This window comes from Pongo pygmaeus, chromosome 6 (genome assembly GCF_028885625.2).
Source record: "Pongo pygmaeus isolate AG05252 chromosome 6, NHGRI_mPonPyg2-v2.0_pri, whole genome shotgun sequence".
Lineage (NCBI taxonomy): Eukaryota > Metazoa > Chordata > Mammalia > Primates > Hominidae > Pongo > Pongo pygmaeus.
In genome coordinates this window covers 139,029,081-139,173,259 of record NC_072379.2, presented here as the reverse complement: position 1 = coordinate 139,173,259, position 144,179 = coordinate 139,029,081, and the positions used below count along the sequence as shown (strand labels likewise).

The following is a 144,179-nucleotide window of genomic DNA, read 5'->3' as shown; positions in this document are numbered from 1 at the left end:
CTGGAGTGCAATGATACGATCATGGCTTACTGCAGCCTTGACCTCCTGGGCTCAGGTGATTCTCCTGCCTCAGCCTCCCAGGAGCTGGACCACAAGTGCGTGCCACCATGTCCGGCTAATTTTTTGTAGAGATGGGATTTTGCCATGTTGCCCAGGCTGGTCTCAAACTCCTGGGCTCAAGAGATCCACCTGCCTTGGCCTCCCAAAATGTTGGTATTACAGGCGTAAGTCTGGGATTACAGATTGTGCCTGGCCTTTTTAGTTTACTTGCTAGGATTAATACCTAAGTGGAACATTGATGGTAGAACAAAACAAAACATAAGGAAAAAACATTGAAATAATCCTGGTACTAGGGAGAAGGTAATCTTTGCTAAGGGCTAGATTCCCCAGCACCTTGGACACCCTAGCCCAGGTGTGAGAAGGCAGGGCAGCTTGTTGGGTGTGTCCCATTGCTAAACTGACCTGGAGCAGGGAGGAGGCTTCAGGGTGGGAAGCGGAGGGACCGGAAATGAACCTCTAGACCTGACTTGCCCTGAGAAGGCAAGAAGTGACAGAAACAAAACCTAATCAACAGATATTTTCTGTCTTGATCTTACTCAGCAGATACTTAGATTGAAGTAGTTCAGAGCATGCACACGGGTAGGCTGAGTTACATAACAGGGAGGGGAAACCATTTGTCATACGTAGTTGTAGATGAGTGCAAAATGCTCCATGGGTTGGATTTTTTCCTGGTGGCAGCTAGAACTAGGATGTAGGCACACCTGGGCAGTGACTGGAGGGGCTGTCAGACTGGAGAAAGTCCTGGACTGCTCATAGTCCGGAACCTGGACTAGAAGTTCAGGCAGTAAACTCCAGCCACCAGCAACAGGAGCTCTGGGCTCTGAGGCTCCTGGTGGCTTTAGGCAGGAAGCCTGTTACACATGGGGCTTGGGGCCAGCCCTGTGTCTATGTTTAGGGAGCAGGGAGAGGACTAGGGTGGAGGCAGGCATGTGGAGGCAAGGGAATGGCCACGGAGGTGGCTCAGGCGTGTCATTTTCTCTAGTCTCATCAATGACTCTACATGATCCAAGGCTTCCCATCATCATCATCATCACCATCATCATCATCATCATCATCCAAATGCCATGTATGAATCACTTCCTATTTGTTCAATTACCTCACTCACAAAACTGTAAGTCAGGAATTGTTATTATTCCCAGAAGGGGAAACTGAAGCTCAGTGAGGTTAAGCGACTTGCCAAAGGTCATACACCTAAGAAGTGGTGGAGCCACACTCTGGATCGAGGACTGATGGATCCCAAACTCTAGTAGTAGCTTAGAGGGTTAGGAACACAGACTGTGGAAACAGATGCGCTACTTGCATGGCTGTGGACAACTCTGTGACTCAGTTTTCTCACCTGTGAAATGAGGATGATGGTGATAAGAGAGCTACCTTATAGGGCAGTACTGAGGATCGAGTGAGCAACTGTAAAATATAACTCCAGGAGCAGGGTTGCTCAATTTAGCAAATCAAATACAGGATGCCCAGGTAAATTTGAATTTCAGTTAAACAATGGATAATATTTGAATGTATTTATTTATTTATTTATTTTTGAGATGGAGTTTTGCTCTGTCGCCCAGGCTGGAGTGCAGTGGTACGATCTCAGCTCACTGCAACCTCTGCCCGCTGGGTTCAAGCAATTCTCCTGCCTCAGCCTCCCAAGTAGCTGGGATCACAGGCATGTGCTACCATGTCTGGCTAATTTTTATATTTTTAGTAGAAACAGGGTTTTGCCATGTTGGCCAGGCTGGTCTCGAACTCCTGGCCTCAGGTGATCTCCCCACCTTAGCCTCCCAAAGTGCTGGGATTACAGGTAGTGAGCCACTGCGCCCAGCCTATTTTATTTCTTTTTCAGACAGAGTCTCACTCTATTGCCCAGGCTGGAGTGTGACTGTGAAATCACGGCTCACTGCAGCCTCGATCTCCTGGGCTCAAACGATTCTCCCATCTCAGTGTCCTGAGTAGCTGGGACTACCAGCGTGTGCCACCATGCCCACCTAATTTTTGTACTTTTTGTAGAGTTAGGGTCTCACCGTGTTACCCAGGCTGGTCTCAAACTCCTGGACTCAACCGATCCTCCTGCCTTGGTCCTCCCAAAGTGTTGGAATTTCACGCATGAGCCACCATGCTCAGCCAGATGTTTTAGAAAAAACTCTTGCGCTGTTTGGGGCATACCTATGGTAAGTATTATTTACGGATTAGCTGAAATTCAAATTTAACTGAGCATCTTTTATGTGGCAACCATGCTGAGGGGACTTCTCGAGGCAGCCTCGACCCATGCACCTGGCTCGGGTGCAGGGTCTAGTGAGGCCCATTTCCTCATTGTCATCTCTGCCTCCAGGCTTCTGTTCCTGCAGTTTCATGCCCCCTACCCCATGCCTCTCCTGGCCTCTGGAACCTTTCCTCACTTCTGGCCTCCTTTTTGTGATCTTCGGCGGTCTGCATGGTGAGCTCTTCCCCGACAGACTGCGCCTTGAGACTGGCTCACATGATTTAGTCACTCATTATACAGGTCAGGTCCATTTGCTGTTTTTTTCAGGTGAGTTACTCAACTCTCCCTAACTAGGCTCTAGTGCCTTTCAGGCAGGGACTGTGTCCTCTGGGACCAGAGCGTGGATCGGTTTCAGTAAATCCCTGCTGCTTGAATGGTTGTAGAAACGGAACCATTCCTCTTCGAGGAACTGGCTAATGAGAGAGCCACTTTGGTTTTCTTCATATGCTGTTGTGCTGCCGGAGTAAACCAGCAAAGGCTTGGCATCTGCAGGTCGCTTGCAGTCAGCCTCCTGTTGCCCAGCCCACAGCCTGTTTCACTTCTCTTTCTCACATAGGGGGGCGGCTTGGGCTGCAGCTTGTTTTTTCTCAGCCAAGAAAGTAGCACCCAGAATGAAAGGGAGTGCACCTCCCTTCAACTACAGTAAGGAACCGACAACTAGCACAGAGACCCTTAGAACAGGAGGAGGGACAGTGACAGGCACCTTTGTCACACCTCATCTCAGGTGGCATTGCAGCTATGCTGAGCAGCAGGGCCTGCCTGGCTCCTCTGCCTTGTCCCCTGGCCAGGTTGAGCCCTTGGATGGATACACTGACCTCTGATACTCTTTCCTTCCTGCTCTTGTCCTGTCCCTTGCCTTGGCCAGGCGAGGGCCCGTGCAGAACCACAACTCCAGGTTGCCTTCGCCCGCACTTGTGCCGCTTTGCTGAAGCCTAACGTCTCAAGCTAGTGAGACACTCTCTGAGACCCACTGTGCTAAAGGTTCTGGGTCAGCAGTTGGCGGGGATTCTGAGTGCTCCGCGGCCCTCAGCTCCTGATTTTCAGCAATCTAGAAAGACGAGGAATCCCAAGCCAGGATGACGCTCTTCTGCAGCCCTGTTTATTATGCCGGCATCCCTGTGCCAGGTAGGACGTTAGATATGGGCATTACAGGTGCAGCTGGTAATCCTGTCTGGGGAGGCCCTGATTTTATCATGAGCAAGTGCGTTGTGGGGGATACATAGAGTTGGAAGAGCAAGTCTTTCCCTCAACACCTTTATCATCTAATGTGAAACAAGTGCTTGCTTTGACAGCACATATACTAAAAAACTGGAATGATACAGAGAAGATTAGCATGGCCCCTGTGCAAGGATGACATACAAATTCATGAAGCATTCCATTAAAAAATTAAAATAATGAGAACAGGCAACCACTGATCCTTTGTTATGTAAATGACCCATCCTCAGTACTGGGTTCTGTGGGTGCTCATTCCCCCAGCTGCTGGAGACATGGGTGGCTGATGGCTGCTCTTAGTTGAGTCCCTTTCCAGGAATTGCCCTCCTTGCTCAAGGTCACCCCTTTCCCCCAGGGCAGCCCATGTTAAGGACTGGTCAATGCCCAGGTGTGGTCCCCTAGCTCCAATTCAGGGCAGCTCTGAAGGGCCATCCCAGCTGCAGAGCTCCCTGTGGGATCCTGGGATCGACTGAGGCTCCTCCCTCTGCCCCACCTGTTCCCTTCACTCCCTATCAGTGACAGATCCTGGGGCCATGCTCTGCATCCAGTCTCATCTCAGAGTCTGTTTCCTCTGGGAACTCAATAAATCTATTTGTCCCTAAATCTGGGGACGCTAGTGCAGAGGATCAATGTTTCTGGAAGTCCGTGGAGTGTTCACATGGAGAAGGAAGTGAATCTGGCAGTAAAGGAGTCTGACTTCTTTTCCCACCCTCTCTGCACTGACTCCCTGCTCCTGGAACCAGGGAGCCCATTCAGAGGGCCTGCAGCTTTGACCCAGCCTATCTGCTCATCCCCCTTCCACCTGCACTTGGCATTTCCACACCACCTCATGTCCCCTCACATCCTTCCTTGTCCTAACTAATCTCTAAGCTGTGACCTTTTGTCAGTCCCATAAAAGTCACTGGGTAGATACCATCTTCAAGAACAGATAAAAAGAGGCCAATTGCCATGGCTCATACCTGTAATCCCAGCACTTTGGGAGGCCGAGGTGGGAGGACTACTTGAGCTTAGGAATTCAAGACCATCCTGGGCAATATAGTGAGACCCTGTCTCCACTAAAAGTTAAAAGAAGTAGCTGAGTGTGGTGGCTCACACCTGTGGTCCCAGCTACTCAGGAGGCGGAGGCAGGAGGATCACTTGAGCCCAGGAGGTTGAGGCTGCAGTAAGCTGTGATTGTGACACTGCACTCTAGCCTGGGTGAGACAGTGAGACCCTGTCTCAAAAACAAAAACAAGGCCACATAAGGTGGCTCACGCCTGTAATCCCAGCATTTTGGGAGGCTGAGGCAGGCAGATCACCTGAGGTCAGGAGTTTGACATCAGCCTGGCCAACGTGAGAAAACCCCATCCTTACTAAAAATACAGAAAATTAGCTGGGTGTGGTGGTGCACACCTGTAATCCCAGCTACTCGGGAGGCTGAGGTATGAGAATCTTGAACCTAGGAGGCGGAGGTTGCAGTGAGCTGAGATCGTGCCACTGCACTCCAGCTTAGGTGACACAGCGAGACTCTGTCTCAAAAATAAAAACAAAACAACAACAAAAAAAGAGATAAAAATAAAAGAACGTCTGGAAGAAAAATGACACTGAAACTCTGTATTGAATCTTGGTAGTGATCCCCGATTAAGATGCTGTGGGAGTTAATTACAAGCAAAGAACCTCTTTAAAGTTAAACATGAAGTTCCCTAAGGAGTTCTGGATGTAAGAACCATTGTCCTTAATAAGAATGACTTGTAGGTCCAATGTAGGGAACTCGCTGAAGGTAATCAGGATAATTCTTAGTTATTCTAATGGCATAATTCCATTTTGTTGGGCAAATAGTAGGCATGCAACATATACTGAGAGAAGAAATGGGTGGGCGAAGCTGAACATTTCTGTCAGGTGTTTCTTAATGAATAACACAGATGATATCAGCTAATTTTGACTGTAAAGTTATTCCTACCATGTTCGGGTGAGACTTTTGCAGACAGTGGCTCCTAATCACTTCCAAGTCCCCTAGGTCCTAAAGAATATGAAAAATAAAGGTATCTTTGGAAGATGTATGTTAGCTCAAATGTGTCCTGAAAGTTCCTGACCCTCCCAGCAATTAGTTTCTTCTCCCTTTGGAAGGGCACTATCCCCGAGCACCCTCCTCTCTGAAGGTCGGGCACGGCTCAGTCCACTTGCCTCTCTACAAGGCTCTCTCCACCCAGTGAACTCCACCAGGGCAGGGACCACGTATCTTTATGTCCCTGACCACGGGGCCTGGCACCCTGGAGGCACTTCATAAATATTTATTGAGCGACCAAATAAATTACATGGCATGGGAATAATGGTGATTAATTTTAATTTGGATAAAACGACATTCTTCCAAAATTCTTGAAAGTGATCAAAATGAAACAGAAAGGCAGCCATGTATGCCAGTGGCAGCACACAAAACAAAACTGATTAGACAAGTGGAAAAAAAGATGTTTTCTGTGAATCTGGGTTCATTTTATTCTCATCTTCTTTTCTGGAAACTGGGGCTTTCTGTATCTTTTTGACAGTGGAGGGCACTGAGTACAAAGAGCATAATGACTTTCTTTGTTTTACCGTAAGGCTGACTTCTCCCCACAGCTTTTAGATTTTGCCTGATTCTCATAAATAGGCAAAAACTGACAACTTAGATTCCCTCAACATCTTAGCTGTAGCTCCATTTACAAGAATTCAAAATGTATAACAGTAAGTCAACAGTAAACTCAACTGATTGATTTAGAGTTAATGCTTAAGACAGGTTTTTACATTCATTATATAACATCTTCTATGAGCAACTTATATACCTTTTAATGCTTCCAAATATCAAAGTAATTTCAAAAGGGCATTCATGTATATTTCACATTTAATATATTTTAATTCCCCATGTTTCTCACTTCCCTTTTTCCCCCCAGAAATGTCTGTTTCATCATGCCTTCAACTTTTTGTAACAATCGAAAACTCTGGCCCTCATAACTTATTTAAATAAAATCAAATATGCAAAGAAAAAGTTCTGGAAAAGAAAATAATAATAGCTAACATTTACTAACATTATTGAGATTTACTGGGTACCAGGGATATTCTAAACATTTCACTCCTTTCTTTTTTTTTTTCTTTTTTTTGAGATGGAGTCTCGCTCTGTCTCGCAGTAGTGCAATCTTGGCTCACTCACTGCAACCTCCACCTCACAGGTTCAAGTGATCCCCCTGCCTCAGCCTTCCGAGTAACTGGGACTACAGGCGCATACCACCACACCCGGCTAACTTTTTGTATTTTTATTAGAGATGGGGTTTCACCATGTTGGCCAGGCTGGTCTCGAACTCCTGACCTCAAGTGATCTGCCAACCTTGGCCTCCCAAAGTGCTGGGATTACAGACGTGAGCCACTGCGTCCGGCCATCACTCCTTACCTCATTGAATCTTCACAACAACTTCATGAGGTAGATTCTATTAAATTCAGCCCCACCTTGCAGGTGAGGCTGTTGCCTAAGGTCATGCTGGTATTAGGTGGTGGAGCTGGGATGAGAACTCTAGTCTGTAACACGGAGCCTGTGCACTTAAATACACCAGAGTCCTACCTGCCTCCCATGAGATAAGAGGGGGACAGGAGTTCTTGCTTTAGCTCTGTTACTGAGAACTCAGATCTTATTATTGCCTGTAAGATTTTCTCCTGTGTTTGGCTGAGCCTGTTTGATCTGAGGCTGCTTGGCTGTGTTCATCCTCTGTGTTCAATGTAAAAGAAGAATCTGCTGCTTTCTCTTCTCTCTTTCTTTCTCTCTTCTGTATTTTGTTCCTATATATTTTTAGGCTTTTTTTTAATTGGATTCTCATCAAAAGAATATTTCTTCTACTTCTTCTTGGTAGACACTTGAACTTCCTTCCATCCCCAACCCTCCCCCACTACTCAGAGAGTGCCACCAAAAGCAATCGAGAGGTCAGAGGTCAATGGCAGGAATGAAAAGACACCAGCTTGGTCACCTAAACAGTAGTTGTAGGTCAGATAATTGAAAACTGAAAGGATAATAAAAACTTCTGCATCTGTGAACCAATTAATTAAGCCCCTGTATCCCTGTGGAATGCCTGCCAAACATCTCAAATTTGGTGTGGGCAGAGCTGACAAAATGCTTTGCTAAGGTAAAACCATCACAGAAAGGCAGAGCTTTCCAGAAAAAGACTTGGCATCTCAGAGACCTTCTATTATCCTATTCATGTATCTCATTCACTATTCCAACAAATATTCATGGTCTGCCTGCTGTGAGCAGGGCACAAGGAGGAGGGAGCGAAAGGCATTTTACCTATGGAGTCAGGGGACTCTAAAGATGGCCCTTTCTCCACTGGGGTAAATGGTGCATGACCTCAGCGAGGCTGGGTGCCTACACCCTGTCACCTGTTCTCCCTCTTTCCATCAGCCATTCAAACCCAACTTGCTCAGCGTGCAATCAGACACCCTCTCTACCTGCCTTTCCTGGACAAAGAGTAAATTTTGTTCTGGAAAGAGAGGCTTTGTGCCCTGCCAACTTAGGGCAACCCACATGCCAAAAGTTAATGAGGTTTGGGCTCTGTATTTAGACTTTGGTTGTCCAAACTCCTTAAGTAACTGCCCGCAGAGGGGTTTCTTTATTAGGCAGCTGTCTCTACCTGCTAAACAGCCATTTGTTTCCCGCCTAAGAGTTAAGGGGACTTTCAGCATTCCTGTGCATGATACCTGACTCTTTAGCACCAATTCACTGGTATTCATTCGACAGTGTTTACTGAGTAAATAATAATAATAAATATATTCATACATGTATTCATAAGAAGAGCAATGTACTTATAAAGAGAGGAAGATCATACAGCAAAAGATGGAAGGTTATGTGTGAACTATTTTTTCTTTGTATTTCTCTGTAGTTAAAAAGTTTTCTGTGCTAGATTAATTTTAAAATTAGAAATAAAAATGTTATTTTATTTTATTTTTTGAGACAGGGTCTTGCTCTGTCACCCAGGCTGGAGTGCAGTAATGTGATCATGGCTCAATGAAGCCTCAAACTCCTGGGCTCAGGTGATCCTCTCGCCTCAGCCTCCCAAGTAGCTGGGACTGCAGGTGTGCACCACCACACCCAGCTAAAATGCTATTTTATAGTATTATTGATCACTTAGATGAACAAAGCATGCTTCATAGTATTATGTATAGATATACTTCTGCTTCTAGCCATAACTGAGGAGCAGGGACCAGATTTTCCCTCCCACCTAAAACAATTTAAAAACCAGACAAAATATATGAAAGAACTGTTTTCAGACATTGTACAACAGGCAATGCAGGACCATGAAAACTGAAAAAATGGAAACATATGAGGGGAAGCATGCAATCCCCAGGGATTACTACCTGGAGAGAGTTTTTGGTTCTTAGTACAGGGAGGAGGAACACAAATGGAGCCCATTGGTGTCCTTGAGTTGAGGAAGAAGACTTCAGGGTTTGGGAAAGCCAAGGTGGCTGGAATTTGCAGGGTAGAGTAATGGAGAGGAGAAAATGTCATGCACACATACATATAGAGAAAGAGAAAGAAAACTGAAGATCTGTAGAGGGCTCCTCATGAATTCTTCAGCTGAGTATTAATTGGTGATTGTTTATGAGGAAACAACCAGGGGCTGGGAAAAGAATTACTCAAAAAGAACAGCAGGAACAACCACCAGAGTCCACACAGAGCTGGGAATAGTTTCTGCTCTTGCCAGCCAGAGTAGAAATACAGGCCAATGAGTAGCGTTCTCAAAAAGGTATTATCTCAGCACAGGGACCAAATCAGGTCCAGCTGAGATAACAGCTGCCCTGAACCCCTTGAACAAAGCTTCAAATCTAGCCTTGAAAGGATCAAACTCTTTCTGAGTAATTTAATTGCATCTCATAGCAAAGTGCAAAAATATTTAAAGAAACACAAAAACTCCAGCACCCAAGAAGGTAAAACTGACAATGTCTAGCATCCAAGCAAAAATTACCAGGTAAGTGAAAAAGCAGGAAAAGATGACCCATAATGAGGAGAAAAATAAATCAATGGAAATAGACTCAGAAATGACACAGATGATATAATTTGTAGACAAGAATATTAAAACAGGTATTATACTCCCAGTGTTCAAGGCCATAGAGAAGAATATGAGCTTGATAAAGATAAACATGGAAGCTATAAAAATGACCCAAATTGAACTTTCAGAGATGAAAAACATGATGTCTGGGATGAAATGATTATGTAGGAATAGAAAAATTAATTAGGATTTTCTGTCCTTAAGGGCCAAAAGCAATACAGTAGCACAGACAGACACATTACCTGCCGAGACCAACTCAGTCGGGGAGACCCCAACACAGCAGTGCTAGAGGAATTAAAGACACACACACAGAAATACAGAGGTGTGAAGTGGGAAATCAGGGGTCTCACAGCCTTCAGAGCTGAGAGCCCCGAACAGAGATTTACCCACATATTTATTAACATCAAGCCAGTCATTAGCGTTGTTTCTATAGATATTAAATTAACTGCAAGTATTCCTTATGGGAAACAAAGGGATGGGCCCGATTAAAGGAATAGGTTGGGCTAGTTAACTGCATCAGGAGCATTTCCTTAAGGCACAGATCGCTCATGCTATTGTTTGTGGCTTAAGAATGCCTTTAAGGGGTTTTCCCACCCTGGTCTGGCCAGGTGTTCCTTGCCCTCATTCCCGTAAACCCACAACCTTCCAGCGTGGGCGTTAGGGCCATTATAAACGTGTTACAGTGCTGCAGAGATTTTGTTTATGGCCAGTTTTGGGGCCAGTTTATGGCCAGATTTTGGGGGTCCTGCTCCCAACAATTACCCATAATAATAAGCATAAGAAGAGAAGCACTAGGAAAGAAGCCTCACTAACTCTTCCAGCTGAAGAGAAGTTAAATAGGGCTTCGTGGAGAAGCTAGCATTTGAGTTTGACCTTAAGGGCTTTCAATCAACAGACATGAGGAGCAGTGTGGGCGTTTCCTGTGGACAGATTCACATAGGCAAAGCACAGAAAGGGAGAAACCCAGAGCAGGTCAATTGGACTAGTAGGTGAAGAGATTCATGTCTGGCAGCAGTGGGAGAGCAGGTTGAAAAATAATGCTAGCCACCATTTATTGAGCAATTACAATATGCCAGGCATTGCTCTAACTGCTTTATCTACATATGCTTGCCTATCCTCGGCAATGTTATTGTTCAGCCTCATTTTGCAGCTAAGGAAACTGAGACCCAGAGAAGTTAGATAATTTGCTCAAAAACACACTACTAGAAAGTGCAGTCTGGCTCTAGAGTTCAAGCCTAAGCTCTTAGGCACCATATTCTGCTTCCAATGCTGCTGATCAAATAGGTTTGAGCCAGATTTATGTATAATTTTTTGTTGTTTTTGTTGTTGTCGCTGCTTCTGCTGGGGGAGCTTGAATACTAGGCTTAGGAAGTAAATTTTATTCTGGGAGGTTGGGGTCCCACTGAAGTGTCATGGGTAGGGCACAGCAGATCTGTGAGGTGCTGTAGGAGAGTTCTTTGAGCTCAATTGGAGGAGGGAAAGGCTCAAATTCGGGAAACAATTCTGGGGGGTGGGGACTGTGAGAATCCAGGCGAATGGCAGGGAAGGCCGGAGCTAGAGGAGTGCAAGGGATGGGAGAAAGGGGATGGATGGGAAAGAGATTTTAAAGAAAGAAATAATCTTCTGCATATGACTGGGATGAGGGTGTTGCCCAGGTCGGCAAGGCCTACATAAGAGTCAGAAAAGACGGAAGGTTGATGCCCTGTGACTGGAAGAAGAGAGATGCTTGCCACAGGATTAAGCAAGTGGAGCAGCCTCAGTTAGGGGCAAAGATGAAGACTCTGAGGCTGGCAGGAAGAGTTTGAGGGGCTGAGAGCAAAGCTCTGGGGGCAGTGGGAATGGAGCTGGGAAGTGGGGGATTTGGGCGTCATCAGCAGCACCAAGTAGAGGCTTTGAGGGTAGAGGAGGAGGTCTTCAGCATTGAGAAAGCGGAAATAAAAAGGAATCAGGAAAGATGCAACAAAGGGGAAGACAATGCAGTGAAAGGGCTGTGCAGACATTAGCTGGTGGAATTACAAGGGAAACGAGGGGTGCCTCCTCACGTGAAGAAGAATTCTCAAAGAGAATGAATGGGTTGCTGTTGCTGTCCGGTGCTGCAGAGAGGAAGCTGAAGGAAGCCAGGCACAAGGCTCCAGGAGGCCATTGGTGCCATTTGGGGAGCCATCTCAGTGATGTCCCTAGCAGTGAAGGATTAGAGAGTGAAGGAGAATGAGAAAACTGGAAGCACCAAAATTCCTCCAGGGAAGAAATGGGGAAGCTAGGTCTGTTCCTTTAGGAGTAATAGGCTCAGAGACAGCTTATTTAGAATTTATTTTGTTTTTGTTGTCATTTTCTCCAGGGCAAACATTCATCCAGCTGTTACTGCCATTGGACACTCTGCTGGGCAATGCACCAGGAACCCTGAGCTTGTAGGAAGAGGCAGACAGGAGTCTGGCCAGAATCACTGGTTCATGCCTGTCATCCCAGCATGTTGGGAGGCAGAGATGGGAGGATCACTTAAGGCCAGGAGTTCAAGACAACCCTGGGCAACACAGCGAGACCCCCGTCTCTAAAAAAAAAAAAAGTTGTTTTTTTTTTTTTTTTTGAGACAGAGTCTCACTCTGTCACCCAGGCTGGAGTGCAATGGCACCATCATGACTCACTGCAACTTCTACCTCCCATGTTCAAGCAGTTATCTTGCCTCAGCCTCCTGAGTAGCTGAGATTACAGGTGTCTGTCACCATGCCCGGCTAATTTTTGTATTTCTGGTAGAGATGGGGTTTCACCATATTGGCCAGGCTGGTCTCGAACTCCTGACCTCCAGTGAACTGCCCACCTCAGCCTCCCAAAGTGTTGGGATTACAAGCGTGAGCCATTGCACCCGGCCAAAATTGGTTTTTTAATTAGCAGGGCATGGTGGTGCACGCCTGTAGTCCTCAGCCTGGGCAACAGAGTAAGACCCTGTCTCAAAAAAAAAAAAAAAAAAAAAAAAGGAGTTCATGGGGAGCAGGAGATAAAAGGAACACAAGCAAGGAAAAGGGATATGAGATAGAGAGGGAGGGAGTTGTAAAATCACAGATGGAGGGTTAGGCTGTTGCTTCTGAGAATAGAAAAGAAAAGACTGCAGGACAAGGCGCTCAGAGTGGATGAGGAAGGGCCTCCATTGGTCCTGTGGGCTGTGAGGGTCTCTAGGAAGCCTTTCGCGCCCACTGGCCTCACCCTAGGACTGTTGATGGAGTCCTAAGCACTGCTCGCTGGATGTATGGCTGTGCTCTATGTGAATGAATGACGTCACCCATTCAGCGCAGCCTGCTCCACACCTGATGTCTGTTGTTCTCGGGGGAGAGGGCAGTATCCAGCCCTAAGGTATTCCAGGGTGCAAGGAAAAGGCATGTCCGGGGCTGGAAAGAACTTGTCATTGCAAAATTTTCCTTGGGACGTGGAATTAAAAACTTTTGTCACTGACAAGGGTTTGCTCCTAATTTTCCAGAATGACTCAAATGTTTGCTTCAGACAATGACAGAGTGTATCTTGCTTGAATCATTGGATTTCTGTTATTTTTGTAAGATGTGGGTGGGCAATATGACTCAGTATTTTTTCCAAGAGATGTGAAAATTATATTGCCTATTTTGGATCATTTCATACTGAGACCTGGAACATTTTTCTCAAATTTTAAATCTTGGAGCTTGGGGAATTTTTGTTTTTGTTTTGTCTTTCAATCATATCAGATCTTTTCCAGATAAAATTTTAAAGGAAAATTACTTAGCAATAGCTCTAAGTTATGAAGTATATTTTGAATGATAATTTATTTTTACATTGTTAAAATAAGAGATGTGTTAAAGCTGGTGGTGTGTTTGCCATCCTAACAGTGAAAATATTAGAGAACGTGGGAGATTAGGTGGAGACTCGAAAGTCATCTAATTCAAAACTTTATCTGGTGTGTGAATGAATATCCTCATTCTAGTTTTCCAGCTTAAATCTGCCTCCCTGCAGCTTCCAAACCTGGGTTCCGGTCCTGACCCTTATGCTATGTGAACCCCTATAGAGTAATTCTGCAGCTGAATGATAATTTTTGAGATACAGCTGTATTTTCCTTTTTGATAAGTCAGCAAGGATTCTTTTCCAGCAGTTTTTTTTGGTTGTTTTTGTGTCTGTTAGCCATTAGTGCTAGGACAAGAGACTGGGGCTTAATGTCTCTGAGAAGGATAGGGCACATAGGAAAAAGAAAGATGAGGCCAGGTATGGTGTCTCACACCTGTAATCCCAGCACTTTGGAAGGCTGAGGTGGGTGGATCACTTGAGGTTAGGAGTTGGACACCAGCCTAGGCAAAATGACAAAACCCCATCTCTATTATTAATATAAACACAAAAAATTAGTCGGGCATGGTGGCACAGGCCTGTAATCCCAGCTACTCAGGAGACTGAGGCATGAGAATCACTTGAACCCAGGAGATGGAGGCTGCAGTGAGCCGAGATCGCACCACTGCACTCCAGCCTGGGTGACAGAGTGAGACTCCACTTCAAAAAACAAAAAGATGAGCCTAAGGGTATAATTCTTTTCTGATAGGTTTTAGTTGATAATGGTATTGTGGTCCTGTTTAGAAAATAGTTCTTATTGGGCCAGGCACAGTGACTCACACCTGTCATCTCAGCACTTTGGGAGGCCAGGGCAGGTGGGTCACTTGAGGTCAGGAGTTCGAGACCAGCCTGGCCAACATGGTGAAACCCTGTCTCTACTAAAAATACAAAAGTAGCTGGGTGTGGTGGCGGGTACCTGTAATCCCAGCTACTCATGAGGCTGAGGCAAGAGAAACGCTTGAACTCAGGAGGCAGAGGCTGAAGTGAGCCAAGATCGCACCACTGCACTCTAGCCTCGGCGACAGGGCGAGACTCTATTTCAAAAAACAAAAAGAAAAAGAAAAAAAGAAAGACGAACCCAAGGGTGTAATTCTTTTCCGATAAGAAGCCTGGAAGGGAAAATGCAAGGTCCTTGCGCTATACGTTTATTGGTTTATTGAGCCTGCCAGAGTGAGCATAGAGAAGCCACCCACCCGACTTTTCCCCCAACCCTTGGGTTCAACCCCAGGTAGGAGTCATTGAGGGGCAGTGGAAACAGCCAGAGAGTTCTAGAGCGGAGGCAGAGGTACCACCAAGCTAATGAAGCTTAGGTTTCAGGGCCTCTCACTTGCTGGGGCTTCTTCCAGTGTTCTAGGAGGGGTCCTGGCAACGAGGTTACATAATCTCATTTAAAAGGCAGCTTAACCGCCATTGGCTAAAATGGCTCTCTCCTTCCAGTCTGACTTACTCTCCATCACATTTATCCTCTTCTTAGCACTGAACAAGTGGCCATAGGCACTGTTGGCATCCAGCTAAGGAAATTCGAGTTGGGTTTCATTTTGTTTGGGTTTTGTGGAATGTATTTTATATAGATTGTTGTTAAATCTGTGTATAGTTATGTTATGGCTAGCTGTCCTGGAGCAGGAATGACTACGAGGCAGTGGTACATTAGTAAATGTTTCACAACCAGGTCTATAGTGTTTGCTAATTTCCATGGTGTAAATAATTCCACCGTGGCCTGTCCCAAGCTGTCCGTGGCCACTGAATATGAAGTTGGGAAGAGCAGCACACCAGGGTATATAGTATTTCACCACATGAATCCCATAGAATGTGAATAACCCCAACAGCACAGTGACAGTAAAATGTAGTGAAATAACTGGGAAGAGATGAGTTTTGAGTATTTGTTGTCTTCATTTTTAGTATTACTCATTTAATTTTAGGTTTACAAAATTTAATTAATAATGGCTATGTTTAACAACTGCCTCCCAAAATTTCTGAAAAGCTAACAATGGGCCCTCATGAGCTAGAACGAGCCAACTCTGGTACACCTCTATAAGCCAGGACCCCTCCTGCCCACTGTGGGATTCACCCATGACATGAAAGTGGAGGGCAAGAGTTTGTAATTAGAGTTAGTAATGAGTCATTAGAAATGAAGTATGTGAACAATGAAGCAGGAGCAAGTTTTTAAATGTACAAAGCCAAAAGCTCACCTGTGGGAAGTCCTTTCAAGCATCAGGTATGGACATGTGTACACAGAGGGTCTGATTCTCGTCGGTGCCTAATCAAATGGAAGTTCTTGCCCATCAAGATTTTGCTTGATAATTAATGCTGATGTATAGAATTACAAATGCCGTATATATTAAACTTTTTTCTAATCCCAGCACAGATTATTTTTTAAATTTTGTCAGTGGTGTCTTAGCTATCACCATGGTTTGGATGATTGTCCCCTCCAAACGTCATGTTGAAATTTGACTGCCGGTGTTGGAGGTGGAGCCTAATTGGAGGGGTTTAGGTTATTGGGGCGGATCCCTCAGGAATAGATTAACACCCTCTCTGGATGGGGGAGTGAGTTCTTGCTCTATTAGTACCTACAAGAGCTGGTTGTTTAAAAAGAGCCTGGCACCTCCCCACCCACTCTTTCCGGCTTCGTCTCTCAGTATGTGATCCCTGCACACAACGGCTCCCCTTCACCTTCTGCCATGAGTGGAAGCAGCACGAGGCATGCTTCTTGCACAGCCTGTAGAACCGTGAGCCAAAGAAACCTCTTTTCTTTATAAATTACCCAGCCTCAGTTATTCCTCTGTAGCAACACAAACGGACTAAGACAGTTATCTATTGCTGCATTACAAATTACTCCAAAGTTTAGTGGTTTGAAACCACACATATTTATTATCTCACAGTTTCTTGGGTCAGGAGTCTGGGCATGGCTTAGCTGAGTCTTCCAGCTCAGGGGCTCTTGCAAGGCTGCAGTCACATGTTTGCTGGGACTGTCATTGGTTTGACATGGGGAGTGGGGTTCTTATCCAAGCTCACTCGTGGTTGTTGGCAGGATTCAGTTCCTCACGGGTTGTTGGACTGAGGGCCTCAGTTTCTCACTGGCTGTTGGCAGGAGTCCTTCATTTCCTTGCCATGTGGGCCTCTCCACAGGACATCTCATAGTGTCGCTGCCAGCTTCTATCGAAGTGAGAAAGCAAAAGAGGAACAGAGAGAAAGCAAGATGGAAGCCACAGTCTTTTTGTAACCTAATCTCTTGCCAACTTGTTCAGAATAAAACCACAGTCCTTCAAAAGGCCAAAAAGCCTGCATGACCTGCCCCATCCCCTTCCCTGGCTGACGTCATTCCTTGTAATACTTTCCTTGGCTTTCTCCATTCCAGCCACTCTGGCCTCTTTGCTGTTCCTGGAACTCACCAGGCACACTCCTGCCCCAGGACCCTTGCACTTGCTATTCTGTCTGCAATCCAGATATCCATGTGGCCACTCCTTCATCACTTTCTTACCTTTACTCATTTAGTCACTTTCTTGATGATGCCTTCCCTGGTCACCCAGTTTTTGACTAGAACATGTCATTCCCCCACCCTGGGCACTCCTTTGACCCTTTCCCTAACTGAAATATCTTTAGGACTTAACCACCTAGGATGTCAACTTTCTGAGCTAGGATGAGAGTTCCATGAGAACTGTTTTTTGTTTTGTTTTGTTTTGTTTGTTAAACTTTATGGCTACACCCCCAGCTCCTAGAAGAGGGCCTAGGATGTGGTAGTGATTAATTCCTTTGATTTGCCAACTTAGCAACCAGGAGCCCATGAAATAAAGTCAAGTTCATCCCATCATACTGTATTCTACTGATCCCTCTCTCTCTTATTTCCTTTCTTGCTCAACTTAGTTTTAGTTTTAGAAAGAATGTGTGCACACAGGAAAATTAAAATGATGCAGAAAGGTATAACATGCAAAAGAAACCTCACACTCCCCTCCCCAAATTCTTCCCTTAGTCTCACTTCCCAGAAGTTTCTGTTTTCGAGATTTCCTGTTTTAATTTTTTTGGTGGTTATTATAGAACCTGAAATTTGCATATACCTTTCTTTCTCGATTTATCAATGCAGAATGTGTCTATTAATTCCCTGCTATGAAAATGAAGAATTTAGGCCAGGTGTGGTGGCTCACGCCTGCAATCCCAACACTGAGAGGCCAAGGAGGAGGATCACTTGAGCTCAGGAGTTGAAGATCAGCCTGGGTAATATGGCAAAACTTCAACTCTAAAAAAAAAAAGAAAGAAAAAGAGAGAAAAAAAGAGAAAAATTAGTCTGATGGCCAGGCACAGTGGCTCACACCTGTAATCCCAACACTTTGGGAGGCCGAGGCAGGCAGATCACCTGAGGTCAGGAGCTGGAGACCATCCTGGCCAACATGATGAAACCCTGTCTCTACTAAAAATACAAAAATCAGTCAGGCGTGGTGGTGTGCACCTGTAATCTCAGCTACCCAGGAGGCTGAGGCAGGAGAATCACTGGAACCTGGGGGGCAGAGGCTACAGTGAGCCGAGATTGCACCACTGCACTCCAGCCTGGGCAACAGAGCAAGACTCTGTCTAAAAAAAGAAAAAAAAAATTAGTCTGGCATGATGGTGCATGCCTGTGGTCCTAGTTACTTGGGAGGCTGAGGTGGGAGGATTGCTTGAGCCAGGGAGGCAGAGGTTGCAGTGAGCTGAGATCATGCTACTGCACTCCAGTCTGGACAACAGAGTGAGACCCTGTCAAAAGAAAGAAAGAGAGAAAGAGAGAAGGAAGGAAGGAAGGAAGGAAGGAAGCAAATTTAATGCATCTGTAATCACCCATTTTCCCTAATCAGTTTTTATTAGATATATTATTTTGGTTCTTCTTTAGTTTCTGTGGTATATTTTACAACTTCAAATAAAATACTAAGATCTTTATTTCTCAGTTTATCAAATTCTGGCAGTTCCTATTAACTCTCTCCTAAGGTAGATGAAGCAGTTTGCATACTTTTCTTTCTTTTCCCTTTCACCTCCCATTTCTTTATTAGACTTTTTTTTTTACATTATCAAAGTTTATAATATTTACGTTCTGTTCTGTAACCATAATTCTACTTTTCTGTGATTTGACTATAGATTGATTCTAAGAATAAAAATAATCTTAAAAGCTATTACAATATTATAATTATTTAAATATTATTCACCGTTGAACCAATAATGACTGGTTCTACAGAGAAAAATGTAATCCAATGTCATTAAAACTTAGAAGTGTAAAGAAAAATCACTTAAACATTAATACCTAAATAGATCCCATTTTCCTCTTATCTTTCTTTATTTCTAGGTCATTTTCGGGTACCACTGCTTCTGGTATTTCTTGCCGCATTCTTTCTTGGAGTCCTTATTCATTTTTCTGGAAACTGCCGAAATAATTTTTCAAGTAAATTTTCTAAATCCTTACAAGTCCAAAAATGTCTCTCTTTACCCCCTTGCCTTGATGGATAGTTTGTCTGAGTATAGAATTCTAGCTTCAAAGTCTTTGCTTCTCAGAATTTGGAAGCAGGGCTGCCTTCATTGGCATGAGAGCTATGCACTCCAAGAAAGAATGTGGCATGAAATACAACAGGCATTGGTGGCTGAGAATCACCTAAAAATAAAGGGGTAAAAGAAAATAAGTGGCCCCATTCTTAGAAGGGCCCCATGTTTGGTTTAAAGCCCTGTTATCATTTTGAACTACTTAATAATTTTTGAACAAGGGGCCCCACATGTTCATTTTCATGGAGCCCTACAACTTATAAAGTAGCCCTGTTTATTATTATTATTATTTTTAAAAATATTATTATTATTTTTTTGAGACAGAGCCTTGCTCTGTTGCCCAGGCTGGAGTGCAGTGGACAATCTCGGCTTACTGCAACCTGTGCCTCCCAGGTTCAAGTGATCCTCCCTGCTTCAGCCCCCCTAGTAGCTGGGATTACAGGCAGGCGCCACCATGCCTGGCTATTTTTTGTATTTTTTTTTTTATTTTTTAGTAGAGATGGGGTTTTGCCATGTTGGCCAGGGTGGTCTCAAACTCCTTGACCTCAGGTGATCCAGCCGCCTCAGCCTTCCAAAGTGCTGGGATTAGAGGCGTGAGCCACCTGTTTCAAACACGGCCTAAAGTAGCCCTATTTGAAAGACATTCAAGCATCTAGCTATGTAAAGGTCTGAAATAGGTAACATGCTTTCTCCTAGGTAACATGCTTTCTCCTGGAAACTTTTGATATGCATACATGTAGATACTTTTATCATTAGGATTCTGAATTTTCACTAGGATGTCCCTAGCTATGGGGCTTATTACACTGTTCTTGGCATTCAGTGGGCCCTTTTACTCTGAAACTATTCATTTCATTCTTAAGCTTAGGTATTTTTCCCCCCTAATCTTTCTTTGATGTTTTAGTCCCCTTCTCTGTTTTCTTTCTTTGTAGAATTAAAAGATAAATGTTGGACTTCCTTCATCTTTTATTGTCTCAGTTTTTCTCTCATATCTTCCATTTCCTTGCCTTTTTGAATTATATTCTGGAAGATGTCCTTGGTTTTATTTTCCAAATCACTAATTTGGTCTTTAGCTTTGTTTATTCATTATTCAGCTCATTCGCTTTTTAAAAAATAAATTTGGCAGTCATGTTGTTTAGGTTCCGCAAACTTTATGGGGAATGATCAAGTCTTTCATAACAGCTTGTTCTTGTTGCTTGAAATCTGCGCTTAAGTTTCTCTGAGGCTGTTCATTAGAATTAAACAAAACAAAACAAAACAAAACAATTACATCTCTTACTTTCCTGGATCATGTTTCTTTCAGGGTGAGCTATTTCTTATTGTGTCTGTTTTTCAGGTTGGTCCTTTTTTATACCGCTGATTTTCCTCACATGTCTTTTTTTGTACTTTCATGTTTATGATGTAAGTTTCTGCTTATTAGTATGTAGCTGGGTTGGGCTTTTGCTGCAGTTTGTCAACATGATTCTTCCCTGAATGGGAGCTCTGATTGTGGGATTTAGGAAAGTGGGTGAAGAGCATTTACAGGCATTTTTCTAGTGTACTACCTGGGCAGCTGGCCAGCGGGTTGGGGAACTCCTCAATTATCAAAGTAAGAAGGGATTTATTCTGGGAGAATAGAACCTTAGTCTATTTCTATCCTTGTCTTTTACTCCTCCTTTCTTCTCTTCCTTCTTCATCTACTTGGTGTCTGTCATGGAGCCCTGGAGTTACCTTAAGCCTTGCTGTATTTCTCTTCCAGCTCTCAGCACCCTTAGGAGCCCCCCTCAGACACGTTACCCACTTTCTGTAGAGAGCAGTTCTAGCCTCCGCCTAGACCAGTGTTTTCAGTGTGATCCCAGACCAGTGGCATCAGCATAACCTGGGAACTTAGCAATGTGAATTCTCTGCCTCTCCGGGCCCTCCTGGAACTCTTGGGGTGGGGCTTAACAATCTGGGTTTGAATAAGCCCAAGAACAAGACCAGTGGCTTCAGAACTGGCCCTGGACAGAGCCCACTGCAGCTATAGAAGCTCTGTTTCCGAGGCACAGAGGGGAAGCACATTTGTTGTGGGTGGTTCTAGAAGAGCTATTTAGTGAGCTACCCTGGTGCTTGCCCTGTGGCTCACCATTTGCCTTTAAGTGCATTGGCTGGAGCTTGATGTTTCTCTGAGGCTTTCTTTTCTTTTTTTTTTTTGAGACAGGGCCTCATTCTGTTGCCCAGGCTGGAGTGCAGTGGCGTGAACACGGCTTGCTGCAGCCTCAACCTTCCGGGCTAAAGCGATCCTCCTGCCTCAGCCTCCCAGGTAGCTGGGACCACAGGCACACTTCACCACATCCAGCTAATTTTTTAATTTTTTGTAGAGACAGGCATCTCGCTATGTTCCCCTGGCTTGTCTTGAACTCCTGGGCTCAAGTGATCCTCCCACCTCAGCCTCCCAAAGTGCTGGGATTACGGGTGTGAGCCACTGCGCCCAGCCCTCTGAGGCTTTCTTGAGAAGACTCACAATTACTTTTGGTGTGGTTTCTCTTTTTTTAAATCACTTAAATTCCATATGCTTTTTTAAAAATAGCAATTTAACCGTAATAATAGAAGGATATAATTAATAAATTCAATAGTACAAAATGGCTTATAATGAAAAAAGCAGTCTCTGCTTGCACACTGCACCCTTGCCCAGCCTCCCCACCCCACTGCCACCCAGACTGACTCCCCAGTGGCACCTACTTTGAACTCCTTTAGCCACTTTCTTGTTATTTAACTCCATATTTCTTGATGAACTATTTATATGGCTCTTTCTCAATGTCTCAGTCTTGGACATTACCTACTGACTTCCAGTGACTGTTATTGAAGATTTCACTCTTTCATGCCCTCTTTTTCCATCCTTCTTGGTATAGTTATATTACATTTTTTGTGTGTGTGGTTTGAATTAACAGCCAGATTTTAAATGGGATTCACTAACAGAACCCATAGTGTGCTGTGATTGTTTCCTTTCTCTTACAACTGTAATTTTTCCTAAAGTTAAAATTAACTTTTTAAAATTTGCTTATTTTTTTCTAAGGGCTTCTTCGTTAATATTCCCCCAAATGCTCCTATATATCTGTCATACTGTTATTAGTTATTTTTTCTAATGTTAAGACTATTTCAAACAATTTATCAGTATCAGCATCATCATCATTATTTTGAGATGGAGTTTTTGCTCTGTTGCTCAGATTGGAGTACAGTGGCGTGAACATGGCTCACTGTAGCCTCGAACTCCTGGGCTCAAGCAGTCCTTCTGCCTTGGCTTCCAAAGCACTGGGATTACAGACATGAGCCACCACACTCTGCCTGTTTCATTATTTTTTTAATCCCTGGAGACCCTCCTTTTGGAGCCTTCTGTCCTCTCAATCTGAGAGATTATTCTCTAGGTCTCTGCTCAGATCTCATCCTGGGGTTTCTTTTTACCATTCTCCCGTGTTTCATGGATCTTTACAGGAAGTATTTAAGCAGCTCAGCATAAAATCACCCTTCCTAGAATTGTACTACTAATTCCTGACCTTCTGTCCTAATCTCTGTGAGTAGGTCATTGTTTTGATATGTACAAGACAATTTACACCTAGTACCTAACTTTGTTCTTTTCTTAAATAAAAAAAACCAGCGGTACTGAGGTATAACTGATACACAATAAACTGCATGGAATGAGTTGGACAAGGTAATGAGTTTGGACATATGCATATTCCCATGAAACCATCACCACAATCACGGTAATAGACATATCTATCACCTCCAAAACTTTCCTTGTGTCCATTTGTCCTTGTGTCTTCTTGCCCAGGAAAGGTCATCCTACCCCTAACTTCTAGCCCCATGATGGGGACTCTCATTCCTGCTAACAGACTTCCTTGATCCCAGTGGGCACCTCAGATTCTTGAATTTATTGTCCCTTGGATTCCACATCACTGTGCCCTCTTCAGCATATAGAGGAAAAATATAGACTGTGAAGTCACCCAGACCTGGGGTCAAATCTCACCAGCTCCTCTTACTAGCTGAATAACGTTAGGCAAATGAAGTCTTGTTTTCCACACTAGAGAAACCAGGGATCATAATACCACTTGCATGAAGATTGTTGTAAGGATTAAATGAGACAATATATACTAAGCAGCTTGGAGAGTTCCTGGCACAGAATACTAGCTCTATTTTCCATTCTCTATTATATTGTCTCTGATCCCATTGCCAACACAGCTTTTTCTGCATTGTCATCTGGTTTTACCATTTCCTTTGGACAATGGTTGTTTTTTTTTTTTTCCTTTTTGTGACAGACTTACCCTTCTCCATGCACCTGCCCCTGGGTCTGATTCTCCAGCCCCACCTGTCTCCACTTCTCCCATAATTTGATACTTCCCTTTGGCCTCATTCAAGAAATTGGTCTAATTTTTTTTTTTTTTTAGACAGAGTCTTGCTCTGTCACCCAGGCTGGAGTGCAGTGGCGTGACCTTGGCTCACTGCAACTTCCACGTCCCAGGTTGAAGCGATTCTCCTGCCTCTGCCTCCTGAGTAGCTGGGATTACAGGCGTTTACCACCACGCTCGGCTAATTTTTGTATTTTTAGTAGAGATGGAGTTTCACCATGTTGGCCAAACTGGTCTTGAACTCCTGACCTCAGGTGATCCGCCCGCCTTGCCCTCCCAAAGTGCTAGGATTACAGGTGTGAGCCACTGTGCCCGGCCTTGTCTAATTTCAAATAGAGAACTTTTCTAGTCTGCCTAATCCTGCTACAAATAAATGGGTCAAATCAATACTCAGTCACATGTCCATCTTTTTTGGTAGAGAGTATTTTCTAGCTCAAAGACGTCCAATGATAAGAGACATGAAAACAAAATAGAAATGGAGCAATTTTGCTTTGTCATCTGTCAGTATCACACCATCTGCCCCAAGCATCATGCCTACACCTCTCTTGTTCTTTCTTCTCTTTCTAAATATAGATTAAAGCGTCCTTTTAGTTGTCCTTAACTTATTTTGGCAAGGCCCAGCTCATCCTAGGCTTTCATCTTCCTGACATCTTTTCTACAAGTCTGTGCTGCCATTCTGCATTTGTTCTTGATAGGATGTGCCTTTCTCTAAGTCCTCTGAAAATCTTGGCTCTTCAGAGTTCCCTGTGTACCTCATGCTTAACCCTTTGCTGTTTTACTAATCACTTTCTTTCTTTCTTTTTTTTTTGAGACGCAGTTTCGCTCTGCCGCCCAGGCTGGAGTGCAGTGGTGCGATCTCGGCTTACTGCAAGCTGCGCCTCCCGGGTTCATGCCATTCTCCTGCCTCAGTCTCCCGAGTAGCTGGGACTGCAGGTGCCCACCACCGAGCCCGGCTAACTTTTTTTTTTTTTTTTTTTGTATTTTCAGTAGAGACGGGGTTTCACCGTGTTAGCCAGGACGGTCTCCATCTCCCGACCTCGTGATCCGCCCGCCTCGGCCTCCCAAAAGTGCTGGGTGCGGTGGCTCACGCCTGTAATCTCCATCTCAACACACAAAAAAAAAAAAAAAAAAAAAAGAAAAAGCAGGAATGATTTTTGCCTTTTGTTTTCTTTTTACTTCCTTCCTTCTCCTCCCCTCCCTCCCTTCCCCTTTCCCTTTCTTTCTTTCCTTCTTTTCTTTTTCTTTCTCTTTCGCTTTCTTGCTCTTTTCTTTCTTTCGCTTCCTTGCTTTCTTTTCTTTATTTCTTTCGCTTTCTTGCTTCTTTTTTTCCTTCTTTCTTTCCCTCCCTTTCCTTTCTTTTCCTTTTCTTTCCTTTCCTTTCATTTCCTTTCTTCTTTTCTTTTGTGTGTGTGTGTGTGTGTGTGTGTGTGTGTGTGTTTTTGAGACGGAGTCTCACTCTGTCGCCCAGGCTGGAGTGCAGTGGTGCAAACTCGGCTCACTGCAACATCCACCTCCCCCACCACGCCCGGTTAATTTTTGTATTTTTAGTAGAGATGAGGTTTCACCATGTTGGCCAGGCTGGTCTTCAATTCCTGAATTCAAGTGATCTGCCATGGCCTTCATTTTCTCCATGACATCCAGCACAGTGTCTTACCTGAAACAGACTTCCATAAAATCCTATGAATCCAGCTTATCTTTGTTACTACATGATAAAGTTGTCCTTTTCAATACACTCATTAAAATATCTTTAAACCTATTCTTCCTCAAACATATGGGAATACAAACTTCTTTCTCATAACTACTCCTGAATAATAGGGCTGACTATATATTAATGATGATTTTTAAGTACGTAAGCAAAAGATAGTTGGGAATTCTGAACTCTATCTCCTATATTATGAAGAAATATATTAATATTTAGTGGTATTTTACAGCTTTTGTGCAAATTAGAAAATAAAGTTAAAATTTTGAATTCCTTTTGGTTTAATTTCTTAATTAGAACCTATAAAGGAATAAATCTGTGAGGCAATAAAATGAAGAGATAAGACTCACAGTTTAATTAAATCTATAGATTTATTAGGCCATAAATTAGTTATCCATGGGTAAAAAGCTTTATAAGACATATATGAGGATATTAAAGACAATGCACAATATCTGAAGTTATTACATATATATTTAGTGTTGCAATTTTCAAGTCACAAAAGAATTACTTGGCTGGACACAGTGGCTTATGGGTATAATCGCAGCAATTTTTGAGGCTGAGGCAGGAGGATCGCTTGAGGCCAGTAGTTCAAGACCAGCCTGGGCAACATAGGGAGACCCCCGTCTCTACAAAAAAATAAAAAAATAATAGCTGAGCATGGTGGTACGAGCCTGTAGTTCCAGCTACTCTGGAGACTGAAGTGGGAGGATTGCACCACTGCACTCCAGCCTGAGCAACAGAGCAAGACCTTGTCTCTAAAATAAAAAAAAAGAAAAGAAAAGAAAAGAAAAAAAGAATTATTCATCATTTGATTCAATTTGAAAGAGATTCTTTGAATTTTAAAAATATTGGCCCGGAGCAGTGGCTGATGCCTGTAATCCCAGCACTTTGGGAGGCTGAGGCAGGTGGATCACCTGAGGTCAAGAGTTCGAGACCTGCCTCGCCAACATGGCAAAACCCTGTCTCTACTAGAAATACAAAAATTAGCCAGGTGTGGTGGTACATGCCTGTAATCCCAGCTACTTGGGAGGCTGAGGCAGGAGAATCACTTGAACCCAGAAGGTGGAGGTTGCAGTGAGCCGAGATTGTGCCACTGCACTCTAGCCTGGGTGTTACTGTGAGACTCTGTCTCAAAAAAAAAAATTGTTTATTGATCATAAGGAGTGACTGTTGATTACCATCAATCAGAAACAGGGATGAATCACCCCCAAAATAAGAATGGAAAAAAATTTATTAGAACATGCCCAGAATTTTCCATTACAGTGTTTATCAACTTTTTCTTTATACTTATAATATTGCTAAACAGACTGCCTTCAGTGCTTAATAAATATCTGTGGTTGTTGATATAGTAGGGTTTTTTCCACTGTCTGTCATTCAATCCCCTTTGAAGATACAGATCTCAACCTTATTTATTGATAAGTACTACCTTGGTGATTTTGTTTGCCTCTTATAATGTGAAAAACCAAACACCTAACATTAAATAAATCAATAGAAAAATCTACTTGAGTTGGGAGTAACATTTTCTTATGTTTCTTGAAAGGTAAAATTTTTCATATTTCATAAATGGGGGTGATGAAGGACACAGAAGTTCTTTCAATGTTTCATCCTTTAGGACGTCCTTTAGGACGAAACACGCAGTGATTAGCCCCAGTCTGGGTTAGGTGTCCCTCCTCCATGCAGCTGCAGCTCTTTGTGTTTTTCTCCACCACGGTACTGAGTATATTAGGTTGCAATTTCATATTTAATCGTCTATCTCTTTTACAGAATGGGAGCCCTTGGAGGACAGAGAATGTGTCTTTGATCCCTGTGTGCTTAGCAACTATCATATATTTATAGTGGACAATAATGACAAATGAATGGATGGATGAATGCATTTTACTTTTAAATTTAGCCAACCCCTCAGGCTAATAACAGATACACACACACACACACACACACACACACACACACAGAATGACATAATTTTCTAGATTTAATCATTATTAAACAATATGCTATTTACCCCACCAGGAGTAATTTTTTTTTTTTTCGAGATGGAGTCTTGATCTGTCACCCAGGCTGGAGTGCAGTGGCGGGATCTCGGCTCACTGCAACCTCTGCCTCCCAGGTTCAGCGATTCTCCTGCCTCAGCCTCCTGAGTAGCTGGGATTACAGGTGCGTGCCACCGCACCCAGCTAATTTTTGTATTTTTAGTAGAGATGGGGTTTCACCGTGTTGGTCAGGTTGGTCTTGAACTCCTGACCTCGTGATCTGCTCACCTTGGCCTCCCAAACTGTTGGGATTACAGGTGTGAGTCACCACGCCTGGTCTCCCACCAGGAATATCTTCCCAAACCACACTAAAGCACCACAGAATTCAAAATGGGAAACCACAACTAGGGCCCACATAACTATTTTTGAGTAACTGCGTTGGCATTTGAAACCCAGGGACTTTGTAGATAATGTATGGAACAGTGTTTTGATAGACCAAGGCAATATATAAATTCAAAGCACTTATGACCATGGGACAACTTTAAGCGCTAGATCCCTGATAGGTAAAACTTAAAAAAAAATTTGCATAGGCTTTATTTTTAGAACAGTTTTACATTTACAGAAAAGAACATAGCACAGAGACTGCAATGCACGTACCCAGTTGCCCCATTACTAGTATCTTACATTAGTCTGATATATTAATATTTGTTATAATTAATAAACTGATATTGATACATGTTCATAATAAAGCCCAGAATTTATTCAGATTCTCTTAGTTGTAACCTAATGTCCATTCTTTTTCCAGGATCCCAACTAGGACACCACATCACACTTGTCAGGTCTCCTTAGGTTCTTCTTGGCTGTGACAATTTCTCAGATTTGTCTTGTTTTTCATGACCTTGATAGTTTGAGGAATACTGATTTAATATTTTGTAGAATGTCCCTCTATGGAAATTTGTCCAGACTTTTTTTTGTGGATAGACTGGGGTAAATGTGCAACTTTTTATAGGAAGACAGTGGTTCTCAATTTTTTTCTGCTTCCACACTGATCACAAGTGTAGTGTACTCCCATGAATAAAATGTCTCATTAGATTAGGGATAGAGGGATGAGAGCACAGCCCTTGGAGGATTTAGGAGACTCTCTGTGTATGTATATACTAGTCTAAAAAAGTACCCTCTCCATCTCCATTTAGAAGAACCTGCTAGAGGCAGTGGCTCACACCTGTAATCCCAGCACTTTGGGTGGCTGAGGCAGGTGGATCACTTGAGGTTAGGAGTTCAAGACCAGCCTGGCCAACATGGTGAAACCCCATCTCTACTAAAAATACAAAAATTAGCCGGGCGTGGTGGCGGGTGCCTGTAATCCCAGCTACTAGGGAGGCCGAGGCAGGACAATCGCTTGAATCTGGGAGGTGAATGTTGCAGTGAGCCGAGATTGAGCCACTGCACTACAGCGTGGGCGACAGAGAATCTGTTTCAAAAAAAAAAAAAAAAATTACATCCTTATTTCGTGATCCATTTGGGTTATAAAACTTAACAAAATAGTGGCCCCATAACATTTTGATCTCTGGAAGATGTGCAACTTTAGAAGATGTTATAACAAGAAAATAAACTATTGAGGTATTCGAAATAGGAAATAATCAATTATGAAAATAGGATTTGTTAAACTTCCGGCCAGACTCAAGAAAAAGTCTATATTCTTAAACTTTTTATTATGAAAAATGTCAAATAGTACAATAAACATCCACAGACATATAATTATCTAGATTTAACAATTGTGAATATTATTGTGTTTGCTTCATTCATCTCTTTTTCCTCACTCTCTTCTTTTTTTTTGCTGAATCTTTTAAAGCAAGTGCTGACATCATTTAAAAGCTTCAGCACGAGTCTTCTAAAAATGACATTCTTCTACAAACCATGATAATGTATCATGCCAAAGAAAATTAGTGTTTCCTTAATTTCACCTAACATCCAGATTATATTAAAATTTCAAAATTATCCCTCAAACTGTCTTTTATAGCTGATATTTTAGAATCAGGATCCATCAACCTTCATGAATTGTATTATTTAGTTATGTTTCTTAAGACTTTGATCTAGAAAAATGTTCCTCCCCTCTCTTGCCTTCTCTCTTTCTTCCTTCTGTGTTTTTTTTGTTTGTTTGTTTGAGACAGGGTCTTGCTCTGTTGCCCAGGCTGGAGTGCAGTCGCATGTGATCTTGGCTCACTGCAACCTCCTCCTCCCCGGTTCAAGTGACTCTCCTGCCTCAGCCTCCCGAGTTGCTGGGACTACAGGCATGCACCACCACACCTGGCTAATTTTTGTATTTTTAGTAGAGACTGGGTTTCAGCATGTTAGCCAGGCTGGTCTCGATCTCCTGACCTTGTGATCCACCTGCCTTGGCCTCCCAAAGTGCTGGGATTACAGGCGTGAGCCACCACGCTGGCCATCTCATTCCAGCTTTGACCTCCCAGGCTTGATCCGCCTGCCTCTGCCTCCTGAGTAGCTGGGACGACAGGTGCGTGCCACCATGCCTGGCTAATTTTTATTTTTTGTAGAGAGGGGGTTTCGCCATGTTGCCCAGGCTACACTCTTTGTTTTAAAAATGACAACTTTTAAAATAAACTAAGCTAGTGGTTTTGTGAAACGTTTCAATTTTGGATTAGTCTTATTTCCTTGTGGTATCATACAACTTGTTGCTGCTCTATCTCCTGAATTTCCTGTCAGCGGGAAATTAAGTCTTAAGGTTTAATTATATTCAGGTTAAACATTTTTGGCAAGGATACTTCCTAAGTGATACTATGTAGTTTATACTGTATCCTTTGTAATGCCTGGCTACATTGTGATTCACTGTCCTTACTAATGTCATTTATCTGCTTTGCTTTCCTTTATACTTTTTCACCACTTTTATTAACATTTGCGCTTTGAATGTGTTCAACATGTCAGTCCTCCTTTAATAACATCTTAACCTCGGGCTGTCAGTTTAGAATTTTCCCAGCTCCTGGGGTAGAAGCAAAGATAATCAGGCTGTGAACAAAGCTGCTGAGCTCTGTGTGTTGGGTCCTGCTTCCCCGACTAGACTCCACTCTTCTTCCTCCCAGCACCATGATGTACTCTTTGAAGATCTACTCTCCATAGGCAATCTTTTCCACTCAGACATTATCCTTTTCCCTCCAGCTCAGTAAAATTAAAATTTCTCGTCCTCCTACCACAACTTTAGCCAGGGTAGTTAATTTGTGTAGTTAATCCCTGTTTCGTTAATCTGATGAACAGGTTACGGGGAGGATCAAGTGCTATGTAAGAACAAATCACTCTCATTTAATGCATGTCAATGGTTTGATGTAGCATTCCCAAAATATATTCCCAAAATATGTTTGTTTTCTTTCTTTCTTTTTTTTTTTTTTTTTTGAGACGGAGTCTCGCTCTGTCGCCCAGGCTGGAGTGCAATGGCACGATCTCGGCTCACTGCAACCTCTGCTTCCCAGGTTCAGGCGATTCTTCCGCCTCAGACTCCCGAGTAGCTGGGATTGCAGGCACCTGCCATCGTGCCCGGCTAATTTTTCTATTTTTTTAGAGATGGGGTTTCACCATGTTGGCCAGGCTGGTCTTGAACTCCTGACCTCAGGTGATCCGTTCACCTTGGCCTCCCAAAGTGCTGGGATTAAGGCGTGAGCCACTGCGCCTGGCCAGTATGTTTGTTTTCTAAGGAAGAGAATAGCAGACGCGGTTGTGGAGATAGAGCAGTATCAGTAGTAGTAGGAAGGAGAATTGTTAGTCTGGAGCAAACATTCCTTGTCAGAGAAATGAGGTTAAATGAACAAGTGAAGTGTTAAAAACAAACAAAACAGCCTAGATTTGATGTGAAAATTAAGAGAGATCTGCGAGTATTGGAGAAACCACAAAGGAGACAGGGAGAGGGAGTCCCACAGTCATTGCCAACTGACGCTGGCATGGAGCTGGGTGTCTTTCTTCAAGATATTTTTCCTTTTGAAATTCTATCCCCCACTTGTTTTTGAGACAATATTCTCCTAGTCTTCTGTCCTAACTCTTCAGCTGCTCTTCATAAGAGCTGTCCTCTCTATTATTATTAATGAACAAGTAGCAAAATAATTATTCATAATTACAGTTAGTAGCTATATGGCTTATCATGTGCTAAGAATTGTGCAAAGTATGTTATTTTAATGTACCCAGCCCTGTGAAGCAGATGTGCTTACCATTCCCATTAAAATGAGAAAACTAAAATCCAAGTGTTAATAAGTTGTCACAGAGGTAGTAGGTTGTGAATCCAAAACCATGAGCTTAATTACGATGTATGGGGCTTGCCACTAAAATGTTGGCATCATCCAGAGTTCTAGCCTTAATCCCTTTCTTCCCACGATCAAATCTTTGTGTTTACAATTTCTCTAACCTTTCCTTACAGATTTGTATGCCTTACAGTGTTTTTGTTCTTTACTGATCTCTTCATGTACTTTTAAAACTAGCTGCATCTCCAAACTGGAGATTAATTAAATAGACTGAGCAGAAATGCACGGAAGTGATGCTAGTATTCTCACCAAATCCTATCAGGTGGCATGTGATCTTGATTTGTCCCATTATTGATGGCACTTGATCATTTGATTAAGATGGTGTCTGCCAAGCTTCTTAACACTGAAAAGTTACTCTAGTTCCTTTTGTAATTAGTAAGAATTTTGTTGGGAGATACTTCGAAACTATGAAAATATTCCAATGCTTATCAAACTTTCAATTTATGTACTTCTTTACACTGGTATAGCTTCCTATATTATTCAGTGGGTTATAATACATGATTTTTTTTTTAAATGTTGAAGTACAATTTGTCCCTGATTTGGCTGGTGTCCTTTAGACATGCCTCATTATTCTTTGAGCATGTCCTTATATTCTGGTACTACAAGAAGCTCCAGGCTCATCCTGTACTCTCTTCTCCAGTCCTGGAATCAACTATTTTGCCAAGAAGAAAAATGAAGTGGAGAATGGTATTTAGAAGCCAAGACCTGGGCTAGCTGTTCTAATTGTTTTCTAGTGTCACTACTCCCAGATCTTCTCAATGGACAGGGTATGTACATATACACCTATATCGATTTCTACAAATAGTGATAGATTGATACCTCCATTACTAGTGCACCACCAAAGTTTCTTCTTTTCTTATTTGTAATTCTCTTCCTGAACATTGAGAAACCTGGCTGCCATTTTCCTTAATATATTGCCAGTCATGTGTCGAATAATGACATTTCCGTCAATGATGGACTGCATATTATGATGGTGCCCCGTAAGATTATGATGTGATATTTTTACTCTCCCTTTTCTATGTTTAGAAACACAATTTCTTACCATTGTGTTCATGTAGCCTACGTGTGTAGTTAGCTATACCAAACAGGGTTGTAAGTACACTCTATGGTGTTCACACAACGATGAAATTGCCTAATGATGCATTTCTCAGACTTACCTCTGTTGTCAAGCAACACGACTGTATATATATATATTTTTTGAGATGGGAGTCTTGCTCCGTAGCCCAGGCTGGAGTGCAGTGGCGCGATCTTGGCTCACTGCAACCTCTGCCTCCCGGGTTTGAGCGATTCTCCTGCCTCAGCCTCCCGAGTAGCTGGGAATACAGGCGCGTGCCACCACAACCAGCTAATTTTTTGTATTTTTAGAAGGGACAGGGTTTCACCGTGTTAGCCAGGATGGTCTCAATCTCCTGACTTCATGATCCACCCGCCTGGGCCTCCCAAAGTGCTGGGATTACAGGCATGAGCCACCGCACCTGGCCAACACAACTGTATCAGTTTGTTCTTTCGTTGCTACAAAGAAATATCTGGGCCAGGTGCGGTGGCTCACACCTGCAATCTCAACACTTTGGGAGGCTGAGGCAGGTGGATCACCTGAGGTCAGGAAATTGAGACCAGCCTGGCCAACATGGTGAAACTCTGCCCCTACTAAAAATGCAAAAATTTGCTGGGTGTGGTGGTGCACGTCTGTACATCCCAGATACTTGGGAGGCTGAGGCAAAAGAATTCCTTGAACCCAGAAGGCGGAGGTTGCAGTGAGCCAAGATCATGCCACTATACTCCAGCCTGGGCAACAGAGTGAGACTGTGTCTCAAAAAAAAAAAAGAAAGAAATATCTGAGGCACACAACTGTAATCCCAGCACTTTGGGAGGCTGAGGCAGGTGGATCACCTGAGGTCAGGAGTTCAAGACCAGCCTGAGAAACATGGTGAAACCCTTCTGTACTACAATTACAAAAATTAGCCGGGCATGGTGGCAGGTGCCTGTAATCCCAGCTACTCAGGAGGCTGAGGCATAAGAATTGCTTGAACCCAGGAGGTGGAGGTTGCAGTGAGTTGAGATTGCACTACTGCACTCCAGCCTGAGCGACAGACCCAGACTCCATCTCAAAAAAAAAAAAAAAAGAGAAAAATATCTGAGACTGTGTAATTTGTAAAGGAAAGAAGTTTAATTGGCTCATGGAAGGCAGGCTGTACAGAAAGCATGATGCTGGCATCTGCTCAGCTTCTGGGGAGGCCTCAGGAAACTTATAATCATGGCTGAAGACAAACTGCATCACATGGCCGGGGCAGGAGCAAAAGAGAGAGGGAGGAGGTGCCACATATTTTTCAATGACCAGATTTCTTGAGAACTCACTCATTACCACGGGGACAATACCAAGTGGATGGCACTAAACCATTCATAAGAAATCCACCCCCATGATACAGTCACCTCCCACCAGTCCCCACCTCCAACATTGGGGATTACAATTCAGCATGAGATTTGGATGGGGACACAGATCCAAGTCATATGGATAACCAATCTCTCATTGTTGCTGCTGCCTCCTCCTCTGCTCTGCGCCTTCTTCATACCCCTGCCTAGTCCCTCCATGTTAACATAGCAAGGCCAGGTGGCCCCCAGAAGACATCCCACACCAGGCTGCTTTGGTGCTCTCTAGCCAGACTCCAACAAGATAGCTTTGCGTGCCTTCTCTTCACTGCTGTATTGTCTCGACAACACACACCTTCTACAAAGTACATTTAAAAATATATCGTCTTTTTGCTCCTTGTAAAACCTCTGTGAGGTAATTAAGGCATTACTATCCATAATTTTTCTTTCAACAGCTCATCAGTGATCTAGTTCAGGAGAAATGGAGTGACTGGCCCCAGGTCACAGCTTATAGAAAGCAGGACCTGAGTGCATGGGTCTCTCCACTCCAGCAATATGTGATGCCTATGCCAAAATTACAGTAACTTTTTTTCTCCAGTAGAAATGTTTCAAGCTTAATCAGTGTGTGGTCAACTAATTTCCAGCCTTTCCTTTTCCTGCTATGCTATATATATGCCAAACAGTGATATGATAGAAAAACGAATAGCTGCAGAATTGAGACACTTAAAAACTTCCATCACAGCTCTAATATATGAGACTTCAGGCAAGTTACTAGCTTTCCTCAACTATAAAAAGGAAATTAGGCAGGACTTGGTGGCTCACGCCTGTAATCCCAGCACTTTTGGAGGCCAAGGCGGGCGGATCACTTGAGGTCAGGAGTTCAAGAACATCCTGGCCAACAGGGTGAAACCCCGTCTCTACTAAAAATACAAAAATTACCCGGGCGCGGTGGCGTGCGCCTGTAATCCCAGCTACTTGGGAGGCTGAGGCAGGAGGATCCCTTGAACCCGGGAGGTGGAGGCTGCAGTGAGCCGAGATCGCAGCACTGCACTGCACTCCAGCCCGGGCAACAAGAGCGAAACTCCGCCTCCAAAAAAAAAAAAAAAAGAAAGAAAGAAAGAAAAGAAAAAAAAGAAAGAAATGGGGAATTAGATCAGCGACTCTTTGCCCGGGGGTGGGTGACAGAACAACACCTCTTCCTCCCCTAACAAAAATTACCTAGGGAGCTGTGAGGGCTTTCCCCACTGGTAGAAATGCCAGCAGAAATTCAGCTACAAATACTCAATTCAATAATCCTTAACATCACTTCCAATCCACAGTTATGATTCCAACGCAATCTTTTCTATTCAGTATTTGTCAGCTGTTTTTATTCTTCAGTTTATCATCTTATATTTGGCTCTCAATTTCACCCAAAAATTACTGATGGCTTATTATAAGCCAAGTACCCTGCGCTCCGCTTTTTGTGGTATCCCTCTTCGGAGCGAGAAGTCACTTAGAATTTTACCCCTATCTTCCCCACTTGGGAATCGGAAGGGTTCATAGCTAAGTCTTGTTATTTACAAGCAGGCCGGCTCTTCTCCATCCCTCTCTCCACCAACCCCATTTCAAGGTTGGTCCCTCCCAGCGGACGACAGTGATGAATTCCTCTTGGGGACAGCCCTCCCGCAACTAACAGTGGCTCCATCAACGCTCTGGTCTCCTTGCTGCTCGGTGGGAATTCGGGTGGGGCGTTTTCCAAAGTTTGAGTGGATTCCACGGCACGTTCCTCCCTCGGAAAGGCACAACCGGCTCGGCGTGTCAGCTCAGCTGGACCCACGCCGGTGCGGGGCCGCAGCTCCGGTTCTCGCTGGGCGGTTGCAGAAGGCTAGGCGATTCTCCCAGCGTCGCGAGGCGACCCGAGCAGGAGAAAACTTCTCCACTTCCCCTCTTCGGGACGCGGCACCTCTTCTGCCCTTGTGCACTCCGCAGGAACTTCCCCCGGCCTCGGCTCTCGCTCCGAAATAACCAAGCCGGCTCCTCGCACGCTCCCGCCGTCCTCCTCCGGCTGCGGCCGCGCGCCCGCCGCCACCGCCACCACCGCGCGTGTCCTCACGGGGCCTCGGTTCCGTCCGCCTCCGCAACCGCCTGCGTGCCCTTCAACAGCTCCCTCCGCCCGGCCGTCGCGGAGAGGAGCAGGGAGCGCGCGCCGGCGCCAGAGACGTGCGCGAGACGCACGGCCCCGCGCCGAGCGCCGGAAGCAGCCGGGTCTGGGCCTCGCGCGTCGCGCGCGCCTCCTCCCCCTCCGCCAGCCGCCGCGGCCTCGCGCGCGCGCACTGAGGCGCCGCCGCCGCCGCCGCCGCCGCGGCTGCTGCAGGAGGCGGCGCTGGCTGGCGGCTGCGCTCGCTCCAGTCGGCGAGCGGAGCAGCGAGCGAGCGTGTGTGTGTTTTTTAAAGATGGCCGGAGCGGCGGCGGCGGTGGCCGCGGGAGCAGCAGCTGGAGCCGCCGCGGCAGCCGTGTCGGTGGCGGCTCCCGGCCGGGCCTCGGCGCCTCCGCCGCCCCCGCCCGTGTACTGTGTGTGCCGGCAGCCGTACGACGTGAACCGCTTCATGATCGAGTGCGATATCTGCAAGGACTGGTTCCACGGCAGGTAAATAAACCCTCTCCAGCCCCGCAGCCGCCACCGCCGGCCACCGACCAACCGCCGCCGCCGCCGGCCGCCCGCGCCTCCCTCGGGCCGGGCCGTCGCGCCGCGCCCAGCTTTCAGGGGGCCCCGGTGCCTAGCCCCCCGGCCGGGCAGCGGGGCGCGCGGGGCCCCGGGTTCGCCGGGCGCCGGGCGGGCTCCAGAGGGGAGCCGGTGGGCTCGCCTGGCCCGGGCGAAGAGTCGCCACAACAAACACGAACAAAGAGGGCCGGCGGAGAAGTTGGCAGGGGGAGCTTGGGGCGAGGGGACGCGGCCGGGCGGGCGCGGCGGGGGCGTCGGGCGGAGCGCCGGCCGGGCCCGCAGCCCCTCGCCAGCCCGGGCCGCCGCCGCCCCGCCCCGACCCGCCGCGCCCGGGGCTCCGGCCCGGAGTCGCCGGCCGCCGCGCCGCTCTGCCCGGCCGGCCGACGCGCCTGCCTTCCTTCCGGGCGGCGATGGGGTCGCCCCGGCCCCGCGTCTCCTCTGCGCCGCGGGTCCCTGTCGCGCCCCCTTCCCCGTCTTTATGAAACTTCCTGGGCCGGTGGGACGGGGGCAGCGGCCGGCCCGAGAGGCGACCGCGCCAGCCAGCTCGGCGGGGCTCCGCGGAGTAAACAGAGCAACAGATGAGGCACTCGCTCTCGGGGACTTGAAAGGTGCCAGGGAAGTTGGGGCCGGGCCCCCGGCGGGCGGCAGGTTGACCCGGGTCGCGGCCCTGGGCCCCGGCACACACCCGGGTCGCCGGGACTGGGGCAGATGGAGTGGGCGGCGGGGGACCGAAGGGTACGCTTCTCCGGACCCCCTGCGTCGCCCTCGCGCCGCGGCTTAAACTTTACAAAGAGTGCAGTTGCCATCGCTCGAAGCCGGCGACACCGGGACCGCCTGCGGCTGTGCCCCGGGCGCCGGTGTCGGCGAACTTGAGTCGGCCGGGCGGACGCTGCGGGGCCGGCTGGCGGCGGCGGCGGACGCTGCCCTCTGATTCAGCTGCCGCCGCGCTCCGGGTTTGACGTTTGAGAGCTCGGGCCGCCTCCGCAGCCAGGCCGCCGACTCGTGTGTTTTGTAATCAAAGTGTGAGGCTAATAAAGGGCGGCGCCACAGCCTCTTGACTCCGGCGTGGGAGGGATTCACAGGCATTTAAACAAAGAAACTAGTTGGGGTTGGGCTCCCAAAGTCCTTATTTGGGTGTTGTGGCAAAGCCTGCGGTCACCTTTAGTTGAAGCCGGTTTCCCGGGCGCCGTTTGGTGTTGTCTCTTGGCGAGAGCACGCTCACGAGTAATAGCAGATATGGTGACTGTGATTGTAGGAAGTGTCTTTTGATTGACAGCAGGACATTTAAATACAGCCTCCGCTCCCCCTCCCCAATTTTACAGAAACACTACACGACCAGGCCAGATGTCTTAGTCTCCCTCTACTGGTCCAGGGAGAGAAAACCATGTAAATCACAATGTTCTTTGCAGTGTTTAGTGCTAGGTGTAGTTAAGTTTTACTTAATTTTCAAGTACAGTTTTACTTAAGCAGTTTTCAGGCTAGCCGATTCTCACAACAGAAAACAAGACACAGCAAATTATCACTTTAAAAGAAAGGCAGCGTCCTCGTTTCGAATAATCTTTAGCAGTCTTGTATATCCAATTCTATTTCCACATCCTGTTTCCATAACATATTCTACGCAACTAGAATAAAGATTATGCGAACATTTAGGTTCTATATAGAATAAAATCAGAATCCCTGGTGATTATGTAAATGCTTATTTTTTTTTCAAAGAACTATTTTTTGAAATTTGAGGCGGTTTAAACTGCATAAAAAATTTGTCTCGCCAGGCTTGGTGGCTCACGCCTGTAATCCCAGCACTTTGGGAGGCTGAGGCGGGTGGATCACGAGGTAAAGAGATCGAGACCATCCTGGCCAACATGGTGAAACCCCAACATGGTGAAACCCCGTCTCTACTAAAAATACAAAAATTAGCTGGGCGTGGTGGTGCGTGTCTGTAATCCTAGCTACTTGGGAGGCTGAGGCAGGAGAATCTTTTGAACCCGGGAAGCGGAGGTTGCAGTGAGCTGAGATCGCGCCACTGCACTCCAGCCTGGCGACAGAGTGAGACTGCGTCTCAAAAAAAAGAAAAAAAACTTGTCTCATTATGCAATGTGGATTTGATAGGCTACCAAATTTTAGACTAGAATTGTATTTATCTTAATTTAGGTCACTTAACACTATAACCATGAAAAGCCCCAGGTATTTGATGGAGAATTTTGTAATACATTTAAGTATACACTTGTAAATAGGGAAACAGGAAATACAGAGGGCTTACGGGAAGGAGGGAGAGCAAGGCCAAAACAAATACGCCCTCTCTGCTTTGACACATAAATTTGTGTAACTTCATATCTGTGGAAGTGAGTCTAAAATAGGTTTTTTTGAGCCCAGGGTCTTTTTGACCACCAATCCTTGAAACTTTTATGTGGTTCAGATGTCAAAAGTTAGAAAATTTAGCTATATTGTCCTGCCCTACAAAAGCAGTATCTTTTTATTAAGTTTAATTCTTTTTTTTTTTTTTGAGACGGAGTCTCGCTCTGTCACCCAGGCTGGAGTGCAGTGGCGCGATGTCTGCTCACTGCAAACTCCGCCTCCCGGGTTCAAGTGATTCTTCTGCCTCAGCCTCCCGAGTAGCTGGGATTGCAGGTGCCTGTCACCACGCCTGGCTAATTTTTGTATTTTTAGTAGGAACGGGATTTCACCGTGTTGACCACACTGGTTTCGAACTCTTGACCTCAGGTCATCCGCCCACCTCGGCCTCCCAAAGTGCTGGGATTACAGGTGTGAGCCACCCTGCCCGGCCTAGTAAGTTTAATTCTTAAGTATTGGTAATTTGGACTCTGTATGTTTTTCCCGTGGTATTTACTCTGATGTTTACTGTACCATGAAATGAGTGATCGTTTTTCGGAACAGAGCAAAATGTTCCTTTATATTAACTATTAAACAAATATCATTTGCTTCCATGAGAATTGACCCCTAAAGGACTAAGATGTATCTTTACCATGCTTAGATTTCATTGGACCAGAGGTGGTCCATCTGTAGAGGAGCAAGGAGGAGTAGGAGGTTGGATACAGAGAATTGCCATTGCCTGGGTAATTTCTTGTTAACTTTATTTCTTCAAGTAGAAGGACTTTTTAAACTTGAGGAATCAGTGAATTTTGATATATGTAAATTTTAGTTTATTCTGCCTGGCGTTTCTGACATAAGGAAGTCTGAAAAGTTGTTGCCCTAATTTCTTGTGACAGTGAAGGAAGGCCTGTCCTTGATGTTTTTCTGTCAGGCTGCAGGGTGGATGGAACCAGCGTCTTCCAGGTCTGATGCTGTCAAACTTTAGCTGCATACCAATTCCCATCTGTCCATCTGCCTAAGCCTTTTTGCAAGTGAGAAAAGAATACTTGCCAGGCAGGGTACAGTGTATAATTGAACTCTAGGGGCAATGAGTTGAGGAATTAACAGGATTTTGCCGGGAATGTTCTGTCTAACCTGGAGATACAGTTCTTTCTCCCTGAGTTCTTGGTGGAAGTACCACCGTAAACATCTTTCCTGATAAGGCCCCGCTTCCTTATCTCCAGGCTAGATGTCTTTCTGTAATACTTTTATGTCATCATATGCAAAACTGTCTCACTGCCCTAATTGAATTGTATTAGAGTTTGTGTTTTCTTCTTGTTAGAATGTAAACACCATTGTTTATTCGTCTTTAATCACATTTTTTAGTTGATAAAAGCAATATATTAAGGAAAAATTGGAAAGTACAGAAAAGTATAAAGAATATGAAAGTACGCATGTCTTCCAGTGATTACCACTATTTTATTAATAATGTAGTATGTGTCTATGTATATTCTTTTTAAAAAAAAATCGAATTCTTTCTATGCATTCCATGTTACCTTTTTTCATTGATGTATACTTTTTCCTGTATCTTTAATGTTCTTTGAAAACATTTTTAGTGGCTGCATTGTGTTTAATTTCACAGAAGTACAATATATTTGAAAATAATTCCCCTGTTGTTATTTACTTTGTTTACTACTTTTTTTTTTTTGAGATGGAGTTTTGCTCTGTCGCCCAGGCTGGAGTGCAGTGGCGCGATCTCAGCTCACTGCAAGCTCCGCCTCCTGGGTTCTCACCATTTTCCTGCCTCAGCCTCCTGAGTAGCTGGGACTACAGGCACCTGCCACCACGCCCAGCTAATTTTTTGTATTTTTAGTAGAGATGGGGTTTCACCGTGTTAGCCAGGATGGTCTCCATCTCCTGATCTCGTGATCCACCCGCCTCAGCCTCCCAAAGTGCTGGGATTACAGGTGTGAGCCACGGCGCCCGGCCTGTTTACTACTTTTTCTTATGTTTACTAATGATGATATGATTGACATACTAAACAAATTATTGTGGTCATTTAATTATTTCCTTAGAATAAATAAAATGAGTTAATACATATAAAACACTAGAAGAAGACCTGGCATGTACAATTTCTCAGTAAGACATTTCCTTGAACTAGTATTATTGGTCAAAGGGTATAGATGCTTGTAGGCTTCTTGTGCCTATTGCCAAACTGTCCTCCAGAAAGGTTATGCCAATTTCTACTCTCACCTACAGTGTCCACTTTCTAGTTCCCTGCATCCTCCCAATCTAAGGTATTATTAACCAGCCCCTACCAAAACAAACAAAAACTGTTAATCTGCAGATAAGTCAGTATTACCACCAAAAGACATACCCAAGCCTGTTCATGGCAGCATTTTTCATGTTGTCCCCAAACTGTAACAACCTAAATGTCATCAACAGTAGATTGGATACATTATAGTATAGTCATAAAATGGAATACCAAGCTATAAAAAAGAATACACTACAGATGCCCACAACATGAATGGATCTCACACATAATAAAGTTGAACACAGAAGCCCAGTACAAAAGAGCATACTGTTTGGCTCTGTTTATGTAGAGTTCAAGTACAGGCATAATTGGGGCTAAGAGTCAGAATAGGGTTTACCTTTTGGGTGGGAATTGACTGAGAGGGAGTTTCTGAGATGCAGGACATATATATATTTTTTTGAGACCGAGTCTTGCTCTGTCTCCAGGCTAGAGTGCAGTGGCGCAATCTCGGCTCACTGCAACCTCTGCCTCCCGGGTTCAAATGATTCTCCTGCCTCAGCCTCCTGAGTAGCTGGGATTACAGGCGCTTGCCACCACGCCCAGCTAATTTTTTTTTTTTTTTTGTATTTTTAGTAGAGATGGGGTTTCACTGTGTTAGCCAGGATGGTCTCGATCTCCTGACCCCGTGATCCACCCACCTTGGCCTCCCAAAGTGCCTGTAATAGGCATGAGCCACCACGCCCGGCCATAGTCTTTATCTTGATCTTGGGTGGTGGTTGTATGAATGTGTACAGATGTAAAGATTTACTGAGCTGCATGTGCACTGAAGTCTTTTGTTGTTGTTGTTGGGGGATGGGGGTCTCAGTATGTTACCAACCCAGGCTGATCTTGAACTCCTGAGTGCAAGCAATCCTCCTGTCTCAGCCTCTCAAGTAGCTGGGATTACAGATGTGCCATGCACCCTAAAAATTTGCCAATTTGTTAACTGACAGATATTTTAAAATTTGTTTCTTGTTTCTGTCTTGAATGAGATTGCCTCTTGTGTTTTGTCATTGAGTATGATGTTGACTTAGGCCAAGAGTTTGTAGTGTACCAGGTGCTAGGAATATAGTGTATTTGTGCTAGAAATACAGCAATGAATAAAACAAAGTCCTTGCTCTCTTGTGACTTACATTCTCGAAGGGAAAGAGAGATAAATATCGAATCTCACTTATCGAATGTTTTACAAAGTGCTAGGCACTGTTGTAATTAATTCGATGTTTGGTTAACTCATTGAAGTCTCACAGTCACCTTGTTGAGTAATTGCTATTATTATCATCCCCATTTTACAGATGAGGAATCTGAGAGTTAGGGAGTTCAGTCACTTTCCCAGGATGGAAAGGCTAGAAGGTGAGAGAGCTAGCATCTGAGCTCAGGCAGGCTGACTCCAGAGCTCATGCTGTCAAGGGGGTAGGTGGTACTGAGTCTCCTCTTCCTCCTTGGCTGCAGCCAGCTTCAGGAGGAGGATTAGATGTGACTGGTCTGTCTCTATCTCAGGGGTGCATAGGTGAGACAGTTGTGGCAGGGCTCTGAAGAGACATGCCTGTAAACATCTTCCTTTTTTTAAATCAAAATTATTTTCTTTAATGTAAATATGTAAAATATTATAACTGTCTTGGGGACACAGTATGTATAAAATATTTATTTGAAAAGTTTTATAATTTAACTCTGCTTTTATCCTTGTTATATAAATGGATTTTTTTTATTAGAGTGTATTTTGACTTCTTAAAATTGGTTAGGGATAGGAAATATTTTACAAATTTGTTTAACATACATTTCACCTTCATGATTAGTGTCATAAACTTATTAGGTGAATATGTATCTTCCTATAAGAAAACAAAAAGCTCATTTATTGAACTTCTCAATTTCATTGTTTTGATATGACAGTTTATTATAGAATAATGAGTATTTGTATTATAAGAGTTTTATAATTTATACACAGTTTTGCTCTTTGAACAAAATATGTTGTGATTATGGGAGGCTTATCTCAGGCTACTTGGAGGCATGGGACATAGTTCTCTCATAAGCTTTTTAAAAACCATTAGGCTGGACGCAGTGGCTCACGCTAATCCCAGCACTTTGGGAGGCTGAGGCAGGTGGATCACAAGGTCAGAAGTTCGACACCAGCCTGACCAACATGGTGAAACCCTATCTCTACTAAAAATACAAAAATTAGCTGGGCGTAGTGGCGTGCACCTGTAATCTCAGCTACCCGGGAGGCTGAGGCAGGAGAATTGCTTGAAACCGGGAGGCGGAGGTTGCAGTGAGCCGAGATCACGCCACTGCACTCCAGAGTGGGCGACAGAGCGAGACTTCGTCTCAAAAAACAAAACAAAACAAAACAAAAACCATTAGTTTGGGGTATATTTCTGCTTGGAATGCTCTCCAGTTCTGTATTTTTAGGTATGAAATTGAGTTTTCTGATCATCCAAGGGGAGGAATGCTTTTATTTTTGAAGATTTGAAGTGGAGGCTTATGAGTAAGAATAGAACAGGTATAGAAGAATTTGGTTATAAAAGTGAGCGTTGGTTGATTTGAGCAATTTAAATTTTGAGATAATTTGTGCAGCCTTTGAACAGCCAGTGCTAATCTTAACAACTATCACCAAGTTTCTGGTCTTTTTTGAAAATTACATTTTATTATTGTAGTGATTATTTATTTTTTCCATTAAGGAAAAGGTTATTTTTCCCATTAATTGTAGGTTGAGTTAATGGTAACTTGTATGATTTTCGTGTCTATATGTGTGAGCCCTGTTTCCTTTTTATTGGAGAATAGTGTTAGAAACCAAGGTCTGGTATTAGTGGGCTCATTGTTTCTAGACCTTCTCAGAGGGCAGAGCTAGGAAATACACTAATTGCACACATGTACACACATTTGTCTTTGTTTCTGTCTGTATATATTACAAACTGTAAGTTTCATAATGATATCTTTGATTCTAATATAACACCACAGGATTCATTTTAGCTTTCCCCTTTCTTTACTTGTAACTTTCTTTGTACAACAGTGAGAAACCTAGCTGTCATTATCTACAGCGTATTTGTTCAATCCTGTAAAGTAGTCCAAGAATTTGCTTACCTATATTTTTGTGAGAAACAAATTTGCTAGCTAGATTACGGTATTCGTGTATATAGTACTTCTTTTTTGCCTTTGGCCTTACAGTATCTAATCAGAATATTGTTTTCCAAAGTTACTTAGGTCAATTCTTTTCACACGACTTTAATGTATGTCATTTACTGACAGGTTCATTTGTTACTGCTTGTATTACATTTTGATGCCTCCTACATCCAGTTTTTTTGTGGTTTTTTTTTTTTTTTTTTTTTTTTTTTTTTTTTTTTGCGATAGAGTCTTGCTCTGTTGCCCAGGCTGGAGTGCAGTGGTGCGATCTTGGCTCACTGCAGCCTCGGCCTCTCAGGCTCAGGTGATCCTTCCATCTCAGCCTCCTGAGTAGCTGGGATAGGCATGTGCCACTGTGCCCGGCTAATTTTTGTATTTTTTTGTAGAAACAGAGTTTCAACCATGTTGGCCAGGCTGGTCTTGAACTCCTGACCTCAGGTGATCTGCCCTCCTTGGCCTTCTAAAGTGCTGGGATTATAGGCATGAGCCACCACGCCTGACCTTGTATTGAGATACAGCTTCAGGTTAGATTGCTAAAAGTGGGATTGCTTAGTCAAAAGATAAATGTATATGTTGTTTTATTAGAATTGCTAGATTTCTCTCTAGAATGGTTGGACCAGTTTGCATTCCCAACAACAGTGTGAGAGTGCCTTTTTGTCTAGATCCTTGTCATCAGGATGTGTTGTCATGTTTTTAATCTTTGTCAATCCAGTAGATGGAAAATGGTATCTGTTTTAATCTGCATTTGTCTAATTATAAATGAGTTTGAACATTTTTTTTTCTTAGCTTTAGGAGCATACTGTTTCAAGAATCATCTGGTTACATTTTTTTTCTGATTCTGTCAAGCTTTTAGTCCTTTGTCCCTCAATATTAAAGGACTTTTTACATATTAGGGGTACTAGCCATTTGTGGTAAATGTTCTAAGTATTCTCCTCCAGCTTTCAGTTGTCTTTTGGTTTTGTTTATGGTAATTTTTTTGCCATGCAAAATTTTTTTTAAGAAATATGTAGTCATATTTATTACTCTTTTATTGGTTCTGGATTTTGAGTCATAATTAGCAATCCCTTCTCTACCTCAAGGTAAAGAGAATTTTTTCCTGTGTTTTTTTTTTTAATACTTGTGTGGTTTTATTTTTTAAGTTTCTAAATGGATCACTAATCCATTTGGATTTTATTTTTGTATATAATATGAAATAGAAATAGAATTTTTTCTAAATAAAAAGAAATTGTCCAATTGTCCCAGTACTATTTATTGAAATGTCCATATTTGTCCCAGTGACTTCAGATGCCAAAACATGTATCTATAATAGTCATATGTCAAAGATTGTATATATACTTGGGTCTGTTTCTGCACTTTCTGTTTTATTCCACTGGTTGATTTGTCCATTCATGTGTCAGCACCACAGTGTTTTAATTACAGAGGCTTTTATAGTATGGTGTAAGTCTGGTAAGGCCTGTCCCATCCTCTTAGTTTATTGTATTTGTTTTCAGTGTTTTTCTGGTTATTCTTGCAGATTTATTTTTTAATATGAACTTTAGTATCAACCTGTCTAATTTTATTCAAAAGTGTTGTTGGGATTTTTATTAGGGTTATGTTAAACTTATGAGAGCTGATATATTTATAATATTGAGTTCTTCTCTCTGAGAATAGTATTACCTCTTTTATTTATTTTATTTATATGTACTTTTGTGTCTTTCAGGTGTGTTTTGAATTTTTCTTTATATAGATTTTACACATTTTTAAGATTATTCCTAAGTAATTTTCTTTGTTAGTATTATAAATGAGATTTTCTTTACCTTTGTTTGCTGTTGGTTATTGTTTGCTATTGGTTATTGTTTGTGTTTTTTAAATGTTACTTTTATGTCCTACTACTTTGCTGAAAAAATTATCTGAGTTGTATTATCACTTAGGGAACTGATATATAATATGCAACTAGAGAGTTTTAGTACTTCTTTGCCCATTCTTATGCCTCTATTTGATTTCACTTATATAATTGCGCAGGCTTATACCTCTCGTATAGTGTTAAATAGTGGTAGATAGTGGGTATGCTTGCTTTGTTCCTGATCTTAGTAGAAATGCCTCTAATATTTCGTTATTAAGGAAGATACTAGCTTTAGGACTAATTTGTCATATTAAGACAGTATTCTGCCAGGTGCAGTGGCTTATGCCTATAATCCCAGCACTTTGGGAGGCCAAGGTGGGTGGATGGCATGAGTCCAGGAGTTTGAGACTAGCCTGGGCAACATGACGAGCCCCCGTCTACAAAAAATACAAAAATTAGCTGGGCATGGTGGGGAGTGCCTGTAGTCCCAGCTACTTGGAAGGCTGAGGTGGGAGGATTGCTTGAGCTTGGGAGGTTGAGGCTGCAGTGAGCCATGATCCCACCAGTGCACTCCAGCCTAGGTGACACAGTGAGACCCTGCCTCAAAAAAGAAAAAAAAGTATTCCTCAATTTTATTTAAGTAGTTTTATCATGAATGGATGTTGAGTTTTATCAAAGGCTCCTTCAGCATCTGTGGAGAGAATCGTATAGTTTTCTTCCTTAGATCTATTAATATGCATATACAGCAGTGTGTCCCCGCTTATCTGAGGGAGGTATATGTTCCAAGACCCCCAGTGGATGCCGGCAACTACACATAGTACTGAACTCTGAATATACCATGTTTTTGCCTATACATACATACCCATGACAAAGTTTAACTTATTAATGAGGCACCCAGTAAGAGATTAACAACAGTAACTGAATAAAATAGAACATTACAACAATGTACTGTAGTAAAAGTTATACAGTGTGGCTGTAACTTTTGCAGTTTAAGGTGCAGCGGCAAAACTAGCATGAATTTCTTTTGCCTCCTTCACAATTTTATAGATAGAATTGTTCTTACCATAGATCTTAGGAACTCAACATACTGTTTTTTTTTTCTTTCCTTAAATCAAGAACTTTTACTTTTCACTTAAAGGAAGCACTTTATGGTTTCTCTTTGGCATATCTGCATTGACAGCATCACACCAGCCTCACTGCTCTTGCGCTTTGGGGCCATTATTAAGTAAAATAACGGTTACCTGAACACAAGCATTGATACCCCAACAGTTGATCTCATAACTCAGAGACTTGTGGGCAGGTAGTAAAACAGTCTGGATACGCTAACAGAGGGATGATTCCTCTGTTAGTGTATCATGGGATGGTGCAAGATTTCATCATGATGCTCAGGATGGCAGGCAGTTTAAAACTTAAGAATTGTCTGTTTCTGGAATATTTCATTTAATATTTTTGGACCTTGGCTGACCACTGGTACCTGAAACCTTGGAAAGTGAAACCACAAATAAGGAGGGGACTACTGTAACATACTTTTAAGTGTAGCTTATCATTAGCTACTGTGAAGAACAACCTGGTGGGAAAATAGCCCTAACTACTTGGTTTACTGTTGGATAATTAAGGATGCTTTGTAGCTAAAGTTTAAAATATTATTGTTTCTAAATTTTTAAAAAACACCACTGGCTCTGGTAGTTTTTAGAATAAAAGAAAATCGGCAAATATAAGTGACATAGAATAACAAACACTGAGCAGGTAAATGTATATAATAGGAGTCTCTAGAGCATTAATGATCCAGGAATTTCCCCAAAGCAGCATTTTCTAACCTGTCTTTTGTGAACCCCAGGGATATGAAGTATCTTGAGGTTCACTTATTTTAATTTGTCTTTTAAAAAGATGGTGAGTATTTTCCTTTTAAAATCGATTAGTTTGAGAACTTCTGAGGGTATATGAGCAAGCATACATGGCATTGTTGGTGGAAATCAGTCACCTGATTGATCTATCATTCAGCCGAATGTTGCCAGGCACCATGGTCTTCTTGACTTTTAATTTTTCTTAAAGAGAAGATACCAAACATATGCAGAAGTAGACCGAATAGTATCCTGTGCTTCCGGGTTCCATAAGCCTGCTTCAGTGAGTATCAATTCACTGCCAGTTTCATTACTACCCCCTTACCTGGCTACTTTGAAGCAAATTCCTGATACCGTATCATTATATCTATGAGTATTTCAGCATGTAAATCTAAAAGATAAGGCCTCAATTTTAAAAACCTACAATACCTTTATTATAATTAAAAATAGTTAACAGTTTCTTAATAACATCAATATCTACTGTCCAAATTTCTAGTTGTCTCAAAAATGTCATAATTTTTTTCACTATTTGTTTGAATCAGGATCTAAATAAGGTTCACACATGTGATTAGTTGCTACATCTTGTAAGTTTCTTAATAAATAGCAGTGATTCTCAACTAGGTGAGATTTTGTCTCCCAGGGACCACTAGTCAGTGTCTAGAGACATTTTTGATTTGGGAGTGGCAGAGTGGTTGCTACTGGCAGCTAGTAGGTAGAGGGCAGGGATGCTACTAAACATTCTGCACTGGTTAGCCCCCACAAGAAAGAATGATCTAGTCTAAAATCTCCATAGTGCTGTTGTTGAGAAACCCAGATCTATAGGTTTTTCTTTCAGGTCTTTAACCCTCCCCCCGCCCTTGCAAACTCTTTGTTGCACAAAGTGGTTGTTTATCCTAAAAATTTCTACTTTCTGGATTTTGCTGATTACATCCCTGCAGAGTCTTTTTGCTCCTCGCTTTCCTATAAATTGGTAGTTGGCTTTAGAGAAGCTTGATGAGATTCAGGTCCCCCTAAATCCCCGAAAATTTCACAGGAGAGTGGTGCAGGTTTCTATCAGGAACCTAAGCAGAAGGCATAAAATGTCTGGTTGTTTCTCTTGTTGTCATGCTGGCTGCCATTGATCAATGCCAATATCCATTCATGGCAGTTGCAGAATGATACCTTTATCATTATAATTATAAAATGTTATAACTGATAATAAGGAAATTTCTTTTTGATTTGTTACTTGTAGTACTTCTATAAAGAGAAAATTTTCTTTTATCTAGTCTTTGGTTACCTGGTTGTACAGTGTAGGAGAGGCAAAATTAAATGCTTGATTCTTTTCAATTATCACTGATTTTTTCAGTTAATTGATTAACATCCTCATTATTAAAGGATGAGAACTATTTAAAGGAATATAATTTAATATGTAATATTGAGCAATATAGAGAAGTTGAAAGACAAATATATAGAAGGTCCGTGTCTCCTTTGACCATATAAACTGTCATTAAAAAAACAAACAGAAAAATAGAACAAAACAAAAACAATCCAGTAAGAGGTCCAGGCACTGTGGCTCATACCTGTAATCCCAGTGCTTTGGGAGACCGAGGCAGGAGGATCACCTGAGGACAGGAGTTTGAGACTAGTCTGGGAAATGCAGCAAGACCCCTATCCCTACAAAAAATAAATTAGCTGGGTGTGGTGGCATGTGCCTGTAGTCCTAGCTACTCGGGAAGCTGAGGCTTGAGTGCAGGAATTTGAGGCTTCAGTGAGCTAAGATTGTGTGATCTTGCCACCGTACTCCAGCCTGGGTGATAGAGCAAGACTGTCTGTTAAAAAGACCTGGCGCCAGGCATGGTGGCTCACACCTGTAATCCTAGCACTTTGGGAGGCTGAGGCGGGTGGATCACGAAGTCAGGAGATTGAGACCGTTCTTACTAACACGGTGAAACCCCTTCTCTACTAAAAATACAAAAAATTAGTCAGGCGTGATGGCGGGCGCCTGTAGTCCCAGCTACTTGGGAGGCTGAGGCAGGAGAATTGCGTGAACTGGGGAGGAGGAGCTTGCAGTGAGCCGAGATAGTGCCACTGCACTCCAGCCTGGGTGACAGAGTAAGACATTGTCTCAAAAAAAAGAAAAAGACCTGCGAGAAATTCAAGCAATATAGAAAGGTTTAAAAAAAAAAAAAAAAAAGAAAAGCAAAAATCTTACTTTTTATTTATTAAAATATCCTGGATATCTCAGAGAGCTTCTCATATCAGCATGTACAGATATCTCATTCTTTTTAATAGCTGCATAGAATTCCATTCTGTGGATTTACCACAATTTAACTGGTCCTCTCTTGATGGATTCTTGAGTTGGTTTCTCTTTTGTTCTTACTACTTAACAGTGCTGCAGGATATATATTTTTGTGTGTATGTTTATCTTTATTCTTGGCGAGCATTTGGGTATCCTTATGGTAAGTTTCTAGCATTATCCATTTTGAAATTGTTTTTATCTGTAGTCGTATTTCAAAATTCATGTTCTGTTGATCAAAGACAAGTGTAAAGAACACTGATAATGAAATAGAAGTTTGAGCTTAAATATATTATACAAATTTAAGATTCTTATTTACTGGAGCTATAAGTTGCATTCATCTTAACACAAAAATCAGTGTCAGAGAAAATACAGTGATCTTATGTCCAGTTTATATTTTATTATTGGGAAGAGGGATAAAACAGTCTCAGAATGTTTTGTTAACATCCTCTTCCTTTATAATTTAGAAATGCCATTTTTCCTTGAGCACAAAACATAGGAATTTCAAACATCTAATATGGACTCCTGTTTATCTGTTAGTAATCTTTTTTTTGAGACTGAATTTCACTCTTTTTGCCCAGGCTGGAGTGCAATGGCGCGATCTTGGCTCACCACAACCTCCGCCTCCTGGGTTTAAGCGATTCTTTTGCCTCAGCCTCCCGAGTAGCTGGGATTACAGGCATGCGCCACCATGCCTGGCTAAATTTGTATTTTTAGTAGAGACGGGATTTCTCCATGTTGGTCAGGCTGGTCGCAAACTCCCAACCTCAGGTGATCCGTCTGCCTCGGCCTCCCAAAGTGCCAGGATTACAGGCATGAGCCACCGCGCCTGGCCTATCAGTTAGTAATTGTAACAGTTTGACGTGTGCACTAAAATCATGAAGTTGGGAAAGCTGGGGGAACTTATACCATCCATTGTAGATAATTTGGTATTTTTAATGTGCAAAAACTGTTGTCAGGTGAGTATTCGCTGTTTCACAAAGAAACTGGAATGTGGTCCAGTGTAGACCTTTTGATATATACAGTATCCCTTGAATACTTTAATATTAATAAATATCAAATGGCTCACGCCTGTAATCCTAGCACTTTGGGAGGCTGAGGCAGGCGGATCACGAGGTCAGGAGATCGAGACCATCCTGGCCAACACAGTGAAACCCCGTCTCTACTAAAAATACAAAAAATTAGCTGTGCGTGGTGGCACACGCCTGTAGTCCCAGCTGCTCGGGAGGCTGAGACAGGAGAATCGCTGGAACCCGGGAGGCGGAGGTTGCAGTGAGCCGAGATCGCGCCATTGCACTCCAGCCTGGGTGACAGAGCGAGACTCCGTCCCCCCACCCCCCGCCCCCCCAAAAAAATGAAAAAACAAAACTGAAAAAGAAAATAAAATGGTCATGGAGATGTGACCTGGATATATTTCCATTGTCTAGAACCCTACAGAGTAGTTTTAAAAAAAGAACAAAGGTCAGAACATGAAACAGTTTTGATAGCATTTTAACTGAGCTGGTCAGTGATGGTATGGGACCACTGGTATCCTTGAAACAGGGGCTTTCTGGCCAGTTTCCATCAATGGTTTTGGAAACTTTCTGTGGAGACCACATGGGAGTGTTCCTATCCAAGGACTGGGTTTGTGGGTTCATGGGTTTTTCCTCTTCTGTGTGAACTGCCAGAGTGCCTCACCTGTCACATATGCTACAATGTAGACATGTGGTTAGTCTTTTTTACTTTATTACTTTTTGAAGGAATCATGGGTTGTAAACTATATGCAGATTATAGGAATTTTAGTCTTTTTACGTAATTTAACTTGTCACAGGTCTGATTCATATTCCTCTCTTACATTCTTCCTATTTCGGTACTTTTTTGAAGGCTAACTTTGTGTGCCTGGTGTTTTGAGTCACTTTCTTTTTTGTGCTAGCCTGTCTTTATTTTCTTTATATCAAAGGATCAAAGTTTTCTTTGGAGCCCATGGTGACTGGATGAACGCAGTCCCTTGTGTTTGGTTCAGGGACATCTTTCCTCTTACCTGCTTTTCCAGCCATCCAAATGCCAAGTAGTCAGCGCTGGAGTCTACTCCCTTAATTTTTCTCTTCTTATCTTTGCCTTTGTGGGCATCCAGCCTGTAGTAGAAGAGGTCATATCCCCAATCTGAACTTGATTTTTCAGTTTTCTCATTCTTTACCCCATAAGCAATTGATTATTCTCTTAAAGCTCCAAAGTCTCACACCACTCTCCCTCAGGATCACTTGTTGGGGCCACCCATCTCTTCAGGAGTGTTACCACCTCAGCCCTAGGGTAACCGCTACTTGATTTACCTTGGTATTGCATCCTGATAAGCCCATCGTAAAGCTGAAAAATCCTAAATCGAACCATTGTAAATTGGAGACTGTCTGTCCTGTGCTTATCTCTTGCAGGTCTGCAGAGTGTTTTGTTTTGCAGCCCTACCCCTCACCCCAGGGCGGCTGCTGATTCAGTCACCACCTCAGACATTCTAAGAGGACAGAACAAAGAAAGACCCTGATACAAGCTTCTTAGGACTTCAAGTAATGTTAGGATATGAATGACTTTTCTTCCCTTTCCTTCCCTTCCTCTCCACTGCATCAGTGATTTTTTAGTTTCATTTACCACCATCACATTTCAGGCTTTCATTGGCCACTATCACAGTTTCTGCCATATCAATGTAACACTTTTGATGCTTATTTAATATTTTTCTTTAAAACTGCTTTAAATGGATTTTATTTTTAAAAATTTACTTGCCTTAAACAGAAGTGTCTGCTAAATCGTGTTAGTGATGCTCACGCTACATTTTAATAGATATAAGAAAATATATATTTATTGAAATAAAAAATATTATCTAAAATGTGTACCTATAAGATTGTCAGAAGGGTAATGATGATTGATAGGCTAGTAGACACAGAGAAAGGGTACAGGTTTTTTTTTTTTAATGGAAGTCAAGGATTGAAGAACTTAAGCAAATGAGAATGGCTGTACAAAGCAGGAGGCTTAGTAGAATTTGTCCCACTGGCAGGACAAACTTCCCTGGCCTTCAATTTCCCATAAAGCTGCCCTGTTGCCAGTGATATGCTGATTGCATCTGGATCCCATCAAGTCCAGCCATTCTTGTGGTTATACAGGTCCTGAGGTCCTCTTGATTCCTCCCTATTTTACTGGTGACATTGCCTGTTCCAGGGATATGAGAAACTGCCCACAGCCTCAGGACGGTCCTCAGTATGAATGGCAAGATTGGGTGAATTGATGATCAACTTCTCAGGAATCTCATCTTCCTAGGAGGCCTCAAGCCTGCTTGAAGTCTATTCCTCCACATATGCATAACGCTATACTTTGGGCCAAAGTTTACCTTAATGTTGAAACGTGTGTTCAGATTTAGGAAATTTCTGGAAACAATTTCAAAAAGAAAAGGCAACTGCTAAGTCATATAGATTGTGGTCTTTGCTGTAGCTGGAAATTATCTTTAGGTGTATTAGATCCCATCTACTCATCCATTCAAGGACCTGGCTTCAACAGTTGTATCCCTACCTCATCATTTTTTTTTTGTTGTTAGCATGCCAATTTTATGCATATATTCTTTATTTTAATTTTTAATTTTTATTTTTTTTTTCCAAGATGGAGTTTTGCTCTGTTGCCCAGGCTGGAGTGCAGTGGCATGAACTTGGCTCGCTGCAGTCTCCACCTCCTGGTTCAAGTGATTCTCCTGCCTCAGCCTCCCGAGTAGTTGGGATTACAGGTGTGTAATCCCTGGCTAATAAATCACCACGCCTGGCTAATTTTTTTGTATTTTTTTGTATTTTTTGTATTTTTGTATTTTTTTGTATTTTTAGTAGAGACAGGGTTTCACCATGTTGGCCAGGCTGGTCTTAAACTCCCGACCTCAAGTGATCCTCCCACCTTGGCCTCCCCAAGTGTGGGATTACAGGTATGAGTCACCAAGCCCGGCCTGTATCCTTTATTTAAAAAAACAAAACAAACCCCTTTTCTTGACTGACATCCCTTTTCAGCTGCAGCCCTGTTTCTTTGCTACCTTTGTAGCAAAATTCACCAGGTTGTTCCTACTTGCTGTTTGCAGTTTTTTGGTTTTTTTCCTTTCCTAGGAAATGAGAGGTCCCATTTTCTGTTATACTCAATCCAATCAGGCTTTCATTGTTAACACTCTATTGAAACAGTTCTTTTCAAAGTTATCAGTGAGCATCACCTAACTTGGCATCTGGGGAACCCCTGTGCTGATTTTCCTTCTGCTTTGCTACCCCTCCTTCTCAGTTCTTACTGCAGTTCCTTCTCGTCTCCCTGATCTTTTACGGCTGGGTACCCCACGGTAACTCAGTAGTTTTTCCAGGGCTCATCTGTTTTCTTTCGTAGCTCTCTCCCCTGAGCTCAAGTCTTGAATATAAATTGCCAACTTTACATCTCCACTTGGATGAATAGTAGGTAGGCCAACCTTGAGTGTATGCAGAATGAAACCCCACAACTCCCTCCCTTCTTGATCAGAACTGCTCCTCCTGTAGTCCTCTTCATTTTACTTAATGGCAGTCCTTCATGTTGTTCAGAGCAGAATCTTTAGAGTCATCCTTGATGCTTCTCTCATAATCTGCACTAAATTATTTGGCCAAATCCTGTTCGCTTACCTTCAGAATCTCACTACTACTGGTTGCCTTCATCACTATCCTTGTGTAAGATGGGCTTATTGAAGTAGCCTCCTAACTGGTCCCCCTCTGTCTGCCCTCCAGAAGCCAGAGTGGTGCTTTTAACATGTAAGTTGTAAGTCAATACTTAAATGAACTTCAGTGGAACATTTGTCCTCTTAAGGAAAACTTCTCTGAAAATTCCCTGCTCGTTGCCACAATTTCTTCCTTTCTTTTTAAATAGTTCCTGAAGTACTTCTTTCTCTGGGGAACGTCTCTTAAGATAGCTAAGATATTTTAATCCCTTTTGCAGAAAAGACTATTGCCCTTTTCCCACCTGCTTCAACATTTCGATTATTATTATTATTATTATTATTATTTTATTTATTTTTTTTGAGACGGAGTCTTGCTCTGTGGCCCAGGCTGGAGTGCAGTGGTGTGATCTCGGTTCACTGCAACATCCGCCTCCTGGGTTCAAGCAATTCTCCTGTCTTGGCCTCTCGAGTAGCTGAGATTACAGGCGTGCGCCACCACACCTATTTTTTTTTTTTTGTATTTTTGGTAGAGACAGAGTTTCGCCATGTTGGCCAGGCTGGTCTGGAACTCCTGACCTCAAGTGATCCACCCACCTCTGCCTCCCAAAGTGCTGGGATTACAGGCATGAGCCACTATGCCCTGTCTCAATTATTTCTTTGTTTCTTAATTAATTAATTAATTAGAGTCTTACTCTGTCGACCAGGCTGGAGTGCTGTTGCATGATCACAGCTCACTGCAGCCTTGACCTCCCAGACTCAAGCGATCCTCACACTTCAGCCTCCCAAGTAGCTGGGACTACAGGCACGCACCAACACACCCAGCTAATTTTTAAATGTTTTTGTAGAGTCTGAGTCTCACTATGTTGCCCAGGCTGGTCTTGAACTCCTGGGCTCAGGCGACCCTCCCACCTCGGCCTCCCAAGGCCAGGGTTACAAGCATGGGCCACCGTGCCTGGCCTCAGTGTTTTTACATAATGATGTAGTCTCATAAGAGATTCGTGGTAGCTGAGCCTACCATAGTTCAGCCTAAAGCTGAGGCTACCCTCAGTGGTGGGACAAAAAAAATCCATCGATTTTATTCATGTCTTTAGAACTGTCACATAGTGAGTTGCTAGAAATAATTATTTTTCCCTCTGGAGAATTCCTAAGATCCGAAGATGGTTCTTTTCCTCCTATACAGATCAATTGTGGATTTCCTCATCAAGTTGAACAATTTTGTCCTTGATCTTTGTTCAGTAATTATCAAATATTACCCAAGTATTATTTACTGAACCTGTACCTATTTACCTGTAACTATTTATTATGCCATTTTGTGTATATTCCTATTCAGTGTTTATCCCTGAGAGGATGCTGAGATAAGAGAATAGAGCAGACGGTGAGTATGAAGATGAGCATATCTGTGCAAGAAATGTGCAAGTTAAGGGTGTGTGCATTAAAGGTTTGCGAGACTAGGCTTGTACATATGCAGCAGGCTCTGTGGGAGCCCCACCCGGATCCCCTGGCTTTCTCTATTTCCATCTCTGTCTCTGTCTCTGTCTGTGGAATACTTCTTGCTGAAAGCACCTGATACTTGGCCTGAGGGCATTCTCTAGCTGCAGGAGCTCAGCAGCTTGTACTTGAAGCAGGTCTGAAATGCTGGGGCATTACGCCTGTGGGATAGCCGTCAACCATTATCTAATGGGAGATAGTAGATAAATACCTAGCTTCCTCTCCCTTTGGGTGGGACCTTTCTGAAGCCCCTTATACTTAGTCTTCCAAATGTCCCCAGGGCTGCCTCCCTTTCTGTGTCTCACTTTTCCATTCACTTACCAGTGCTTCCAGGGATCACTTCCCATGTGAATGCCTGCAGTCCTGTCTCAGGTTCTGCTTATGGGGGACTCCAACCTTAAACCAGTAGGTAAATTGTTAATGAAAAGAAAGATCATAAGCAAGAGATAGGGGATTTGAAAATAGAGTTTGGATTTCATTGATAACAGATTTTTCACATGATGATCGTGTTTGTGTATTAACACCTGTCTAATTATGTGATTTCATTTACCTGTCTGTGTGCAAAAATGTATTGTGAACATGGCTGTCAAAGTAGAATATGAAAGCTGCTTTCTTACCTTATTGAATAGTTCTCTGGTCCTGCTACCTTCAAGAAAATACACTGCCTTGAAGGTTATTTATGATATGATTTTAATTTGAAGCTGTTTGTTGCTGTTTTATTTCTCCCTTCCTTTAGAATCCCTTCTTTTTCAAAACACTAGAAACCTCCCATTACGATAAGTAACCTTTAGCATGAAAACTGTTGCAATGAAGTGTTAACATTTCAGATTAATTGGCATATAAGAAAACTAGCAACCACTTTACCATCATTGGGGAATGATATGGTCTACATACATAAGATTTTCCTATAACTGAAAGTTCTACTTGTGAAATGTAACTGTCCTCAGAAAAGTTACTCAGGAGATTAAACTGCTTTAGATAGTGTAGTATTCTTTTAAGAAGAGCATGTCTGTCAAAATCCTTCTAAAAATAGTTGGCATATAATTTTGTTGACTAAGTATCATGGACCTTAGTTATCTTCTGTGCCGTGTGGGCTGCTGGACTGTTTGTGCACTAAATTACCCCACACAAGTGGCCATTTATCGATGGTGTTTTATCTCCTTCCTTGCGATTCTTTTTTCCTGTTGCCTGTTAGTCTGCTTTGACCAGCTCCCACTGTCTCCTTCTAATTTTGTTTTCTTAACTAGAGCAAAACAAGATGTCCATGTGGGATTAGGCAACAGGTCTTCTTAAATTGCCCACTCTGTATTCTGATATACTGGTGACAAAAGGATGACCCTAGCCAGGAATGGAGTCAAGCTGTGCAAAAGGGATTTGGCAAATATCACTTAAATAAACCTGGCAGGCAAGGTTGGAATTTTTGAAATCAGAGTGCTTGTGGTGCTAGATTATAGCTTTGAATTCTTACCCTAGGATAGAAGCTATGCCTGGTGGGTAAGGGTAGCCCTGGCTTCCAGGTAATCTTATCTAGAAGAAAATCATATGGCTGGCTTAGAGATATGTTATATCTTGCTTCTTATGTAGGTCTTATATTTTGATCTACATAAGAAGATTTGACTCAGTCATTAGACTTCAGCCTAGAAAGTGCCTTACAAATACTTGTTAATTATGTTGTAATAAGGGTAATTGGAGACAAACAATTTGTTTGTTTCTTTTGAGGTTAAAAAGATAGTTTTAGAAAGTTTTAGTGTATGATCAGTTATTGACTTCTTTGGTTCATATGCATTCATTAACGTGCTTTGTTAGTATTCAGTAAATGCTTGGTAATGCTGTCACCATTTTAGTCTCCTGTGTTGATAAAGGGGTGGTTTTACTATACACTTGGTTTATTGGTACTTTGTACCAATTGTAGAATTGCAAAACATTAAAAATGTTTAATTTTGTAAATTTAAATCGTAAAGTTGTAATAGTTATAATTATAAAAACAAATTTATAATAAACTCTTCATAGCTGAAGAGTCTGAAAATTAGCTTCTAAGGCAATTTTCCAAGGTGGAAAATAATAACCCATGAAGTGTTTTGTGCGGAAAAAAAAAGGGAGAGAGAGAGAGAAAGACCCGAGGTTGGGTACAGTATTTATCACTTAGGCTTGATCCCCATCATGGAAATTCAAAGTGCTCGTTAACTTGTTGAATTCACTGAGAAGTATTGCTGGTAAATAAAGGTGATTCGATCTCAGCCCAGTGTCTCCCTTATGTTTCTCTTATGAACTGTGGAATCTTTTTGTGAATAACTTTGACTCCTGCAGGACACTGTTTTTTGTCTTTTTTTGTCTTTTTTTTAATTTTAAGAGACAGTCTTACTTTGTCTCCCAGGCTGGAGTGCAGTGGTGCAGTCAGCTCACTGGAGCCTCAAACTCCCAGTCTCAAGCAATCTTCCCACCTTAGCGTCCTGAGTAGCTGGGGCTACAGGTACATGCCACCATACCTGGCTAATTTTTAAAAACTTTTTTTTTTTTTGTAGAGACGGGGGTCTCGTTATGCCCAGGCTGGTCTTGAACTTCTGGCTTCAAGAAGTCCTCCCGCCTTAGCCTCCCAAAGTGCTGGGATTTTAGACATGAGCTACTGTGCCTGTCCAGGACACTTTAAAAAAAAATGCTTTTTAAGAGAATGCTGTAGAGCCAGTCCTTGCTTTGCAGGGTTCTGGTGTGCACTGATATCAGTTACCATTAGATAACAACACTAGTCACCCAGGATTCAAATTTCAGTCACCATGGTGTGTTACCTATGAATGCATAAGTACAAACTCTTCAGTATGCAGATCAGAAATCACTGCAAAAATAACAGGCACGCATCTGTTCTTCAGTTTACACACAGACAGGAGAGCATGTTTTGCTGCCTCCTTGCTTCTCAGTAATAAACTTACATGACGTATTAGCAAAATAGATAATCGGAAGTGGGAAGTGGCCAGTAAAAATGAAAGAGCAACAAAGAAACAAAAAATGATAACTCTGGAAGTAAAATCCAATTGAGCATAAATGGAGTAATAAAATAAGTGACAGTGGGAACGCTGCCACTGCCACCATTTGCGGAACTCTAGACAGGCAGCCAGAGGCACTTAGTGAAGGCATGCTAAATGGCATAATGTTTTAAATTATAGTGTACTAAAGAAGTATTAGTTTTACTATTTTTTCATTTCTCTATACATTATAACCAACAGTAAGAGAGTTCTTAATGCTTTGACAAACATTTTTAAAGCTCACCAGAACAGTTGTAATTTCCCCCATTGATTATTAAAATCACTTGGCATGATTTCAGCTTGTGTGGTTACTTTTTTTTTTTTTTTCCTGAGACAGAGTCATGTTCTTTCGCCCAGGCTGGAGTGCAGTGGCGCAATCTCAGCTCACTGCAAGCTCCGCCTCCTGGGTTCACGCCATTCTCCTGCCTCAGCCTCCCAAGTAGCTGGGACTACAGGTGCCCGCCACCACGCCCAGCTAATTTTTTGTATTTTCAGTAGAGATGGGTTTCACTGTGTTAGCCAGGATGGTCTCGATCTCCTGACCTTGTGATCCACCCGCCTCGGCCTCCTGCATGGTTACTTTTATGGTCCTGCACTACCATGCAAAGCAAGGACCACCTATATTTTTCTTACATTTGCCTGTCATCGATCATGTGACCTTTAGTGGAAATTAAGAATTACAAAATGGCCAGCACTTTGGGAGGCCGAGGCGGGAGGATCATGAGGTCAAGAGATGGAGACCTTCCTAGCCAATATGATGAAACCCTGTCTCTACTAAAAATACAAAAATTAGCTGGGTGTGGTGGCGCGTGCCTATATTCCCAGCTACTCGGGAGGCTGAGGTACAAGAATCGCTTGAACCCAGGAGGCAGAGGTTGGCAGTGAGCTGAGATGGTGCCATTGTACTCCAGCCTGGTGACAGAGCGAGACCCTGTCTCAAAACAAAGGAATTACAAAATGGACTTTGAGGAACCTATAATGACAGATTATCTTTTGAAGGGATCCAACATGTGAATAGGTTAAAAATCCTTCTTACACTTCATGTGCTTTACATATTGCCCTGACTTGCATGTTTCAAAATAGAATGGTCCAGTGCTTGCTGTTGACCTTTCCTGGCAACTCAGTGTCACCTATTTTGCTATTGATGGATACTTCTGATTTGTAATTGTGTTCGATTTCTTTTTTTTTTTTTTTGAAACAGAATCTCACTCTTGCCCAGGCTGGAGTGCAGTGGGATGATCTCAGCTCACACTGTAACCTCCGCCTCCCGGGATCAAGTGATTCTCACACCTCAGCCTCCGAAGTAGCTGGGATTAAAAGTGTGTGCCACCACGGCCAGCTAACTTTTGTATTTTTAGTAGAGTTGGGGTTTTGCCTTGTTGCCCAGGCTGGTCTTGAACTGCTGGCCTCAAGCAATCCATCCTCCTTGGCCTCCCAGAGTGCTAGGATTCCAGGTGTGGGCCACCACTTCTGGCCATGTATTAAAATTCTTTGAGGTCTCTGGGTCATACATAAATTTCCACGTAGGATATTGTTACCAGTTATGTCAAGATTTTTGTGGTGCAGACCCCTACTCTAACTCATCTTTCATCAAGAATGAAAAAGCATACTAATGATATTAAGTTCTCCTTAGAATGTTACCTTAGTTTCTGTTCCAGCAGAGAGGCCTTTAATATGAATGCTTTCTCGTGGCTTGGCTTGGTTTGGAATGTGTTTATTCCCCTTAGATGCAGGCACTGAAGACTATGAGATGAGAAAAGTTAGTAGGAAAACTAGATCTACTTGATTTGCCTTAGTCGACTCTTGTCCATTGTAGTTGATTCATCACTAAGTGTCCTAGATATATGTTTTTGCTATTATCTTTTATCCCAGGGTATGATCTTTTATTCCTGTATATATTCAATCTTTTGTAGGTTTCATTAGGCCCTAGAAAATATAGCTTTCCCTTCTGTACTTGCAATGGGAAATAAAACTGTCAGCTGGATTGGAGAGTTTCAGATGCTTATCCATTCATCTTTTAAAGATCCTATTTATTTCGTTTATAATCCATTTGTCTTCTTTTACTGACATTCCAAATGTCAGATTAAGATAGGGACATTTAGGAACTACATGAAAGGAAAAGTAAATGGGCATAATATATACATTTGTGATGAATGAAGACCTTTTTTCCTGTACAAGAGGATTATACTTGCCTGAACCTAACTAATCAGGAATACTGTGTTCTTTTTCATTGAAAAAAGGTATGGACATTTCAGAATAAATTCTTGAAAGAAAAAAATAATCAGTTCCATATTTTCCCCCTCACATTCATTTTCTATCCCTTTATATTTGCAAAATTTATATTTAAACGGGCTCCAAGGTGGTAGCCCAAGCGAATGTCTCCCTGATGTTCTTGGCGTTCCTGCTTTGTGTCAATCAGTAAATATTGTGTGAGAATCCACTGTGTAGTCAGCTTTAGGTAGATCTGTGGGCAATGGGAAATTCTGAATTAAATATTACCCATGTCTTTAAGGAGCTTAAAGTCCAATGAAGCTTTCATAGGAAGTCACTTCCTATGAAAATTTGGTGTCGCACTAGCCATTATGCTAGAGTTTTAGATTAGTAGTTCCTCAGTGCCATTTCTCTGCTGAGATTGCTGCAAGAGAATCACCTGGGGAACTTGTTAAGAACAGAGGTTATCGTGGCCGGGCACGGTGGCTCACGCCTGTAATCCCAGCACTTTGGGAGGCCAAGGTGGGTGCATCACCTGAGGTCAAGAGTTCGAAACCAGCCTGGCCAACATGGTGAAACCCCATCTGTACTAAAAATACAAAAAATTAGCTGGATGTGGTGGCTCATGCCTGTAATCCTAGCTACTCGGGAGGCTGAGGCAGGAGAATTGCTTGAACCTGGGAGGCGGCGGTTGCATTGAGCTGAGATTGTGCCATTGCACTCCAGCCTGGGCAACAAGAGTGGAACTCGTCTCAAAAAAAAAAAAAAGAACAGAGATTATTGGGCCACACTCATTAACTTTCCCTGTAGATCAAAGGTGGGGCTCAGGAATGTGTTTTTCTTTTTAAAAATAAACAATGTACACTGCTGATTTCAAAAGGTATAGAGAAGGTTCTATGGTGAAAAGCAATTCTCCTCTTCTCCATTCTATATCCATTCAGTTTTCTTTTCCCAGAGGCAACTGCTGTTACCAATTTCTTACATGCCCTTCCAGACATACACCTTGCATTTACAAACATAGGGATGGGGGGATCACATACAAACTGTTATGCACCTGGCTTTTGTTGCTTTACAGCAAGCATATCTTGGAGATCTTTCCATATTCCTACTTACAGAGCTGCATCATTCTTTTGAAAGGCTGCCTTGTAGAAGCTTATAGAAGCTCTATAGGGGATTCTAATGCATAGCCAGGTTTGGGAGCCACAGATAGATTGAGTGTTAAAGGGATTTAGAAAGTTTTCAGTGTGTTAATTCCTTATGTCTTACATTTCATGAGGAACTGGACTCAGTAAACATTTCATTGTACTTCTAGTTACTAACAAGCTTTTGTATAATGTTCCTTCTTGTAGAATTTGTCAGTCAAAAATAGTGACGGTAGTAGGGTGTATTTATTTCTTCATTGATGAGACCGTGTGTGGTGGTCAAAGCAGCTAGAAACGGGAAGGTTTTCTCATTTTCCATCTCTGGGCTCAAGGTGCTTAGTGCTGTTTCACCTTTCCTTAGTGTTAAGGGAGGTGGGAATGGATAGAGAAGAAGACAGAAAGCAGGTAGTAAATTACACCATAAAACTTGCTCTGCCAAAAGAATCATTTTTCTCTACGTGCCTTTCACTCTAATACCTATATTTAAGAGAGGCATATAAATATTCACATCTGTTGTAGAACTTCACATACATACTGTTATGTATATACACACTTCAGATATATATTACAGATAGCATACTTCTTGCCTTCGTTAACTTAAAAACATTGCCAAGCAAACCTTTATGAAATTGATACTATTTATCATCATGGCAAGTTTTTTCTTCCCTAAGATGATTTACAAAGTTCTTATCAAATTCTCACGTCATATTCATTTTGGGATGACTTTTATTTGCTGTATCACAGTTTATAAATAAAAGAATAGTCTTTATCTCCACAAAAATAGCAGACATACTGGGCACTGTTTGTTTCCTAATTTCTTTAGTCTGTGTAGACATTCCTCATACCCAGCCAGGTAGGCAGAAAGTAGGCTGAGGAATAAGAGAGTTAACTTGAGAATTTCACTGTCCTTTTCACCACAGGACAGTGAAAAGTAAATATAGTTAGCTTCTTGAATACTTCAGAAATGTAAAGCACCTCCTCCTTCTTTAGAACATTCTAATAAAAATTATTACCTTCATGACATAATGATTTGTGCTTATTTGTAAGGATGCATTCACCATTTGCATTGCCAGTTACTCTGTGTCCAAGATGTCAGGCAGTAAAGAGCAAAATAACAAGCATTTATGTACTTGAAGCAAATAATGTATCACCATACAAATCATATTGATGTGTATATTTCACATATTCATTGTGGGACAAATTTAATTAGAAGCTTGTCAACAGGATTTTTAGCTTTTTGGGGGATATGTTTTGTACCACTGAGTGCACATCTTGGCTCTTCAACCTTATTTTCCTCTCATGTTGTTTGATCAGTTCCTTTTTATACTGTCTTTCTCCCTTCACCCTTATTATCATAGATTATTTTAATCAGCTGGTTGGAAATAACTCTGGAAGCCCTGGGACAGTTGGAAGCATGAGCCCTGCTGTTGGAGGTAGGAAAAGTGAACCATAAGTGAACCTTAAGAGACGATTGTGAACCAAAGGAATTTGGTTCAGAGTATGCATTTAGTTCAGACCCCTTAAGCATATAGTATGCCACTAAACAGCTTTAATGTGTCAATTATATAATCTTCACAAAAGTGGAAGCATGCCATATTCAATTTATGAAGAAATCGTTTAATTTTGTGAAAACAGTTTTATGTCAGCCAGAAAATAATAGAAGTTGGGTTTTTCTGAGCCACAAATTTAGTCATACATTACCAGTTTGATTTTTCACTGGAAATAATTCATACAAATTATAAATTTTTACCTTAGCTGATATCTGGTAATAAAGTGATATATCTCAGGGTTAAAACATTGTATAAAACTATTAACAATTTAAAAGTGAAAATGCTTATTGGCATCTTAGTATTTTTAGCCAGAATGTCAACTTATTAAGCCAATTAATAAGCCTTATTTTTACTGGCTAGCAACATAAGATTTTTGGACAACAAAACCATTGTTCTATAGTTTCATTCTAAGCATTTTATGTATATTAATTTTCTTAAAAATCCTTTGAGGGAGTTATTGTTACTATTTCCCATCTTTACAGATGAGACCAAAAAACAAAAACAAAAAACACACAAAAAACAAAAAAAAAAACAGGTAAAGTAGTAATTACCCGAAGTCACACAGCTTACTAAGTGGGGTAGCTGGGATTCTAACACAGGCACACTGACTCGAGAGAGAGAGAGATTTTTCTCAACTCCGCCATCTAAAATTAGTTAAAAATGGAAAACAAATTCTCTTTTTTTTTTTTTTTTTCTTGAAGAATAGCCATTTGAGTACCTGGTGTGTGCTCTGAGGAGACATTATTGAAGAAAAAAATATTAAGCCCAATCATAAAAGCCTACTTCCTATTTGGGCTCAAACTTCATAGCTAATAAGCCGTTGATTAGGGCAGTGTTGGCTGACTGGAACCTGGTAGAGCCATAATAATAATCTTAATAGCTGCTGTTTATGACTTAGTATGTTTACTGTGCCATTGCTTACTATAGGCTTAGTCCCATGCTTTACATACTGACATACATTGTCCTGCTTAATCCCAGGGGAACACCTGCTCCTCAGGCAGATTGAGAAACTTGCTCCAAGTCAAAACAAGTAGAGCTGGAAATCAAATCAAGTCTTTCTAATTCTGCAATCTACGCATCCCACTGAAGCCAGTTGATATGTGTTTATCTGGTGTCATGGAAGTAGTAGGCTGAGGAGACCTTGCCTCTCCTATAGCTTCTCTAGACCTAAACTGACCCCAGAATCAAGATAGGAAAGGAAACATGCAGAGCAAGCTGTCAGCTATCCTCTGTATTCCCGGAGTTAATTCACCTCAAAGGCCACTCCCCATCCTCCTTTGTTAGTGTGGGACTTTAGGGGTACACAGTGACTCAGTCCTCTGATTATGTCACATGTCACAGTGAAAAAAATGAATAGTTAGGTGCTTTGGATGAGAAGGTGAATTTCTGATACACAGGTGAAAACTTGAAGCAAAATTTCTGATGTAGAAATCTCATTACCGCAGCCTTCTACTGTCTAAGGAAAGATGAAAATTGTACTTTACATGTTGAAAGATCTTTCCCTTTTTACCAACTGTTAAGAATTTTAAGAAAAGTCTTTAAAAAATTTAAAGTGAATAGAATTTTAAGAAACTTTGCCACAATATATTGGTTTTCAAGTAAGTTTGCAGCACAGTTAATAGTCAACAAAAATTTACTGTGATCATCTTGTATTTGGTATCGAAAGAGAAATCTTAAGGAGCTCAGTTCAGGGAATAGGATATAAAAATTGCTCAATATTAAGCAATGTTAGGCCATAAATCAGTGGAAATGTGTTTTTTTTTTTTTTTTTGCTACCCTTTTGATAGGAAATGTGTATCAGTAAAATGTCGAAGGACTTTCTGTGGTGTGATCAAGTAAAGTATCATCAAGGAGGAGGAATTTGGGGCTTTGAAGACTAGGTAGTGTAAGATTGTTCAGTGAAGAATGGGGAGAGTATCTGAAGCAAGAGGAATATCTAATGAAGTCCACTGACAGTAAGATCTGAAAGAATTTGGCCACCCACTCTTCTAACACCAAGAGTAGAGAATATAAATGAGAGTATTATCCGAGAGGAAAAAAGAATGTGTGGCTGATCCTAGGGAATTTCGGTTAGTCATTAATTCAATTCAGTTCTCATCAAGTGTCAGAAAAAAATGCCAGCTAAGCAACAATTTCAGAAGATTAAGACAATGGAAAGTGCTAAAGTTGTCACTGCCCCACTCACCAAGTGGCAGTGAGGCTGTCCATAGATGGAAGCTATTCAGCAAAGGTCAGATTGTTACCCTGTAGGAAAACACCTCCCTTGTGCCCTCACACACAAAGTGGTCTAATAAGCTAAACATTTTGCTGTTAGGAAAAAGTGTCACGGTCTGTATATGAAGGAAAGTTTTACAAGAGAAATGAGTGGAAGAGACTAAAGAAGGTTATGTGTCAGGTTTGAAAGTGATCCTTAGAAAATTTGCTTTCAGAGTTGTGCGCTTTGTGTGTCTTACTGCATTTGCTCTTAACATATCTGTTATAGCTATCATGATTCTAGCAATTTTTTAGTAGGGAGGCAGTGAGTGAAGGATGGAGTGGGTGATAAAGAGAGTAGGGAGAAGTTATGCCTCCCTCTGAGAGAGAAACGGAAGTGTAGGCAGTAGTTCCTTTTGGTTCCTTTCAAAGACCTGAGATAATTCTTGGTTTAGGAATGTTAACTTTTTGTGTTTAATTTTATTTTTTAAAATTGTATTTTGTATGGTTAATTTAAATGGACTGTTTTTCAGATGTACTAGTTTACCAGATTTCCTGTTTTTATTGATATATCAAATTTATAGTTGTGTTGAAATTTCAAAATAAATGTTTTACCAGTTGATTAGAACTGGCCCAAACCTGAAGCCTTCACTGACATTTCATAAAACAGATTAAATGGGGTGAGGTGGGATGACAAGTAGACACTAGAGAGAGGAACTCATACATCACTGAAGATTAATAGTCATGTTCAGCCCAAGGTGTTCTTAACTAATTGAAATGTCCGTTTCTCTCCTTTTTTCCCTAGCCCTCATGGGAGTCATTCTGATTTATGTATCTTAGATGTTCATGGAGAGTTTATGATATGCTGGTTTAGGTTTTTCAGGACACATCTAACATTTTTTTCTCTAATTCTTTTGGTGTCACAGTCACTTCTTAGGAGTGAGGAATGTGGCCATGGTCAAGGTGAGACAAGACAAACCAGGGGTTTCTATTGAAAAAGTGCCAACTTGGCATCTATTAACATTGAGTTTCTGTTTTGGTGGGAGTATAGCACCTATTTCTTTTGACACTTAATGAACTTTGCTTTAAAATCAGGGAGGTTTGGTTTTGAACTTGTTTTATTGAATGCAGAGATAGCTCTCATGCATCTTTTCACTTATCTGCAGTGATCTTTTTGTTGCCCTTTAGCCACACACTATTTCCACACTTGGATCTTATCACTGTTATAGATGATGCTACCTCGGAAATGTCAGATTCTGAACATTCTACTCTTTGGGCATAATCTCGCCTCCTTATAGGTCAGTTGCTCAAGGCCTTCCACAGACTCAGTGCTGGGAGCCATTGAGACCCCTCAGATCATCTCACTATTTTCTCACTACCTTCTGTCTTCACATCTTTTTTGACCACTTACATTTCACAGGTCATCCTTTAATTCCGTTGTAAATATCAGGAACTCCTTTTCTGGTCTTTACCTACAAAAACCCCAATTCTGGATGAATCCAATTTCCTACTCTGGGTCTGCACCACATGGGTGAATATTGTTGAAAAAAAAATCACATAAATACATAGGAATGGTTTTGTATTAGGCAGTTTAAATGGTTTTGTATTAGGCTGTTTTTGCATCATTATAAAGAAATACCTGAGGCTGAGTCACTTATAGAGAAGAGGTTTAATTGACTCATGGTTCTATAGGCTGTACAGGAAGCGTGGTGCCGGCATCTACTCCTGGTGAGGCCTCAGGAAGCTTTCAATCATGGCAGAAGGCGAAGGGGGAGTAGGTGCGCTCATGGTGAGAAGAGGTGCAAGGGAGTGGGAGGGAGGTGCTATACCTTTTTAAACCAGATCTCATGAGAACTCACTGACCATCCCTAGGACAGCACAAGACATTCCTGAGGGTTCTGCCCCTGAGACCCAAACAATTCACACTGGGCTCCACCTCCAACATTGTGGATTATATTTCAGCATGAGGGGGAGAGTGTGTGTGTGTATGTGTGTGTGTGTGTGCCTGTTTGGAATTCATTGTCTGTCTGGAACCTCAGGTGGATTTGGACTCTGGAACCTCAGGTGGATTTGGACTCTCAACACTATCTAGCAATGTTATTGTGTTTCTTAGTCTTTCATTCTACAGATCACCCCTTTTATACTTCCTTTCCTCATACCTCTCTACCTTTTTCCATACTCAGCTGAGTGTCTCACACTAAACTTAGCTGAGAAAAATAGAAGCCCTTAGACTGTAGTATGAAGACCAGTTTATCTACTTTTTCTTTTGTCCCGTGTGCTTTTGGTGTCAGATCTAAAAAAACATATTCTGATCCGAACCCTTGAAGACTTACTCATGCTTTATCTCAAGAGTTTTGTAGAGTTAGCTCTTACCTTTAGGTATATCATCCATCTGAGTTAATTTTTGTATATGGTGTGTGGTAGAGGTCCAAACACATTCTTTTGCATATGTATGTTGTCTCATACCATTTGTAGAACAGACTCTTCTTTCCCCCTTGAATGATCTTGGCACTCTTGCCAAAAATCAATTGGCCACAAATGTAAGAGTTTATTTCTGGACTCTCAGTTCTATTCGGTGTGTCTATCCTTATGCCGGTACCACAGTCTTGATTACCATAGCTTTGTTAAGTAAGTTTGAAGTCGGGAAGTGTGCCTTCTCCATCCAATGATTCTTAACCTTTTCTTTGGGTTACAGGAACCTTTTTGAGTCTCTTATAAGAAACTATGGACCAAGGGAATTGTATGTCAAGATATATACAATTTTGTATAACATTTATTTATTGAATTGGAAATTTATAGTCTTTCAGTTAAAAAGTTTTTAAACAATCAGCATATTCACCTTTTGCTTTCTATGGGAAAAGTGATGTAAATCCAAATTGGACAATTAAAGTAAACTTATGTTCTACTGAAAAGCAAAGTGTAATAGCTTGATTTAGTTACGTGGATTCAGTATTCAGGCAGCAATGTCATGTTATTTGTTGACATCTTTTGGTTTTGACCTTTTGGGATTGCAGCAAGCTCTACTCAAACTCTCAAAGACTTTACAGTAGCAAGTGTACTAGAGTTCTCTCAGGTGAGAGTAGGCTTGTTTTTGCATATCCGGAGGTCTCTGATTTATTGCTTTTGATATTTTGTTGTAGTTATTAGATTAATACATTTCAGGATTTTTGTTTACCTAATTTTTTACATGGTTGTGGGTAGAATTTTAATTGTGAAATTTAGTATTTTAATTGTGTATTAGTTGTGTTGTGTATTTTTATTTAGTATTTTAATTGTGGAATAATAGAGGAAATGTGTCTAAAACATAAATCTACAGTTTAATCAATAATTATAAAATGTACACCCATGTAATAATCGTCTAGAACCCCAGGATACCACCTGCCATCCTTTTCAGATGACAGTCCTCAGAGGAATCCATTGTCCTTTCAAGATCCATCTCTTCCTTGTTTTTTTAAGATAGTTTTATTATCCCTAAACAGTATACTTCAGCTTTCCCTAGTTTTGAATTTTCTGCATACATAGAATATCATATGTACTCTTTTATGTCTTTTTTTTTTTTTGAGACGGGGTCTTGCTCTGTCACCCAGGCTGGAGTGCAGTGGCACCATCTCGGCTCACTGCAAGCTCCGCCTCCCGAGTTCATGCCATTCTCCTGCCTCAGCCTCCGAGTAGCTGGAACTACAGGCGCCCGCCACCACGCCTGGCTAATTTTTTTGTATTTTTAGTAGAGACGGAGTTTCACTGTGTTAACCAGGATGGTCTCGATCTCCTGACCTTGTGATCCGCCCGCCTCGATTAACTTGTAGAATTCATTCATTTATTGCATGAGTTTTTTTTTTAATTTTCATTACCTTATAGAGTTCTGTTATGAGAATATACTGTATCCATTTTACTATTTATAGACTTCACAAATAATGATTCTATAAGCGGTTCTGTATAGGTAGGTATCCTGGTGCACATGTGCCTGAGTTGCTTTAAGGTGTGTTTACCTAAAAGAGGATTTGCTTGGTCATTGAATAACATGGAATATATGATTCTTCAGTTTTAGTGCAAAATTGTTTTCCACAATGGCTGTATCAGACTATCAGTTTAAAGTTCCTATTGCTCTACATCATCTTCAACATATGGTATCATCAGGCTTTTTAGTTTTAGCTTGTCTGTTGGGTATGTTGTGGTATTTATTGTGCTTTTAACTTATATTTCCCCCAGTTACTTAGGAGGTTGTACACCTTTTTATGTGTGATTCAGCCACTTAGAGTTCCTTTTATGATGTGCCTATCCAAGTATTTTGTTCATTTTTCTATGGGTTTTTTTTTTTTTTTTGTATTGAATTGTAAGAGTTCAGTATATTCTGGGTATAATTCCTTTGGTGGCCACCTGTATTGTAATGTCTTCTGCTACTCTGGCTTATCATTTCACTCTTTATAGATTAATGAATAGGAGTTTATTTTAATATGGCTGAAGTTACCAGTTTTCCCCCTTATGGACAGTGCTTTTTGTGTTTTGATTAAGACAATCCTTCCTGTCATAAAGTCATAAAGATATTTTCTATATTATGTTATACAACCTTTGTACTTTGTGTTTTATGTGTGTTTAGGTTTATCATCTACTTTGGAATAAATTTTTATGTTATGAGATAGCAAAATAATTTTATTTTGCTTCCTTTAAAAAGATATATAAATATCTTTTTATATATAAATATATATTATATATAAATATATATATCATTTATGGATATATAAAATATCAAGCCTATTTTATATAAATATATTTTACATAAATATCTTATGTATGTGTTTCTTTTTATTTTAACAAAGATATATATCTTTTTTTTTTTTTTTTTTTGAGACAGAGTCTCACTGTATTGCCCAAGCCGGAATGCAGTGGCGTGATCTGGGTTCACTGCAACCTCCACGTCCTGGGTTCAAGCAATTCTCCTGCCTCAGCCTCCCAAGTAGCTGGGATTACAGACATTCACCAGCATGCCTGGCTAATTTTTGTATTTTTAGTAGAGTTGGGGTTTTGCCGTGTTTGCCAGACTGGTCTCAAACTCCTGACCTCAAGTGATCCGCCCACCTCGGCCTCCCAGAGTGCTGGGATTACAGACATAAGCCACCCCGCCAGGCCAATATACCTTTTTTTAAAATAAAAAGGTACATATATAGAAGATATTGATATAGAGGCTATATAAAAAGTGTCCAGGACCTTGTATTGAAAAGTTTATTCTTGCCGTGTGCTCTTCTGTGCCTCCTGTTACACATGAGTGCACACATATACATGGATCTGGTTTTGGGCACTGGCATCTGTTTCATATTGCCTTGATTCCTAGAGCTTTAAAATAAGTCTTGATACTTGGTAGAGTTTTAGGGTGGGGGGTTTGTTTTGTTTTTGTTTTTGTTTTCTGTGAATGCTTTGCATATTCTTGGCCCTGTACATTTCCGTATTAATTTTAGAACCAGCTTGTCAGGTTCCACCGATCTTGATTGGAATTAAATTGAATCTATAAATCACTTTGAGGAGAATTAATTTATTTACATTATTGAACCTCAAACCCATGGTCATGATGTATATCTCCCTTTATTTAGGTTTTCTTTAAAGTCTCTCAATAATATTTTATATTTTTCCTTAAAGAAGCCTTGCATAGTTTTTGTTAAATTTATTCCAGTGTACTTGACATTTTTATGCAGTTGTACATGGTATGTTATTTCACTTTTTAGCTTTATATTGTTGGTTTATGGAACTAGGATTTTTTTATATACTAATATTTAACAATCTTTTTCTTGATTCTTATGATTTCTCTATAGATTCTTTTGCATTTTCTGCATGTGTAACCATAGCATTTGCAGATGACAGCTTTTTTTCCTAATTCCTATACCTTTTAATTCTTTTCCTTATTTTACTGTACCAGTTCAATCCTCCAGCACAGTGTTCACCAGAACACTGAATAGTATTCAGTAGTAAGAGCAGGTATTCTTGCTGTGTTCTTTTTTTTTTTTTTGAGATGAAGTCTCACTCTGTTGCCTACTGCAACCTCTGCCGCCTGGGTTCAAGTGATTCTCCTGCCTCAGCCTCCCGAGTAGCTGGGATTACAGGCACCTGCCATCATGCCCAGCTAATTTTTGTATTTTTAGTAGAGACGGGGTTTCACCATGTTGGCCAGACTGATCTTGAACTCCTGATCTCGTGATCCACCCGCCTCGGCCTCCCAAAGTGCTGGGATTACGGGCATGAACCACCACACCCGGCTGCTGTGTTCTTAATCTCAGAGTGACTGCTTTCATGTTATTTGTATAGGATGTTTTAGAAGTACCCTTTTCCAGATTATGGAAGTATCCTCTAAGCTTGCTAAGAGGTTTTGTTGTTTACTTTTTAATCATACATAAATGTTGAATTTTATCAATTACTCGTCCTGAATCTTTTTAAATGGTTATATGATATTTTTCTTTTAATCTAATAATGTGGTAAGTTTCACTGATTTAAGATTTTTAGTGTTAAAAACCACCTTGTATTCCTGGGATAGACCCAACCTGATATTTGCATCTTTACTCATAAATGAGGGTGACCTATAATTCTTTCCAAGTTTTGGTACCAAGGTTATGCTGTCATTAAACGAGTTAGGGAGCAAATCCTTTTTTCCTACTCTCTGGAGTAAATTTGGTATAATATTAGATTTATTTATTCCTTGAATATTTGATAGAACTTGCATGTGAGGTCATCTGGGCCTGGAGTCTTCTTTGTGGGTCAATTTTTAAAATTACTAAATGATCGTTCAGGACTATTCAGGCACTCTATTTCCTCATGACTCAGGTTTGCCCATATCTAATATTTTAAATCTCTTAGCATAAAATTGTTCATAATATCCTCATTTATATCTAATGTCTTTAGGATCATTCCTAAAATGGGTTATGCCTTTTGTCTTTTATCTTGGCCTTGCTAGAGGTTTGCCAGCTTTGTTAATCTTTTCAAAGAATCAATTTTTGTCTTCAATGCTGTATTACATGTTTTCTATGTCATTGATTTCTGCTCTTTATTTTTCCTTCTATCTCTGTTTTTAAGGTTTTTTTGTCTATTCTTTTTGTAACTTCTTGAGGTAGATACGTAGCTCATTAATTTCAGCCTCTTTTTTTCTAGCAGATGCATTTAAAGCTATATGTTTCTGTTTACAAGTGCTTCATCCCACAAATTTTGTAATATTGTATTATCATTGTTCACATTTTAATATGATTTATCTTTTGATTCATTTTATTGACATGTAATAACAGGTGACATTTACATAATGGTTGAGGATTTTATGGCTTATAATTGCAGTATTTCTGATGTCTCTACTGCTGCTAGGAGAGAATTACTTTGAGTATAGTATATTCTCCCTCACAATCACTTAGCAAGTTTGTAGAGAACAGAATAAAATTGTCTTTATATGTGTTTCTGTGCTCTACAAAAATGTGTTGGTGAGGTAGTTGTACATTTCTCAGCTAAATTCCAACCATTGTATTATAGTTAAGCGAAGATTTTCAACTTACTTACATACTGATTTTGGTTTTCTTTGTTTTAGCTGTGTTGGAGTAGAAGAACATCATGCTATTGACATTGACCTGTATCACTGTCCCAACTGTGCAGTTTTACACGGTTCCTCCTTGAGTAAGTACTAGATGCTTAAATAAAAATGGACATTTCAGAAAAACTGACATTTTAAACTTACATGTACATGGTAATACTTTAATGATACTCTGAGGAGTTATGTTACACCCTTCAAGAACTGTAGGGAAAGATTTTGCTCAAGGTATTTAGAATGTAGTTTTTGTTTCATTAAGTCAAAAGATGAAGGGGGGAAATGTACTGTCAGTCTTAATTGCCAGTGCAGAGTCCCCAAACTCAACTACATAGTTTGATATCTTTCAATTTGAGAAGTGTGGTAAAGTAAAATTTTTCTGTTTCTGGAAACTGATTTCACTTGTTTTGCTCTCTTCACAAATAGAAGATCTTTAATAGTATTTTAGGAGAGTATACAGAATAAGACTTTAATGCACTCATATGCCTTATATTTTAAGGAGAAAATGAGAGCATTGATAAACTAAAATTTTGCTTATATTTTCTGAATTTGGTTGCTATATTGAGTATGGCCTGGAGTCCTGCCCAGCCATCCTCTCTGCCTGAAACTCCTTCCTGAGATCTGAGGAAGTAGAGATACAAGGACACACCAGACCAGGTTTCTGACCACACTCTTCTTCCTAAGAAGGGAGAGCAAAGCCAGGGAAGCCTCAGGCATCTTTTGGAGTGGACCAACATCACACCTAAAATGATATCTATTTTCAGCTTTTTACAGATGCTTCAGAATCTTTTACAGATGCTTCAGAAAAATACATTGAAATGTTGTTATTGTGCAAATGTGAGAGAAAAAGGCTTGGATTGTGTTATAAATTTTTTTTTTTTTTTTTTTAATTTGAGACTGGGTCTTGCTCTGTCACCCGTGCTGGAGTGCAGTGGTGCTATCATAGCTCACTGCAGCCTTGACCTCCTGGGCTTAAGTGATCCTCCTGCCTCAACCCCTGGAGTAGCTGGGACCACAGGCATGCTTCACTACGCCCAGTTAATTTTTTGATATTTTGTAAAGACAAGGTCTCACTTTGTTTCCCAGGCTGGTCTCGAACTCTGCCTCAGACTCCCAAAAGTGCTGTGATTACAGGCATGAACCACCACACCTGGCCTGTAATAACTATTTATTTTGACATTTTAGGCTGCAAACTAGCATTTTTATATTCACAAAATTAAAGGGAAAACTATAGGCTTTGTCATTTTAAAACCTTTGCCTGAATGTACCTTGATATACACACTTGGGTTGGTTTTAGGTAACTTACATGACCTCTTTATTTTACATGCAGCTTTTTTTCTAGTACTTTTTTCCAATAGAGTAGACATTTTGTTCTGTTATATTTTTTCAAAAGAGACTTACTGGCAACTGACTGCTCATTTGTTTTGTTAGAAATATTAGTAATTTTTCTAATGTCTTTGTACGATACTTAAAAATTTAAGCTACCTGAATACATTAAAATATTTCCTTTTAAAATAGAGGCTATTCCTTTTGTTAAGTATACAGCATAAAACTTGAGGTTAGCAAATTGGTGGAACTGTTACATGTGTAATTGACTAGTTTATTGTCATAAATGTTTTTAAATGATCTTTCTCTGGCTAGCACTGAGTATGTGATATATAACTTGAAATAATTGTTGACTGGGAGTAACTTTTGGAGAAAGTAAATAAATAATATGATGTTATCTCAAGGGAGACTTAACTAAAATTTATAGCAGTTTTAGTTTAGAATTTAACTATATAGTCGCAAAATGAAATAATTTGAATTTAACTTCTATGAAATAGTAAGTAACTATGAGGCAAGAATAATGTGATACACTCCATTTTTTTTCCTATATGATTTAATTTTTTAAAAAACATGTTATACTCACTAAATTGATTACACAATCCATAATGGATCACGACTTCACTTTGAATAATTATGCTTCAGAGAGAAGCTTGCCTATGCTTCTCATCCCTGAAGAATGTAAGACCAGGCATTGGCTATCTTCTGGTCAGACGTCCAGCTCTGAGTACTTACAGGGAAAAGGCCCAAGATCCAGTCATCTATTCTGTCTTGATTTAAGGCTCAGCTTCCCTACTCCTCACCTTCTATCCCCAACTTGGTTAATCCCTTTTGATCCCTTTCCCTCTGCTATTAAGCTTCTCTCTCTGTTTTTTTTTTTTTTTTTAATTTATTTTTTGAGACGGAGTCTTGTGCTGTCGCCCAGGCTGGAGTGCAGTGGCACAGTCTTGGCTCACTGCAACCTCTGCCTCACAGGTTCAAGCAGTTCTCCTGCCTCAGCCTCCCGAGTAGCTGGGATTATGGGTGTGTGCCACCACACCTGGCTAATTTTTGTATTTTTAGTAGAGACGGAGTTTCACCATGTTGGCCAGGCTGGTCTCGCCGCGGCCTCTCAAAGTGTTGAGATTACAGGCGTAAGCCACTGCGCCTGGCCTCTTAAGCCTGTCTTACTTGCTACCTGGGTTTCCTGTTGGTTTCAGAGATTCCCCAGGAGTCCTTATTATTGATACCATTTAGCCAGTTACTACTTAATATGGTGAATTTAGACTTTACCCTCTTAATGGGAATTAAGAACTCTATTTGAGGGCAGGTATCAAAAAGCAGCCCACAAATAACTTAAATATATATTCTCTGTCTTCTTTAGGCACGTGCAATCCAAACACAAAATTTTCTCCTTTCCCTTTAACCATTACTAAAATATTCCTTCACTGACCTCCTTCCTTTAAGAAATTCAGTCAGCTGTTACACAGTGGCTGATTTTATGGTTAGCATGTTGGCCCAACAGGACAATTGTATCCTTCTGTTAACCTCCTCCAAGTCAGCACATTTAAAAGGAAATGATAGTGATTGGCAGCTTATTACATGGTGGGCACTATAGTAGGTAAGTAAGTACTTGACCTATGTTATCTTCTTTGATATTTATAACAACTCCATGTGAGAAATGAGAAAAATGATCTAGCTAGCCCTTTTATGTAGCTATTTGGCAGAGCTGGAGTTTGAACCCCTAACAGTCTAATTCCAAAGCTGATTCACTTCACTGATTAATCTCTTCTGCAAAAATGAAAATTAACTACTGGGGTTGCTGAGGTAGGAGGATTGCTTGAGCCCAGGAGCTCGAGGCTGCAGTGAACTGTGATTGCGCCACTGTACTCCAGCCTAGGTGACAGAGGGAGACCCTGTCTTAAAAAAGAAATAAAACTTAAAAATGCAATATCATACTTTACCTATCAAATGGGCTGCCTTTTTTTTTTTTTTTCTTTTTCTTTTAAGTACTGATGCCCATTGTTAACCCAGGGGTATGAAATATGCTTCTTATATAATACTAGTAAGGAGAGTAAGTTACTAGTACCACTTTTTTGGAGGTAGTTTTGTAATATGTAGCAATTATCTTAAAAATGTTGATCTTTCTTCTAGCATTTCTTAGAATTTATTCTGAGGAATTAATCAGGGAAACAATATATACAAACATGAATCTCAGATTTGAAGAAAGATTCAGAATGAACTAAGTGCTTAAGAATCAAAAAATGATTATAATATGGTACATCTACATCTTAAAATTGTAGTCTGTTTTAAATAGTAAGGAGAAAATGCTCATTATATAATAAGAAAGATAAGCAGGATAAACATTGTGAACCCAGTTGAAGATAAAATGGAGTTATGGACTGGGCACAGTGGCTCACACCTGTAATCCCAGCACTTTGGGAGGCCAAGGTGGGCGGATCACGAGGTCAGGAGATCGAGACCATCCTGGCCAACATGGTGAAACCCCATCTCTACTAAAATACAGAAAATTAGCCAAATGTGGTGGCGCACGCCTGTAGTCTCAGCTACTCAGGAGGCTGAGGCAGGGGAATTGCTTGAACCTGGAAGGTGGAGGTTGCAATGAGCCGAGATCATGCCAGTGCACTCCAGCCTGGCAACAGGGCAAGACTCTGTCTCAAAAAAAATAAATAAATAAATAAAAATGGAGTTATGTATCTACATATAGTAGAAAAAATCTGGAATGAAATACACTCAAATTTAGGAGTGATTTTAAATGAGAAAAAATAACATGCAAAGGATGTTTTAATGGAATTTCATAGGAAGTTTGCTTTGTGATTCTAAATTTTTGTGAGTTTTTTTTTTTTTTTTTATGGGACTTACCCTCTTCCATATTGAAGATCTGGCTGCCATAAGTTACTTGGGAATCTCGTTTTAGACTCTTAGATAGTTGAATAAGCCTGATTTCCACCTCTGTTAATTATTGTGACTTCTTATCCACATGAGGACCCAATGTTGTTGTATTACTATGATCTTTGTAAGGCGGGAAAGGTTTAAAATAACTTGGAATCATAAAGTTGTTTTCCCCAAAACATATTGTAAAAATGTTCAAACATATAGGAAAAATTGGAAGAATTTTACAGCAAGCACCTATAAGCCTTATCATCTAGATTCTATATTAACATTTTCATTACATTCCCTAACACATGTCTATCCATGTAACTATTCTACTGTCTACCCATCTTATTTTTTTGGATGCATTTCTAAATAAATTGCAGACATCAGTACATTTTCCAGAATCGTAGAGGTTTTAGGCTTAAGAGTAATTTTCAAGCTTAAAAAAAAAAAACAGATTTAAAACAGAAATTGTACATTGATAGAACACACAAGAGCTGTAGGTGGTGCCACTCTGCTGGAAAGAGGAATGAGGTCCAGAGATCATCCCTTGGCTTTTTCTCCATCTCCCCTTTGTGAAGGGTTCTTCCACACTTTTGAAAATTAGCAGTTTAATCCACCCCTTCATTCCTACATTGAGGAATCTGGATCCATAGGTGTTAAGTGACCTGCCCAAGATTGCAAAGAAAGCTATTGGCTAAAGTAGGAATCAAATCCAAATCTTCTGATTTCGATTGCTGTGACTACTCAAGGTCATAGCTTTCCAGAGCTGTAGAATTACAGGGTCTTAGCATTGGAATGAATGATGAAGTTATTTATTTTGTCATCCTACCCGTCTTTCTTTAATTATGACTCAGTCACCTGCTCTTCTTTATGTCAGTGTAACTGTGCTTATTTAGGGAGTAAGTCTTCACATGAAAGAGGAAGGAATGATGCTATTAGAATAGATTTCTAATGTGAGATAAAAGGCCCTGTCCTGAGAAGACAAGTTGGATTATCTGGATAATCGTATTAGGACCTAATGTTCTGATGAAAATCATAATTGTATATAGTTTGGAAATTGTATAGTATCTATAAGTGTGGACATTATAAAAGGCTCCATCTGCTGATTTGAATTCCTTGCTTTAATTTTATATGTTTTGAAATAAAAAGAGTAAGTTTTAAAAATCCACAGTTAATTGTCTGTAATTGCAGCATTACATTAAGCAAAATTCTCAGGCCTGGAAATGCATTAAAAACTTGAGTGTTTTTAATGTACTTACAATTGTTATTTCTGATTATGTTGGATATAATGATTAGAAAGCACATAGTATCACCAGTTACCAAAATCATTTTTTTTTAATCTTTTAAAAATCCAGTGAAAAAGAGGAGGAACTGGCACAGGCATGACTACACAGAAATTGATGATGGTTCCAAACCAGTGCAAGCTGGAACTAGAACTTTCATTAAGGAATTACGCTCTCGAGTCTTCCCAAGGTATGGAAACTTACTCTGATAAAAGAAAATGTAAGAATGTAAGAATGTTGTCTCATAGAGTGCCATTATATAAAGGCAATGTTTTCAAACTTAGGCTGCAACCCATTGTTGTCCTCAGCCAGCTTTTCACCTTTTTTCTTCCTTAATGACATAGGAACGTATCAGTACATTCCAAATAATAGCAGTAAGTAAGCATATTTTCATGGAACTTTTGTTACATGTATATGTACACTGTGTCACCCTGTAAAAACATTTAAGCGTAGGCCACGTCCAAAAAGTTTGAAATACGCTAATCTGAGGGAGTTGTTCCCAGTACTTCGTTCCTTACGATATGCAGCTGCTACCTGTTTTTTTTCTTTTGCCTCATCTTCTCTTGTTTTCCCAACTCTGCTTTTTCTCCATTGCTTTTATATGCATCTCTGCCCTAGGTCCACCAGAAGCACACACAACCACTGCAGGGGTGGGCTTTTTGATTTTTAAAAAAATAATGAAATGTATTTGAGTTGTCTGGCTCAAAGAGAGTGGAAAGCATTATAAAGCATTTAATCATGCTAATTTAGATCATTTCCTACTCACTGCCTGACATCTATTTAAAGTGATAATGCTTAATAGGCTTTTACACAAGATCATAGTCAGGCTTGTTAAAGAGGGGAAGCACAATTTAAATTTAAATCACAGTATCACATGCAGCTTATTATGGAATTATTTCAGATCCTGAAACGATAAAACCCCTTCTATTTCTCCTCAGTCTTCAGAATTCCTCTCTAGCCCCCTGCCCCTTAATCCTTACGCAGAAACATATAATGATAAGTATCTACTGTTGGCTCCCTCAGGTCTGTTGAGAGACAGAAAGAACACATATTTAAAATGTAGTGTTTCCACATGATTTTTGTGGTGTTAAATACCCTATTCTCAAATATTCTTTTTTATCAGTTTCCAAGTTGTAAGAGAAATGTTTGCATGTTTTCTTTTTTATTGGCTCATGCTTGATTGGTTTGGCACCTAGGCCCAAAGTTTTCAGACTGTTTCTGTTGGTGGGCCTAAGAGAGGTTTGTGAGCTCTCTAAAATGGTATGTATAATTTAGTGTCAGTGGGGAGTGTCCATTTCTCAGGTAGAGGAGCTATAGCTTTCTTTTTCTAAATAGGTTTCTGACACAAAAATGTAGTGTTAAAAACACTGGCCTAATAATTTATGTGACTTTACTGCCAGTGACCACAAATGAGAACGGGTTATAGAGATGATCACAAATGTCCAAAATGTAATTACCATTAGTTCAGGGTCTTTGGGTTTTAATGCCATAAAGCTTTACATCATTTCAAACCGTAGTAGAATAGCAGTAATTATTAAATTACACATACTTGATATGATTAACACAGAAGTGTATAAAATAAAGTGAATGAGTTATCTTCCCCTCCCCTATTTTAAGACTTAGTGTAAGTTTTTTGAGACCCTTTTCTACATAAAAACATTAAAACATTTATGTACATGGATGTATGGATATATATAATATTCTTAAAATGGGGTTATGTTATGCATAGTGTTGTACAATTTGCCTTTTTTACTCTATTATGTTTCATAGATATCCTTCCATATGTATGCATAGATTTGCCTCACTCCCTAAATGCTGTGAGGTATGCAGTAATCTATAGGTACCATAATTTGCTTAACCATCCCCATATATGTTTAGTTTGTCTCCAAGTTTTCCTCTTGCAAAAAATGTACTTGTATTTTAAACACTTGTCATTATATATGTTTGATCAAAATGGGAAGTAAAACACCAAACATGTGAGATCAGGGAATACAAGTGATTTAAAATTCTTCCTTAGAGTGAAGTTGAAGGATTTATTTAATCCTCAGAGGCTGGGGGGAAGGAGGGACAATTGTGGGTGCTTACTGGGGAAACTAAGAGGTAATACAGAGCTCCAGTTCAGTAGATGAGTCAAATGAAGAAGAACAAGATTATCTAGGAAAGGACTCAGTTTTCTTAGGCCTTAGCCTTGCCCTTGCCTTACTGAGAGGATGGGAAGATCAGAGCCCAGTAATTCAGAGAACCAGCATCTCCTGTCTTCTTGCTACCTAGGCAGCAGATGACATCACATAGTTAAGATCTGATTGTATAAGTGGAGACTATTGTGTTTTAACCTTTAAGGCAAGTGTCGCACTTAATTTTGAATGTATAGCAGCTGTAGAGCAATTGGGAGATTAAAAACTGGAATGCCCCATTGGAAGAGATCTGGTGGGCAAAGGGACAAATTACACTTATGTTAATGTAATGCTTGTAACGTGTTGATCATCAGAGAGGGCAACTGGAGATCCAACCATTCTTGGCTTAAAGTTACTACCTAGTGTTAAGACTTACTAGGCCTGGCGCGGTGGCTCACGCCTGTAATCCCCGTACTTTGGGAGGCCGAGGTGGGCGGATCATGAGGTCGGAGATCAAGACCATCCTGGCTAACATGGTGAAACCCCATCTCTACTAAAAAAAAAAAAAAAAAAAAAAAAAAAATTAGCCAGGCGTGGTGGCGGGTGCCTGTAGTCGCAGCTACTTGGGAGGCTGAGGCAGGAGAATGGCCTGAACCCGGGAGGTGGAGCTTGCAGTGAGCCGAGATCGCGCCACTGCACTCCAACCTGGATGACAGAGCGAGACTCCGTCTCAAAAAAAAAAAAAAGACTTACTAAATACTGGTTGTAACGGGTCATTTAAATCAGTAGTTGTCAATGGGAACATTTTGGACACTTGTCTCAGTGGGCGGGGACCAGGGATGCTAGTCATCTTTCAATATGCAGAACAAGAATTAATTGTTCTATGTTCCATTAGACTTTAGATAGTTGTGTAGAATTTTATAGTCAGATAAAATCTGACTCGTTTTTATTTTTTATTTATTTATTTTTGAGATGGAGTTTTGCTCTTGTCGCTCAGGCTGGAGTGCAATGGCACGATCTCGGCTCACTGCAACCTCCGTCTCCCAGGTTCAAGCGATTCTCCTGCCTCAGCCTCCCAAGTAGCTGGGATTACAGATGCCCACAACCACACCCAGCTAATTTTTGTATTTTTAGTAGAGATGGGGTTTCACCATGTTGGTCAGGCTGGTCTCAAACTCCTGACCTCAGGTGATCCACTCACCTCAGCCTCCCAAAGTGCTGGGAATTACAGACATGAGCCACCGTGCCTGGCCTGACTAGTTTTTATTCTAATGCACACTCTACCTTTTGCTTTCCTAAATTTCTATGTATCCTGTATCAAGTGGCTTCTGGTGTTTCTACTTAACTTAAATCTAACCATTCATTACAACTAGTTGTAAGCATCTTATTATTTTATGATGTCTTCTAGTGTAGTTTACATACTAAAATACAGGTTGAGTATCCCTTATCCAAAATGCTAAGGAACAGAAGTGTTTCAGAAACGATTTCAGATTTTTTTTTTTTTTTTTGATTTTGGAATATTTGCATTATACTTAGCAGCTGAGCATCCCTAATCGGAAAATCTGAAATGCTCCAGTGAGCTCTTCAATGCTCAAAACATTTTGGATTTTGGAGCATTTTAGAGTTTGTATTTTTGGATTAGGGATACTCAACTTGTACATATTTTACTATACACTAGGTTGGTTTTTTCTTTTTGCATTTAGACCACTTTATATATATTTCTAATTGTATGTATTGAATTATGTATATTACACTATCTATAAATTTTAGTTTAGGTTAGCAAAAGGAGATTTACAAAACATTTGTCATTAAAAGAAGAATGAGATATGATAGGTTAAGAACCACTGATATAGATAATCCAGTATATGAATTAACCCATCACTACAGTAATTTTTTTAAACTGACCTTACCAATAAAAATGACATTTTTATTCTTATGTTTTTCCTTAGTGCCGATGAAATAATTATAAAGATGCATGGCAGCCAGCTGACACAAAGATATCTGGAGAAACATGGATTTGATGTCCCTATTATGGTCCCTAAATTAGATGATCTAGGACTCAGGCTCCCTCCACCTACATTTTCTGTGATGGATGTGGAACGTTATGTAGGTACGAACTTTATTTCTTTAAGTACCTGGGAAAACGTGGTAAAAGTAAAAATGATAGTCCTGGTAATATTAACGGTTAAATGAAGAAATGTCAATTTAGTTTTCTGCTCAGAAAAGTGAGGCTTAGTATCATCTATATTGAAAACTAGTTTTTCTCAGCAGACCTACAACTGTCAGAAAAACAGAATGACAATTTTACTTGTTCTTATTTACTCAGCTTCATCCTGCTGCTTTCTTTTGTGCCATTAAGTTTTCTGATACTTGCTTAGGGAAAATCATTACTGAGGGATAGATACAGATACCAGGAAGAAGATATTGGAAAGTTGGATTGGTTGTAGGCATCTGTAGAATACAGGTGCAAAATTCCCAGATCCCAGTACACCAGCTGCACAGTTAGTCCTCTGGAGTCTGCTTTGTGACTTGCTGCTGCTTAGAGGAAAGGTAGTAAAAAGAGCAGATCATTTTCAAACCTGTTTTTATAATAATGACTTGGTGAATATTGCCATTTAATGATGTCTGGACTTAATTTGTGATTTTGAAAATTCCCCAAAGAAACAGAAAGACATGAGAAATAAGGGGGGAACCCCTATACCCCTTGCCATGTTGTTGACATTTTCAGTGATTTCATTCATTCTCGTGATATTTACAGATAAAGCTGACTATATGTAGATGTCATTTCTTGTCAGCAGTAGATAGAGAATATTTGAGGTTAGATTCCAAATCTATTTTGACTCAAAATTGTATATTTACTACATTATCTCCTCAGCATGGAATATCTGAGAACTTGTCCCTTTATCGAGCCATTGGTTGACAATTCTCATTGATTATTGTTTCACTGAGGAAATCTAACTAAATATCGTAACTTCATATTCAGCTAAATTTGAATATTTGACAAGTGAGAGGATGGGGCTAAGGATTAACCTGAACCTATTTGCGTAGATAGCATCTGCAAAACAAATAGCTAGTGTAATACATGTGCAGGAAAAAAATGCTCAAACTGCTTGATAGCTAACTTTTTGGTACGGCAGAGCACTTCAGTTAAATACTATGAGCAGAACTGTGTTGCCTCCTGATGATAAAGAAGTCTATAAGGCAAGACTTTCTTAACCTATATGAAGTTGCATTAAAGTAAGAAAATGTCATTTATTTGTTTTCTATTTCAGATTGGTTCAGTATTGCCATATTTTGAATTCTACCTTATCCCATAGTCCACTGTCAAACAAATTATGCTTCCTAGTGTAGCAGTGCAGTGGTCTGTAAACATCACCTCATGGGTTTATATGAAAACTATAAATTAATCACAATTTGGAACTCAGGCCTTCGGACACTGGTACTAATGTGAACTGATTTTTGCTTCACGATCACTAATTTTTTCTTGAAGGAGAATATTAGAAGACAATATCAGGAGGGCAGAAATTATCCTGGTCAACTTGCATGCTAATTCCCCAATGAGTGATGTGTTTTTTTTTTTTGAAATGATAGCCTTAGAATATTTTAGGTGTTACAAAAGTGAAAGGGAAAAGTCAATCTCCTCATTTTATGCCTGAGAAAACTGAAATCCAGACAATGTTGCACAATTTCTACATGTCAGTATAATGTATTTTTTTGTCATTATGAGCTGTACACCAAGATATCATTGGTATACAGAAAGCTTTGTAAGCCATATACACTTTTATGTTCAGTGTAAATTGTGCAGCTCTGTCTTACTGCTTTCCTTTTCCTCTGAAAAATTGTCCCTTTTTTCCTGAAAGGTCCAGTTGAACTTGAGAAATTAAGAGTATAGGGAAAATCCGTGTCTAGACTACACAGTTTTATAGTTGGTTTAATTGTCATACCAAGTTAAAATATTTTTTGATTAGAGCATCTGCTGATGTAACTCTTAAGTCCAATAATAACACTGTAATTTTTCTCTGCAGGTGGTGACAAAGTGATAGATGTCATTGATGTGGCGAGGCAGGCAGACAGCAAAATGACACTTCACAATTATGTTAAATACTTCATGAATCCTAACAGACCAAAAGTGTTAAATGTGATCAGCCTTGAATTTTCAGATACAAAGTGAGTAGTTCTGGGTATTTTGGTTTAGCATTCTGAGTGTTAGCTAGATGTAGTGTAATGATGTATTTATTTTAGGAAGAAACATAGTTGTGACTTCTAAAGTTGTCCAGTGGTAGCAATGTTATAAATTTTGCATTGGGACACTCAGAGATATTTAGAAATAAGATGTATTTTAAACTTTTGGCTGGGCACGGTGGCTTATGCCTTAATCCCAGCATTTTGGGAGGCCAAGGTGAGTGGATCGCTTGAGGCCAGGAGTTCAAAACCAGCCTGGCCAACATGGCGTAACCCCCTCTCTACTAAAAATACAAAAATCAGCTGGGCGTGGTGGCACATGCCTGTAATCCCAGCTACTCAGAGAGGCTGAGGCATGAGAATCTCTTGAACCTGGCAGGACAGAGTTTGCAGTGAGCCAAGATCACGCCACTGCACTTCCAGCCTAGGCGACAGAGCAAGACTCTGTCTCAAAAACAAAAAAAACATGTGTTTTAAACTTTTAAGTGTTGTTGTTAACCTTAAGTTCCATTTAATTATTTGGTTTGGGAATAGATGAGAAAAGCAATTTTTAAGAATTTTTAATTTGCATGATGTGTGTGTGTGTGTATGTTTGTTTTTTGAAAGGATGTCTGAATTGGTGGAGGTCCCTGATATAGCCAAAAAACTTTCCTGGGTGGAAAATTATTGGCCAGATGATTCAGTCTTTCCCAAGCCATTTGTTCAGAAATATTGCTTAATGGGAGTTCAAGACAGCTATACAGATTTCCACATTGACTTCGGTGGAACTTCAGTCTGGTACCATGTCCTCTGGGTAAGATTGGGGTATTTTTTGTTCTCTCACTGACAAAAACATATAGCCCTAGTTTTTCAGTGGTATATTCATTTCTTGTAATTGTTACTTGTAAACGGGAAAGTTTTTTTTTTTTTTTTTTTTTTTTTTTTTACTTTTTAACCAGGAACTGTCACTTTGCCTTTAAATGTTAACGATTTTTTTTTTTAATCTCAAATAATGGAAGAGCCATGACTTTTAAAATTTATATTAGATTTACTTTCTGCCCTCATCTTTTAAGTTGGTTTCTTTTAGCCTTTTGTCTCTTCTTGGTTCTTTTTCCCCTAGTTAATTATCCTTTAATCCCTGAATTAAATATCTATGAAGGAGCAAAATTACAGTAATAATTGCTTCTGGCCTTAATGTTGGGCTAGGATAGCTTGTTGGATAAGTCAGGAATGCCTATAAAAATACCAGTTCTTGGCTGGGTGTAGTGGCTTACACCTATAATCCCAGCGCTTTGAGAGGAGGCCAAGCTGGGAAAATTATTTGAGCCCAGGAGTTCAAGACCAGCCTGAGCAACATAGTGAGACCCTGTCTCTAAAAATAAAAATAAAAACATTAGCCAGGCATGGTGGCTCATTCCTGTAGTCACAGCTACTCAAGAGGCTCAGGCAGGAGGATCACTTGAGCCCAGGAAGTTGAGGCTGCAGTGGGCTGTGATTGCACCACTGCATTCCAGCCTGGGCAACAGAGCGAGATCCTGTCTCTCAAAATAAAAATAAAAAAAGTAGCCAGGCATGATGGCTCATGCCTGTAGTCACAGCTACTCAAGAGGCTGAGGCAGGAAGATCACTTGAGCCCGGGAAGTTCAGGCTGCAGTGTGCTGTGATCACTCCACTGCACTCCAGCCTGGGCAACAGAGCAAGACCCTGTCTCTAAAAATAAAAATTAAAAAATTAGCCAGGTGTGGTGGCTTATGCCTGTAGTCACAGCTACTCAAGAGGCTGAGGTAGGAGGATCACTTGAGCCCAGGAAGTTGAGGGCGCAGTGTGCTGTGATTGCACCATTGCACTCCAGCCTGGGCAACAGAGTGACACCCTATCTCAAAAAAACAAACAAAACAAAAAACCAGTTATTTGCAATTTATATTCACCTTGCTTTATCTAGAACTGCATTGTTCAAAACAGTTGCCACTAGCCATGTGTGACTAAATTTAAATAATTAAAATGGAATGTAATTAAAAATTCAGTTCCTCGTTTATACTAGGCACATTTCAAGTGCTCAGTAGCCACATGTGGCTAATGGCTACTGTATGGGTTAGCACAGATACAAAAAATTTCCATCAGCACAGAAAGTTGCATTGGAGAGTACTGATGTAGAAACTCAGTCTTCATCTATATCAAATGCTTGTGCCTCAGCAATGTTCTGGGCTATATTTGTTGCTGGGTCCTTGGGTTCCTGTTTTTTTTTTTCTTCATGAAGTAGCAAAGAATTAGTTTATTAAAGGAAGCTTATTTACAGGTTTTTAAAAATAATCATTATGCTGTGGATCTTAGTAGAAAGGGCAAAGCTTGCAGAGATGACTGTAGGCCTGTCAGCACGTATTTACTTCTCTATTTGACAATGAGAGGAGGTCAGTGGGATGTTTGTGCTTCTCTGCCCTCCTGTCTTGCAGCTAGTTCTTCAACACTGCTTTATTGACTCCTTGTCAGTTGAGGAGGGGGAGCTTTAAACATGAAAACGTTTACTAAGGGCAATAGCTACTGATTAGGTGTGTGAAATATGTCTTTTGAACCTAAAAGAATCTGATAATTATCCAATTTAATTTGTATCATTGTATTGAGAAATTGCATCAATGTAGGCTATCCTAAGTATGGCTTTTGCTTTTTCAAAAATAGTATGATACTTCCTTTTAGGGTGAGAAGATTTTTTATTTAATAAAGCCAACAGATGAAAATTTGGCACGTTATGAATCTTGGAGTTCATCTGTGACCCAGAGTGAGGTGTTCTTTGGAGATGAGGTGGATAAATGCTACAAATGTGTGGTAAAGCAGGGACATACCTTATTTGTTCCTACAGGTAAGGTTTTCATCCCATCCCCTACTCAACATGATTGCTACTCAGTCACATGGAGTTGGCTTTTAACTAGAACCTCTGGCTTTAACATGTTTGGAAAGTAGTTTTTATGACATTTGTTAAGAAATAATTCTGATCTTGGACTTTTACGTTTTGTTCCTTAGAGGGTTTCTCTTCTAGTTAGGACTTCTTTTGGCATTGTATTTATATCATTTGTCTTCATTTTTATTTTTATTGAGAAAAAATTCACATACCACAATATTCACCTTCACCCTTTTAAAGTGTACAACTCAGCGGTTTTTAATAGATTAATAAAGTTGGGCAAATATCACCACTATCTAATTCCAGAACATTTTCATCGTCTCAAAAAGAAACCTCATACTCTTTAGCAGTCACTTCCCATTCCCGCCTCCACTGAGCCCCTGGCAACCACGAATGTACTTTCTGTCTCTGTGGATTTGCCTCTTTGGATACTTTATGTTGATGGAATCATACAATATGTGGGCTTTTGCATCTAGCTTCTTTCACTTAGCATATTATTTTCTTTTCTTTTTTTTTTTTTTTTTTGAGACAGAGTCTCGCTCTGTCGCCCAGGCTGGAGTGCAGTGGCATGATCTCGGCTCACTGCAAGCTCCCCGTCCCAGGTTCATGCCATTCTCCTGCCTCAGCCTTCCAAGTAGCTGGGACTACAGGTGCCCACCACCACGCCCGGCTAATTTTTTGTATTTTTAGTAGAGACGGGGTTTCACGTGTTAGCCAGGATAGTCTCAATCTCCTGACCTCGTGATCCGCCCACCAAAGTACTGGGATTACAGGGGTGAGCCTCCACGCCCGGCCAGCATACTATTTTCTAGGCTTATCCATGTTGTAGCATGTATCATTACTTCATCTTTTCATGGCCTAGTAATGTTCCATTGTGGGATATACAGGTTGAGCATCCCTAATGCAAAAGTCCAAAATCTGAAATGCTCCAAAATTGAAAGCTTTTGAGCATCTGCATGACCCTCAAGAGGAAATGCTTATTGAGGCATTTTGGATTTTGGATTTTCAGATTAGGGATGCTCAGCTGGTAAGTATATAATGCAAATATTCCAAGTTCCAAAAAAAATGTGAAATCTGAGTACTTCTGGTTCCAGGCATTTTGGATAAGGGGTACTCAGCTTTACCGTATTTTGTTTATCCATTCACCAGTTGGTGGACATTGGGTTGTTTCCACATTTTGACTGTTTGAATGGTGCTGCTTTGAACATTTGTATACAATTTTTTATGTGGAGGTATGTTTTCATTGCTCTTGGGTAAATATAGCTTGTAGTAGAATTGCTGCATTACATGGTTTAACTACGTTTAACTTCTTGAGGAATTGCTGACCCGTTCTCCAAATGGCTGCACCATTTTACGTTACCACCAGCAGCGTATTTGGGTTCCAGTTTCTCCACACCCTCACCAGTGCTGTAATTGCCTTCTGTTCTATTCTAGTGGGTGTGATGTGTCATGATTTGGATTTGCATTTCCTTAATGAGTAATGATGCTGAGCATTTTTCTTGTTGGGCATTTGCATATTTTCTTTGGAGAAATGTCTATTCAAACCCTTTGCTCATTTTAAAATTGGGTTGTCCTTTTTAATTGTTGAGTTTGTAAGCATTCTTTATTCTCTGTACTAGACCCATATCAGTATGTATGATTTGCAAATAATTTGCTCCCATTTTGTGGGTTATCTGCTCACTTTCTTGATAATGTCCTTTGATGCACAAAAGTTTTTGATTTTGATAGTCTTAACTATGGTCAGTTCTCCATTGCTGTTAAAGACCAAGCCTGTAAGAATCTGGGCTGCTGTCCCAGGACAGTTAGGACAGCAAAGGGTGTGTCTTGAGAGACCCTCAAAGAAAGGATTGAGTATCAGTCTTAGCTGTAGCCTCAAGTATAGGTATCAGGCCTCTCATTTTGAGATGTAAATGAATGTAGACTATAGACTGTCCAGACCAATGGTTTTGAGAACTGTGTGCTGGTTTTGGTGACCCTAATGACTGTATAGTTCACAGGGATCTGTCCCTGCAGGTCCTGCTGAAAGCCTTGCCTCTGGTGTATATAATAACAAATGTATGTTGAATAAATGAAGACATGCCTTAGAACTACCAGATTATTTGCCTAGATAAGTAACAGTATTTTCATTGTGAATGGGCTCATTCACATTGTGAATACCCCTCCCTTAAATCTTCCTACTTCTTGCTTTTATATTAGGTATTCTGTTGTACCCTCTTCAAAATCATAAATTGACATTCATAGAATAATTTTTTAAATTGATTTAATGTCCTAACTAGAATATAAAGAAGAAATAAAAAGGTAATTTATAATGAAATGCTATTTCAGTATGTGCCTGTCTAGGCACAGCAGCATTAGAGAACAGAATGAAATGGTAATTGCATAAGGAAGGAAATCAATCTAGGTGTGTGTCAGTGGCAACACAAATTCTATCCGTAGCACTGGTGTAGGTACTGGTACTTCTTGGAATATCAGAATCACCTGGAGGGCTGGTTACAACACAGATTGCTGGACCTCATGGCCAAGGTTCGGATTCTGTGGATCTGGAGTGGGCCTGAGAATGTGCATTTCTAACAAGTTATTGGCTGATTCAGGTGCTGCTGGTATGGGGACCATATCTGGAGAACTATTGCTGTAGGCAATGTGATTTTTTTCCCAAGGTAGTTAGTAACTGATAAGCTTTCAAACTACAGTACAGTTTTTGTATTTCAGGAAATTGTGCCAAAACCATGAAAATGTACTGTGTGTGGGTGTCTGTATATACAGATATATATAATAATATATAATAATGGAGTTCTAATTTCTAGGCTCAGATAGTTAATAGGACAGGCTTTGTACCTATATGAACGCGCAGGAAAATTTGACAGTCCCGAGTGGTGCAGGACAATTTCATTTTGTGTAGAACTGTCTCACATGTTGCACTCCTGGCTCCCACTCACAAAATGCCAGTAGTGCTCCCAGATCATTGTGACAATCAGAAAAGCCCCTAAACGTTCCAAAACATCCTGAACAGGCAGTACTGCCGCTATTGAGAACCACTGATGTGTGGGATTTGGAGTTGGCACAGACTGCTAATTTGTGGTTTCAAGGTCAAGCTCAAGGCTTTGTGCCTTTGAGCACAGAAATGGGCACATTTGAAAGTGAGTCCTTTGAGGGTTTTTTGTTTTGTGTTACAGTTCAGTGAGGGGTCAAAAGATGAAAAATACAAAGAAAACGGGATTTGTGTATTTTAAAAGCTAATTTGCATACAAATATGTGTGTGTATTTATTTCTGGTGAAGTCTTTAAGTCTGCCAACATTTTTTTCAAAAGTTAGATGTCATGTCTTAGAAATGGTTTTCACTTTGTAAGCATTTGTATGGGAATACAAAATACCATTTTTTGGCAACACCTATATTTGTAGGCCCATAACCCTTCATAATTAAATGTGGGTGATCTACCTTTTCTTTCTAGAGTCAGGTCTCAGGTTGACTCCTCTGATCCTCCTCTGCTTAGTCCTTTCAGGATGACACCAGGGCGATGGAGTGTCCCATCAATCTCAGTGTGTTCTCTAATGGAAAATGTGCTTTTCTAATTCAAACCAGATTTGGCTGGTCTCAAAGAGTAAAATCTTTAATATAAAGTTGGGTTGTGTTTTTAAACTAATAAACAAAAACAGTGGCTCAGCCTTAATTTCAGCACTTTGGGAGGCCAATGTGAGAGGATGGATGACTTGAGGCCGGGAGTTTGAGACCAGCCTGGGCAACAAAGTGAGACCCCCATCTCTATTTTTAAAAAGAAAAAAACAAATACAGTGACAACTACAAAAACCATCACCTTATTTCTCAAACTCAGCATAGAGCCTACCATATAATAGGCATTTAATAAATAATTAAATCTATAGATTGTAATAAACATTAACTTCTGTAGCACTGAAATATGAAGTAAACTGATATTGATATTTTGAGTTACTTCACAGGTAGATATCCTATTTGTTTAGTTTACATATTGAAAAATGACTGCTTTATATATTTTCAACCATTTTAGGGTGGATACATGCTGTGCTCACTTCTCAGGACTGTATGGCTTTTGGGGGGAACTTCCTGCACAACCTTAACATTGGCATGCAGCTCAGGTTTGTGTCATCAGTATTTAAATGACCTTTTGTCCTTTTTAAAAATAGGATACTCTTTTTTTTTTTAACTTAAAAAAAATCAATAGCTTATTTTATTTGAGATTCCATGGAAATAGTCCCTGAGATATTATTAGGGATAGGAGCTTTTAACAAAAGTAGTATTTTAAAATTTTGCCAGGAGGATAATTTGCATTTCAAATCTAAAACAACAACAACAAAAGGGAACTTATTCAGATAATATTCCAAATTTCAAAATTTTGTGAAAATGTATGTGTTCTCCTTTGGCTATTTTTGCAGTGAGGGAGATGAACAAAATCTAGTCAGACTCAGATGTGACATATGTTGCTAGAAAAAAGCAACCCTAAGTCAAGACTGCTATCAAAACACCTGCTTTAATTTTGCTGCAGGTAAAGGATTAATAGCTGTTTCTCCTCTGTATGAGAATTTGACCTTTGCATAACTCTCTTCTCCTGGTAGTCTAATGAGTGTCGACTTTTACTAGGTAACACTGTTTATGGTAAAAATGATTCCTGATTGATAAACTGCATCAGGACTGGGAGAACTAGAAATACCTAGTAGGAAGCCATATCTCTGGACTTGCCTGAATGTGGTAACTCTTGTAACCTGGCACACTCATAGAGATCCCTAGAATCTATGCCCTGTGTGTGGTGTTACTACAGGAGATAGTGGCTCTTACAGGGCATAAGGCTTTAAGCAGCCCTAAAGAGCTCCCACACCTACCAAGTGTGGATCTTGTCTTTTTGTACCTGAGCTGTCCCTGAGGGAGGGATGGCTCCTGCTTAATTCTTGCCAAGTGTGGTCTTGAGCTGGAATGCCTAGTTGAGCCTAAATAAAACTTTTTTGGGTGGGTATTGCACTGTTGTCTAACACATGGAGGTGTTTTCTGAAACACACAGTTTTATTTATTGTAGTAGAACCCTCGTAAAAATATCTTTTGTTAAAACTAGGATACAAATCCCAAGGTGTGATCCTGATCTTCTGTGAAGTCCAATACAATTCTTAAGTATACCATCAAATTCCTTAAAGTCAGAACCTGGATAAGATCACAATTCAGTCTTGTCCAAATGTGATGTTGCTAAGAAATGTAAAATACTTCATTGGTCTTATATATCATGACCTGCTTATTTTATTTTCCAGTTGGTTACTTTCATCTAACTTTGAAATGCTAATATTAATATTAAAAATTTCTTCAAATTCATTTAGGTGTTATGAGATGGAGAAAAGGCTAAAAACACCAGATCTTTTCAAATTCCCTTTCTTTGAAGCCATATGTTGGTTTGTAGCCAAAAACTTGCTGGAAACCCTGAAAGGTAATTAATAATTTGCATATTTGTATATGATATGATTCATATTGTTTGTAAATTCACTCATAGCCACCTGACAGAAAGAGTCCCTTTTCTAGTAGTGTATGGATGTCACTCCTATTTTGTTTTTTAAATAAGTGGTTTTCCCCCATCCAGGAACCTTTTTAGCAAGTTAGAGTCTCTAGTCCATAACCTGACAATCTGTGTTCTTAAAAATTTGTTATAAAAGACCTGGATCAGAACAACGTAGGTAATATTAGAAATGTTCATTCCATCTAGTGCTCTAGAAGCCTGCACACATCATCAAGCACATAACAGTGCCTGACTCTCAAAAATGCAGTTTATGTCAAGAGACTGTTACCTAATATATGTTCCCAAAATTTGCTTTTAAAAAAGCAAACTAGGCTGGGCACAGTGGTTCACGCCAGTAATCCCAGCACTTTGGGAGGCTGAGGCGGGCAGATCACCTGAGGTCAGGAGTTCAAGACCAACCTGGCCAACATGGTGAAATCCTGTCTCTACTAAAAAAAAAAAAAAAAAAATACAAAAATTAGCCAGGCATGGTGGTGCATGCCTATAATCCCAGCTACTTGGGAGGCTGAGGCAGGAAGAATCGCTTGAACCCAGGAGGCAGAAGTTGCATTGAGCCGAGATCATGCAATGGCGACAGAGCAAAACTCCATCTCCAAAAAAAAAAAAAAAATCAGGTTATGATTCCGTAGTTGAAGAAAAAAACCTTTTTTGAACTTGTCTTTATAGTTGAACCCAAAAGCTACTTTATAACAGGTGGAATTTCAGACTTTGTTTTAATATTTTGGTTTAATTATCTTGGAGCACTCAAGTTGGAGACTGATGTCACTTGCTTCTATTTTCTGCTTTTCATCCTCTTGTGCTAGTGAGAGTAGTTTGTCTGCTTTTGTTGTCTAACTTTTCTAGTCAGTTTGTAAATAGTGCTACTATTATAATTGACAACTCTCAGAATAGACATAAACAGATAAAACAGTAAAGTTTATTGTGAACATTTGCTTCTTTTTCCATTTTAAAGTTGAAGAAAAGGTAAAATGAAAAGAAATAACCAAAAATTTACTTCCCAAGATAGGATGTACAGAACTAAAATGATAAAACTCATATAACAATGGTACCCTAAATCCCCCACCTCATAGCATAGTGCAGAGATGTCCTGGCAGTGCTTCTGGTGTGTGGGATGGGGGTAAAATCCCATGCATGAGAAGGGGACAGAGCCTTTCTTCACAAGACCAGTCTTTGCTCCAGAAATGAATCCTTATCGTGAATCCCTGACACGTTCAGTGTTTTCAGTTATTTTTCTTGGCTGTGGGAATGTCACAATGGACTGTAGAGTGTCATACATAGTTTTCAGTAAAATACTGGACAATAGAGTTTATAGTCTCCCATTTAAGTACAAGCCTAGACAGACAGGAACACTTTTATATACTTATAAAACCACAAATTTCCTTGTTTTGTGGAAATAAATCCCAACTATTGAACCTTCTGGTTAAGAGATTGACAACTCTATACTTGGTTCAGGATACTTTCTCCCCTCTTTTCTCTCTTCCTGTCCCAAGACTCCAAGTTCCTGTCTTATGGTTAGCTAGGAGAAACTATCCACGAACACACACACACACACACACACACATACACACGCCTGTACCCTTGGGGTGATGCACAATGGTTTTTTTTTTCTACTAATGTCTAAGAGAAGCTCATTCTTTAACTTCTTAAAACAAATTAAGAGCTTTATCTGAAAGACAAAATCTTGCCATTGCTTGTGAAGCCACGGGAGCAATTTGCTTAGTCTTAGAACTATTTAGTCTTTGGGTTAGGCCATCAAAAGTTCAGAAACGTGGAGGTCTGATTGAAAGTATGACTATACATTAAAGACTTTTTTTTAAAGGATTATTAGAAAAGGATATTTGTAGGTTGTTTTAAGATGTTTCATTTTATTAGCCAGATCAGTGTAGAATACCTGGCAATCATAGTGATTCAGTCCCATCTCATCAAGGCAAAAGCCAAATGATCATTATAGGAATTGCCATCATTTTAAGCATTCATCCTGAAAACAGGAATAGTGGTCTTGTGACCCCAAATTATGTTGTTCTTTCATCCGTAACCTTTTTACTTTACATTGTGGCCTATTTGCCAGCTCTCAGACTGTTCTAAGGCTTATATGGTGGGTTAAATGAGGTTGAATCATCTGAAACTCTTTACTATGTTTCATGTCAGTGATAGTAAAACAGTGAACCAGTTTGGATTTGTGTAAGGAAATTAGCCACTGTGCAGAAGCGAAATCCTTTGTTTCAACTTAGCTGAATTTTGGACCACGTCTAATATATTTTGTTTGTTTTAGATTATCACAATTTGATTAAAAAACTCAAGACATTTTTGTTTATGTGTGTTTATATTTACTTTATTATGTTATTAAAATAGTTGATTATATAGATCACACAAACGCACTGCATACACACACACACATTCATACTGTGTAAAAAAAGGCTGTTCTTACTCAGGTAACCACCACCCAAATTAAGCAAAAACAGCCTTGCCAAAACCTTAGAAATGCTCTGTTATCTTTCTCATTACACCTTTCCGCTTCCCTTCTAGAGATAACCATTATCCTGACTTTTGTGATAATACTTTTCTTCAGTTTTATCACCTACGTTATAAACTAAAATAATTTAATTTTCTCCATTTGTAAACTTCCTACAAACAAATTCATAGTGGTATTCTCTTGTAACCTTTTACTCAGCATTGTTTGTGAGATTCATCCATGTTTTTGTGTGTGGCTGTAGTTCTTTTTCATTGCTATTCTGTTGTATGAATATACTATGAGATATATATACACACACACACACACACACACACAGATTCTGCAAGTTTGACATTTTGGAGTTATTTTTGGTTTTTGACAATTATGGAAAATGCTGCTAAGAAGTTCTTGTCTTTGTCACCTAGTACAAGAATTACTCCAGAAAACAGGCCTAATTGCTAGGTCATAGGTAGAATTTAGTAGTTGCTGCCAAATTGTTTCCAATTCCCATTTCCATGGCAGGGCAAGAGAGTTCCCAAAGCTCTACGCTCTGGCCAACACTTGGTATTGTTAGGTTATAATTTTTGCAAATCTCATGGATATAAAGTAGTATTCTTTGTGCTTTTAATGTGCATTTCCCTGATTATTAATGGAATCAGGTAGTTTTTTTCATATGTGTATAGGCCTTTTGGATTTTCTCTTTACTGAAGGACACAATTTCTTAAATTTAAAATAGTATTTTTTTCAACTTTTATGGTTAGTGCTTTCTGTGCCTTGTTTAAGTAGTTCTTTCTTATCCCAAGGTCTTGCAGAGATCCTTGTTTTCTAAAAGCTTTTACTGTTTTGTGTTTTGCATTTAGGCCTTTAACTCACTTGCAATTGATTTTTTTCTTTTTCTTTTTTTTGTGAGTGGTGGAAGGGAGTATTTTCACTTGCTTTCATATAAATATCCACTTGTCCTAGCACCATATTTTGAGTAATCTATTCTTTTTCTGTTCTTCATAAACACCGCTCCTCTCCTATATCGTGTGTTGGTATCTGTGTAGGTCCTGGGATATGCACACACACACTCACCCACCCTTCTTTCCAGTGGGCTAGCAGTCTGTCTCTCCACCAAGCACACTATCTTATTAACCTTTGATAAGACTTGATATCTGGTAGGTCCTCCTTCTTCAAGTATGTCTTTGCTTTTCTTTCCCCTTTCATTTTTATATAAATTTTTGAGTTACCCTATTACAAGCTGACACCATCCTACCAAAAGCAACCAAACAAGTAAATAAAAACATGGAGATTTTTATTTTGAAGATGTTAACTCTAGAGATCAATTTGGGCAAAATTTGATGTCAATAAATGTTGAATTTTCTAAAAATGACATGGAACATCTTTATTTATTTAGATCTTTAATGTCTTTTGGCATTTCTTAATTTTTTTTGGTAAAAATTTTGCATATATATCTCTTGCTAGATTTATTCCAAAGTATTTCTTTTTTTAGTGCTGTTATAAAAACACATATCATTGTATTAGTCTGTTCTTGCATTGCTATAAAGAAATACCTGAGACTGGGTAATTTATAAAGAAAAGGAGTTTGATTGGCTCAGAGTTCCTCAGGCTCTACAGGAAGCACGATGCTGGCATCTGCTTAGCTTCGGGGGAGGCCTCAGGAGACATAACCATGGTGGAAGGCAAAGAGGGAGCAGGAGCAAGATAGGGTGAAGGGGGAGGTGCTACACACTTTAAAACAACCAGATCTCACAAGAACTCACTTGTCACGAGAACAGCACCAAGAGGATGGTGCAAAACCGTTCATGAAGGATCCAGCCCCATGATCAAATCACCTCCCACCAGGCCCCTCTAACAGTTGGAGATTACAATTGAACATGAGATTTAGGTAGGGATGCAGATCTAAACTGTATCAGTCATTACTATGTATATACATATGGTTGAAATCACATGAAATTTCTGTTTTTGTACTTCAAAAATAGTCAAATATTAGCAATTTCATATGGTTCAATTTACCATGTGATACTGGAATATAGAAGCAGTTAATTTTTTTACTGATTTTAGCAACCTCATTAAAATCTATTATTTAATCTTTTATCTGAGGCTTTTTTAAAATTCTCTAATACACAGTCATATACATCCTCATTGAATAATGACAGTCTTGTTCCTTCTTTTCTAATATTTATATCTTTTTTTTTCATTGCTTTGCCGGGTTGTCTAGGACCTCCAGGGAAATAGTGAATAGAAATGGCAAAGGTGGGCAGCTCTATCTTTGTTCCCAGTCTCAGAAGGAAAGCTTTCAATCTTTTGCCATTATTACCTTTGTTGTAGGCTTTTTGTTGATAACCTTTACGAAGTGCTTGTCTATTCTGAGCTAGCTAAGAGGTTGTTTTTTCCTTTCTTTTTTTGGGGGAGGGGACGGAGTCTCGTTCTGTCACCCAGGCTGGAGTTCAGTGGCACGATCTTGGCTCACTGCAACCTCCGCCTCCCAGGTTCACACGATTCTCCTGCCTCAGCCTCCTGAGTAGCTGGGATTACAGACACACACCACCACACCCAGCTAATTTTTTGTGTATTTTTAGTAGAGACAGGGTTTCACTATGTTGGCCAGACTGTCTCAAACTCCTGATTTCATGATCTGCCCGCCTCGGCCTCCAAAAGTGCTGGGATTACAGGCGTGAGCCACTGTGCCCGGCCTTTCGTTTCTTTTAAAAAATGATCAGTGGTAGTTTAATTTTTATCAAAAGCTTTGCCTGCATATATGAAAAGTTCCATGATTTTTCTTCTTTAACCTTTTAATTTAGTGGTTATATTAATTGATCTTCTAATATTAACCCAACCTATGATTTTTATATACCATTAGGTTAGTATATTGTTTATATTCTACCTATATGTTTATATTTTATATATTCTATATATTTACATATTACATATGAGTGTGTGCATATGTGTGTATTTTTTTGATTTTGGCACATGAGTGAAATTGGCTTGTGCTTTGTTTTCTCATACTGTCCTTGTTAGATTTTGGTATGAAAGTTATGCTAGCCTCAGACAAAAAGTTGGGATTGTTCCTTCTGTTTCTGGTCTCTGGAGAAGTTTGTGTACGATTGGAATGATTTTCTTGAATGACTAATAGAACTCACTGGTGATCTGGGTCTATAGTTTTTTTTGTGGGAAGATTTTTGACTGCTGAGTCAGTATCTTTAGTGATTAAAGGACCATAAAGGTTTACTAACTAATTATTGAGTTGTTTGTATAAATTATTTTCTTAAAATGTATCTAGAAATTACATCTAAAATTTGACATTTGTTGGCAGAAAGTTCTTCATGTTACCCTGTTACCTACTGTGGCATTTGTAATGACATTATTTCTATTCTCCATACTGGATATTTGTGCCTGTTTTCTCTTTACATTAATTTTGTGGTTTTTTTTTTTTTTTTAAGAACTTGTTTGAGGCTCTGTTTGCTGTTTTGTTAATTTTTGGCTTATGATTTTTAGCAGTTTTTTTGGTATTAAAACTTTTTTGTGCATCTTCAGCTCATTAATTTTCAGCCTTCTAACATAAATATTTAAAGCTATACATTTCCCTGTATGTATAGTATACAACATATTTTGATATGCTTTCATTATTTGACCAACATATTGTCTGATTTCCAGTGTTTTTCTTTGATCCAAATGTTAGTCTATTTTTTTAATACTTGCATTTCTTAATTTCTAAACATAGGGGCTTTCTTTAGCTTACCTGCATTATGAACATATATTTTAGATCTTGGACTTTGATGAGACTTGTTTATGGTCCTGGAATATGGATGAGTTTTGTAAGTGTTCTGTGTGTGTTTGAAAAGAATGTGTATTCTGCAGTTGCTGGGTACGATATTCTATTTATGGCCATTGAATCAAGCTTTATATTGTTCAAATTGAATATATGCCTAGGGATTTTTTTGTTTTTAGTTCACTTACTCTGTCTCTTACCAAGAGAAATATTTGAAAATCTTCCACTGTGATTGTGGAGTTGTTTATTTCTCCATGCAGTTCTGTCTAGTTAATTGTTTTCTATATTTTCAATACTATGTTGTTGAGTACAAATTCTAAGTGGTTACATACGTCTTTCTGGTGAATTGAATCCTTGGTCATTATGAAATAACCCTTTATTAATGACAGTTACACCCCCTTTCTTTTGGAAGCTTGGTATCTTTTTCCCATCCTTTTATTTGAAACCTTTCTATATTTTTTAATATGGTATGTATGCATATTTAGCTTATTTTAATATCTGGCCAGATACAGTGGCTCACGCCTATAATCCCAGCACTTTGGAAGGCCAGGGCTGGAGGACTGCTTGAAGCTAGGAGTTTGAGACCAACCTGGGCAACATACTGAGACCCCATCTCTACACAAAAAAATTAAATCCAATGAAATGGCCTTTCTTTTAACTGGAGTATTTAGTAAATTACATTGAATGTAATTCTATTTCTTTCTTGTCTTTTTGAATTGATTGTTTCATATTTCACTTTTTATCTTTTTATTAATTTGGAAGTTATATAGTTTTATATTTGGTGGCTACTCAAAATCTAAAGTTAATCCCTTTAACTTTAGAACATTTTAACTTTTTTTTTTTCTCACCCATTTCCATTCCTACAGAACTGAGAGAAGATGGTTTTCAGCCTCAAACTTACCTAGTACAGGGAGTGAAAGCACTGCATACTGCTTTAAAATTATGGATGAAAAAAGAAGTAAGTTGTTTCAACAGTGAAATCACTGTGTTTTATGTCGCAAGATTAGGAAAACAGAGTCCTTGTGCTATTTTGGCAGCACGTGTGAATGCCAGTAGTAGAGGGAATAGAAGTCATGCTTTATATACAACCTGCATTTTATTATTCAGTATATACAAATGTACTGATTTCTTTTATGAGAATAAAGTATTTATTTCTTTAATCTTCGATCTGGAAAAGAAAGTAATTCAAGTATATTTAGGAAATTGACTAAGAAATGAACATATAGATATAGAATAATAAATAACATTGAGCTCTTACAGTTGTGCTATAGTGTGCTGAGAGCACTGTGCTTAATCTTTATACACATAATCTCATTTAATCCTCAAAGCCAACTGTGTGAGGTCTAGGTGCTAGTGGTACCACCATTCTACATATGGGAAAGCCAAGGTTCAAAGAGTTAAGTAACTTGCCCAAGAGAACTGGTGAAGTTAGGACTTAAAACTTAGATCTCTAGGACTGCAAAGCCTATACTCTTTACCACTCTGCTAGATTTATGTAAAAGTGAAGGAAAGGAGAGACCAAATTTCAAGCATGAGCTTTCCATTTTCATGAAAATATGAGCTAGTTGTTTGCATTTGAATCCCACCACCTCCAGATCTCCATTTGGAATTAGTGTTTCCTTCCCTTATGCATCCATGCTATATTTCTTGTGCCTATGGGCTTAAAACAAATGTTTATAAAGTAATATATTTGTGTTTCCTTCAACTGTGTCTGTGAGCTCTTGAACAGGGGCTGTCTTTCTCATCTTTATTATAACTCCATGGAACTTTGCACATAATACATAATACTTTAATAGGTGATACATACATATGTGAGCTGATGAAAATACATGTTCATATTAATTTCTTTCTTTTTTTTTTTTTTTTTTTTAGACAGAGTCTCGATCTGTTGCCCAGGCTGGAATGCAGTGGCGCGATCTCGGCTCACTGCAACCTACGCCTCCTGGGTTCAAGTGATTCTCCTGCCTCAGCCTCCCAAGTAGTTGGGACTACAGGCGTGCACCACCACGCCTAGTTAATTTTTGTATGTTTTAGTAGAAATGAGGTTTCGCCATGTTGGCCAGGCTGGTCTTGAGCTCCTGACCTCAGGTGATCCACCCGTCTTGGCCTTCCAAAGTCCTGGAATTACAGTCATGAGCCACTGTGTCTGGCTGTGTCCATATTAATTTCTTGAATGTCCCCTTGAAATAAAAATCTTGCTCTTAAGAAATACTGGGAGACAGTAATTAATAGGTTACCGCCTCAATGATTTTATACTCCTTTTTCACTGTATTATCATTGCTACATATCTACCAGAGCACAACAGTGTGGAAGCATTCAGGAAAATAAAAATCATGTCCTCCACTGTGAAAGACCTTATTGTCTAGGTGACAAGGAAAGCCATAAGCAAATTTAAAACTGTTTAACAAGATAAAAACAAAACAAAGCATATGTTACCGAAACTGTATAATTTGTTTCCTACTGAAGGCTTTAGATGTGATTCTCAAATTTGTGACTTTATCACTTTATCAGAATTCCCTTTAGAGCTTTTTTTTTTTTTTTTTTTTTGAGACGGAGTCTCACTCTGTTGTACAGACTAGAGTGCAGTGGCACAATCTCGGCTCACTGCAACTTCCACTTCCTGGATTCAAGTGATTCTCCTGCCTCACCCTCCCGAGTAGCTGGGATTCCATGCCCGGCTTAGTTTTGTATTTTTAGTAGAGACGGGGTTTTGCCATGTTGGCCAGGCTGGGCTCGAACTTCTGACCTCAGGTGATCCGCCAGCCTTGGCCTCCCAAAGTGTTGGGATTACAGGTGTGAGTCACTGCGCCCGGCCTTCCCCTTTCCTATTGATGGGATCTGTTTTCTATTTTGCTTTTGACTATTAAAAGAAAAAAAAGTACAAAAATTTATTCAAATTAGACTTCCCAAGAGAAACTAGGATTACGTTAGTGTCTGTGTTCTCCTTAAAAATCCTTATGTATTATGAATTAAATGTTAATTTGTCACTTTATGAATTAGTAGTAGTAGTTAGAATTACAGTAGGCTTTGAGGAGTAGAGTACAAGGTTACTACTCAATATAAAGCAAAATTCACTGTGAGACAAGTCTGTTTTTAACACAGTCGAAGAGGATTTTGTATGTTAATGAGAATCTCCTTAGAAGGCATTATACTAGCTACACGAACTCTGAAACCTGGCTTACTAGTATTTGGTGATGTCTGTAACAGTCTAGAGAATCCAAAAATTGGTATAGTAAATTTGTTTTTACATATTAAAGTGTAAATAACTTTGGTTTTCTTATTTTTGTTAATCCAAATACAGCTTGTATCTGAACATGCCTTTGAAATTCCAGACAATGTTAGACCTGGACACCTTATTAAAGAACTTTCTAAAGTAATTCGAGCAATAGAGGTAAGAGTGGAAACTGTCATGTAAATGCTTGATTATTATCTGCTTTGAGAAGCAAATGGATCTATTCCACTCTCTACAAATATTTAAAAACTCTTACACACTTACGAGAAATATAATGAACTGAGTCTTTGGAGGTTTCTCAGGTTTTCAGGCTTCTGAAGTCCTTAAGAGAAATTTATAATATTGTATTCTAATGAAGTAATAAGGAAACAGTTACTAGTTTAATTTAGGATACTTAAGAAAATCAGAAATACAGAGTATAAACAGTAGAACTTTCAGATCCAGTTAATTTCAGCTACCTAGAGAGGAATACATGTTTTTGTAATTAGAACAAGAGAAGAAATGTAAGGTGAGTGAGTCAAGCTAGGGAAGCTGGGATGGAGAGAGGGATGATAAGCAGTAGAGTGGGGCAAGGAGATGCTTAGGTAAATGCCCTTTAATAAAAGCTCATAAAATCTGATTAGATGTTTGAATTTATTAATTGAGAGCTCTTCTCGGTGTTTAAGAAAGGGCGTTTTAAAGTAATCCTTCAAGAAGGTTGTTCTGTTAGTGTCTAGCTTAAATTGAGAGGAAATTAGGTGGAAGAATGGAGGCCAGCTGATGATTTAACAGCTTACATTAGCGCCGTGTTTGGAGAATGGAAAGAGGTATACATTTACAAAATATTAAAATGCTTGGTTTAATATCAATGGATAGAATAGTTTATATAATTCTCAATGTGTTTAGATATAGGAGAAAAATATGTTCTGTTTTTAAAGTATTACAGTAATCACATTTAAATTGATTTAGTATCAAAAGTCATATATCTAATCTTAAATATATATGTAAGTTTATACATATATAAATCTCATGCATGATAACCAAAATGAAGAATAAACTTACTGTGAAAGGTATGATTCTATATGAAAAAAACTATAAATCTTTACTTATGGAAGTAAAACAATAGTTAAATAAATGGGAGTGTCATCTCTGAAAGTGTCAATCAACTCTAAATTAGTATTACAAATTTAAAGTGGTAAAATACACTTGGAAGAGTAATTAAACTGGTCCAGAGAGCAGCCAGTTCAGGATGGATCAGAAGAATGAAAGGATCCATATTTGTTATGACCTGAAATTCAAGTTTAACTGGGTGTCTTATACTTTATCTGGCAACCCTATCCAGGAAGGATGTCTCCAGAGAAAAATATAAAATTATTAGATTACCAAATGTGTTTGAATGTTTGTATTCTTCTAGTGGATAATTTGGGAATCAATTAGTGATTGAATAAGGGAATGTAATGACAATATGTTATGTGGCGCTGGGTTATCAATAATTTTTACTGAGTCCAATTTACTGAGTATTGAAGGAAAGGGAGGTATGTGCATGTTTAAGAGAGGTGTGTAAGGATTAAGACTTCATCTTGCATGATAAGAATTCAGTAATATCTGAAGCTGAAAACAGTATAAACATGTCATTTTGTAATTTGGAGGCAAATAACCAGAGAGAAAACCATTTAGAAGAGTTGGAAGTCCTGGCTATATACCTGAAAGAATTGATAGCAGGGACTCAAACAGGTATTTGTACACCTATGTTTATAGCAGCATTATCCACAATAGCAAAAAGACCAAGCAACCCAGGTGTCCATCAGCAGGTGAATAGATAAAGTGTGGTACATACAGTGGAATACTACTCAGCCTTATAAAAGAAGGAAATGCTGACTGGGAGGGTTCCAAGATGGCCAAATAAGAACAGCTCCAGTCTACAGCTCCCAGCGTGAGCGACGCAGAAGACGGGTGATTTTTGCATTTCCAACTGAGGTACTGGGTTCATCTCACTGGGGCTTGTTGGACAGTGGGTGCAGCCCACGGAGCGTGAGCTGAAGCAGGGCCAGGCATCACCTCTCCCAGGAAGTGCAAGGGGTCGGGGAGTTCCCTTTCCTAGCTAAGGGAAGCTGTGACAGACGGTACCTGGAAAATTGGGACACTCCCACCTTAATACTGCACTTTTCCAATGTTCTTAGCAAACAGCACATCAGGACATTATATCCCATGCCTGGCTCTGAGGGTCCCACACCGATGGAGCCTTGCTCACTGCTAGCACAGCAGTCTGAGATCAAACTGCAAGGCGGCAGCGAGGCTGGGGGAGGGGCATCTGCCATTGCTGAGGCTTGAGTAGGTAAACAGAGCAGCCAGGAAGCTCAAACTGGGTGGAGCCCACCACAGCTCAAGGAGGCCTGCCTGCCTCTGTAGACTCCACCTCTGGGGGCAGGGCATAGCTGAACAAAAGGCAGCAGAAACTTCTGCAGACTTAAACGTCCCTGTCTGACAGCTTTGAAGAGAGTAGTGGTTCTCCCAGCATGCAGCTTGAGATCTGAGAACGGACAGACTGCCTCCTCAAGTGGGTCCCTGACCCCTGGGTAGCCTAAATGGGAGACACCTCCCAGTAAGGGCCAACTGACACCTCATACAGCCGGGTGCCCCTCTGAGACGAAGCTTCCAGAAGAAGGATCAGGCAGCAACCTTTGCTGTTCTGCAATATTTGCAGCCTCTGCTGGTGATACCCAGGCAAACAGCATCTGGAGTGGACCTCCAGCAAACTCCAACAGACCTGCAGCTGAGGGTCCTGACTGTTAGAAGGAAAACTAACAAACAGAAAGGACATCCACACCAAAACCCCATCTCTAGGGCACCATCATCAAAGACCAAAGGTAGATAAAACCACAAAGATGGGGAAAAAACAGAGCAGAAAAGCTGAAAATTCCAAAAATCAGAGCGCCTCTTTCCCTCCAGAGGAACGCAGCTCCTCGCCAGCAACGGAACGAAGCTGGACGGAGAATGACTTTGACAAGTTGACAGAAGTAGGCCTCAGAAGATCAGTAATAACAAAGTTCTCTGAGCTAAAGGAGGATGTTCGAACCCATCGCAAAGAAGCTAAAAACCTTGAAAAAAAGATAAGACAAATGGCTAACTAGAATAAGCAGCATAGAGAAAACCTTAAATGACCTGATGGAGCTGAAAACCATGGCACGAGAACTATGTGATGCATGCACAAGCTTCAGTAGCCGATTCGATCAAGTGGAAGAAAGGGTATCAGTGATTGAAGATCAAATGAATGACATGAAGCGAGAAGAGAAGTTTAGAGAAAAAAGAGTAAAAAGAAACGAACAAAGCCTCCAAGAAATATGGGACTATGTGAAAAGACCAAATCTACATCTGATAGGTGTACCTGAAAGTGATGGGGAGAATGGAACCAAGTTGGAAAACACTCTGCAGGATATTATCCAGGAGAACTTCCCCAACCTAGCAAGGCGGGCCAACATTCAAATTCAGGAAATACAGAGAACGCCACAAAGATACTTCTTGAGAAGAGCAACTCCAAGACACATAATTGTCAGATTCTCCAAAGTTGAAATGAAGGAAAAAATGTTAAGGGCAGCCAGAGAGAAAGGTCGGGTTACCCACAAAGGGAAGCCCATCAGGCTAACAGCAGATCTCTCGGCAGAAACTCTACAAGCCAGAAGAGAGTGGGGGCCAATATTCAACATTCTTAAAGAAAAGAATTTTCAACCCAGAATTTCATATCCAGCCAAACTAAGCTTTATAAGTGAAGGAGAAATAAAATCCTTTACAGACAAGCACATGCTGAGAGATTTTGTCACCACCAGGCCTGCCTTACAAGAGCTCCTGGAGGAAGCACTAAACATGGAAAGGAACAACTGAGACCAGCAACTGCAAAAACATGCCAAATTGTAATGACCATCAAGGCTAGGAAGAAACTGCACCAACTAATGAGCAAAATAAGCAGCTAACATCGTAATGACCGGATCAAATTCACACATAACGATATTAACCTTAAATGTAGGTGGGCTAAATGCTCCAATTAAAAGACACAGACTGGTAAATAGGATAAAGAGTCAAGACCCATCAGTGTGCTGTATTCAGGAGACCCATGTCACATGCAGAGACACACATAGGCTCAAAATAAAGGGATGGAGGAAGATCTACCAAGCAAATGGAAAACAAAAAAAAGCAGGGGTTGCAATCCTACTCTCTGATAAAACAGACTTTAAACCAATAAAGATCAAAATAGACAAAGAAGGCCATTACATAATGCTAAAGGGATCAATTCAACAAGAAGAGCTAACTATCCTAAATATATATGCACCCAGATTCATAAAGCAAGCCCTTAGAGACCTACAAAAAGACTTAGACCCCCATGCAATAATAATGGGAGACTTATAACACCCCACTGTCAACATTAGACAGATCAATGAGACAGAAAGTTAACAAGGATATCCAGGAATTGAACTCAGCTTGCACCAAGTGGACCTGATAGACATCTACAGAACTCTCCACCCCAAATCAATAGAATATACATTCTTCTCAGCACTACATCGCACTTATTCCAAAATTGACCACATAGTTGGAAGTAAAGCACTCCTCAGCAAATGTAAAAGAACAGAAACTATAACAAACTGTCTCTCAGACCACAGTGCAATCAAACTAGAACTCAGGATTAAGAAACTCACTCAAAACTGCACAACTACATGGAGGCTGAACAACCTGCTCCTGAATGACTACTGGGTACATAACGAAATGAAGGCAGAAATAAGGATGTTCTTTGAAACCAATGAGAACAAAGACACAGCATACCAGAATCTCTGGGACACATTTAAAGCAGTGTGTAGAGGGAAATTTATAGCACTAAATGCCCACAAGAGAAAGCAGGAAAGATCTAAAATTGACACCCTGTGCCCACAAGAGAAAGCAGGAAAGATCTAAAATTGACACCCTAACATCACAATTAAAAGAACTAGAGAAGCAAGAGCAAACACATTCAAAAGCTAGCAGAAGGCAAGAAATAACTAAGATCAGAGCAGAACTGAAGGAGATAGAGACACAAAAAACCCTTCAAAAAATCAATGAATCCAGGAGCTGGTTTTTTGAAAAGATAAACAAAATTGATAGACTGCTAGCAAGACTAATAAGAAAAGAGAGAAGAATCAAATAGAGGCAATAAAAAATGATAAAGGGGATATCACCACCAATCCCACAGAAATACAAACTACCATCAGAGAATACTATAAACACCTCTATGCAAATAAACTAGAAGATCTAGAAGAAATGGATAAATTCCTCGACACATACACCCTTCCAAGACTAAACCAGGAAGAAGTTGAATCCCTGAATATACCAATAACAGGCTCTGAAATTGAGGCAATAATTAAGAGCCTACCAACCAAAAAAAGTCCAGGACCAGACGGATTCACAGCCGAATTCTACCAGAGGTACAAAGAACAGCTGGTACCATTCCTGCTGAAACTATTCCAATCAATAGAAACAGAGGGAATCCTCCCTAACTCATTTTACGAGACCAGCATCATCCTGATAGCAAAGCCTGGCAGAGGCGCAACAAAAAAAGAGAATTTTAGACCAGTATCCCTGATGAACATCAATGCAAAAAATCCTCAATAAAATACTGGTAAACCGAATCCAGCAGCACATCAAAAAGCTTATCCACCACGATCAAGTTGGCTTCATCCCTGGGATGCAAGGCTGGTTCAACATATGCAAATCAGTAAACGTAATCCATCATGTAAACAGAACCAAAGACAAAAACCACATGATTATCTCAATAGATGCAGAAAAGGCCTTTGACAAAATTCAACAGCCCTTCATGCTAAAAACTCTCAATAAAGTAGGTATTGATGGAGTGCATCTCAAAATAATAAGAGCTATTTATGACAAACCCACAGCCAATATCATACTGAATGGGCAAAAACTGGAAGCATTCCCTTTGAAAACTGGCACAAGATAGGGATGCCCTGGCTTACCGCTCCTATTCAACATAGTGTTGGAAGTTCTGGCCAGGGCAATCAGGCAGGAGAAAGAAATAAAGGGTATTCAATTAGGAAGAGAGGAAGTCAAATTGTCCCTGTTTGCAGATGACATGATTGTATATTTAGAAAACCCCATAATCTCAGCCCAAAATCTTCTTAGGCTGACAAGCAACTTCAGCAAAGTCTCAGGATACAAAATCAATGTGCAAAAATCACAAGCATTCCTATACACCAATAACAGACAAACAGAGCCAAATCATGAGTGCACTCCCATTCACAATTGCTTCAAGGAGAATAAAATACCTAGGAATCCAATGTACAAGGGATGTGAAGGACCTCTTCAAGGAGAACTACAAACCACTGCTCAACAAAATAAAAGAAGACACAAACAAATGGAAGAACATTCCATGCTCATGGATAGGAAGAATCAATATCATGAAAATGGCCATACTGCCCAAAGTAATTAAGAGATTCAATGCCATCCCCATCAAGCTACCAATGACTTTCTTCACAGAATTGGAAAAAACTACTTTAAAGTTCATATGGAACTAAAAAAGAGCCTGCATTGCCAAGACGATCCTAAGCCAAAAGAACAAAGCTGGAGGCATCACGCTACCTGACTTCAAACTATACTACAAGGCTACAGTAACCAAAACAGCATGGTACTGGCACCAAAACAGAGATACAGACCAATGGAACAGAACAGAGCCCTCAGAAATAATACCAGACATCTACAACCATCTGATCTTTGACAAATCTGCAATAGGGAAACGATTCCTTATTTAATAAATGGTGCTGGGAATGGCTAGCCATATGTAGAAAGCTGAAACTGGATCCCTTCCTTACACCTTTTACAAAAATTAGTTCAAGATGGATTAAAGACTTAAATAGTAGACCTAAAACCATAAAAACCCTAGAAGAAAACCTAGGCAGTACCATTCAGGACATAGGCATGGGCTACGACTTCATGACTAAAACACCAAAAGCAATGACAACAAAAGCCAAAATTGACAAATGGGATCTAATTTAACTAAAGAGCTTCTGCACAGCAAAAGAAACTACCATCAGAGTGAACAGGCAACCTACAGAATGGGAGAAAATTTTTGCAATCTACCCATCTGACAACGGGCTAATATCCAGCATCTACAAAGAACTCAAACAGATTTACAAGAAAAAATCAAACAACCCCATCAACAAATGGGCGAAGGATATGAGCAGACACTTCTCAAAAGAAGACATTTATGCAACCAACAGACACATGAAAAAATGCTCATCATCACTGGCCATAAGAGAAATGCAAATCAAAACCACAATGAGATACCATCTCACACCAGTTAGAATGGCAATCAGGTGCTGGAGAGGATGTGGAGAAATAGGAACGCTTTTACACTGTTGTTGTGACTGTAAACTAGTTCAACCATTGTGGAAGACAGTGTGGCGATTCCTCAAGGATCTAGAACTAGAAATACCATTTGACCCAGCCATCCCATTACTGGGTATATACCCAAAGGATTATAAGTCATGGTGCTATAAAGACACATGCACACGTATGTTTATTGCAGCACTGTTCATAATAGCAAAGACCTGGAACCAACCCAAATGTCCATCAGTGATAGACTGGATTAAGAAATTGTGGCATGTATACACTATAGAATACTATGCAGCCAAAAAAAAAGGATGAGTTCATGTCCTTTGCAGGGACATGGATGAAGCTGGAAACCATCATTCTGAGCAAACTATCGCAAGGACAGAAAACCAAACACCGCATGTTCTCAATCATAGATGGGAATTGAACAATGAGAACACATGGACACAGGGTGGGGAACATTACACACCGGGACCTGTCGTGGGTTGGAGGGAGGCGGGGGATAACATTAGGAGAAATACCTAATGTAAATGACAAGTTAATGGGTGCAGCACACCAACATGGCACACGTATACATATGTAATAAATCTGCATGTTGTGCACATGTACCCTAGAACTTACAGTATAATAATTAAAATTTAAAAAAGGAAATGCTGACACATGCTATAGTGTGGATGAACCTTGAAGATATTTTGCTAAGTGAAATAAGCCAGTCACCAAAGGACAAATTTTGTAAAATTCCACTTATATGAGGTTCCTAGAGGTGTCAAATTCATAGAGAATGCAAGTAGAATGGTAGTTGCTAGGGGTTGGCGGGAAGGGAGAATGGGGAATTATTGTGTAGTGGGTACAGTTTCAGGTTTCAGTTTGTGCAGATGAGAAGGTTCTCGAGATGGATGGCAGTGATGGTTGTGCAACACTGTGACTGTGCTTAATGCCACTAAACTGTACACTTAAAAATTGTTAAAATGGCAGATTTTATGTTTATGTTACCACAGTAAAAAAATGTTTGCAAGTTGTTGCCTCTGGAGAATGAGAGGAATGGGGAAGAGGAGACTGCTATTTTTCATGATATGCTTATAGAATATTTAATTTTTAAAACTACATAGATGTATAATTTTAGTTTAAAAAGTAATTATTAATTTATTCAAATATGTACGTGAAAAGAATGTTCATTGTCGGAAAGAACAGCAGCCTAAATGGCTTCCAGTAAGTATTAGGTCAGAAAATTAAGCTATAGCCATACAGTGGAATGCAACACAGCCTCTAATAAGATATTGAAAATCAAGGCCCAGTGCAGTGGCTGATTTAACACCTGTAATCCCAGCACTTTGGGAGGCCGAAGCAGGTGGATCCCCTGAGCTCAGGAGTTCAAGACCAGCCTGGGTAACATGGCAAATCCTTGTCTGTAAAACATTAGCCGGGTGTAGTGGCGTGCGCCTGTAGTCCCAGCTACTTGGGAGGCTAAGGTAGGAGGATCGCTTGAGCTCAGGAGGCGGAGATTGCGGTGAGGCAAGATTGCACCACTGCACTCCACACACTGCAGCCTGGGCGACAAGAACGAGACTCTGTGTCAAAAAAAAAAAAAAAAAAAATCAAGGAAGTATGTTCACAGTATATTATATTGGAGAGAGAAGGGATATAAAGTTCTCAGCAAAGCTGTTTGAAGCTTAGGATTTAGTCTTTTTTGTGTTTATGTGGTTAAACTGAATGGTTTTTGTTTTCTAAAATATTTTTATGGATGATTATTTAGTCACGTATGTGTGTAGTAGCCTTCTTATAAAAATACTCTGATTTTAATTCTTAAAGGAGGAAAACGGCAAACCAGTTAAATCTCAGGGAATTCCTATTGTGTGTCCAGTTTCACGATCCTCAAATGAAGCAACTTCCCCATACCATTCCCGAAGAAAGATGAGGAAACTTCGAGATCATAATGTCCGAACTCCTTCTAACCTAGACATCCTAGAGCTCCACACAAGGGAAGTCCTCAAAAGATTAGAGATGTGTCCATGGGAAGAGGCAAGTATTATGTTTCATGACAACAAAAAGAAACTTGGCTGTTCCTTAAAGTCTTTAAAGGGATAATAAGAGAATAGTCTGACGATTGTTGATATCTAATCTTGGCTGCAGCATTGTAGGGATCAACCAGTAGTTATGCTTGTGACAGAGAGTGGTGCTTAATCTTTCTAAGTTTTAGTGTAGAATTTGAATGAATAGACCTCATTCGATTGCTGATATGTTTATTGCGTCTTTAGCAAGTACCACTTCCTCTTCTAGGCTCTGGAGAAGATTGTGAGCAAAACTTAAGTCCCTGCCCCTCATGAAGCTTCCATCCTAGTTCAAGCTGGAAGGATGGGGAGACAGAGACATATACTAAAATAATATAATTTCAGATAAGTGTTATTTAAAAAAACCCAAAACAATAGAACAACAGAATAAAGGGGGATGAGGTAAAGCTGGCTGCTTTAGCTAAGGTGGTCAGAGAGCCTCTCAGGTTTGAACCGACAGCTGAGTAACAAATAGGAAGAAGTCAAATGGTTACATGGTGATTGGAGGAATGGCATTACAGGCAGAGGGAGGAGCAAATGCAGAAAGCCTCTACTTGAGCCAGCAGTCAGCCTGGAGGACTGTTAAGACTGGGAGACTGTCAGAAGAAACTCTTAAACTTCGTGAAGTGCTGGCCTACTGGAAAAAGGGGAGAGTGGGCGGCAGTAATGAGATCAGTGTAGCGCCTTTGCTGAACATGGTAGTGACTTTGTAGTGAGCTCTGCATCATCCATACTTTTACATCCCATGAAGAGGATAAGCAACCATTTTAAATGAATAAGGTCGAAGAACCAGGTGCTGTGGTGTGGGCCTGTAGTCCCAGCTACTTAGGAGACTAAGGAGGATCATTTAAGCCCAGGAGTTTAAGGGCAACATAACTAGATCCTGGCTTAAAAAAAAAAAAAATTGGGAGGCCGAGGCGGGCGGATCACGAGGTCAGGAGATCGAGACCACAGTGAAACCCCATCTCTACTAAAAATACAAAAAATTAGCCAGGAGCAGTTGCAGGTGCCTGTAGTCCCAGCTACTCAGGAGGCTGAGGCAGGAGAATGGTGTGAACCTGGGAGACGGAGCTTGCAGTGAGCCAAGATCATGCCATTGCACTCCAGCCTGGGCGACAGAGCGAGACTCCATCTCAAAAAAAAAAAAAAAAAAAATATATATATATATATATATATATATTTTTTTTTATATATTTTTATATATTTATATATTTTTTATTTTATATATTATATATTATATATATTTGATATATATTTATATATTATATATATTTGATATATATTTATATATTATATATTTATATATATTTTTATATATTTATATATTTTATACATATATTTATACATATATTTTATATATATACATATATTTATACTATATATTTATATTTTTATATATATTTATATATTATATATATTTTATATATATATTATATATTTTATATATATTTATATATTATATATTTTATATATATTATATTATATATATTTATATGTTATATATATTTATATATTTATATGTTATATATATGTTATATATATTTATATATTTTATATATATTTATATATTATATATTTATATATATTTTATATATATAAAACTTTCTTAAATATTTTAAATTGTATGTAATTATAATGTTTTAAGATTATGCTGTTCTAAACTATAATCATCAGAGAAGATTAAGCTTATTATGAAAGGTTCTATTTATTATTAAGGGGAAAATCACTAGGAAAAGGAAGTCTTTTTGATGCATTGAAACCCAGCTACTACCTGTATGTCACATGGTGACCCTTGTTCCTAGTGGTAGCAGTGTGGTGACCTGTAAGTTGCTGACTAGGTATTAGATGAAGGATGGGTGAATGGAAAGGCCCAGTAGCTAGCACTTTAGCAGGAAGAAGCAAGGGGAAGAGAGCTAAAATACTCTGAGGCATTGCTTCTCCAGTTTTTCAGCTTTCTGCAAGAATGAAATTTCTTTGAATTCACTTTATGCATATTTTATGTTTTACTTTCTAGAATGCATTTCATGGTTAATGGCCCTCCAGAAAGATGAGCCATACTCTTACTTTGGCTTTAAGAACTCTGGAGTGCCATACTGCTGCATATCCCCAAGCTCAGGTGGCTGCCTGCATCTTTGAGATGCAGGACCATGGGGGAGGTGGTGGTATACTGTATTCCGTCAGTCGAGCAGGGCTACCTGAGGGTGGATGGTAAGTAAGTTCTGCATTTATACCTTCAGGACATCTTGAGCTCTAAACTGAATGGAAAATTCAACAAACATCTCCAACCATCCTCCACGGTACCTGAATGGAGAGCAAAAGATAATGATCTACGATTACTGCTGACAAATGGAAGAATAATTAAGTATGTAAAGTAAATCAGAGTATCAAATAGGTTAATTTTCATTGGGTTCCCTTTGTTCATTTAACCCAGTGGTCCTCAACCTTTTTGGCACCAGGGACCGGTTTTGTGGAAGACAATTTTTTCTCAGCCAGGGAATGGTTTTGGGATTCAACTGTTGCACCTCATATCATCAGGCATTAGATTCTCATAAGGAGTGTGTAACTCTTGGACATGTGTAGTTCACAATATGGTTCACACTCCTATGACAATCTAATGCTGCCACTGATGTGATAGGAGACAGCTCAGGTGGTAATGCTCACTCACCCACTACTCACCTCCTGCTGTGTGGTCTGGTTCCTAACAGGCCATGGACTGGTACCAGTCTATGGCCCAGGGGTTGGGGACCCCTGTTTAATCTGTAGTGAGCTCGTTGGCTCACACCTGTAATCCCAAGTTGATTTGAGAGTCTGAGGTGGGAGGATCTCTTGGGACTAGGAGTTTAAAACTAGCCTGGGCAACTTAGCAAGACTCCATCTCTACAAAAAAATAAAAATAAATTAGCTGGGTGTGGTGGCCATGCCTGTAGTCCTGGCTACTTGAGAAACTGAGGTGAGAGGATCACTTGAGCCCAGCAGTTCAAAGTTACAGTGAGCTATGATTGTGCCACTGCACTCCAGCCAGGGCAACAGAGCAAGACCCTGTCTCAGAAAACAAAAACAAAAAACAAACCTCAGATCCCTAGTGCATACTATTGCACAGTTGACTGAAATATGGGGACAGTGTCTCAATTCTCTACTCTTTGTAAATTAAGGGAGAGGGGAATAAATACTGTTTGGCTACAGAGTCTTGCACTGTATTCTGATAACTTTTTCTTCTTGATACAGAGATGAAAGACAGCCCTTTGCAGATCAAAGTCTTTATACAGCAGATAGTGAAAATGAAGAGGATAAAAGAAGGACAAAAAAGGCAAAAATGAAGATAGAAGAGAGTTCAGGAATAGAGGGAGTGGAACATGAAGAATCTCAAAAACCACTGAACAGTATGTTTTTTTTAATGGTTATTTTAAACATCTTTTGATTACTAATGTGATAATATGTAAAGTAACTTACTAATTTTGAAGTTCTTAAGTTTATAATAGCAGAAAACTGTTGTGTCCCTAAAACTGTCTTGAAAAATCTGAAGTATGAGAGAAGTGCTGAACGTGAATGCCCAGTGAGGTGTACGCCCAGTGGCCAGGGGTGGTGTTCTCAGTGAGGGGATGTTTGTGGGTTAGAGATGCACTCATCTAGTCAGTTTTTAAAGAGTAACTCGAAAGCTCATGCATGTTATAGGCCTCTACTCCCCAAAGTAAAAGTTTCAAGTTTCATTTAATTTTATATATAAGTTCAGCTACCATGTATATGGTTTTCAGAATTAGGAAGTATATATGATTAGCTAATCTGAAGCTGTTAGTAATCCATGTATTGTGGTTTTAATTGATTACCTGTTGACAAGAAGGCCTCTACTGGGTTATTAATTGGTTATCATCAGTGTGGCAAAATAGTAACACCTCCTTCTCCTTAAGGTCTTTCTTCTTTGAATTAAGCCTTAATTTCTCAACATATTTCAGGATCTCTGTATTCCTTTCCATTTTAAAAAGTAGTTTAAATAAATACTTTGGTACTTGACAAATAAATGTTTCAGATAACTAACATTATTTAATCCACGTTGAACACCCCAGTTCCTGCTAATCTGAGTGAAATTGGCACTGCTGTAGTTGGTGACTCTGCCTTTGCACACATGCCAGGTGCTAATCAACAGGAATCCATCAGACCATTGCTATATGTCAGTGCCTCATGAAAGAGCCGTGTTGAATTCACTATCTACGTGAATGCTTTTTACGTTTGGGAAAGTTATCTTTTTGTTTTCTAATGATACAACTAATGCAAAAGGAGAAGTGTGAAAAGCATCTGATAGCTAATTTTAGTTTCAGCATTTTTCTTCTGGAAAGAAATACAAAAGTCAGTCCATCCAAGTAAGGAATATATAATTATGGAAATACCACACTTAATATTTGAGAATATACTTCAGTCTGTATCTTGGCCAATTAGGGAGAAAGACCTTAAGGTGAGAAAGAAATGAAGAAAATAAAAGTGAAAAGGAGGGTAGAGCAAGAGAGATTGAGAGACATCACAAGCTGGGTGGACTTTAGATACTACCTTGTCACCTTGTTCATCATAGTCAAATGACTTTCTTTTTTTCTCATCCTTTCATTCTTTTTCAGGGTTTTTTACACGTGTGAAATCAGAACTCAGGAGTAGATCATCAGGATATTCTGATATTTCTGAGTCAGAAGACTCCGGACCCGAGTGCACTGCACTGGTACGCCTGAGACCCCGTGGCTTGTACGTTATTTGATGGAAAGATGAGCACCACGTAACTTCTCCTGGAAGGAAGGCAAATGACAGCTTTTCTCAAAGCTTGTCTGTCTAACTTAAGTAGCACAGGGTCTTCTGTGGTAGTCAGTGTACACACATGCCATCATGTGACCATTCACATTTGAGACATAGAGCTTTTGTCTGATTTTGGAAAGGGTAGAGGGAGAGACTCCTTTGCTTATACTATTCTTGTTTCATATTTCTCATGGATTATATTTTATTTTACCTTAAAGAAAGCCTATACTGTGTATTTTTTTAATCAAGGTAGTATGTTCATGTAGTTAATAGAGATTATCATTTTTTTCATGTGAAATACAGAAATAATTCCATGATAATTAAGATTCTGACTTTCTCTAGATGTATAAAATCTTTTTGGATTCATTTGTACAGACTTGGTCAATTTCTTATGTAGCTTTGTTTCTGTGTAATTATTATCTCAGAAAAATATCTTTACCACTGAAGAGTCTGAAAGTTCAGGTGATGAAAAGAAACAAGAAATAACATCCAACTTTAAGGAGGAATCTAATGTGATGAGGAACTTCCTTCAAAAGAGCCAGAAGCCATCTAGAAGTGAAATTCCAATTAAAAGGTAGGCTTACTGATAGTAGTAAGTCTTATTATATTGTAAGATAAATACTGTGAAAATTTTTTTTAGTTTTAAATTTTACCAAAAATGTCATCAGTAAAAATAGACTCTTGTGTTTTTGGATCATCTCTTCTTTAGGGAATGTCCTACCTCGACGAGCACAGAGGAAGAAGCTATTCAGGGCATGCTGTCTATGGCAGGGTTGCACTATTCCACATGTTTACAAAGGCAAATACAAAGCACAGACTGCAGTGGTGAAAGAAACTCTCTCCAGGATCCCAGCAGCTGCCATAGCAGTAACCATGAGGTTAGGCAGTTGTATCGTTATGATAAACCAGTGGAATGTGGTAAGAAACATAAATTATTAGTCTCTAAAAAGTAACATATGTTGCCCAACTTAATGGCTCAGTAATCCCCATTTAGGTTAGAGATTATGAATAAGCATCTTTAATTGGAAATATGTTAAGAAGGTTGACCAAAAAAAAAAGCGCAATGCTGACATATCACGTAAGATGGAAGCAGAAGAACTCAAAATGTAAATTACCTGGGATTGACAATTGTGTTCACTAGCATCACTCTACCATTGTTATTGCAAGCCAGTTAGTAGTATTTCCCTTTTACAGACAGGTTGATCAGAGTGGAAGGAGTCTTTTGGTGCCTTAAATGGTCAGCTAAGCTTGAACAATCAGCCCTTTTTCCTTTTATGAGAGGAAAAATAAGTTTTAAGCTGTTTCTTTCTGATTGAGGCTATTCTTTCTCCTACTTGAAAAGGAAGTATTAGGAAAAGAGAGTAGACTCAGTGGCAGTGTTAGGCATGCCACATAGTGTTTTCTTCTTTGTGCCTTTAGAGAAAATGTTTGTATCCCAAAAAGCCTGAGGAGGACTGGGGAGAAGATAGTACTATATTAAAATTGAATGCCTATATAATAAATGTGTTTGATCCTGCATAATTATCAGTTGTATACCAGGAGCTTGACATCCATTTCACCGAAATAATTTTTTTTATTATTATTTATTTATTTATTTATTTTGAGACTATCTCACTCTGCTGCCCAGGCTGGAATGTAGTGGCACAAATATGGCTCACTGTAACCTCAACCTCCAGGCCTCAAGCAATCTTCCTGTCTCAGCCTCCCAAGTAGCTGGAACTGTAGATGCATGTCACCACACCTGGCTAATTTTTTGATTTTTTGTAGAGACGAGGTCTCAACTATGTTGCCCAGACTGGTCTCCAACTCTTGAGCTCAAGTGATCCTCCTGCCTCTGCTTCCCAAAGTGCTGAGATTACAGGTGTGAGCCACCATGCCTGGTTATTTCACTTAATTCTTAAAACAATACTTATAGGTAAAATCACTCCCATTTTACAGGTAAAAGAAATAAGACTTAGTAAAACTAATTTAACTTGTCTGTACTTAACGTAGCTATTATTCAGTGGTATTGGAATTTGAAGCCAAGACCATCTGATCTCAAAGTCTTTGCTTATTGTATAAGAGGAAATTGAAGTTTGGAGAGGATAAATAAGTTGCCTAAAGTTGGGTTGGTAATGGAAGAACTCAAATTCAAATCTGGGTTTGTCTCTTTTTGTACTGCACCATTTTGTTTTCCTTTAGTCCCTTGAAAAGAACACTTCTATGGAAATACTGCAAAATTCAGGCAAATACCTGCCTTTATTCTATGTGGAAAAATATACCATTTTTAGAGAGAATTATTGCATTGGTTTTACATATACAATAGGCGGCCATAGAATTTGATTCACTGGGTGCAGTGGTTCACGCCAGTAATCCCAGCACTGTGGGAGGCTGAGGCGGGCGGATCACCTGAGGTTGGAAGTTCAAGACTAGCCTGACCAACATGGAGAAACCCCATCTCCCCATCTCTAGTAAAAATACAAAAATTAGCCAGGCGTGGTGGCGCATGCCTGTAATCCTAGCTACTTGGGAGGCTGAGGCAGGAGAATCGCTTGAACCTGGGAGGCGGAGGTTGCGGTGAGCTGAGATCACGCCATTGCACTCCAGCCTGGGCAACAAGGGGGAAATTCCATCTCAAAAGAAAAAGAATTTGATTGTAGATCTTCCAGCATCTAGCCCAAAACCCATCATATAAAGACAGTCTTTGAGGCTGGTCTGAGTGAGTATGGTGTTTAATTGATCACAAACAATTACAGATTTATTTGTTTCTTCTCCATCTCACTGCTTCACTTGACTAGCGAATGAATGAATAAATGAAGACAGTCTTTGAGAGAATTGAAAGAATTAGCATAATAGGTTATGAATTGGTGACTTTTTGTTTTTGAGGGAAAGGCATATAGTGAAGGTAAAGGTATGCAAATGAGTATCTAAAGAGTTAATGTGTTTTTAAATAAAATGTCAACATAAATTTGCTTTCTTTTTTTTTTCCCCCAAGATGGAGTCTCACTCTGTTGCCTAGGCTGGAATGCAGTGGCATGATCTCAGCTCACTGCAACCTCCACCTCCCAGGTTCAAGTGATTCTCGTGCCTCAGCCTCCCAAGTAGCTGAGATTACAGGCGTCCGCCACCACATCCAACTAATTTTTGTATTTTTAATAGAGACGGGTTTTCACCATGTTGGCCAGGCTGGTCTCGAACTCCTGACTTCAAGTGATTGACCTGCCTCGGCCTCCCAAAGTGTTGGGATTACAGGCGTGAGCCATCACGCCCAGCCTGCTTTCCTTTTTAAGCATTAGGCTAATTTTGTCATTTCAAATCAAGTTTGTGCAAAGTTAATTAAACTAAAACTTCTCTTTAGGATACCATGTCAAGACTGAAGATCCAGACTTGAGGACTTCCTCCTGGATTAAACAGTTTGATACTTCCAGATTTAATCCTCAGGTATATTCAAAGTTTGAAACGTTAAAAGGAGATTTAAAATGGTCATTAACTTTGTTTTTGCTTTCTTTTTTAAAACTGTAACAACCAGTTATCAACTGCTAGATCTAGGCAGCCAAAAAATTACAGTTAAATGCACATTTGAACAACTGTCCATTTTGAGAGATGCCGAAATGATAACTAACTTAAGGCTCATGGATAGAATGCAGTCTGGAAAAGAATAATTTATTCAAGGAAGCAGTTAAACCACTGGCTGCCAACCCATGTAGGTTATATCTGGTTAGAATGAAATATTCAAGGAAAAGATGAATATCATATCTTTTTAATCTTTGATGCTGTTTCTTGAATGGTTTTGAAAACCGAATTTCTTGGAGCATTTGATGAAAGTTACAGATTATCTTTCTAGAAAATACATTCATGATAAACACAACTTTTGCTTACATTATCAAATGAACCCAAAATAGCAGTTTTGAAAAAACTAAAACTTTACCAGCAGCACCAAACAAGAAAAGTGATACAAGCTTTTTTTGCAAATCTTGGAAAATGGCAGCCAAAGAAAGAATCAAAGTTCTCATGTGGCACTGTGGGGACCCAAACCTCTCTACCCCAAGCACACATAAGAAAGAAAGTAAATCAGCAAAGGCAGAAATATTGCCTCTAATTCTCCTTTGAGTGAAGAAACATTTGTGGGGGAGAAGGGAAGGAGGGAAGAGGAGACAGAGGGGAACATGAGTCGACTGTTTAAGAAATGAAGGGAAAAATCTCTTGTGAATAAAGCTTTCACATGGCACCGAAAGACCTCAGCAGAAGTGAAAAAGGCCTCCTGGGTTTTGCCATCTTGCAGAGCCCTGAGTTGACTGGAGGAATGGACTAAAATCCCTGGAGGAGGAGACACCTGTGTATATAGACAGAAAAGACTCTACCCCTAAATATGGAGCATCATTAATCTCTGAGTAGTGGAATTATGGGTGGTTTTTATTAATTTTTTTAATTTGGCTTATCTATATTTTCTAAATATTTAAGCAATTACTTGCATAAGAAAAAGAAGCAAGTTTTTTTTTTAAAGGAAGCCTTTGTGAGTATACGTTCTTTGACTAGAAGGATACATTCCAGAGTCAAAGGTCATAAGAAATCTCATTATAATTTACTTTTCGGTGTATGATTTTATAGTGCCTCACTGTAGCTGGTCATAAAGTTTATCACTTACTAGCACTATAGGATTCATTATGTAATGTGAGCTATTATTTAAATCTGGCTGTTCTTTTTATAATTGTTTTTGAAAATAAATGAAGACATAGAGGATGGATGATTAGCATAATGAAAACTGGTTTCATGAAACAGTCACACTATAGTGTACTCTGTTCACATCTAGTCTGTTCCTTTCTCTTTTTAATGCTGGTTATAACCCTCTCAGTTAATTTCAAGACTCACCAATCAGTAGCGTTTTTTTTGCCCCCAGAAAGTTTACTCAGTAGTCTTAAGAGACTGAAAGAGTAGTTGTAGTAAAAGGAAAACACCAAGCTTGGGACTCTGGATCTAAGGATTTCCTAGCAAAAAAACACAGTGGAGATGAACCTGATAGAAGATAGGTTCTAGAAAAGAACATGACACATGAGAGGTCCAAGGGAGCTGTGACTTGCCAGGGAAGTGGGAGATCGATCCATTCCCCCAGCTCAGGGTCCCTGCGTGGCATGTGCTCACTGAGCTGAGTAGCAAGTAGGGCGTGGTGCCTGTTTACGTTGTTTTCTCTCACTCTCTCTTTCGCCTTCTTAACTTATGATGCAACTTAAAGACCCGAGTCCTTCAGAGCTACTGAGATGACATCATGCAGGAGTGGTCATCTGTGGCTAATAGATGTTAAGAAAATCAGAATTCAGTAGTTTGTTTCTTCTCTCACTTGACTTTGCCAATGCATAGAGAGCTTAAATACCTCATTTAAACCCTAAAAATTCAGCCTCATGTCCTTCCTCCTCCTTCAGGATCTAAGTAGAAGCCAGAAATGCATCAAAAAGGAAGGTTCATCAGAAATTAGTCAGAGGGTACCAAGTAGGAATTATGTGGACAGCAGCGGCTCAAGCCTTCAGAATGGAAAGTATATGCAGAATTCAAACCTGACTTCGGGGGCATGCCAGATAAGTAATGGTCTAAGCCCAGAAAGGCCAGTTGGTGAAACTTCCTTCTCGGTGCCCCTTCACCCCACCAAGAGACCGGCATCAAATCCACCACCTATCAGCAACCAGGCAACAAAAGGTAACTTTCACACATGTATAGAGGAAGTATATTTCTGACTGTATGTGATGGTCATCATGGCAGTTGAGGTGTGTAGTCTCTGCACTCAAGTTGTTCAACATCTCATGCATAGTAGACAGCATAGTGATGGCAGTATACACAGGCTACTACTTACGGGAACAAAGAAAAAGGATACCCAAGTCAGCTCTGAGGAGCAAGAGACAGATCCTAAAATCAGATGTTCAGGGGTTAGCCAGGCTGAATTGGGGAAAGTGACAGAATAGGCAGCTTTGAAGGCAGAGGATTGAGCCTGAGGCAGGGCACAAAGAGGAGAAACAGGATATGGGGTATTTGTGAAGTGGTAGTCGGCTTTGTTGCCTAAGCATAGTGTAATGCAGGATAGGGAAGAGCCCAGGCTGAAGAGTAGGCAGACCAGGCTGTGGGAAGCCTTGTGAGTCTTGTGAGGGCCTAGTGTGATGAGGTGGAGGGGTTTTAAACAGCGGAAGTTCAGAAGTATGACTTTGTCCACGCAGAACACCTAAGGGCTTACTTCCCATAAAGAAAGCTCTCCCCGTAGTCTTCCAGGTGCTCTCTTAAGTGTACTTTTCATCGTTATTTACACTCCCTTCTGATGTTTTATAGGTAAACGTCCAAAAAAAGGAATGGCAACAGCCAAACAACGTCTTGGGAAGATCCTTAAGTTGAACAGAAATGGCCATGCACGTTTCTTTGTGTGACAGAGCTGCTGTTGCAGCCATTCTTCCCTTTGGAGACCAGTCTAGGGGTGCAGGAGCCTGGAGCTTCTGCTGTCCCCCTGCCTGGAGAAGTTTGTGTGTATAGTAAGAACACTGCCCGAAGAACAGAATGAACCTGATGCTGCATTTTCACTGTGCCACACCCACTCAGCAATAACCATTTTGGACCTGGTGGGGGAGAGGAAGAAGGAGGGTAGAACCTTAAAAAGAGACCTTGAACTGGAAAGGGTCTCTTGTCAGGGCTTGAATTTTATTTTGTTGTTGGTAGTGTCTTGATGTATTTTCAGTGGTAGGGTAAAGAATTATCAATAATTTATTTAACAGATTTTTTTTTAAAGTTAACAGCTTTTAAATTCTTTTTTTAAAGCTATTTATTTGGAAGATTTCTGGAGAAATATCTCACTAATTTAGATGTAAGAATGTGAAGGTTTTTAAATTATTTTTGATAGTGTGTGTGTTACATGTGGGGAAGGGCCACAGTAACAGTAACTAGTCTGGACTCTTAAATTTGATATTCAGGTTAAAGTCTTAAACAGGGATTTGATGCATTAATTATTTTAAATTAAGATGTATATGAAAATCATTTTATTTTATATATTTCATGTGTTTTTTATAAGCTATTAGCTTCGCTTTTGCTAACATCCAAGGTGCATACTGTTATCCAGGTTGATTACCTTATATCCCACCTTCCCTCTGCACTCCCCAGCATTTTGTGATGACCCAGTAAGACTCTTCTCTTTGCAGGGAAACACTTTCGTAGCCAGTGTGTAAGAACTCCATAAAAGATCCCTCATTTCTCATTTCGTTTGACATTGTGATTTTCTTCTCAATATTAAAAAAAATAGGCTTTTGCATTTTCATTTCTGCTGATGATATCTGGGTCCCAAAGAGAACAGCTTTAATATATTTTTCCTACTTGTGGGAAAAGTATTATAAGTTTGGTTACATTGTCATGTTTATAGTTTTTCCAAATACATTTGTAACTACAGCAGGCCTTCTTCGTACTGCTGGTGTTGGACAACAGGACTGACACCTGCTGCGGAGGTTATACCTTATGATGCTTTTATTCTCCATACCTGATTTGTTGGAAAATGTTATTTGACTTAGGATATTCAAATCTGCGTAATAAGCCGTAATATAATAGGATTAATACTACATTAAGTTGTATAGAAGCAAGCATGTTGGAATAGATCTTTTGTGTGTATTTACTTTTTTTATTTCTTAATTTTCTAAAGAATTACTTAAGATATGGATTTGGAGTAAAATGGGTGCTTTTGGCAGTTTCTTCCATCTATCCTAACCTGACCAGTGCATATTGAGGTTAAGTATCTGGTTAAACTTTAAGGTATTCATTTATCTCCTTTATGTATGATTTTTACTAAATGCCAGTTTTCAGTTGCTTATAGTAGCTTCTATTTTCCCTTTTTTCCATCCATGGCATAAAAATAAGTGATTTCTGGGGGTGGGGCAGAAATGTTCCCAAGTCTGACAATAGAGCATTTTACAAATTCCTACAAAGAAAATATAGGCAAATAGATAAAATTTATTTTTATGGAGAAGAAATATGGCCATATTATGGATTTGTCTTTTTTTTACTCAGCAAGGTATCAGGACTTACCCTTCTCTATTAAGTATCACTTGAATTGCTAAAAAGAAAAAAGTCTGTACCACCATCTTTCATGGTTGCATTCAAATGTGTATTTTCAAAGAGAAATACTTCCTAGTGTCCCCATTCCAAAATGTCATGGAGTAAATATGAAATAGTTTATGAAGTAGCCTTTCTGGTTCAGAGTGACTGGACCAAAGTCTGAATCTTATCTGGGCATCAGGAAAAAGAATTTTTATGGAAATCCTCAGTGTCTATAAACAACCCGTGTAAACCCTGTCTACACTATGCCAAAACCAGTGGAAAGATGGGTAGAGTCATCTTATCTCAGGATGCCAAAAATCTGGGTTTGACCGATTCCCCTACCTTCCCACACAGTATATTCTTGTGATTGTTGCTTTTCTGTAGATCCTGAGTTGGTGTTACAATAGTCATGTTTTTATTTTGGGTTAAGAAATAAGAGGTGTAAGAGCTATAATTTCCTTTTCCTGTTATATCATGATCTGGGTTTTCTTTTTTCCTTTACGTTTTTCACAGCTCTTGAGTATGTTCTATTTTTTTCTTTAGCCACAAAAATTAAAATTAAACTTTATTTTTATGAATTAAAATGAAATTTAATTTATTTTTATGAATTAAAATTGTGGCCAGTATCCACTGTGTCCTTAGGCTGAGAAGTACTAATTTGGAGTAGCCCGTGTGTGGAATTCTAAAGTGAAGGTACTGTGGATTCATTTTTAGTAGTTTTAGCCCCTTAATAAGTGGCTAAGTTAGAAAACTTTCAGTGAGGTAATAGAACCACTCGAATAGAATCCATGTGTTTTTCTGAATTGGTGAAAATTCAGCCACTGATCCAGTGACTCCTGGTCAAACCTCTTATAACATTACTGGCCGTAATGCATCCCTTTATCTCATGGAAATGGCTGAACTTTGTGGTAGCTGCTGCCAGTACCTGGGCTTAACAGTAATAGAGAACCTCATTTATACCATACAGACATAGCAACTTAGGAAGACAGCACTGATAGCATTTAGCTAGTTGTAAGCAAATACAAATATGTAAAATTGAGAATTATGATTTAACATAAGCAACTTTAATAATAGTAATAGATGATAATTTTCCTGTATTGTTTCAAATAAGTGACTGTTCAGCTGGGATCCATTGGATTATAATTCACAATATCACATAATATTATGCTTTTCAATATTGATGAGTGATGTAAACAATATAAAGTTGGCAGTTTGTAGTAGTTCAGTATCCTAGAAATACATTGAACTTCATAAGTATCAGTTCATTTTTAAGCATACAGAATTGAAGATTCTGACTGAAATCATAAACTCAGAGGAAACAAGCCCATCTTTATCACTAATTACTTAGCTTGAATACTTCTCTATTTTTAAATAATCCTAATTATTGCCTTTTCAATATAGTCTACTGTATTTATTTATATGGGATCAACAGGTATTTATCAAACATCTACTGTGTGCCCAGCACTACCTAGTACTGTTAGGGAACATCAATTTGCAGTTGTGGTCTCTGCCGTTGAAGGTATCTTCTCCAGGAAATTAGCAGTATTATTTTCACTTCTAAGCAAACATGAGCAAAAGAGGACCTATTCATTAAAAAACATCCTGACTTTTTTAGTTTCAACTGAGATATGCCACTGTAGAAGTGAAAGTAATTTCACAATTTAAGAAATGCTTCAACTTGGTAATTAATATGGTCATACAGGGACTTGGTGTAGCATGCAAGGAAGCAGAAGACCTGGGCTTTTGTTGAAGTTCTGCCATTTAGGTATCAGCTGTGTAACCTTGAATAAGTCACTTAACTCTTTCTGACTCTTAGTTTTCTCATTTGTAAATTTGGATTAAAATGTTTATTATGATAATCAAGAAAATCTCTTAATACTTCATACATACAGAGAACTTATCATTAAGTTAAAACTGGCAATTACTGCACCTTTATATATATTTTTAAATGAAAAGTAATACTATTCATGATGTTTATTTTATATCAAATATATGCCCAGGGCATGCTACTTTAAAAATCCGAGGAATCCCCAACAAGGTGCTGGATTAAAATCAGATTTCGTGCTTGAAGTGGAAGAAAAATGAAGTTGTTTATGGATAAGAGGGTGAGAATGTGTATCCTCAAGTACGTTAAGATGATTTAGCTGAAAGATGGCTTTAGGTTTTTCTTGAAGAATTAGGAAAGTACCATCCCCACAGATTGAGCATACTCTTCAGGTACTAGATAAAGGTGAAGGAAGTCATGGAATTAAAATGACTTAGCAACTCCCCAGGGAACTTGTGGGGAGAATGAGGTGGTTAGAAAGGTGAGAATGCACAAAGACAGCTCTGGGTTGGGTACCAACAGCTTGCTTGGTAGAAAGAAACCAGTGTAGGAAAGGAGACGCCACCAGACGTCTTCAACAGACAAGATTCTTTCTGCCTTTTTCGAAAGATGCTCTCTGCAGCAGTAAGACTATAGAGTTGATTGGAATAATCATGCGACCCAGTATGCTACTGCTAGGTGTAATTATCAAAAATTCATTTTTCTCATTAAATACTAAGTTAATTGGTCGCCACATAAAGAGAAGCTAGAGCTCACCAGTCTTCTCCTGGTGTCCTAGACCTTCCTCTAAAGCAGTCTTGGGAAGCTTGAGCATCAGATCTTTAGCCTAGACAGAGTGTTGCTGGTAAATAAACGAGACACAGGTAACCCAGAGTGGGCAGTGATTTGCGTGGGGAGACACAGTGGATCTGGGGCCTCTGATAGTTTGCTTCCTGAAACAGCCCCCAGTTTTCGGCTTGCCCTATGAGATGATGTTCATGTGCTTCCTTGAAACCAGGTGGAAAGAAAGGGGAAGAATTAATTTTCTCATTCTGTTGCTGTTGAACGTAATGTAATCTTAATACTGTAGCCTTCCTAGAAGCCCTTCCCTCTTTTTCATGCTGTAAAGTCAAATATTTGATATCCTTAACATAAATTTTCAAAATTAATGTCATTAGGAAGCAAATGTCTATTTCCAAAGCAATGAGCTTGTTGTGACTGTGATTTTATTCTTCTATAGTATTTTTTCCTCATTTTAATTGAGATGAGAAAATAATACTCTTTTGCAATATCCTTAGATTCTCCCCCTCACCCTGGTGCCCCTTCTAGTGTCTTAAGACTTTGTCTTAACAAGTATAACATTACATTTTGTTGTTAAAACCTTTTCGAAACTGTATTCAGTGATTCTTCCAAGTTTATCTGCTCTGCACTATTTCACTAATAAACCCTGGCTACCACGTAGCCCTTGACCTCCAAGTAGTTTACCTATGCAAGACCTGTGACACTCTGAATTCACCTCTCTTTCTTTCAGAAAGTAGTCATAAATGGAGCTTAATTATAAAGGTAAAACTTGTCTCCAACCAGTTTTATTTTGGCCACTTCCTTTTCAAAATGTCAGCTGTTTTCCTTCAAGATTTTTTCACCAAAACAATGATCATAAGTGCTGGAATATATAATACTTTGCAGGCATAAAATAACCCAGACATACTCTCATATTTCTTTGGTGTATTTTGGTTGGTAAAACTTACCAGCATTAAATGTAAAATATAATGAGGAGTTAATTCCTTAGCTAGAACCATTTCTTCCTTTTAAGATTCATAAGTAACCTTTTATTTTTACAAAGCTACGTATAACTTCCACATTATAGTCAGGGACCCGAGGTGTAACTTGCTAAGTGAATCCCAAGGTTATTTTATCTTGCAAAAGAAACCTAAACCAAACTAAGGGCCTTACAGTTTATGGTTAGACTGAATCAAAAGCTATAACCTCAATTTTTCCAAAAACAGCTTCTGACTGCAAAAGCAAGTCATACAGTTGTTAGGTATGAAATAGCACTGATCAGGAAGTGCATCTTCGCAGATGGTATTTCCTTCAGAAAAGACTTTTCTACTTTTAATATAAATTAAGCCATAACAGTTTCATGCTGTGGAAAGAGGGTGAAAAGGTTCATTTTAAGAGATTATATAATATGAACTTTCACATTTACTGTGAAATGTCTAACTTTGCCAGTGCTTCAGCAAGTTTTTTTGGGGGGTGATGGGGAGGGTAGTATTGGTTTTAGAGGTTTCAAATCTGTGAACTTTGGAGAGGGGACAGTTGTTGGCTCTGGTATTTACTAGTTTTGTAGTAACGTTTTGCTAGCCTGACTGACTTTTCTTACTGGTTTTTATGCCTACGGTCCGAGGGGACTGTTCTTCTTGTTTGGGGTGTCTGTGGAATAGCGTCTTGTCTTGTTTGTATAGGCAGTCGATGTGTGTGACGTGTGTCCTTTCAGTCCGGAAGCCCACTGTGTGACAATGGCGTGGGGTGTGGCTGGGAGGTGGGGTGCTGAAGCTTGAAGAGCATTTCTTTGCTGATTCATAACAGTATTTCCCATCTTTTGCCTGCAGGCAGGGAAAGTGTACAGTATTTATTTTGTTTCTGTTTTACTTTAAATTTGTAAGTCTTTAAGTAGCTTACATTGATTATTATAGGGGAGGACAAGTGACTTGTTTAAAGTTGTATTTAGTATTCTTTCCAATTTCTGTATTTTAAAATATTGAAATTAAAATTGTATTACTTCTGTTTTGATTTTTTTAGCACTCAGTGTATTTTTTGCTCATTTTGTTTGAAAGTATAAATGTTGAAAATTGTATAAAACGCGTCCTTGAAAGAAAAAGAATCTGAATTCTATATCCAATTCTGACTTTCTGTTCCTTTTCTGCTGATTGAATCGTGGGAAATTATTTAAGAATGTGAAAAACTGGGTTCAGCGTCTGCTCCTTACTACTTCTGAAGACTTCAATGTGAAAAGTAATTGTCTTATTTTATTAGCAAGTATTGCTGGGGATGAGTGATTGCTCAAAGAGAGGGAAGAATACAAAAGTGTAATTGGCAAGATGAGGCTGAAACGTAGAAACGGATGTGGGTACTTGCTAATGAACACTTCAGAACACTCACAGCCCCTACCCAGGCATCCCACAAATATTTCCTAATACCTGCAGTACAGTAGGCACTGTTTTAGCACTAGTGCTGCAGGAGTGAGCAAAACCAAGTCCCAGGCCTTCAAGGAGCTTGTGTGAGACACAAAAGGCAAGTGAGAGCCAGGGGTGTGGTGGCCTGGCTGGCTGGTGAAGGTGAGAGTGTTAAGTGCACACTCCGTGAGGAAGATGAGCTCAGTTTTGGACCCAGGGTCTGAGAGACAGGGATGATATGGACCAGGAAAAAGATCTGGCCTTAAGAGGAGATGAGAGAGGAACTCTGGACCAGGAAGGAAGGAGCCCTGCAGGCATCACTTCCAGGGCAGAAGAGAAGCCTAGGAAGGAGACAAGTGGGCAAGAAGTCTGAGCTCAGAGTCCCAGAAACCAAGTGACCAGAAGGACCAAAGACCATACCCTCCCTTCCCCTAATATCTGCAAAAGAACAGGGACGCCAAAGCATGCACACCTAAACACACCTTGAGAGCTGCTTCCACCCCTAGAACGGTATCCACAAAAGCAGTTTGCATCTCCTGTGTCTGCTTTCATGAAATTGGTTGAAACCTAAATCTGAACAAATCTGCTCTTTTGTGAAAATCCATATATGTAAATCTGTGGGTTGTCTGCCCTTCCCGAAGCTCATATGTTAATGAAACAATGATCAGGACCTACTCTCCTTAGACTTTTCAGCTGATTTTTGTGGTTTTACAACAGTGAGACAGCATGAGACACATCACTGTGGGATGTTGATGATAAATGCCAATTATTTTACAGTAGGAAGGATCAAATGCTATGTTACAGACAGGATTTGAAACCGGAGCCCTTACTATCTTTTATTTCATTCCATTTGAGTACTTACTGTGTGCAAGGATATTTTTATTTGTTTCTCAAAATAACCCAGCGAGGTAGGTACTACATTCCTCATCCTACAGATGCATCCGAGGCTCAGAGAGGGTCAATGACACTTCCAGGTTCACATGAATACAGACATTTTCAGTCTGTCTGACTCTAAAGACTATTCTTAACTGTTTCTCTTAAGTATTTTTAACTATATACTTTTAATTAAGGAAGGAATAGATGGTCCTTAGGAATGGTTTGTGTTCTAAAACTTTCTTTGCAGGCGCAACCCACTTTGGATTGAAAATGTAGTTTCTTGTGGAGGCTTTTTGACACTCAGCTAACCTCTCTGAGTCCACTTTCCCAGGAGCTGGGCACACTGAAGAAACATCTTCTAGAATTGAGCTCACCTTCTAATGAATAACATAGGCTGTAAATAAGTGACATGTGAGAAGTGCTTTTAGGATACAGGAACCAAATGCGGATTTCCAGAGGCTCAGAGCTGGCATATGAGTAGAGGCCATGCCTGGTGCACCCCTTCTACCCTTTCTGCTGGACCTAACCGTGGCCCTGTGGGGCAGCGCAGCAGCCTTCTTCGCAGCCTTGCCCACCCAGGCTGCTCCCTCCTCTTCTGCCCTGCACACTGAAGCCACGTCCTGCCCTATCTTCTGCCCCAGCTCTGTAGGTGATCAGCCCAGATGAGGAGAGGAAAAGGTCCTGCTCTGCCCACCATCGCTGATCCTGGGGTGCTGCCTTCCCGTGCCTTGCAGAAGCACCATCCACATCTTCCTCTTGATCCACTCCTGGCCTCAAGTCTCTCCTTGCTTTGTCTAGACTCTTCTCAGCCTCTATCTCCAAAATGCCTTTACACTTTGTAAAGTGCTAATTCTGAAATTTTATAAAATCAAAAGTTTACATAAATCCTTCTATGCCAGAGTTGAGAAAAGAAAAAAAAAATGAAGGCTCTACAAGTGGAAAGTAATATGTGTAAATTCCCTACATTTTTGTTTTGTTTTTTTAAGGCAAATATAACCTGGGACAAAAGATTTGCAGTAACAGTAAGAAATAGTATTTGACCCTCTCCTATGCTTATTTATTTATTTATTTGAGACAGAGTCTCACTCTGTTGCCCAGGCTGGTGCGATCTTGGCTCACTGCAGCCTCCACCTCCCAGGTTCGAGTGATTCTCCTGCCTCAGCCTCCCAAGTAGCTGGGACTACAGGCGTGCATCACCATGCCCAGCTAATTTGTGGTTTTTGTTTTTTGTTTTTTGTTTTTTTTAGTAGAGATGGGTTTTCCATGTTGGCCAGGCTCATCTCAAACTCCCGGCCTCAAGCAATCCGCCCGCCTTGGCTTCGCAAAGTGCTGGGGTTACAGGTGTGAGTCACCACCCCCAGCTTCCTATGCTCTTATTCTAGAAGCTGTCCTGCTGTTTCTGGGTGCCCTAGAGGAGTCTCGTACATCATATATCAATCCCACCACCATCCTCTCACCTCCCACTTATCACAACCTCCAATTTCAGTTTTACCATCCAACCTCTCATCTTTGCAAATTTTTGTGTGTTTTTCTGAGAGAGGATCTTACTCTGTTGCCCAGGCAGGAGTGCAGTGGTGCAGTCACGGCTTACTCCAGCCTCGACCTCCTGGGCTCAAGCCATCCTCTCACCTCAGTCTCCCGAGATGCTGGGACCACAGGCGTGCACCACCACACCCAGCTAATTTTTAAATTTTTTGTAAAGAAAAATGTTGCCCAGCCTGGTCTCGAACTCCCGGGCCTAAGCAATCCTCCTGCCTTGGCCTTCCAAAGTGCTGAAATTACAGGTGTGAGCCACCACATGCAGCCCAAATTTTTGTCTCTTACCCTTTGGGACCTGTATTAGGGTTCTCTAGAGGGACAGAACTAATAGGAGATAGATTAGATAGACAGATAGATGATAGATAGATAGATAGATAGATAGATAGACAGACAGGAATTTATTAACTCAGTATCACAAGGTCCCACAATAGGCCATCTGCAAGCCGGGGAACAAGGAGAGCCAGTCTGAGTTCTAAGACTGAAGAACTTGGAGTCTGAGGTTCGAGGGCAGGAAGCATCCAGCACGGGAGAAAGATGTAGGCTGGGAGACCAGGCCAGTTTATTCAGCGTTTTTCTGCCTGCTTTATATTCTAGCTGTGCTGGCAGCTGATTAGATGGTGCCCACTAGATTAAGGATGGGTCTGCCTATCACCTTTGGTCTTGTGAGTCTTCATTCTAACCTGTTAGACTCCATGAAATCCGAGGGCTAGGAACACAGACTGCAGTCAGAGTCAAGTGGGTTAAATTCTGGCTCTACCTTTACTAACTGGTCCTGGGCAAGTTATATAACCTTGCTGTGCCTCAGTTTTCCGCGACATACTTATCTACCTCACTAGGCTATTGAGGGATTAAATGAAAACATATGGCGCACTCAAGGACAGTGCCTGGCACAAGGAGACGCTAACTACTAGCCATCAGATCAAGCTCCTCTCTCTGCTGCTGTATAGAATGCCATCTGAGTTCCACCAGCTGCCAACCAATGTACTTATTCAAGTTACTGCAACGAGTGTGAACAAGATTAGACTAAAGGCAGGGCATCCACAAGAAAGCAAAGGGCACGGCTGCCTAAGGGGACAGAATCCTACTGGAGAAGGAAGCCAGAGTCCAGACATAAGCCTGGGAAAGTGCAGAAATCCTGGGACATGGGCTAGGGAGCCTAAGTTATCTTTCAGTTTCTGGAATAAGGCTATCAGGTGGTTGACAGTGGCTGGTTACCTCTGGGAGGATGGGAATCAGAAGGGAGAGATAATTGATGTTGGGGATTTTCACACATTTTACTTTTATGTTTTTGTGTAATTAAGAGAGACAAATGTGTTCTACTATGAGGTATGTGTTAACTGTGCCCAAGACACACTAATCACACCATCATACCTGTGCACAGCCCGCAAGAAATCAGCCTGCCTGCTCCTGGTGTGCTGCACTGACAGCCCAGTGGGATGGGGTGGGTCAGGGCTGGTGAATGGGGCACGGTAAATCCCAGGGAGCTTGGCTGCGAAGCGCTCCCTCCTCCCCTGCTCTCTACCGAGTTTGGCTTCTATTCCTACCCTTTTCACTTTTTTGGTTACTTTTCCATGTTTCGTCTGTCTTTCCTACCAGCCTGAGTTTAAGGCTAGGACTGGTATTCTCTTATCATCAGCACCTCCCACACAGTTTAGTACAAATCTCAAAATAACATTGAGTAAACCCATGAACCTGGATATTCCTCATGCTGTCTCTCTCCCTTTCCCCACCCCTGCACACTCTTCGCTCTCTCTCTGGCAGCCATATGGGATGGGGGGAGTGGAAGAGAGAGAGTAAAGAGAAATGGAGAACAATGGGGAAAGAGCCCTTTACAATTTGAGAATTCTGCCAACTACTAAGAACTGTAGAAATTCACCAATATGGTGTTAAAAAGAATGAGTGTTTCAGGTTTCTTTATGAGAAAAAGGAGGAGGAGTAGATTTTTCCTTTAATGAGATAAATTGTGTGAATGAGCTGGATTAAAAATATATACACCTCACTTAGAACCTAAAAGTTAATTTTTTTATTGTACTTGCTTTGTAAACTTTATATAGGTGTGCTTCACTTTGAAAATATCAAATATAGTCATGGTTAATGTGTAAAACTATAAAACAGATCAATAAGGTGGTACCACGTTATGAAAAGACTTTGGCCACCTGCAGATGACACAGAACAGTATTTTCAGAGCTCATGAAGACCTCCATGGTTGCTGGGCTCTGCTTTCACTTCTGGGCAGTGTGATGCTTAGGAAAGCAGTTGCTCAGTGGTGCAGGAGGGCTTGCCTTGTAAGACCACAGGCAGCCCCAGAGTGGACAAAGATGTGAGTCTGGGCTGGTCAGGGAGAGAAGCCTGGCAGAAAGCAGGGTGAGCAGAACACAAGTTCCCGCCTTGGTTCCTGCAGTCCACCTGAATGGAGGCAGCTTGCACCTCAGTATCTGGTTCCAACTCCCCTTCAGTCCAAAACTTACTTCCCTGTGAATGGGCCTCGACAATCTTCAGTTGCCCAGGCCAGGAGTCTGGGTGATCTCAAATCTTCCCTCTTCGCACCACAACCAGTGACTCTCAAAGGCCTGCCGGCTCATCCTCACGTGCCTCAGTCCACCTGCTCCTGGCCTCGCTTTAGCTCTCACTGGAGCTCCTGGGATCAAGACCAAAATCCTTAATGTGGTGAATGAGTCAGATGTAGATTCAGCTGTGAGGGAGAGAAAACCCAGAACACAAATGGCTTAAACAAGATAGAAGGCAGAAGATAGGTGTTCCAGGACTGAGACCACTTCCTGAGGGGGTCAGGGCCAGGATCTGCCCTCTGTTGGCCTGCTGTCCTTGGCACATGGCTTCACCTCACCATTCCAGATGGCTGCGTGCAGACTGCAGCCTGCAGGGGGAGGAAGGGTGACCCTGTAATCACTTTATTGTCTAGTTTCTCTATTCTTGAGAGACTTAAAAGCCTGGACTTTGGAGGCCACAAGATTCGAGCAACCTAATGCCTGGCTGGCCTTGACAAGTTATTTAATCCCTCCTAATTGAGTCTTTATTTCTTCAGCTCTGATGTAGGTATAATAGTAATTTATACTAAACATGGTGGTTATGAAAAGTAGACGAGATAATCCACAGAGTTTAGCATTGTGCGTGGCACATGTGTAATAAATGTAGTAGTGATTTTTTTTTTTTTTTTTTTTCAGAGTCTCACTCTGTCGCCCAGGCTGGAGTGCAGTGGCACCATCTCGGCTCACTGCAACCTCCGTTTCCCGGGTTCAAGTGTTTAATATTTGATACTTGTCACCACGATGTGGTGGTTTATCTGGGGTGGAGACAACGTCCCCTGTCCTCTGCGGGGTTTGTCTGCAGTGGAGACGCCCCCCCACGTCTGCTGCGGGGTCGCCCCTTGGCAGCTGCTTCCTGTTGCTCTCTGGGTCACCACATGCTTTACATCAGGTCTCTTCCTAGGGCTCTGTGACACTGCTGTCTGTGGTTCCGCCGCCTCGCTGGCTGCAGGTGAGAGCAGGTGAGAGGTGGGAAAGGCCACACCTCTCTGCCTGCTCCTCCCTGAGCTCCCACGGTGCTCTCACAGACTGAGGGCGCTAGGCCTCTCCAAAGGGTCTGAACATTGAAAGGAATTGTGAGAAAATGTTTAATTTGTCCACTCAATCAGATGATTCCTCCCAGTCTAAGGGAAAATGAACCTGCTTAAGAGCAGCCCAGGCCCTGGCCTTGCTTCCATTTCAGGACCTTCTCTCTGCTTTCTGTCTGTTTTCTGCCAGGGTACCCCGGAAGACGCAGATGGCACCTCCAGCTGTCTGACTGGGGAGTTTAAGATTATTTACAGGCTGGGCGTGGTGGCTCACGCCTGTAATCCTAGCACTTTGGGAGGCCAAGGCAGGCAGATCACGAGGTCAGGAGATCGAGACCATCCTGGCTAACAGGTGAAACCCTGTCTCCATTGAAAAAAAAAAAGAAATACAAAAAATTAGCCAGGTGTGGTGGTGGGTACCTGTAGTCCCAGCTACACGGGTGGCTGAGGCAGCAGAATGGCGTGAACCCGGGAGGCAGAGCTTTCAGTGAGCCGAGATCGTGCCACTGCACTCCAGCCTGGGCGACAGAGCGAGACTCCATCTCAAAAAAAAAAGAAAGATTATTTATAATGGGCCGGGCGCGGTAGCTCATGCTGGTAATCCCAGCACTTTGGTAGGCTGAGGCAGGCAGATCATGAGGTCAGGAGTTTGAGACCAGCCTGACCAACATGGTGAAACCCCATCTCTACTAAAAACACAAAAATTAGCCTGGCCCAGTGGCACGCACCGGTAATACCAGCTACTCAGGAGGCTGAGGCACGAGAATCACTTGAACCCAAGAGGCAGAGGTTGCAGTGAGCTGAGATGGCACCACTGCACTCCAGCCTGGGCAACAGAGTGAGACTCCGTCTAAAAAAAAAATTAAAAAATAAAAAATAAAAAAGATTATTTACAATGGAGTGAGCAGGGGTTAGAGAAAGCAAAAAGGGATGGGGCAGCATCCTGGGGTTAGCAGCAAAGAGGAGCCCTTACCCCACTGAAGGTCTGGGGAAGGGAGAAGTTACCAGAATGCTGAGGAAGAGCTGTGTGGAGCTGGCCTCCAGCCAGCAGCTGTGGCCTCTGGCACAAGGATATGACCAGCCACTCAAGGAAAAGCCCGGGATCTGCACGCCCATCCGCACTCTCCTCTCTGATCACCTGCCAGCTCCTGGCATGGGTGAGTCTCCATGGAAGATAGCTGGGGATGCTTCTGACCCCATCCATCAAGGTCAGCCTCTGGGAGCACAGAGCAGGGTATAGGAGAGTGGAAAGTGGACCTACAGGGGCAGATGGAAACTACGCAGCACAAATCCTCCACTCCTCAAAATCTCCACACCCACCTCTTAGGAAAACCAACCCCTTCTACCAAGGAGGACTGATTTCACTCTACAACACAGCCTTCAATCATCAGCTGCAATCACCCAGTGATTCCCCGAAGTCTGTTATTCAGTCAAGAATAATAATGTTGGAGGGTGCAGGGCAGGAAGGTGAACCTTGCCCACTCTGTGGGGTAGGGGAGGGAACTTGGCACTCCAAAGACTGGTTCCTTCTCAGCTCTTCTTGCCAGTGGGAGGTGAAGATCTGCCTGTTCTCTTCTTCTGATTTCAGCTCACTGCAACCTCTACCTCCCGGTTCAAGCAATTCTTCTCCCTCAACCTCCCAAGTAGCTGGGATTACAGGCGTGCACCACTATGCCTGACTCATTTTTGTATTTTTAGTAGAGATAGGGTTTCGCTCTGTTGGCCAGGCTGGTCTCGAACTCCTGACCTCAAGTGATCCACCTGTCTCTGCCTCCCAAAGTGCTGGGATTACAGGCATGAGCCACTGAGCCTGGCCTAAATTTCCTGTTCTTACAAGGACACCTGTCATTGAATTAGGGCCCACTCTAATTACTTCTTTTTAATTTAATTACATCTTTACAGGCCCCACCTTCAAATACAGTTACATTCCGAGGTACTAGGGATTAGGACTTCAACATAGGAATTTGGGGAGCAGGGAACACAATTCCATCTCTAACGCGACTGGCTCAAGTACATGCATATATATTCCCGAGACTGACAACTCTCAGGACAGTTGATAAAGCCATGATAAAAACCGAAGCCGTCTTTCTTTCTACCACATCTGTGGAGATCCCCCGACCACGGGAGTGATGGCCAGTGCGTGAGAGATAGGGTTCCTTACAGAGCCATCAGCCTGCCCACGACCTCCAAACGATCACTGTACCTTAGGCTAGATACAATCTGCAAGCAGGGCTTCTAGCCCCACTCAAGTCCAGTGCAAGTCCCCAGGGATTAATATGGGCTCCACCTGGGTGGTGGGATGATGGGTGATGTTTGTTATTTTTTCTTTCCTCAAATATTTACTGAATATCAGGTACTGAACTAGGTAGGCCAGGGGTGGGGGTCCATGGGAAAAAGGTAGCGTCCCTTCTGTCAGAGTGGAGGTTACAGCCAAGGAAACAAGTAATGTGCTAGAGTCATCATTGCAACAGCTCTGAAGTCTGGTCCCAGGGGTCACACACTGTCCCAGTCCTGGCATCAAGCCTCGGGCAGCAGTGCGGACTTACCCTTCCCTCTGTGGGGATTATCTCCACCCATGAGTGATGTTCCTGTGACTCGACCCACAGAGCACACTGTGGACATCATCTGCTCTGCCTAGATGCCTTTGGCTTCCTTTTGCCCTGCGTGTATGCCCGTCTGCAAGCTTTGCTTCTAAGGCCTACATCAAAATTCTTCAGGCTGGGCGCGGTGGCTCATGCCTGTAATCTCAGCAGTTTGGGAGGCCAAGGAGGGCGGATCACGAGGTCAGGAGATCAAGACCATCCTGGCTAACATGGTGAAACCCCGTCTCTACTAAAAATACAAAAAATTAGCCGGGCATAGTGGCCCCAGCCTGTAGTCGCAGCTACTCGGGAGGCTGAGGCAGGAGAATGGCGTGAACCTGGGAGGCGGAGCTTGCGGTGAGCCGAGATCGCGCCACTGCACTCCAGCCTGGGCGACAGAGCGAGACTCTGTCTCAAAAAAAAAAAAAAAAAAAAAACCAACTCTTCAGCGGCCTGCCCTTGGGCTACTGGATCCACTTTGTCCAGGTGCAAATGTGGGTGCAGAGAGCCAGAAGGACCTAGGACCTTACTTCTGCCCCCATGCACACTCCCCTGCCGGCCTTTGCCAATGCTGGATGGATGACCAGTGCAGTGATATGACAGCCTAGAGGAGGGACAAACTCGGGCAGATTTACAGTTGATCCCCATTATTTACAGATTCTGTATATGCAAATTTGCCTAAGCACTAAAATTTATCTGTAACCCCCAAATCAATACGTATGGTATTTTCACTGTCGTTTTTGGACATATTCAGAGCAGTGAAAAAAATTGAGTGCACAACTACAGCTGAGGTTGAGCAACGCAACCTTCTTGTCTTCTTGTTTCAGTTCTCATAACGAGTGTCCTTTTTGAGATCTATTTAGTGCTGCGTTTTTTGCATTGTTGTGATTTTTGTGGATGATTTTGCTGTTTACAGTGGCGCCCAAGAGTAGTGCTGAAGTACTGGGTGGTGTTCCTGAGTTTGAGAAGGCTGTGATGTGCCTCACAGAGAAAACACACCTGTTTGGTAAGCTTTCTTCAGGCATGAGTTATAGTGCCGTCATCCCTGAGGTCAATGCTAATGAATTAACACTATCTATTAAATAAAGTGTCTTTAAATAGAAAAACACATAAAACAAGGTTGTGTATTGATCAGTTGACAAGTATGTGATCAGACACTCATAGGAACCTAGCCCTGTATTTCCCCTAGGAGCGATGGATCAGTTTCACTGAGCATCCACAGCAACTTTACAGAACACAACAGCTGCCGAAGAACAGGAATCCACTATACATTTCAGAGGTCCCCTTTGCGTTCAGGCTGAGGCAGGGACGTTGCTTGTCTTCTCCCTGTTCCCTCCCTGGCTTCTCCCACTCTTACACAAGCTTCTCCTGGGAGCACTTCCTTAATAAAGAACTTGCACAAGAATCAACATCTCAAAGTCAGCTTTAGAGAACTGGACCTGAAACAGAAAGGAAGCATGCTTCTCTCTTTGCTCCAGGAAGTTCCTTACCCCCCGTTAAAACTGATCCCCCCTCTTCCTCAGAGACCAGCCCTGTACAATGTGAGATACTAGGAGGGCAGTCGTGGTCAAGCTACAAAATAACAAGGTCTTGTTCTGTGATCATTCAGACAATAGTCTCCCACATTTGTTATGGCAGCCCTAGGAGATGAATTCAGCGCTCAGGAGAAGATATGATCGATCCACTTGTCTCTGAGATTGGAAAAGCAGCATATGCACTAATACACAATGCACATAATACATAGTAAAGAGGGGTTCCACAGTGATTCCTCCCACAATAAATAAGGTCCGCCCCAAGGTGACTGCTGTCTTTCCATAAACAGCACAGGGACATTTTTGAAACAACAGATTCACTCCTTAAATAATGATTTAATTTCCTCATAAGCAAACCCTTACCACAGTTCAAATAACCTCTCTGATCACCATCTTCTATCCTCCAAACTCTTTTACTTTATATGTCTTCATTGTTATTAGTATAATTTTCTTAATAAACAATGTATTTATTTTGTATTAATTTATTATGTATTGTGTCTTCCTTAGCTTTTCTGTACCACTGCAACTACGTTTTGATTTATTTCAGATTTCCAGTCCCTGACCTTTCACACTGTCTCTTATACTTTCTTCGCCTTCTCTTTCCTTTCCATGCCCAGATTGGTTCCATAATCTACTAAAACAATTGCCCCTTTGCAAAGGCCCTCAAAACATGCCTTGGTCTCCCTCCACTGAAGGCAAAAGCCAGAACCCCAATCCATGTTGAACCTAACTTCTTTGCAACTCAGAGGCAATTGACCTCTGTTGGGAAAAAACACCAATCACATAATTGGCTGACTGCTTTAACTTTAATGTATGATCTTCAAACTTAAATGAGACTTACCATTGTCTGGTAATCCTACGTTTTGCTGGTAGAATTGGTCTTTTCATCGGAGACAACTGCATCATATCTTCTTCCCCTTTCCTACCCCTTACTGTAGCCCCACCTTCGGCTGGTGATCTTCCTTCACATCTCACCGAGAAAACAGAAAGCTGAATTAGTTACCTAAGGCTGCTATGATGGTTAATACTGAGTGTCAACTTGACTGGATTGAAGGATGCAAAGTATTAATCCTGGTTGTGTCTGTGAGGGTGTTGCCAAAGGAGATTAACATTTGAGTCAGTGGCATGGGAAAGGCAGACCCACCTTAATCTGGTGGGCACCATCTAATCAGCTGCCAGCAAACATAAAGCAGGCAGAAAAACGTGAAAAGGCGAGACTGGCCTAGCCTCTCAGCCTACATCTTTATCCCGTGCTGGATGCTTCCTACCCTCAAGCATCGGACTCCAAGTTCTTCAGTTTTGGGACTCAAACTGGCTCTCCTTGCTCCTCAAGCTTGCAGACAGCCTATTGTGGGACCTTGTGACTTTTATATATTTATATATATATAATATAAAGTATTAACATTCATATATTATACTTATTTATATATGTATATATACATATATGTATAAAAGTATTAACTTTTATATATACTTTTATTAAGTATTAACATATGTGTATATATATACTTAGTGTGTATATATATATACTTAGTGTATATATATATACTTAGTGTATATACTTAGTGTGTATATATATATATACTTAGTATATATATAATATACTTAGTGTATATATATATACTTAGTGTATATATATATATACTTAGTGTATTATATATATACTTAGTGTATATATATACTTAGTGTATATATATATACTTAGTGTGTATATATATATATACTTAGTGTATATATATATATAATATATTAATACACTATATATATATATATACTAAGGAAGTTCTGGGGGCTAGAAGTCCAAAATCAAGGTGTCAGTAGGGCCATTCTTCCTCTGAAGTCTCCAGGGAAGAATCCTTCCTCACCTATGCCAGCTTCTGGTGACTGCCATTGATCAGTCATGTTCCTTGATTTATATGCATTGTTCCAATCTCTGCCTCTGTTGTTACCTGGCCTTCGTCCTGTGTGCCTATCACTGTGCCCAAATTTCCTTCTTCTTCTAAGGCACCTATCATTGGATTAGGGTTCACCTTAATACAGGATGACCTCACCTTAATTTGATTACACCTGCAAAGACTCTGCTTACAAATAAGGTCACATTCATAGATTCTGGATGGACATGAATTTTGGGTGGAGGAATTTTGGGGGGAACACTATTTAACCAAATGTAAAGGCCTTCCCTCATCTTACCGCAAGGCTAGATACAAACCTACTCAAAAATGCTACACCCTTCCTTTCTGTCTTACCTGCGTTATGAAAAACACAGGTCCCTACCAACAGGAGGGCAGGTCCTTGTCTCTACCAACATGAATCCCCCAATTTATGGGCAGTATGTTCCCTCTTTGTTGCTGCAGTTACCCCCTCACCTAACATCAACAATGTCCCCACTAGATCATTTCCAGCAGAATGAAACTATGCATTAGCATCTCTCATCTTAAGATAAAAGATAGGCTGGGTGCAGTGGCTCACACTTGTAATCTCAGCACTTTGGGAGGTTGAGGCAGACGGATCACCTGAGGTCAGGAGTTCGAAACCAGCCTGGCCAACATGGCAAAACTCCATCTCTACTAAAAATGCAAAAATTAGTGGGGCGTGGTCGTGGGCACCTGTAATCCCAGCTACTCGGGAGGCTGAGGCAGGAAAATCGCTTGAACCTGGGAGGTGGAGGTTGCAGTGAGCCGAGATCGCGAAACTACACTCCAGCCTGAGTGACAGAGTGAGACTCCATCTCAAAATAAATAAATAAATAAATAAATAAACAAATCCTTGACTTCACATACCCCCCTCGTCAGTTATTCCCACCACCTTACCCTGCTTCCCTTTGCAGAAAAACTTACTACTGAATAAAATAACTGAAGCAGAAGTTGGCAACTGAAGAGGGGAGCTGATGTAACAAAAACCTACAACATGTGACACTGGTTTTAGGACTGGGCTGTAGGCAGAAACCTGAAGGGTGGCCAGGGAACTGCCGGTGGAGGCTGGAATAGCAGTCACAAACCTTTTATTGCAAGCTGAGAAAGGGGGCCTTTGTTACAGAGACTGTCACCTTTGTTAACCTGGAAGATGGAAAATGTTGCAGAGAAACTTGTGGATCTGGCTAAAAAGATTTTTGGGCTTAAAGCAGAATAAGACAATTGCCTTCTGTTAGCTGTATATAACAAGGTATTGCAAGAAAGAGATGTTACAGAAAGAACTGTTTGGTTTTTAAGCAGAATTTAGAAAAAATATTTCCAGCACTTGCTAGGTTAGAAAATAAAACTATTTTTATTCCTACCCCTCTGGCTGGCAAAAAAGTAAGAAGTGACCTTGGAAAAGATCAAGTCCAGGGCCTGCCAGTAAAATGTGGTCTGACATTCAAGATCAAATGAAGAGTGCAGCTATCACACCCTTGAAGATATCAGAAAGATTTAAGGTGGTATTTTACAGACTTTTCAGCTGAAGGACTTTCTTTTCTAGGAATCTTAATGACATTCCAAGTTGTACCAACTTGGAAAAGAAAGGATATGGACA

At 40.6% G+C, this 144,179-nt stretch overlaps 1 protein-coding gene and 1 non-coding gene across 3 annotated transcripts; both read left to right on the top strand.

Annotated features, from left to right (window-relative positions):
• Nucleotides 1-3,587: 3,587 nt before the first annotated feature.
• Nucleotides 3,588-3,696, top strand: LOC129041914 (U6 spliceosomal RNA). The gene has a single exon (XR_008504020.1). It is a non-coding gene; the product is annotated as a U6 spliceosomal RNA (small nuclear RNA).
• Nucleotides 3,697-33,376: 29,680 nt separating this feature from the next.
• Nucleotides 33,377-130,186, top strand: KDM7A (lysine demethylase 7A). 2 transcript variants are annotated; one of them, XM_054495251.2, is made up of 20 exons: nt 33,377-36,218; nt 73,765-73,850; nt 79,317-79,434; nt 83,308-83,468; nt 85,384-85,525; nt 86,147-86,333; nt 88,211-88,373; nt 92,435-92,522; nt 93,747-93,853; nt 101,031-101,122; nt 103,466-103,555; nt 112,550-112,759; nt 115,026-115,150; nt 116,014-116,168; nt 117,393-117,490; nt 117,987-118,135; nt 118,271-118,479; nt 120,899-120,981; nt 122,958-123,228; nt 123,850-130,186. In XM_054495251.2, exons 1-20 carry the CDS (start codon nt 36,025-36,027, stop codon nt 123,942-123,944), a joined length of 2,823 nt encoding a protein of 940 aa, XP_054351226.1. In that variant the 5' UTR covers nt 33,377-36,024; the 3' UTR covers nt 123,945-130,186. The 2 variants fall into 2 exon arrangements, with proteins under 2 accessions (XP_054351226.1, XP_054351227.1); XM_054495252.2 differs by lacking the exons at nt 122,958-123,228; nt 123,850-130,186 and adding an exon at nt 119,329-119,422 and having other exon boundaries at nt 120,899-120,974.
• Nucleotides 130,187-144,179: the final 13,993 nt, after the last annotated feature.

What these genes read in the sequence shown, in the direction of transcription:
- KDM7A (XM_054495251.2), top strand. Translation starts at nt 36,025, where the DNA reads ATGGCCGGAGCGGCGGCGGCGGTGGCCGCGGGAGCAGCAGCTGGAGCC. An exon ending in AAGGACTGGTTCCACGGCAG is followed by an intron (nt 36,219 to 73,764) that starts GTAAATAAACCC and finishes TCTTTGTTTTAG; the next exon opens with CTGTGTTGGAGTAGAAGAAC. An exon ending in TGATAAACCAGTGGAATGTG is followed by an intron (nt 118,480 to 120,898) that starts GTAAGAAACATA and finishes ACTTCTCTTTAG; the next exon opens with GATACCATGTCAAGACTGAA.